The sequence below is a fragment of the Salmo trutta genome, chromosome 12 (assembly GCF_901001165.1).
Source record: "Salmo trutta chromosome 12, fSalTru1.1, whole genome shotgun sequence".
Classification (NCBI taxonomy): Eukaryota; Metazoa; Chordata; class Actinopteri; order Salmoniformes; family Salmonidae; genus Salmo; species Salmo trutta.
Window position 1 is genome coordinate 70,344,642 of NC_042968.1, and position 144,179 is coordinate 70,488,820.

The following is a 144,179-nucleotide window of genomic DNA, read 5'->3' on the forward strand; positions in this document are numbered from 1 at the left end:
ATTGTAGTGGCAATATCCAGAACAGCACCCCCCCCCCCCCCCCCATTGCTCTTATTTCCAACCCTGACCCAGCGTTGACCTAAGCTGCCATTCATGTAAGAGGGTTATTGCAGGCCAGGGTTGCTAATTTCAGTTTACCAGAAGACTTAGAATAAATGGTGGGCACAATGACACGCAGCATCACTGGTCATGGGTTAAAATGGGATGCTATCATCCCTGTATAATCTCCAGGCCATAGAAACAATTGGCTGATTTGAATGTGAGTGACGCTGCACTAGAAGCGTGCAGGTTATAGTAAAATTGAGAGCAATTGTCATACCTTAATGCACACTGCAGCTGTTTTCTCCAGTTGGTACATAGTGTACCGGTGAGAGGAGAGTTGAGTACAGGAATTAAGATCACTCAGAGTTTTGAATCTCCTGACCCAGACATAAGAGGAAGTAGTATGCACACATCACTACTCTAACTGTTGGTGTGCTCGGTATAATTGCAGTGCAATGTAAGTGCCAATCTTGTGGGACTTGACCGAGAGATAGACTGGGTGTTGCAGGCCAAGACCCAGACCAACACAGAACAAGACTGTATTTATGAGGTCAGTAGAGGTCACTAGACAGCCAGACCTTAGAAGAATGAGTGTATCTACTGTATGGGGGTTGGAAAAGTAGAACATTATCCCTTTTCTTTGGCTGAGGTTTCAACTTAACACTTTGTGGTCCACTTGAAACCTTCTCCTAGGGTTGTGCTCTCTCTTACCGTTACCATATGTTATTTCCCATTCCTAAGGCACAAATGGAAATATGTGGCCATCTTGCCACAACAAAGTCACAACACAATATGGCTTGGGCTAGGCAAATATGTAACGTTTGTTCCCTCTTACTTTATGGTAGGTGGAAATGTCCAGTTCTCCAAGCATACATTTATACAAAAGAACCCACAGGGGGACAAAAGGGGAAACAGGAATATTCCTGACTGTCTCAGGGAAAAGCCATGAAAGGGTGCTGTAAAGCATTACATTTCTGTCAAAATTTGTGATGAGAATTTCTATTTCCAACTAGGGACGCATTACAATGCAGTTTTGCTGGTGGGAGTGCTGAACATCAACAGCTTTGTTTTAGTGATGCACAATATTTTACCACAGACATAGGTTACTGTAGGCTACAAGTGGGATATTCAAATGGCATACTGGGTGTTAGATTTTTTTTATGCCTTTGCTGTGTATTGCCAAATCTGACTTCAGCCCCCTGGCCTAACCTACTCTATATTTTCCAATCCTGGTTAGTTACACAATTGTATTGATTACTGCTGACCATTTAATAGCTAATAAGACATGACAATCAACATTGGGTTCATGTATTTTAAATAGGAAATCGTATCGGAATGTGATCCAACCGCAACAAGGGAACTGCTGGATGGCCTGTCACTTTCCAGTCTACGTCTGTTTTGTCTCAGAATCAGGTAAAATTGTAGACAATTGTAGCCGCTAGAGGGATACACATACGCTTTCCAAACTCCGTAAACAGCGTCCCATCACTGTGTCCCACGGAGAAATGGAATTGCCGCCACTGAGTACCGGTCTGACTTCCCATTTCGGCAAAAAAAAAAGCCCGGAACGTTCGAAACATGATTTCCACGCTCTTAAAAAGACTTGAGAAATTGCTTTAAAGCGGACGCCCAGTGCTGTTTCTCTCTCCAAGTGTCTCTCTGCTTCAGGCAAATGAATGAGGATCGCGATGCTTCTTACTTTTGCAGTTCTCTCTCGCCTTACAAGATAATTTTGTGCATTTCAACTTTTGAATATCAAAAAACAAGTCAAGGAATGTTTATTTTTTCATTAATAAAATAATGACAGGTCGGTTTATTATGACTTTTATTTAGAATGTAATATGTGGCATTTTGCATACTGTTTTACTTTACTGGTGGGATAAGGAAACAAAAAGGTGTAACAAGCGTTTGGCGGACAACTGTGGGTTTCTGCGACTAGGCTAACTCATACAATCCAAGGAGTGATGGGGGGCATAATCAACCGGATCCCCTCTGATTGATTACTTATTAGTCATCCCTTTGGCTTAATGAGACCCATTGAAAAGGCACAGTAGAACACCTGCATGAATCAAATATTCCTGTGTCCCTTGAATCTCTCCAGAAGAGTCTTACTTTTGCTTAAACGCGGGCAAGGAAAGGGGGTCGTGGCTTAACATTAGCCAATAAGGGGGATATTACAGTATCGCTTCATGGGTTTATTTAGTCTGATTCTACGGTTTGACAAGCAGCTGTAAAGAAAAAAAAACAGAAAGAGAAACTCGGGAAGATTTTTATAGAGGAGCATTGTGGACCTACGAATTTTATACTTGTCGAATTTATATCTATTCATTGCTCTTTATATATTTTTATCACCCCTTCTCCTGAAAATGAAACTTTTGACTTTTCCCTTGCTGCCTTGCCTGGTGATACTCATCTTATGTTTTGGATCAGAGTGCGGGACTGTCCGGAGAAAGGGGAGATCCAAAAGGGACTTGGTGCGTATCAGGGAGGCGAGAGCCACCTTCCCAGGGGCTTGTGCCACACGTCTGCCGCGGGGCAAACGCTCCTTGCCCGGCATGGAACGACGGGTGCCTCGCCAGCGTCGGCGCTCCTCTCAGGCGGAGGAGAACTCTCCAAGTCGGGTGAAAGCTGTTTATTTTACCGGCAGGGGAGACCAACTTCGGCTTAAACCGGGCGTGGAGATACCGAGAGGGAATTTTACTCTGGAGATGTGGATCAAACCAGAGGGAGGTCAACGATCTCCTACGGTGATTGCAGGTAGCCTAAACAACTGTCTCAGTTCACAAATTAATGAATGATCAGAATGATTTTACTAGTCTATGCGCCCTAAAATTCAACAGCATATTTCAAAGTTAAGTGTGAAATATATATATGTTATTACCTCGTACACATTAAGCAGTAAAGTAGGCTAATATATGTTAATAAACCAATTGAATGGCATGACCCATATTTAGCTGTGTAGGCTATTATTTTATCATGCATGTTGTTTTAGCTCAAATCATGCACGGTTGTCACAGTAAAACATCATGCAGTCGTAACTGAGTTGAGAGTGAGTTCATCTCACAACTGACCCACGCCAATGTAATGTGATGTAATACCTTGAAAAGTGCAATAGCCTTTGAGAGATTTTGTGTAGACGCACGCATTAGCCTACTTGGGTATGATCATTCAGCTAATATTTTCGGTCTTAATGAATGCATTTTATATAAATATAAATAACCTGGTATGTTTTTCGAAATGTTCCTCATTTAAACTCTCATGAGCAAAATTACTCAAATATTGGGTGGTCTATCACCATTTTAGCTTATTTCAAGGTTGTTTGATATTTCCATTTATTCCGCATCACTTGATTGACAGGTGATGTCATCGTGCGTAGAAATTGTATTTTTTATGAGACGTCTGGCTATTTTAAACTATGATGTAATGCTCAAAACTTTGAATCTGTGGGCACGTCACAGCAGGCAAAAGGAGAGAGCTAGAGAGATCCATTTTTATTCTGATGTGTCTAGGGCACCGTCCGTGCCGCAATCCAAAGTGCCTCCCAAATCGACACTTCTGGATTGGCTGCTGAGGTTACGAGACAGGAATAGAGTTCCAGGGTTTTCCCCATTGCGCGGAGGGACGCGCTATTAAGCTGCGTCTGGGATTCCTCAAACCTCGACATTTGCGCATAACATTAGTTGACTCTTACATTAATAAAAAATGAAACCGACTGTTGGATTGGGTGGTTTTAGCAGAACAGTCTAAAGACTGGTTTTAGCTTTGTAAAGGGATGGGAGGGAGACAGTGACCTGCTTCATCCACGCACAATTTAGCCTGTGAATGTTGTGAGCTATTACCGAACAGACTATAGCAGACACCGTACTGGTTACAGTCATGTCATTCTGAAATCCACAATGCCAAGTCTTAGACGACATTTTCTTCCAATGTATATAATGTTTATAGATTTCAGTGTCTGTGCCACTGCTTCTGATGTATATTTGTATGAGATTCGATCCCATTGGCTGCCAACAGGGAGCGTTGCAAACACAACTGATTGCATGTGTGCAGATGCATACTACTGTCTGCGACCCCTTGTGAGGCACTTACCATTGAGAAGGGATCTCCAAAAGGTTTTACACACACACAGAGAAATTACAGTTGGCCCAGAACAGAGCAGCACTTAAATGTAGGTCTACAAGGACAGTTAATATCAACAACATGCAAATCAATCTTATCTGGCTCAAAGTAGAGGAGAGATTGACTGCATCACTACTGCTCTTTGTGAGAGGTATTGACGTATTTAAAGTATCAAACTGTCTTTTTATTCGGTTAACACACAGCTCAAGCACTCATACATACCAAACAAGATACCAGAGGTCTCTTCACAGCCCCCAAGTCCAGAACAGAGGCTAGGAAACGCATGGTACTTTATAGAGCCATGACTACGTGAAACTCTCTTCCACCTCAGGTAACTCAAGCTAGCAGAAAAATCTGATTTAAAAAAATAGATAAAAGAACACCTCACACACTCTAAAATACACACTCACACACTATTCTTAGCAATGTGATATAGTATTGTAATGTAATAATGGAGCAATGTAAATGTGTATAATGCACAATGTTTTGTTTGATGTAATGTTTTATCTCTGTTTGAGCCCCAGGAAGAGTAGCTGCTGCCTTGGTAACACCTAATGGGGGTCCTAATAAAATACTAATATTCCTGGTCCATGTGTGTGTGTGTGTGTGTGTGTGTGTGTGTGTGTGTGTGTGTGTGTGTGTGTGTGTGTGGGCGTACATGCATATGTGCACGTTTATTGTGTGTGTGTGTGTGTGTGTGTGTGTGTGTGTGTGTGTGTGTGTGTGTGTGTGTGTGGGCGTACATGCATATGTGCACGTTTATTGTGTGTGTGTGTGTGTGTGTGTGTGTGTATACAGTATGTGTGTGCTAGGTTTGGCCTGGTGGTGGGGGCTGCTTAAGCCAGACCCTTATTAAATTCACTTTAGGCATTTCAACTCTTCAGGGAATCTATTGAGAGCTCTGTGACTCAGATAAATGTCTTAGCCCAACCAGGACATGCAGTCTGCTCAGGGGATGTCACATGTATTACCCATCTTAGCCTATCTTATACATTCAGTTTTATTGTTTGCTCTCGTGGCATTAAGATCAGTGTGGTTGGAAAAATGTGCTTTTGAAGGAAAATAAGAAATGCCCTATCGAGCAAATGTTGTGATGCCTAATCTTTTAAATCCAATTGAGACCTCCCAACAATCCCAGGCCTAAAGCAGTCCCATCCTGTTGTTTTGACCCAGGCCTGGCTTGTTTTCTACAGCTGTTTCAGCCTTGTTGTTGTTTTTGCCCCGCTTTTTATCACGACACTGCTGTTGTTTTTTTATTGAGCTTGTCATCTCGCCGTTTCATAAGTGAGGGGAGATGAGTAGTACAGTACAGTACAGTACTGGGGTATTTACTTATTGTTTACAGTAAAACACACACAGTGAGACCTCTGAGTGCCAACAAAGTGACGGCTTGAGGACCAGAGATAACTCCTGTTTGATAAACATACATCTGTGGTTCCTTTCTGGTCTTACTTACTTAAAAAAAACTCTACATTGTTTGTTAAGGGCTTGTAAGTATGCATTTCATGGTAAGGTCTACACCTGTTGTATTTGGCACATGTGACAAATACAATTTCATTTCATTTGATTTGATTTATTGACTCTATGGCCTAAAACAAGGGCTAGTGGAATACTCAGGTCCTAGTCCAAACCACTTACACAGCAAGCAAGAGTTCCAAGACTCAGGGCCCACCATGTACGTATGTTGCATTGCTGGCATGTGTATGGCCCACCATTGCTGACGTGTTTACAGAATGCAATGCATTTAGTAATGCCTGTTTGTTTGTGGTAGCTAGTATGTAACATTGGCTCTGAGACACAGAGAGGCATTTATGGGATGGGCACTTGCCAGAAGAACTCACTGCCTACTGACATGAGGAGATGTACCCACTGCAGTCTGCTTACTGGTATCAAACAGGAATGCTGGGGATGTAAAACTGACCTGTATCTCACACACACACACACACACACACACACACACACACACACACACACACACACACACACACACAGTCATTTGTAATGCAGATTTGGTCGATGGAACTGCAGGAGAATGACTCCAGCAGAGCAACACGATTCAGGACCTTGAACAGCGTTGACAAAATGAGCATGCGCACACAGGAAGTAGAAAGGACCATCAAAAAAGGGAAAAAAAGGAAGCATTCTTTTTACTCAGGGTAGCAATAATGTAATAGCTCAGTGTTACAACTCCACTGGCTGGCCGATTTGATTTGGGCACTCGTTCAAATACACGCAAACGCCACCAACACCTGTCACTGAGCAGCCTTTCATTTTACAAAGGAGGATGAGTGCTGTTGCTTTAGTGTAGCCTCTTTGGGCTAACCCTCCAGTCAAAGAATCTGTAACGTTGTCTTCTCCCTATTGTGACATGTTGACATGTTGTAACAATTCGTCCCACTTTTGAAAGTTACTCAAAGATGGCCTTTAATGAGGAAGGGGACCCTTAAATTACAGTTCAACTTGACTGAATGCTACCATGCACTTTACATCCTCATGGCAGTTCACGTCTCACATTAGCATGTCATGTTCCGTGTCCTAATGTGAGATGAACTTTACTTCTGACCTTTCTGCCCTTTTATCCAGGTCATGGAGGCCTGTCTCACATCAGAGGAAGGGAAATAAACAGCAAGACATTGGATCAGAGTTTCTCTTCCATGACCAGCTGTAAACAATAAATACCCATGTTGGCAGATGCATCATTTGATAACAAAGCAGAGAGGCACTTAAGTGCTATGCAGCTTTTAGATGTTAGATCATATATAACTAATGACATATACCATCTAAGATTACATAAAAACACTTTGGTTAATGAGATAGTTGAGTATTAAACTTTAATACTCACTCTAGATTTATAGTTTTATAATACGTTAGAGGAAAGCCACAGGACATACAGCAAAGGGCTACATGTAGTCGCTCATCTCTTGATTTCAGACTGTAGTAGGAAACTTAAGGATGAGGTTTAGGGTTTCTGTTGAGGTAATCTAAGGCTGGAAAATGCTGTGAAATTACCATGGTATTTTCCCCAAGCTGTCTGTTACTGTATAGTTTTGGCACATAAGAGATCATTTGCATTCTCTTTTTAATCATTAAACGTAATGAAAAGGTTTCAAGTTAATTACATTGTTGAAAGATGTCTCAAGTTAGTTATAGAGCAAATTGTAATTGACTTGTAATTGACTGTAATTTTTCTGGTGGTTTAAGGGTTTTCACCTGTGGGATGTCTATTGTGTTTAGAGTCTAAAGTATCAGTGGAAATTTCCAACATGTCAAATACCCAGTGTGACGCTCACTTCACTGTGTCCGTACACAATGTCCCTTTCCCCGACTTTCAGAGCCCAAACATTTCAAAAGCACACGCAAAGGCCATTGTTCCCTTTCTCCCTGCTTTTCATCAGATTTCTCTGACGTTTTCTCTCTCTTTTTTCTGTATCTGAGTGTGTTTGCTTTGGGGGAAGACAAATCGCAAGTTCAAGCAAGGTTGACTTTGAACCTGACACGAATGGCTTTTAGCCGTAGCGTCAGTGTGTGTGTGTGTGTGTGGTTGTGTGCCCTATCCAACCACAGAGCAGGTTGGGTCTGGAAAAGTGTACTATATTAGATGAATTGAGGTTGGCAGAATTATGACAGCTGTTTACACTAGGAGCCTTACACACATTTCAGAACACCTTTTAGCCTTGAGTGCGCTAGCTGACAGATGGAGGTTTTTTTTCCTTCCACTGTAGTGGAAATAGTAAGGACGTCACACTCAATACGGCTGACCTTGACGTTGAACCCCACCATGCTATTTGAATGGCTTTGCGATTAGAATATCCCCCTGACTCTTACTGTATGTATGTACAGCTGATGAAAAACGTGAAAAATCCTTAAGAGTCTATTGAAGCACTGGTGCGTCAATCTAAGTAAGATCATAAAAAAATCCCTATCAAAATCTGCCAGTTTAAGCTAGAGATATCAGATACACTTTTTGCATGGGCTGCGTCTCAATCCACCGCATCCGCCTATGTTGGCCTTCTGGTGGAAGGTGGCCGAGCCACAGCAGTGTTTGTCAGACCATAAGACATCCCCAAAATTGTTCTTCTCGCGAAAATGTCTGTAACTTCCAAACGGTTTGGCATGCATGACCAGTCTATGGAAAGGGAAGACTCTCACGAACACGATGGTGTTCTCCGTTTTGCTCTATGACTCCCACTAGTGCCACGGGACTCGTCTGAAGGTAACCCATATAACCCATTGCCGGTTGAATACTGTGGATTGCATTGGGTTGCATTGGATTGTATTGGTTTGCATTAGACACTCCTACTTGGTTCACATTGGTTTAAAAAGACCTGAAATCGGCTCAGATCGCTTTACTTCATTATGTGGATGGCAGTGGAGGCTCCTCAGAGGAGGAAGGGGAGGACCATCCTCCTCAGTGAATTTCATAAAAATGTAAATTGTAAAACATTAAAAAAGTTATCATTTTTAGTTAAACTACACTAAATATAATCACACAATCAAATAATTGATTAAAACACTATTTTGCAAATAAGGTCTACAGTAGCCTTAACAGCACACTGTAGGGTAGCACCCTGGGGTGGCCGGAGGACAGCTAGCTTCCGTCCTCCTCTGGGTACAATGACTTCAATACAAAACCTAGGAGGCTCATGGTTCTCACCCCCTTCCATAGACTTACACAGTAATTATGACAACTTCTGGAGGACGTCCTCCAGCCTATCAGAGCTCTTGCAGCATGAACTGACATGTTGTCCACCCAATCAAAGGATCAGAGAATTCATCTAGTACTGAAAGCATAAGCTACAGCTAGCTAGCACTGCAGTATATAAAATGTGGTGAGTAGTTGACTTAATTTCTTCCAAAAGGAAGGAGAAGCAATAGAGAAATATATAGAGAACTGGGCAAATGGAATATGAATGAGAGTCATCCAAGATGCTGTCATAAAAATAAGGCATACTCATGAAAAAAAATGTGTCGGCACTGACTTCCACAGGGCCCCTCGCAGGATTCGGAGTACTGCTTCCACCCGTGTTTGTACATGTGAGAAACATATGCCCCTGCCAGGGGTGGATCCCGCTTCTCCACCAAAATTATTTGTGAGCACATGTACTGTACTTCCTCATGCTTGAGGAGCTCAGCTAGGTGTTAGGCATATCAGAGTTCTCTGGTGAATGTGCATAGGCACACACACATTGTGTTCACACACGTACTGTACGCACACGTACACACACCCATGTGAAAAAAATAATGTGTTTTCGGACACGTGTGAACAAATTACGTGAACAATTCTGATGGGGCCTCCTGAGTGGCGCAGCGGTCTAGGGCACTGCATCGCAGTGCTTGAGGCGTCACTACAGATCCGGGTTTGTGTCGCAGCTGGCCACGAACTGGAGACCCATGAGGCAACGCACAATTGGCCCAGCGTCATCCTGGTTAGGGAGGGTTTGGCCGGCTGGGATGTCCTTGTCTCATCGCACTCTAGCGACTCCTGTGGCAGGCTGACCCTGTCGCCAGTTGTATTGTGTTTCCTCCGACACATTGGTGCGGCTGTCTTCCGGGTTATGCAAGCAGTGTGTTAAGAAGCAGTGCGGCTTGGCAGGGTTGTGTTTCGGAAGGACGCATGGCTCTCGACCTTCGCCTCTCCCGAGTCCGTTCGGGAGTTGCAGCGATGGGACAAGACTGTAACGACTAAATGAATATCACGAAAAGGGGTACATTTAAAAAAATAAATAATAATATATTTTTTTTAATCTGATGGGATTTTTAATGTTCACATGAGTCAGATGGGGTTTTCGGACACATTAAATTTCACATTCATAGATTTTTTTCACCACTTCCAGGTACATCTGGTCTCCCATGCAGGGATAGACCAGGACCAACCCTGCTTAGCTTCAGAGACAAACCAGCAGTGGGACGTAGGGTGGTAATGTTGCTGGAATTAACATACCAAATTTTGCAACTGGAAAAAAGGCAACAAAAAGGGGTAACATAGGGTTAGATAACGAAAGACAGGGAAAATCGCATTATTATAAAAACATTTTCAGATTATATATTTTTCTTAACCATTTATAATTCATTTGTTCTCACATTTGGAAGTTATTTCCTTGCTATATTTTGTTTGGCTATTTTTTACTTTTGGGTTTATGTTTTGCTTTCAATATCATTCTTTTTGTTTACAATACTAAGAACTTTGTTCTCGACTTCAGAAGTTTGCTTGATATTAAGGGCACAAAAATAACTCACTCACTAGAGGATTGTACCATATAATAACACTATTACTCTATTAAAGGTGCTTAAAGTGGCAATCCTTCATTTAAACATGAACAAATTTTACTCCCCGCCACAGTTTAAGTAAAAAGCTGAGGGATGGGTCTGGAGAAATTCAATCATTCTCAAATCCATAGACTACGCTATAGATGCAAGGACCGACATCCATGACATCAAAATTCTAGGTTTACATTTTTTTAGGCTATACAGTAGTTGCTTACATTTACAATTTGTTTACAAACATTGGAGTAAAACAAGTTTGAATTTGGGGTTCTGATGGGGTACAACAGTTAAACTAAGCTCATGACGCATTTATACAATATATTCTTCAAGAATCAGTAGGTACATATCATTAATTTATAAGTCCAAAAATGAATGTAGCAACTAAGGATTGTCCCTTTAACAGGCAGTGACCTTCATACAGCAGAACTATGTCGCCATTTGAATGTGATCCATTAACCTGCCCCCCAAAAATGTATTCTGTCCACTGTTCCATCTTATCACATGTGAGGAGAATACATTATTTCAACCCCACATTTGAATCTGCAATTCCACATGTGAAAGTGATATTTTCACAGTTGGAGTTTTCTTACATGTGAAACTGCAAAGTTGTTTTGGTGCGTCTAGCATAACAAGGCTTTTGCAGAAAACAACCTTTTCTGGCTCCCCCGAAATGTTGAAATGGCCTCAATGCTCATAAAATCTTTCTTGTAAGAGTTTCTATGGGTCTCCCCAAGCTAAATACTGCATGCACCTTAACCCAATTTCCAGGACATTATTTCAACGCTATCTTCAAATGTATCGTGTCAGTACATCTACTACATAATCTGTACCATATTGTTAATGTCTGGCCTACATCTGAAGAATGAGAGAATGTGATTACATGACACACAGATGCATTTGACATTTTGTTGGATGAATTATAAGACAGTCCAGCGTATTCATTTTACAGTTCAAAATTCACATTAAGAATTGGCTATGGGTGACTCGAAGCAGACCTCCTAGGTTGATGTTGTTCAGGAGACAGCCTGAAAAACTAGCTCTGGGGCCGTGAGGCCCCTGAGACAACTTGAAATGTTAATAACTAAGAATACAAATGATAGTGGTGTAAAGTAACTAACGAAAAACACTTTGAAGTAATACTTAAGTCATTTTTTGGGGTATGTGTTGTCATGGGTGTCGTAAGGATAGGACCAAGGCGCAGTGGGTAAAGTGCTCATCTTCTTTATTAGAAGTAACTTGAACACTTAAACAAAATAAACAAATGACGAAAAGAGTTCCGTAAGGCAACACAGGCTATACAGGAAAATAACCACCCACAAAACACAAGAGAAACAAACCCCAACTAAATATGGCCTCCAATTAGAAGTAACGACAACCAGCTGCCTCTAATTGGAGGTCCTACCAAAACCCCAACATAGAAATAGAAAACTCGATTTAAACATAGAAATAGAAAACATAGAACCTAAACCAAAAACCACCGAAACCCCCCCCCCCTCCCAATCCTCCCACTACGCAGGTGGCTCTGGGCGTAGCTCCCGTTCAGAAGACTCTAGGCTGAGGAGCGTGGCTGGAGACTCCGAGCTGAGGAGGGTCGCTGGAGGCTCCGGGCTGGGGAGCGTCGCTAGAGGCTCCGGGCTGGGGAGCGTCGCTAGAGGCTCCGAGCTGGGGGGGGAGCGTCGCTGGAGGCTCCGGGCTGGGGAGTGTCGCTGGAGGCTCAGGGCTGGGGAGCGTCGCTGGAGGCTCAGGGCTGGGGAGCGTCGCTGGAGGCTCAGGGCTGGGGAGCGTCGCTGGAGGCTCAGGGCTGGGGAGCGTCGCTGGAGGCTCAGGGCTGGGGAGCGTCGCTGGAGGCTCAGGGTTGGGGAGCGTTGCTGGAGGCCGAGTACTCACAGCAGGTACTGGCTGTACCGGGTTATGGAGGCGCACTGGAGGGTGAGTGCGGGGAGCAGGAACAGGACGTACTAATGGCCGAGTGCTCACAGCAGGCACTGGCTGTACCGGGTTATGGAGGCGCACGGAGGGCGAGTGCGGGGAGCAGGAACAGGACGTACTGGACTGGGCAGGCGCACTGGAGGCCTGGTGCGTGGGGCTGGCTTTGGAGGCACCAGACTAGTAACACGCACCTCAGGGCGAGTGCGGGGAGCAGGAACAGGACATACTGGACTGGGCAGGCGCACTGGAGGCCTGGTGCGTGGGGCTGGCTTTGGAGGCACCAGACTAGAAACATGCACCTCAGGGATAATGTGGGGAGCAGGAACAGGGTAAACTGGACCGAGGAGATGCACTGGTGCATCCAGATGCATCCAGATGCGCTGCGCCGGCACACTTCTCCCTGGCTGCCGGCCATCTCTCACCCGGCAACTCTGCGGAGCCCTTATTGACCGCACCGGACTGTGCATGCATATGGGCGACACAGTGCGTATCTCCGCATAACAAGGTGCTTGCTTGATCCATCGCTCCCCATAATAAGCACGGGGAGTTGGCTCAGGTCTCCATCCTGACTCTGCCGAACTCCCCGTGTGACCCCCCATTTTTTTGGGGGGGGGATGCCTCTCGGCCTCATGTAGCTCCCTTAATTTCCTCTCCCAGAAACGTCGTTCTGCCTCCCACGTCCATCCTTCTCCTCGGTGCTCCAATCCCCGCTGCTTGGACTTTGTTTGGTGGGTGGTTCTGTCATGGGCGTCGTAAGGATAGGACCAAGGCGCAGCAGGTAAAGTGCTCGTCTTCTTTATTAGAAGTAACGTGAACACTTAAACGAAATAAACAAACGACGAAAACAGTTCCGTAAGGCAACACAGGCTATACAGGAAAATAACCACCCACAAAACACAAGAGAAACAAACCCCAACTAAATATGGCCTCCAATTAGAGGCAATGACAACCAGCTGTTTCTAATTGGAGGTCCTACCAAAACCCCAACATAGAAATAGAAAACTAGATTTAAACATAGAAATAGAAAACATAGAACCTAAACCAAAAAACACCGAAACACACAAAACAAACACCCCCTGCCACGCCCTGACCAAACTACAATGACAAATAACCCCTTTACTGGTCAGGACGTGACATCTATACTTTACTATTTCAATATTTTACAACTTTTATTTTTACTCCACTGCATTCCTTATAAAAATATGTACTTTTTACTCTACATTTTCCCTCCTCTCATTACATTTCAAATGTTCAGGCAGGACAGCAATATGGTCCAATTCACACAACTATCAATATAACAAGTTGTCATCCCTACTGACTCTAACCTGCGGACTCACTAAACACAAATACTGAGTTTGTAAATTATGTCTGAGCGTACGAGTTTGCCCCTGTCTGTCTGTAAATAAAATAAAAACAAGAAAATCGTGCCTTCTGGTTTGCTTAATATAAGAAATTTGACGTATGGCATTTACTTTTACGTTGTGCTTTTACTCAAGTATGACAACTGAGTACTTTTTCCACCACTACACTGAAGTACATTTAAAAACAGATACTTTTAGCTTTTTACTCTAGTAGTATTTTTCTGGGTGACTTTCACTTTTGCTTGAGTCATTTTCTATTAAGGTATCTTTACTTTTACTCACCACTCCACCACTGACTGCTGTAGTGTTGAGCTCTGCTCTCTCTCTGCTGTACTAGAGGTGATCAGTGAGTTATCTAACACCCTCACTCTTTCTCGCTCTCTTTCTATCTTGATTGAGTGTTGTTCTCTTTAAATTAATTTAAGGTGATGTAGTAAGGACCTTTCTGAAAGTCAAAGCTTCTTTGTCTCTTTTTCTCTCTGTCTCTCTATTTGTCTTACCATATCTCTCTGTCTCTCTATCTGATGTTAACTGACTGTCCCGCTCTCTCTGCTCTCTCCCAGGTCTGTACGATAAATGTTTCTACGCCTCCAGCGACCGGGGTTGGCTGCTGGGCATCCGGGCGGTCAGCGAGCAGGGCAACCGTGACCCACGCTTCTTCTTCTCCCTAAAGACGGACCGTGCCCACAAGGTCACCTCCGTCCACTCCAACGCCCGCTACCTGCCCAACACCTGGGCCCACCTGGCAGTCACCTACGATGGCCTCTACATGAAGCTCTACGTCAACGGCGCCCAGGTGGGCGTCAGCCGTGAACAGTCGGGCAACGTCTTCAGCCATCTGACCAAGAAGTGCAAGGTGCTGATGGTGGGCGGGAACGCTCTGAACCATAACTACCGGGGGACTGTGGAGAGGGTAAGTCTGTGGAGGGAGGCCCGGGGACAGAGGCAGATAATCAGGGACATGCAGGGTCACGAAAATCCTCAAGATGCACCTCAGCTGGTGATCAGGGAGACCTTTGAACACCCTGCCCGGAAGTGGCTGACGGTAAAGGATGGGAGCTTCCCCCAGCCAGAGGAGGGTAGCAGCAGGGTGGGTCAGGCTGGAGTAGGGGTAGGAGAAGGTGGAACTGGAGGGTCCCTGGACACCACACTGGAACCCCCGCCCTGTGGTCAAACTGTCTGCGACAACGTGGAAGTGGTGACCAACTACAACCGCACCTGGACCTTCCGGAAGTCCAAGACGGTGCGTTACCGCGTGGTCAACGTGTGGGACGATGCTCGGCGCCAGCCCACTGTCACGCCTCGTCAGATCCACCTGCAGCACCAGCAACTCAACAACGCCTTTGCCGTCTACAACATCACCTGGGAGCTGAGCGTCCACAACGTCACCAACTCCTCGCTGCGCCACCGTCTGGTCCTGGCCAACTGTGACATCAGCAAAGTGGGAGACGAGGCGTGCGACCCAGAGTGCAACCACACGCTGACGGGTTTAGACGCGGGCGACTGTATCAGGCATCGCAGCCACTGCCCTCAGTCCAAGCAGGGCAACGGGGTGTGCGACCCCGAGTGTAATTGGGACAACTTCTTCTACGACAACGGAGACTGCTGTAACCCCAATGTGACGGATGTGACCAAGACCTGCTTCAACCGCTCCTCTCCACACAGGTCAGCTCTCTGTCTTTGTCTTTCTCTTTGTCGCTGCTTGATGAGTCCTAAACAAAGATATAGCCTGGCTCCAAAGTTGGAGTCAAGGTTTCTCACAAACCATGAAATGATGTCAAAAGGAGATTTGTATGTACTGTACATTTTTCAGGGTCTAGTCAACAATTTTGTGTCTGAAAATTGTTCAATCGTAAGTACTATCAAGTACTATATATATATGTACCTGACATGGCATTCTGTGCATGCTACCCTCACCAACACTGTTAGTTTTCACTGCTATGATCCATTGTCCTTGATGTTGTCATACATACACACTGTCTGGAGTGACTCGCATAACTGCACACATCTTCTCATTACACAGTCAGTCAGGACACTGATGTGAGGTTTTGATACACAGTCTGTCAGTTCCACTGTCTCCTGGCTGGCCCTCTGTGAGCAGAGTGTAACTCTACCCCCGGCGGTATGTGTGGCCCAGCAGGGTGTCCTCTGGGGCCGCTAGTCCAATCTGGCTTTAAGACAGACTCAATCTGCATCCTACACTTGGGGGGCCAAACCAACGAAACACACTGTAGTGACCCTGGGAGTGCCCAGATGGATTTTTTTCTCTCTTCATTTTTCAACTTCTTTTCTCTCCCTCGCTCCTCTCCGTCTATCCTCTGCTGCCCTAATTAAGCTAGATTGATTGGAAACAAGTGAGATTGGAAACAATTACACTCTAGAAAGACCAGAAGGGGTAATTAGAGGTCAGAGGAGAGTGACCAGCATCACTTTGCTAGCAGCACTAGGGACTCATTTCAACGTAGTACTACTCTATCCAGGAAACACCCAAGAGACATTTTTGCAGGGGAAGTACATCTCCCTTGGAAGGGGGGAAACACTTCTCTGCACCGTTACTGCTCTTCTCTTTAAGCCTCTGCAAGAATGTTACAGAAAAATCATAGGATTTTTTTTTTTACCTCAGAAAATCATTTTGAAGTTTGATTACTGCAGGCTTGTGGTGATGAACAGTTTGATAGGGTTACTGGGAGGAGATGCGGAGGCCTCCACTGATCTAGTACCTGCCAGTATCTGCAGGATTCCTACTCTGTACCACAGAGGATGATTGAGCAGCATTGAGAAAAACAGTCTCTGGTTCTCTCTGGAACTGCTTTTTGTCATGGACCTTGAGGGGCTCCAGTAGTAAAGGATTGGATTTTTCTTGGCAGGCGTGACACTCAAGCACAGAGGCCAGAGACATTTTGTGGCAGTTGTAGGGGGTCCTTGTGGTCTTGAAGTTCTCTCGCTGCCTGGAAAAAAAATCGACCAATGTCAGATGCTCGTAAATGTTTTTGGACACCGTCATGCTAAAGAGAGGGGGTTGAAAAAAGCTCCAAATAGGGTTATTGTGGGGATTATTTGTGTCTTTCTGATGTAGCCAGAATCAAGGCACTAGGCTGTTTTCTATCATTCTCATTGCTCAGGCCTGGAAGCACTGTCTCGCTGGCACTCTCTCTGTATTTAAAACGGCTGCTAAACAACTTTGTGTGAGGCGACATCAGAAAGCAAAAGCAGGTGGGTTTGCCATCTCTTCTCTCCCCTCCGTTTCAGTCATCATTACAAAGTCATTCATCAACAATCAGCCAATACGGCTTCTCTTAGAAATCAGCTATTGGCACACGCTTACAGTCCCTACCATTCAAATATCCCAGCAGACGTATGAAAGATGGGCTGTTGAAAGGGGGGATAAGAGAGATTGAGAGAAATTAAGTAAGAGAGAGAGAGAATTCTTAAGTTGATAAAGAGAAGCTCCCCAAGTGCTTGCTTATTTTGGTTTGATTGTGGTATGTGGAGGGCCACACTACAAACATTATTCAACATTCCTCTTTAATTGTGGAATTCTGGATGAACAGCGCGCCACATACGCAAGGGAACAATGGCTGTGAGGTCCTGCGTTTATTTTTGTAGCCCTCATGCCTGTTACCACTTAGTGTGTTTAGGAATCTGGCTAGCAGGGGACTGTGGTAGGCCGCTTGTGCTAGCTACTCTTCTCTGCAGTCCACAGACAGAGGTTCCTCTGGAAATACCAGCGATAATACTTAACACTCCCCTCTCGCCGAAGGAAATATTTTTCATTGTTTTCACAGGCCTTTGTTGTTATGCTGTTTTACGGTTATGCCAATATTTTTCATGGGATGACATTCTTACTTATGTCTGGTACTGTGCTTAACGGTATGTGAATTTCTGAGGTAAAACAACAGTAAGTATCCTTTGCGGAGAGTAAGAGGAAAACATGGTCTGGACACTGACAGCTCTCTTCGAGAAATAAGCGGATGTTTGTGTTTGAAACACTAAAAAGAGACATTCGATCTCAACTCAGTTTAATTCCACATGTACAACACACAATCTCAATATGCTACATCCTATAGACATTTCTTTCCTTCCACGTAAATGGTTCTATCTAGATTTACTGACATACCTGTTGCACAGGATCTACACAGGTGAGAAAGGAAGCCGTCATGCCTCTGGCCCAGCTTCGTCAGGGATGAAGAACAATTTGTTCCCGCTTGGCCTCTCTGCATGTCACTGTCTCTCTCCCTGGCACAGTGGCAGGTTAATGGTCACACACACACACACACACACACACACACACACACACACACACACACACACACACACTCTCACCCCAGCCCAGCCCACTCCCCTCCTGTCTTTCTCAATGAGTGTATTCTCCCAGGACCATTGAGTTGGGTGCTTTACAATCTGTCTTCTAAGCCCTGCAGCTCATAAACCAGGCCCATGTTAATGGTTTCACCATTCACCCCAGGGCATAAAACTAGCTGTTAGCACTCTCCCTTGAAAGCCGTAACACCTTTGTAAATGCACCTGTTGGTTGGTTGACCCCGGCCCGGACTGAGTTCACCTGTGTTCGTCCCCACATGTCATCAGCCGGTACTGGGTGGGATGCTGAGGTGGGGTGGGGTAGGGAGGGTGGGCCACAGAGGGGGGTGATGGATGTCAATAGGGTCATTGGGGTCAGGGTGTGGAGTGGAGAGGTGTTGAGTAAAAGTTTAAGATTGGCCTTTTCCATCTACCTCAACTGAAGAGTTAGGAAAGACAGTTGAAGTACTGTTATTGCTATCACCACCATAGTTGGTGGTGATAGCCCATCTTTCATACGTCTGCTGGGATAAATTATAATCAGGAGTTGATTATAATTTACATGGTTGAGATGGTACAGAAATGTCGTACAGTGGCAGTCACATGGAAAACTGTCATGTTGAAATTTACCCGAGAATGACAACACATTTTGAAGGCTGTCCCACCACCTCTGAAACCCAAGTTTATGGTCATGATTGGTTGGTATGGACACACCACCAACACTATTAAGAGTGTTGGTTATAAACAGAAGAACTACAAGCACTGGAAATGATATAATGTGTTTCTAGGCTCGGCCCTATATACTCAGTACTGTACTGTAACTCTGTAACTGTGGAAATCCCAGTTGTCTAGCTCGGGTGTCCAACCTTTGAAATCCGAGTGTCAACACTTGGTCTTATGTATGTTGTGTCTTCCTTGGAAGGTGAAAAAAAACCACAAAATATTGATGGCGAAAAAGAGCATGAGTGTGGTAATAAAGGCAGGGATGAATGATGGCTTTAGGATCTGTGCATTGACCGAGCCGATGACAGGAGAGCTGAGGATTTCTTGGCTGTAACGCTGCCAACTCACCACAGCGTTTCACACTCAGCAGCCCCAGACATATGTATACGAGGCACATTTATGGGCTTATATGAATTATATATGGGTGTAAATGGATGAAGTCATAATCCTCCATTTAATATGTATCAGATATACAAGCATTAACACAGCAGTTTGAGCACTCATCACACCCCGGACTGCCTCGGAACAGATGCCTGCTGACGTCTGAATTTAGTGAAGTTACATTTTCCTTCTTTTTCTCCTCTCGCCTCTTCTCTCTGAGGGTCTTCTCGCACATCTCTTTCTAAAATCTAGATTCTCTTCCCAGGGCATGCATGAAAAGTGGAGTGTTCAAATGAATGGAAAATTCTGTCTCTCTTGTGTGGCTCGTCCCTTATGAAAGTGCAAGACGAGGGGCTAGAGGCGAGGGATAGAGGATGAAGGGTAAGGGTTAAGGGTAAGCGATGAGGGGAGAGTAGCGCTGAGGGGGGTGAGACTGACCCTCAGGTCCTAATTTGGGTTATACCAGAGACAAGACATCCTTAGAGAAGGGACTTGAGTCCAGGGAATGGAGACAGGGAAGGCGGATGGAAAGAGGAAGAACCGGAAGGAGGGAGAACGCAGAAGAGAGAGGGGGAGAGACAGGGAAAGTGAGAGAGCGTGTTAGAGAGGGAGAGAGACAAAGTCGATCGCATGACTGGTCCAAGACTGGCATACTCACTCCCAGGGACGACACTGGCTAAAGTGATGTCAGACAGCCACTGCTCTCTCCCCTTTCTCAACAGCCTCCCACTACATCAAGCAGTCAATTACTTTCCTACAAAGCTAATCACATATTTATACACACAGAAGAGTGCAAATCCATGCAACCTGACAGACACACATGCAGCCTGGCCTGTTTTTATGCAGTCATGCTAAACCCTGCTGTTTGTGCGCCAGCCAAGGCCACAGCCTGCATCCGTCCATCCAGTCCACATCTGATGTGTGTTGTGTTGTTGTAACGAAGCCAGTGCATTAAACCTAATTGAACTCAGATCAGATGGGTTCTGATCTACAGTAGTACTGCTTTTATCTGTCGCTGACTTACTCATCTCCCCATTAAACCCCCCTGATCCTTTTCCCCCCTCATGCACGGCAGCCAAAAAGCTGGACAAATATTTTCAGAGGAAATAATGAAATTCCTGAAATTATTAGGGAGAGGGACATTATATCATGTGCTCTCTGTAGGTCTGGGCCCTGTGCGCGCCTCTGCTCTCCCATAGGCCATGGAGGACTTTTCCACTATGCCACTCCTTTATTCCAAACATACCTGGCCCGGCCCCTGTGACAGGAACTAAACTAACACAGCATCCTTATCCTTCCTCACCTGCTGGTCCTGGAAGAGCCAGATCATCAGCAGCAGGGGGTTGTGAAACAGTTTAAGTGCTTACAGTACTTCAATTAACAATACTGACATACTGGACCAGCCCCTGAAGAACTCGTTTTTTTTATATTGCTGGTAGACAGTACAGTTATTGATATGTGAAACCCTCAATCAGATGTAGCTACAGATCTTTTGTAAAAGATGTCCATTGACGTCAAAGGGAGCAGAAGGGTACAGCTTGTCCTCCTGTACCACACTCTAACAGCTGTGGTGTGCCATAACGACATGTACTTCCCCTATCTGCACCTCTTGGTTTGGCCCAACCTCCTATAAAGCCTTCATTATTCTGTCCCGACGCTTGACAAACCATATCCTAACATGTCATCTGCCACGATCAGTCACTCCAATTATACTTTATAACACTCCAGTGTCCTCCACTCCTCCAGTGCTATGGATGGTAGTTCAGGCTATATTTTTATCCACTAAGGAGGATGACATACTGTACTGTACCTTGGCCGGCCTGGCACCAATGGTTTTTACTGCAACTTTTTACGGGCACTTTTTTTTCTTCTTCTTCCTTTTACGATGTCCTCATTTGTCATGTTTGTTGTTGACGTTTATGGCTGCCTGCTTCACCCTCGTGCTCCGTTGCCCTGCTTCCCCACTCATGGATTCTCTCCCTGATTCTGAGACCTCCCCTCCTCTTCTTCGCTTTGCGAATTTGTCACATGCTTCGTAAACAACAGGTGAAGATTAACAGTGAAATATTTACTTATGGACCCTTCCCAACAATGCAGAGATTTGGATAAATAATAACACAAGGAATAAATACACAATGAGTAATGATAACTTGCCTATATACATGGGATACCAGTACAGAGTTGATGTGCAGGGGTACAAGGTAATTGAGGTAGATATGTACATATAGGTAGAGATAAAGTGACTAGGCAACAGGATAGATAATAAACAGTAACAGCAGTGCATGTGATGAGTCAAAAGAGTTAGTACAAAAAGGGTCAATACAGATAGTCCGGGTAGCTATTGGTTAACTGTTTAACTAACTATTTAGCAGTCTTGTGGCTTGGGGGTAGAAGCTGTTCAGGGTCCTGTTGGTTCCAGACTTGCTTTACTAGCCATGTGAAGCAGCTAGGGCTCTCTCAAATTAATCGTTCATGTAATTACATAAAATATAGCAGGTCAATTTTCTGCCATCGTCTCCCCCTGTAGATATAAATGTTTTTCTCTTTGGCTGGTCACCTATAACGCCATGGTTTAGAACCAGACATTATAGAAGGTGTATATTTTGTGATTCTTACAAACAAGAAACTCAAACATGGGTGAAATAAGGGTCAAAACGTGAAATGCAACTTGTTCTACTGCATGTTTGTCAATCTGATTCGTGATGATATATCAGAGAGCGATGTTTTTTACTTCACCTCCAGTTGCCCTTGTCTTCACAAAAACAGAGGACAACTATGGACTGAAAAAACTCACATTTGCAACATATTACTCTCTCCTTTAAGACTTCACTGATCTTCTCAATAGGATTTGCCAAGACCAAGATCTTGGTAATTGAATAAGAGCTTTTGACATGGGCAGAGAGAAGGGGACTGACAGTTTCATGGGGTGGATTATCTGTTCTCATATGATATTCCATGTCCACCTCTTGCATAGTATTAGCCAAGCACGGTAAACACATCTTAATCAGATCTGCTCAAGGTGGGCTCTAGACTACCTACCTAAATTCTGTTTCAATCTGATCTGAAGCCTGTCTCAGCTCCAGGAATGATCTAGCTACCTCTTTTCTTAAGGGTCTATTGTTGTCAGAAATGTTAAAATTCTTCTTCAGAAATAGGAAATAACTTTGCTCCAGGGCCCATTGTAAATCTGAAGTCTTTGCTCTCAGGCACTATTGTGATGTGAAATGAACTGGCTCTCTTTCCTAGGAACTACAGTACATTGTTTAAGTATCTCTCTCTTTCTGTCTATCTCTCTGGTCTCCAGAGCCTATCTGGATGTAAAGGAGCTGAAAGAGATCCTGAATCTGGATGGCTCCACTCACCTGAACGTCTTCTTTGCCAACTCGTCTGATGAAGACCTGGCTGGAGTCGCCACTTGGCCGTGGGACAAAGAAGCCTTAACACATTTGGGTAAAGACACACACACACACACACACACACACACACACAAACACACACACACACACACACACACACACACACACACACACACACACACACACACACACACACACACACACACACACACACACACACACACTCCTCCTGCTCAACAGCCTCACATTGTTGATTGGGAGTAATTGCAGTCTCTCTACCTCCGCTCTGACAGGGAGGAAGGTGATAATGAAGCTGTGTGGGTCGATGAATAATGCATTGTCTCAATCCCACTCCAGCTTCCAGTACTTTCTAGTGTGAATAGGTGTTTGTCTGTGTCTGCTCTCCATTTGTAGGTGGCATTGTTCTGAACCCCTCCTTCTACGGCACATTTGGTCACAACCACACCATGATCCATGAGATCGGCCACAGTCTTGGGCTGTACCACGTGTTCCGGGGGATCTCAGAGATTGAGTCGTGTAACGATGCATGTCTGGAGACTGAGCCCTCGTTGGAGACAGGAGATCTGTGTGAAGACACTAACCCCACGCCCAAGTACAAGCACTGCAGAGACCCTGAGCCTGGCAACGACACCTGCGGGCGTCGACACTTCACAAATACACCGTACAACAACTACATGAGCTATGCAGGTGAGATTGCACAGCTCACATACAAGCACAGAAACACGCACATGCACATGCACATGCACGCACACACACACGCACACATACTCATGCACTCACATTCATAAACACACATACAAACAAGTGCACACTTTATGACACAGATGAACAGGCACACACACACGATGTACGCATGCACAAACACACACACACACACACACGCCATACAAACATGTCCAGATCGTCCAAAAACCCATCACACGCTGCACTCCCTAACTCAGGGTTGTCACTAGTTACCACGGCCACAAAGTCATAATTATCGCTAAACCTCGCCTATTTCTACAATTTCTCTTCTTAAAATCTGATTTTGAACCTAACACTAACCTGAACCAAACTGTTAACCTTATGCCTAACCCCTAACCTTAAATGAAGACCAAAAACATACTTTTTGTTTTTATGATTGTTTACGATATAGAGACTTTGTGGCTGTGGTAACTAGGGATAACCCTCAATCAGAAATAAACACAGAGCACAAACAGATGTAGGATCTTAATTTGATCGCCCTGTTGCAGGAGAACTTCCCTGCAATGCAGCAAATGTACAACTTGTAGTTTATTTGAGGTTTTAAAAGTATTCTGAAGTTTGTTATTTCCACTTTGAAATTTCAGAAATGTATCAACCCCTATTATCCACATAATAATTCACATTTCCTGTTGCTGCAGGATTATTTTCCTGCTGTAGCAAACTGTCTCAAATTGAAATTCTACATCTGTAGGAATGTCCAACCATACAGTATGCCGAACCCGAGTGTCACATATGTGTGCCTTGGCAGGTATGGAATGTAGCAAGGACATTGCATTGGAAAAACACACTCGATATATTCTAATGTATGTTAAGGTCATGGACCTGTAGAGACTTTAAGAATATCTCTTCTCTTAATAACATTGCTACAGACTGTGTATATACCAGGCCCTGTTTTTCTATCTACTGTATGTATAAATGTACATTACTTCTTAGTGCTTCCCTAACCTTCCCCTATTGGTTAATTCAACCTTTTACCTTTAACCTGCTCTAAAAGAAAATACATTCTAAATCCCACTTAGTTTACGTTAATACATAATCTACAAGCCATCATATTAAACTGTTTCTGATCTGATCTCTTCCACGTAGATGACGACTGTACGAACTCTTTCACCTCCAACCAAGTTGCCCGGATGCACTGCTACCTGGACCTGATCTACCAGACGTGGCAGCCCGAGTCCAAGCCACCCCCTGTGCCCATGGCACCCCAAGTGGTGGAGCAAGAGCATGCCGCCATTACCCTGGAGTGGTTCCCGCCTATTTCCAGCCACTTCTACGACAGGTGAAATTAGCTTGACGAATGGGGCAGGCAGCACAATGGGGATATTTTTGCATTGACCTCCACTCTGCAAAGGACCTGGAGATATTTTGGATAAATGGGTTGACTGTCTGTTTGGATCACATCTAAATTAACACCTCTCTATTTGACTGTATATAAGTGAGTAGTACCTGCATGTCTATATGGCCTGTATTTAAATGAGGGCCAGTCCAATTGGACTGTATCTGAGTGTGTTTCCATATAAACTGTATCTAAGTGAGTGTGTTTCCATATAAACTGTATCTAAGTTGGTTGGTGTGCCTGTCTGTTGGTTTCCTAGAGAAGTGGGATCAGTGTGTGATAAATGCACAGAGGGCCGGGTACTGATGCAGTATGCATCCAACTCCTCATCCCCACGACCCTGCGCCCCCTCTGGACACTGGAGCCCCCGCGAGGCCGAAGGTAAGCAGCCAGGTCACCCGTGATACAAGTCAGTATTCAACGTCCATCCATGTCTGAGGACTTCAGAAGATGACGTGGAAACCGGCAAATAGGGGCAACAGTGAGCGCTGTTACCTTCAAGTAGGTTTTGGTTTGATAGGGCATTGTGGACAGGGATGATGGATGGGTGTAAGCATATGCCTCTGATTCCAAAGGTTGCAAGTTCAAATCCAGCGATATAAATTTTTTTGTGTATTTTTGTTTTAAGCCTGTCCCAAACCTTAACCATTCGGAGTTAATGCCTAACCATAAGAATTTGGATTTAATGCCTGAACTTAATCCTAACCTTAAAAATTCAGAGTTAATGCCTTAACTTAACTTTAAACACTTCAAAATTTGATGTTTGAGAAACGTGGATGAATGTCTAATTCTGACATGAGATTGTGAGAGCTGGTAGAAGGTAAGACCACTATATCCTGGGTTATTTATTACCACACATGTCTGTCTGTCTGTCTGTTTCTCTGACTGACTGGACAAACTCAGGGCCTACTGTAGCCCACAGGCACTCATCTCTGTCTCACACAGGCCAAAACAACTTACCCACCTCATTCACATCCTCCATTCATCACTAGAACCTCTGTAAACGTCACATCTCAGTGTACTTCTCCTTACTCACTTTCCCCATTCATTTACATTTACTCGCCTGGATTCTAACCATCCTAGCCCAGAACATACAGTAGCTACTGTGTACCACCCACCCTGCCTTATAAGGCATGCCCACCAACCCACCCACCTCCCACACTCCACACACATTGTCAATGTAACCCCACCCTGTCAATAACACACCTGAACTTCTTCCTCCTATGAATCCTCCTTCTGTCAAATCACCCCCCCCTCCTTTTTCTCTTGCTGATAGTATCTTCCCCACATCATCAAATCTCACTATTCACTCTAAGCCAGTATCTTGCTTTATTTGGCTTCTGAGTCAACTCTCAAACATGCTAATCATATGGTCGCTGAGTCGAGCCCCAAAGATGCAAATTATTCATTTGAGTCACAGCCCTTGACACGAGCTGAGGGATGCAGAGGGAGTGAAAGTTGAGCCTGCGTTCATAAGGGAATGGAGATTCCGTATCCCAGAAATCCCAAACGTGGGCTCACAGCGACAGGCATGGTGGGAACTGGGGAGAGCTCTTCTCGGACCATGTCTGTAATGTAATTTTCCCCATTTGTTATCAGGGAAATTGAGGACAGCTAATGCTTCAATCAGCAGCATTCCCGAAATAGGATGTATTTTTCTCCCCCTCTCTCCCCAGCTCTTGCAGTGGATTTTAGGGAGGTGGAATTTGGCCTTTATAAATAGTCTGCACAGCTGTGTACCTCTGACCGCTAGCTGGTTCTGGCAGCTGCAGTAGTAAGCATTGTTCAGTGTGTGTATCTGTGTGTCTATCTGTGTGTGTGTATCTGTGTGTCAGTAAATCTGCCATTATTATCATATACCAAGTCTAGTGGAAGCTAAATTCACAGCTAATAATACCTGTACATTAGGACTAGAGCAGTACTAGATCAGCAGGACTAGATCAGTCTATTCAATCTAGTCTAGATATAGAGATACGGAGGTCTTAAAACTCTCTCCTAGGATCCTCTGATAAGAAACAAACTGATAAGGAATAAATGATCCCTACTGTGTCGGTATGTTGATAGAGATGCCACGATGGCACAGTTCCCCAAGCTTCAAAGTTATTCCATTGTTATTCTGTGGTTGTGAACTCATTATAAAATGCTGCAGTCTTTCAGGGTCAGAGCTAGAGTCTGTAGAATCCAGTGAGATCTGATCAGCTTGGCAGGTGTCCGACAGCACATGGCTAATAATGAGCCCAGTGACTCATTGGGCTCGGGATCAGACGGGCGCTAGAACGGTGTGTGTGTGTGCGTGTTTGTGCGCGCTTGCGCACGTGTCTGTGTGTTTCTGTTTGCAAAGTCCTTGCTCCACACAGGTTACAGTGTGTGTGAGAGGCATGTCTGGGCTTGTCTGCTGTGCTGTGTGTAAACCTCTCTCTGATTTCCCGATTGGAAGCGCTCCATGTTAGCAAGCAGCAGATTTCCACTCCCCTGTTTACACGCCGATGCTAGTCCATCACAGGCTCCTAACAGCTGGCTTCATGTGTGTGTGTTTGTTGTGTGTGTGTGTGTGTGTGTGTGTGTGTGTGTGTGTGTGTGTGTGTGTGTGTGTGTGTGTGTGTGTGTGTGTGTGTGTGTGTGTGTGTGTGTGTGTGTGAGCGCATTGTCTCTGCAGAAGTGACAGCTTATGGCAGTCAAGTAACCTCCACCCACAGACATCCCGTCGATGCAAACAAGCATAATGCCAATACCATTAGTGTGTGTACATGTATGTGTGGTTGAATATGTATTGGTGTGTGTCAGTGTAGGCTGGTGAGAGGAGCTAGAGTAGGATGGGCTAATAGTAATGGCTGGAATGGAATAAATGGAACGGAGTCAAACATGTGCCTTCCATATGTTTGATGTGTTTTATACTGTTCCATTTATTCCATTCCAGCCATTACAATGAGCCCGTCCTCCCATAGCTCCTCCAACCAGCCTCCACTGGTGTGTGTGTGTGTGCACGTGTGTGCAAGGGATGGTGGGCATGTCCAGGCATGTGTGTGTGAATGGGCATGTACAGGCGTACATGTGCGCGTGTGTGTGTGTAACACGCCTGACACCTGTCAGTCCCGTGGCTTGTGTCCTCACACCACAGGAAACCCTGGCATGGTCAGAGAGAGAGCTGGAGCACCCCTAGTAAATCTTTACTGCTCTAGACCCACAAGAAATATGGCTGGGGGAAGAGGATGAAAAAATTGAGGGAAGAAACCATGTGGAAACCACCCAAGATAGTTAAGTGAATTGCATGTGGTTCAGGAGGATTTTGCAGCTGGTTGGAACCAGCAGAGTGTGTGGATGTATGTGAAAGACCTGGGATGTGTGTGTGCAAAGTAATGTGTGCACACATGTACAGTATACAGTGCCTTCAAAAAGTATTCACACCACTTTACTTTTTCCACGACTTTGAAATTGATTAAATTGAGATTTTGTGTCACTGGCCTACGCACAATACCCCATAGTGGAATTATGTTTTTAGAAATATTTAGAAATTCATCAGATTTTTAAAAGCAGATTTTAAAAGCTTGAGTCCATAAATATTCAACCTCTTTGTTATGGCAAGCCTAAATACTTTCAGCAGTAAAAATGTGCTTAACAAGTCACATAATAAATTGCATGGACTCACTCTGTGTGCAATAATAGTGTTTAACATGATTTTTGAATGACTGCCTCATCTTTGTACCCCACACATTATCTGTAATATTCCTCAGTCGAGCAGTACATTTCAAACACAGATTCAACCACAAAGACCAGGGAGGTTTTCCTCACCTCGCAAATAAGGGCATCTATTGGGGGATGGCAAAAACATTTAAAAAAAAATCATCATTAAATATCCCTTTGAGCATGGTGAAGTTATTATTTACACTTTGGATGGTGGATCAATACACCCAGTCAGCACAAAGATACAAGCGTCCTTCCTAACTCAGTTGCCGGAGAGGAAGGAAACCGCTCATGGATTTCACCATGAGGCAATGGTGACTTTAAAACAGTTACAGAGATTAATGGCTGTAATAGGACAAAACTGAGGATGGATCAACAGCATTGTAGTTAATCCACAATACTAACCTAAATGGCAGAGTGAAAAGAAGGAAGCCTGTACAGAAACAGTTCCCAAAATGTGGTTGTGAGGGAATTTCCAAAATCTCCCCCACTCCCCAAAATATACATATACAAAAATATATACATATTATAATATCGTCTTTGTATCTCCAAATCATTGTAATGTTGTTAACCTTCAACACGAAATTAAATTATTCAAATATAAAATTATACTAGAGAGCGCACTTAGATCATGGGCTGCACTTGACTGTTGGACTTCAAATCAAATTGTATTGGTCACATACACATGTTTAGCAGATGCTATTGCGGGTGTAGCAAAATGCTTGTGCTTCTAGTTCCAACAGTGCAGTAATATCTAACAAGTAATATCTAACAATTTCACAACAAATACCCGATACTCACAAATCTAAGTAAAGTAATGGAATTAAAAATATATAAATACACTGCTCCAAAAAATAAAGGGAACACTTAAACAACACAATGTAACTCCAAGTCAATCACACTTCTGTGAAATCAAACTGTCCACTTAGGAAGCAACACTGATTGACAATACATTTCACATGCTGTTGTGCAAATGGAATAGACAACAGGTGGAAATTATAGGCAATTAGCAAGACACCCCCAATAAAGGAGTGGTTCTGCAGGTGGTAACCACAGACCACTTCTCAGTTCCTATGCTTCCTGGCTGATGTTTTGGTCACTTTTGAATGCTGGTGGGGCTTTCACTCTAGTGGTAGCATGAGACGGAGTCTACAACCCACACAAGTGGCTCAGGTAGTGCAGCTCATCCAGGATGGCACATCAATGCGAGCTGTGGCAAGAAGGTTTGCTGTGTCTGTCAGCGTAGTGTCCAGAGCATGGAGGCGCTACCAGGAGACAGGCCAGTACATCAGGAGACGTGGAGGAGGCCGTAGGAGGGCAACAACCCAGCAGCAGGACCGCTACCTCCGCCTTTGTGCAAGGAGGAGCAGGAGAAGCACTGCCAGAGCCCTGCAAAATGACCTCCAGCAGGCCACAAATGTGCATGTGTCTGCTCAAACGGTCAGAAACAGACTCCATGAGGGTGGTATGAGGGCCCGACGTCCACAGGTGGGGGTTGTGCTTACAGCCCAACACCGTGCAGGACGTTTGGCATTTGCCAGAGAACACCAAGATTGGCAAATTCGCCACTGGCGCCCTGTGCTCTTCACAGATGAATGCAGGTTCACACTGAGCACATGTGACAGACGTGACAGTCTGGAGACGCCGTGGAGAACGTTCTGCTGCCTGCAACATCCTCCAGCATGACCGGTTTGGCGGTGGGTCAGTCATGTGTGCTCGCCAGAGGTAGCCTGACTGCCATTAGGTACCGAGATGAGATCCTCAGACCCCTTGTGAGACCATATGCTGGTGCGGTTGGCCCTGGGTTCCGCCTAATGCAAGACAATGCTAGACCTCATGTGGCTGGAGTGTGTCAGCAGTTCCTGCAAGAGGAAGGCATTGATGCTATGGACTGGCCCGCCCGTTCCCCAGACCTGAATCCAATTGAGCACATCTGGGACATCATGTCTCGCTCCGTCCACCAACGCCACGTTGCACCACAGACTGTCCAGGAGTTGGCGGATGCTTTAGTCCAGGTCTGGGAGGAGATCCCTCAGGAGACCATCCGCCACCTCATCAGGAGCATGCCCAGGCGTTGTAGGGAGGTCATACAGGCACGTGGAGGCCACACACACTACTGAGCCTCATTTTGACTTGTTTTAAGGACATTACATCAAAGATGGATCAGCCTGTAGTGTGGTTTTCCACTTTAATTTTGAGTGTGACTCCAAATCCAGACCTCCATGGGTTGATAAATTGGATTTCCATTGATTATTTTTGTGTGATTTTGTTGTCAGCACATTCAACTATGTAAAGAAAAAAGTATTTAATAAGATTATTTCATTCATTCAGATCTAGGATGTGTTATTTTAGTGTTCCCCTTATTTTTTTGAGCAGTGTATATGGATGGGCAATGTCATTGCGGAATAGGCTAAGATACAATAGATAGTATAGAATACAGTATATACATATGAGATGAGTAATGCAAGACAGTGACTAGTATATCATTTATTATAGTGGGCAATGATTTCAAGTCTGAATATATAGGCAGCAGCCTCTCTGTGCTAGTGATGGCTATTTAACAGTCTGATGGCCTTGAGATAAAAGCTGTTTTCAGTCTCTCGGTCCCAGCTTTGATGCACCTATACTGACCTCACCTTCTGGATGATAGTGGGGTGAACAGGAAACAGCTCAGGTGGTTGTTGTCCTTGGTTATCTTTTTGGCCTTCCTGTGACATCGGGTGCTGTAGGTGTCCTGGAGGGCAGGTAGTTTGCCCCCGGTGATGTGTTGTGCAAACCGCACTACCCTCTGGAGAGCCCTGCTATTGTGGGCGGTGCAGTTGCCGTACCAGGCGGTGATACAGCCCGACAGGATGCTCTCAATTGTGCATCTGTAAAAGAGGGTTTTAGGTGCCAAGCCAAATTTTATCCGCCTCTTAAAGTTGAAGAGGCGCTGTTGCGCCTTCTTCACCACACTGTCTGTTTGGGTGGACCATTTCAGTTTGTCAATCATATGTACGCCGAGGAACTTAAAACTTTCCACCTTCTCCACTGTTGCCCTGTCGATGTGGATAGGGGGGTGCTCCCTCTGCTGTTTCCTGAGGTCCACGATCATCTCCTTTGTTTTGTTGACATTGAGTGAGAGGTTATTTTCATGACTCCACACTTACAGAGCAATCACCCTCCCCCGTAGGTGAATGGTGAATGGCTACTACGCTATGAAACCACACGCTATTGCAGAGACTTTGATATTACTGGCTGCAGTTGATATGGTGAAAACAATGTGTGGTGAGGCAGAGGCTCACATATTGATGTGACCCTTGTCAGATAATACTGTTAAAGGAAGAATTTATGCTATTGCTAACAATCAAGACTGAACGACTCAAAATTTCCCCAGTTTAAGCTCTCCAAATGGACGTTTGCTGTGAGGGCCGAGATGCACATGCATTGACTTTTGTTCGCTATACATGAGGGAATGCTATTCATGAGGACACATTGTTCTGTCTCACATTTCCGGAGCATGAAACGGCACAAGGGATGTTCAGTGTGCTGCGTGGCTATATTGATGAAAAACAGATTCCATGGGATTGAATGGTGGGCTTTTGCACAGTTGGGGCTCCATCTATAGGGGACGGTGGGCAGGCCTCTACACTCTAGTTATGAATGTGTCTCCCTCTGCCATATGGACGCATTGTATGATACACGGAGAGCAAGTGGCGGCAAAAGAGCTGAGAACAGAACTCTGAGATATACTGCAGCAGGTAACTTCGATTGTAAACTACATTAAACTACATCCACTGCGCACACGCCTTTTCGCAAAACTAGTTGGAGATATGGGATCAGAGCATTGAGAGAGGAACTGTTGTCATTATCAATGGATGTAAAGAAAAACAGACTTAGTTGACTTTCTTTGTAATGTAAAGAAAATGTCTCCTTGCGTTGTGATCCTGGCCCAGTTGACATTCCAGTAAGTGAAATCGAACTACTGATTGAGCTGTCATGTGACCGAATGCTGCAGACAACACGTTCACGGGTCACTATGGAGGAGTTTTGGTTCCTGACACAAAGGGAATACCATAACTGGGAATTCGGAAACATCCGACTTCATTGCGTTCAAGACAGCTGGGAACTTGGGGAAAAAAAGAGATCAGACTTGGATAAATTGTATTGAACAGTCATCCAACTCGGGAACTCTGGCCTCTTTCTAGAGCTCTGACTTTCCGACCTGAAGATCACTGACGTCATGATTTGAACTCATATTTTTCGAGTTCCCAGTTGTCTTGAAAGCACCATAAAACTCATGGTATCCTTCACATCTGTGTGAAGCTGGATTCAGTGCTCTGTCTTGTCTGCATTAAAACCAAATATCAAGCCAGGTTGGATGTGACAGCAGAGATGAGGTGCACACTATCAACCACGCCCACAGACTTTGAGAACCTCCGACACGACATGCTTCAAGCACACCCATCTCATTAGTGGTAGTGAGATAATATACATTATGTCAAACTAATTTGCTATTGACTGTCATAGCCCCACAGTAAAAGTATGTGATGGTGAGTTGAGAAAACAATCAGAAGTACTGTTAGAATGTTTTTTTAAATTGACTGCCATAGCCCCAAATAATCATTGGCTGTTAATTAGGCCTACATAATTTTTTTTCACATGGTTGGGGTTGCAAAAATGTTAAGATATCAAAATGACATCGTGGGCCAAAAAAGTTTAGGAACCCCAGCTGTGCAGAAAAAAAACACAAGGCCAAATATATACTGGAGTTGCTTAGCAAGAGGACATTGAATGTTCCTGAGTGGCCTAGTTACAGTTTTAACTTAAATTGGCTTGAAAGTCTATGACAAGACTTGAAAATGGCTGTGTAGCAATGATCAACAAACAACTTGAAAGAGCTTGAAGAATAAAAAAAATTATAATGTGCAAATATTATACAATCCATGTGTGCAAAGCTATTAGAAACGTACCTAGAAAGACTCACAGCTGCAATTGCTGCCAAAGGGGATTCTAACACGTATTGACCCAGGAGTATGAATACCTATGTAAATGAGATATCTCTGTCATTTTATGAATTTGCAAAAATGTCTTGAAACATGTTTTACTTCGTCATTATGGGGTATTGTGTGTAGATGGGTGAACCATTTTTTTTGGTATACATTTTATTCAGGTTGTAACACAACAAAATGTGGAATAAGTCAGGGGGTATGAACGGCACTGTAGGTGTCTGTTTGTGTCTGTGTGTGTATTTGTGTGTGTATTTGTACGTGTATGTGCTGCTGCACTGAGCCGTGCATCGCTAAAGTGTTCCTGTCTGACTCTGGCCCAGATGTCGGGCCATGCTTTCATTAGCATCGCCCTCCTTTGAAGGCGGGGCAGTGTCAAGCCTCGCTGCATTACGTGATACCATGTGTTTGTGTGTGAGTATTTGGTGTGTGTGTGCTCTCGCTGTCTGTCTGGGAGAACAGGGGTTACATTCATTGGTCTCTGCTCCATTGCTGCCAGGGCTGCACACTGCAGGGACTCAGGGTCACAGAGTTCAGACACAAAGTACCTAAAGAGAAAGAACAGCTTCCCCTGCTTCATCTCAACTAGCACTTTATGACGGTCATGAGATAATGATTTGTGGATGGAGGGCTATTGGATATGCGCAGCCATGCACGTACTGTACACTCACTTATTCTGGAGAATGTCAATCCTGGAGCGCGCTACCTGATCTTAAGCGATACTGCCTTAAAGTGATACTTTGTGATTTTGGCAATGAGGACATGTATCTACTTCCCCAGAGTCAGATGAACCATTTTTATGTATCTGTGTGTAGTATGAAGGAAGTTATAGGTACAGTAGTTTTGCAAGCCAATACTAACTAGTGTTAGTGCAACGACTGGAAGTCTATGGGTATCTGCTAGCATGCCAAATACCAAATTATCTCTTTAAGGTGTTCCAGAGTTGCACTATATAAAAGCATCCGCACACCAGGACAAGTTTATTTCTTTTTTTACATTGGGATGTTGAGTGGAGGCCAACGAGGTTTGATCTGGAATAGAAGGAGAGGAGCAGTGGATGTGTGCTGAAGGAAATATGAGGAAAGTCCCCAGGCGAGGGAGAAGAGAGGAGCTGGATTGTCAGTGTCACCTCCTCTCCTTTAGACCTTCTGCTTTCCCCATCACTCTCTCTTCTCACCACGTTCTCCATTCCTCACCCCTGTCACCCACGCCAACTGTTTACACTGCAGATATCATATGCAGAGAGATGGAATAAACTACTGACTAACATTTATTGGCCTTCAAGACAATTTCTATGTCTTTTTTTGTGTTGTATAACCTAAGAACAAATTCTTATTTATAATGATGGCCTACACCGGCCAAACCCTAACCAGGACAACGCTGGGCCAATTGTGCGCCGCCCTATGGGACACCCGATCCCGGCCGTTGTGATACAGCCCGGAATCGAACCAGGGTCTGTAGTGATGCCTTTAGCACTGCGATGCAGTGCCTTAGACCGCTGCGCCACTCGGGAACCTGACACTGTACTAGAGGAAGTTCTTGAAGATTGACTGCTATGAGGGATCGCTTGATTGATTAATTGATCAATTGACACCGTATGGCTGTCAAGGGACAAAATACAAGTGAGCAAGACATATTTCCATTGTGGTTACTCTCATGCCCTCTAGTTAGGGGTCATGGCATGAATTGATGTTTGCAAAAATGGGTGGCTGTGGCCATTAAAGTGGAGGACAACGGTTACTTCAGTGCAAGTCAGTCAGTCTGTTGTATATGCTATCGAGAGTGTGACACACGAAGGAGAGGCAGGCCCCTTTCTTAGAAAGCAGAGTGCGTGCCCGGACATATCCCTCTATGTTTATCCATCCGTATCCCAGTCAATTCCAGTCCCCTTTTCCCAGCGCTCCACGACTCTACACCGTCTGATTCCCACATAATGCCGAAGGGCCCTGGCACACAGACACAGTGCTCCACATTCAACCCTACTGCAATTAAGCTGGAATTCCGCCCAATGTCTCTTTCCCCCTTTCCTTGAACGAGAGCTCTCTTAGACAGGCTAATACCCCGGTGGGATTAGCTAATCAAGTGAGAAAGCAAGGCCTCTTATTCAAAGGCCAGGTTTGGATTGTCTGATCACCCTTGGGGCCGTTCAGCAGCCTGGGAGGCAAGGCTAGGTCAAACGTTTCAGAGCTGTTTATATACCAGCGAGTAGATTTAACCTTAATGAAAAATTCAGACGAGAAGTCATTGCAGGTGCTGTTTTAGTTGGATTTGAAAGATAAAATCTGTAATACTTAAAATTACTGTACTGATAAGTCTACAGTGTTGAAAAATAGACTTGGGTCTTGCCAAGGATTCATATAATCTTTATACATGTCCATCCTGTCTCATCGTAAATCTCTAACCTCTGGCATCCGTAGTAGGAGTTCCAAAGCAGGAGGACAGCCCACCATAACAGCTGCCGTTACAACACATTGTCAGTGGCTAAAACTCCTTTCCTCAGAGAGAGAGAGAGAGAGAGAGAGAGAGAGAGAGAGAGGTACAAACTGTAAGTGCATCTCTGTTCCGCAGTTTCTTTTCTGTCCTTTTTTCAAAGTGACCTCTATTCTGGCCACACACACACTTATAATACATGTGTTAAGATAATGTGGCCTGAAAACCGAATTCGCTGCTCACTTGATTAAACACTGGAATTCTGTGCAGTGCCCAGAAATGAGGTTAGCAAATGGGTTTTGTTGGTTGCCAGTTTGGAAGTGCACAAAAGGAAAACAGGGAGAACACAGTGTCTGCGGCGCTGGCTTCTCAAAGCACTTGATGAATGTTGGTGTACGTCACTCTGGATAATACAAGGTATCTGTGGACTCCAAATATGGCTGGAGGAGCGCTGTTTGGGGTTGTAATGACCAACGCTAAAGTGAGAACCCTGTGCAGGGCCCCTCTCAGTAGGAACACACCTCAGTCTGCAGCTAGTCTGCTGCCTCCCCTGCTTTACTGGCAATGAACTCAGTCCGCTGTCTGCCGCGTATAGTCCATTGCTGAGAAAAGTCAACAGCTCATTCAGCCCTGATACTTCACTGACCTCATCCATGTGTAGTCAGTCAGACCACTGTTCCAAATGCGTTGTTCTACAGAAGTGGTATAAATTGTGTCCTATTTCTCCCCAACTTTCAGCACACATCTTCCAACAAACAATAATCAATCAATCAATCAATCAAATGTATTTAGTTTGCCCTTTTTACATTACATTTATCCCTGTCACAAAGTGCTGTTCAGAAACCCAGCCTAAAACCCCAAACAGCAAGCAATGCAGATATAGAAGCACGGTGGCTAGGAAAAACTCCCTAGAAAGGCCAGAACCTAGGAAGAAACCTAGTGAGGAACCAGGCTCTGAGGAGTGGCCAGTCCTCTTCTGGCAGTGCCGGGTGGAGATTATAGCAGTACATGGCCAAGATGTTCAAACGTTCATAAATGACCAGCAGGGTCAAATAATAATAATCACAGTGGTTGTAGAGGGTGCAACAGGTCAGCACCTCAGGAGTAAATGTCAGTTGGCTTTTCATAGCCGATCATTCAGAGTTAGAGTCCAAAACAGCAGCGGGACAAGGTAGTACGTCCAGTGAACAGGTCAGGGTTCCATAGCCGCAGTTAGAACAGTTGAAATTGGAGCAGCAGAATGACCCGGTGGACTGGGGACAGCAAGGAGTCATCAGGCCAGGTAGTCCTGAGGCATGGTCCTAGGGCTCAGGTCCTCCGAGAGAAGAGAGAGAGAGAAAGAGAGAGAATTAGAGGGAGCATACTTAAATTCACACAGGACACTGGATGAGACAGGAGAAATACTCCAGATATATAACAGACTGACCCTAGCCCCCCGACACATAAACTATTGCAGCATAAATACACAGATGTAGGATCCTTTTATTTTTTTTGGGGGGGGGGCATCCACCACCACCACCACCACCACCACCACCACCACCCGACCTCTTCGGGGGAGTGATCATTCTGATTAACATTCTATTACACATACATTTTATAAATGTTATTTGCATACCAAATTCCCAAAATAGTCAAAACATGATTTTTAACCTGATTTTCAAAATCTTTCAATTGAATTTAGAGAAATATAATCTCTATTGTTCTTGTAAAAATGTTCAGTGTTGATTGTATGAATCTAAAACTTGTTGATTGATTGAATTTCTCATATTGTACGAATGACTTTGTGCTATATGAATTTAAGATTGTTTGTCATTGCCTTGGATTGAATTAGAACATTTGATGATAAGAATAAATGTCCTAGATTTGGAGACTTACTTGTGGGCGGGACAGCAATTCACACCCCTTCTGTAGAATCCCCCATATACACATTATAGCATTTCACCCAACTAGGGGTTCAACTACAGCACACTCTATACTCAGATCTATACTCTAGCTCTTCCCTGCCTGCAAACAAATTCAAACAATCACACATGATGCTCATGTTTGCAAATGCAATGACTTAACCTTTGATTTCTGGTGTATTTATTTTTGTCTGATAAGTGTTTGTTGTGTATGTTGCGTGTGTATTGCTTCTATAGTTGCCTGGCTGTACCACCTATGCTCCATCCTCTCAGGATACTACCTTTCTGTACTGCCTATCATCACCATCGCCCAATAACTGCCAGATCCCTACATTTGTTTTGCTGAATTGTTTATTTTGTTTTTAAAGAAAATGAAAAGTGCTATATCAAATAAATACATGTATTATTATAAGTTATGTCTGATCTGCTGGGTCCCTGTCCTTTTGACCCCCAGGACCTCCAGACGTGGAGCAGGCATGTGAGCCCAGCGTGCGTACCTGGAGCCCCAACGCCGGCATCGAGCAGTGGGTCGTGGGGCTGTCTGAGTGCCCCCTGCAGGGTTGCATGCTCCAGCTGGAGTTCCCCCACCCACTTGTGCCCGACTCCCTCACCGTGTGGGTCACCTTCTTCAGCCCCGAGGAGATGGCCCTTCCCGCCATCCACAACATCTTGCTCCTGACCGTCAGTGGAAACAACCTCTCGTTGGGTCCTAGTAACGTGTTCTGTGATGCGCCGCTGACGCTGAAGCTGGACGTGGAGGAAGAGGTGTACGGCGTGCAGTTCTTCACCATGGAGCAGCATCTGGAGATTGATGCCACCCTACTGGCGTCCAAGCCCGACTGCCCGCTGTGCCGCCACTGCAAGCCACTCATCCACCGACTGCTGCGTCAGCCACCATTCTCCCATACCTCCCATGGCGTGCTGTTGAACGACCCTGCCAGGCGATACACTGACAGGTGAGAGACTAGACTAGGGTGGTTGGCTGTTTACTGTCAGTTACACGTGACTTTGAATGCGTTGAATGTGTGGGTTGTACTGTATAGGCCTGGTGTAGGTTAATGATACCTCAGGATTGCTGCGTTCTCTGCATAATACGTGAGAAATTGCAGAGTAAGGTATATCTCGTCACACTGCCAATTAATCTGATCCCAAGCCCAATCTCCTCATTGACCCTGTGTCGGGGGGAAACACTCTTATTTTTGCACTAAGTTGTTCTTGGTCAGGGGGTGAACGGAGCCAAAGTTAATATGCTGAGGCGAGCACTGCAGCTGCAGGAAAATTTAGCCTGGGCCTGCAAGCCTGCCTGCCTGCCTGTCTGTCTGCTTGCCTGCCCGCCTGTCTGTGTCCAGAAGGGCAGCTGATGTGGTCTTCCTGGCCCAGGCTCTGTCTACCCCAGCCAGGCACCAGGGATCTGGGCTGTGGGCTCTGTATATCTCCCCTCTAGAATGGGCCTAAGCCTACCTCCCCGCTCTCTGGCCAGCCCAGCCCTGGGCGGAGTGATATTTTGCACCGGTATAACTAAATGTTTTTGACCATTTTGACAAATTGAGAAATGTTTGGTAGTTAATTGTGTTTTGGGGTCAGAAGAAATTACTTTTAAAATCCCAAATTAGAAACCTCCATGAAAATGTGTCATGATGTTTCAATGTGTTCTTTTGAAAGACCCTCAGGCATATTAGTGGGCCATCACCGGTTTGGTGGTTTCAAATCCACTGCCCAGCATCCATTTCTCAAGTCAAAGGTCATTCATTGATAGCCACATTAGTTTTTTTCCAAGTTCCATGGAGTTGCTGGGGAAAACAAATGTCTTGTTGATGGCATTATCTGTGCACAGTAGAGTTTTGTGCTTTGCTTTCATGGAATGTGGTGACTAGATAAAGGTAGAACTCTCTGTGGCATTGCCATGTGTTGTGCCATTTTACTTTCATGCTGTCAGCGTGGTTCACATGAGAAGGAAAATGGGTGAAAAGACACGATAGGGTGAGTATACCTGTTATGCAAGATAAAGAGGGTGTTAATGCACTAGCCTACATAGTCAGTGTTTTCTATAAGTACATGGAGTAGCCAGCCAAATATAAAAAGATAACCTTTTTAACATTAAATCTGTCTTCTCTTGAGATTAAAGCTATATTAAAGTTTTACTGCAAGATTTTAATTGCCACAATCATGTTTGTTTGTCAAATTATGTATTTTATTAGCTCTGCTGCTGTGGACAATTAGGGTAAGGAAACCAATGTGTCATTTTGTAATTTGGGTGAACTATCCCTTTAAAAGTTTGGCCTGTTAATCAATCACTGTTGGTTGAATTGTCAGGGGAGGGGGCAGGATGTTTGTGGGTCACAGAGTTATTAGGGTTTCAGACCTGTCAATCAATCACAGTGGGTGGGACTTTGAGGTAAGGAGGTAGATTAGTGATCTAGTTAGAAACACTAGTCAAGTCTACTTATTGTGGCAAAAACAAAATCTAGTGGACTCTTTCATTGTTGTTTATTGGGCCAAAAACCTAAGAAAAAAGGTTGTGTTCTGTCAAGTAAACATGGATTCCCTGTTGAGAAACGATATCGAATTGCACGAAAATGTTTTCTTTAAATGTTCAGGGGGAGGACCCCCAGATCTCTTGCTAGATTGTGCAACACCATTTATATACATGAATAGATCCACAGGTATGATTGAATAATGAAGCAAGTGTTAAACATGGGCTTTGCTACACAGAAAGCAGCAGTTGACTACTCCATTGTCGGCTCTTTAATCAAATCAGTAGGCCTATATCAATATCGTTAATAATACCATGTAACTATTATGACATTAGCTTTTATAACCTTCAATCTGTTTTCTTTTATCATACTTTGGACCAGAATGTCTCCACTACCTATTGTTCCTGCAGTGAGGATTCAACATCTTTAAAGAATTTTTTTTATCATTTATCTGCAAATAATCACCAAAAACAGTAGTAACCTACCAGTATGCAAATGAACGACTCTCACACCGATGCCATTTGGTTCCGTTCACCTAAAAGATCCATTAAAAAATAGCCGTTCGTTCGCGAACAACCCATCGCAAGTCTAACCTAATGAGTCACTTTAGCTGTCACTGGCAAGTCTCGACATGGGCTTCGAATCTTAGGAAAATACAAACACGATCTTTGGTTTACTTGTCCCGATGCGATACCATAGACATATAACTACGTTGTATGATTTATGAATAGCAAAGGGATATACAGTTGAAGTCGAATGTTTACATACACCTTAGCCAAATACACTGCTCAAAAAAATAAAGGGAACACTTAAACAACACAATGTAACTCCAAGTCAATCACACTTCTGTGAAATCAAACTGTCCACTTAGGAAGCAACACTGATTGACAATACATTTCACATGCTGTTGTGCAAATGGAATAGACAACAGGTGGAAATTATAGGCAATTAGCAAGACACCCCCAATAAAGGAGTGGTTCTGCAGGTGGGGACCACAGACCACTTCTCAGTTCCTATGCTTCCTGGCTGATGTTTTGGTCACTTTTGAATGCTGGTGGTGCTTTCACTCTAGTTGTAGCATGAGACGGAGTCTACAACCCACACAAGTGGCTCAGGTAGTGCAGCTCATCCAGGATGGCACATCAATGCGAGCTGTGGCAAGAAGGTTTGCTGTGTCTGTCAGCGTAGTCTCCAGAGCATGGAGGCGCTACCAGGAGACAGGCCAGTACATCAGGAGATGTGGAGGAGGCCGTAGGAGGGCAACAACCCAGCAGCAGGACCGCTACCCCCGCCTTTGTGCAAGGAGGAGCAGGAGAAGCACTGCCAGAGCCCTGCAAAATGACCTCCAGCAGGCCACAAATGTGCATGTGTCTGCTCAAACGGTCAGAAACAGACTCCATGAGGGTGGTATGAGGGCCCGACGTCCACAGGTGGGGGTTGTGCTTACAGCCCAACACCGTGCAGGACGTTTGGCATTTGCCAGAGAACACCAAGATTGGCAAATTCGCCACTGGCGCCCTGTGCTCTTCACAGATGAAAGCAGGTTCACACTGAGCACATGTGACAGACGTGACAGAGTCTGGAGACGCCGTGGAGAACGTTCTGCTGCCTGCAACATCCTCCAGCATGACCGGTTTGGCGGTGGGTCAGTCATGGTGTGGGGTGGCATTTCTTTGGGGGGCCGCACAGCCCTCCATGTGCTCGCCAGAGGTAGCCTGACTGACCTAAGACAGGGAAATTTTACCAGGATTAAATGTCAGGAATTTAAATGTATACTGCTCCAAAAAATAAAGGGAACACTTAAACAACACATCCTAGATCTGAATGAAATAAATAATCTTATTAAAAACTTTTTTCTTTACATAGTTGAATGTGCTGACAACAAAATCACACAAAAATAATCAATGGAAATCTAATTTATCAACCCATGGAGGTCTGGAATTGGAGTCACACTCAAAATTAAAGTGGAAAACCACACTACAGGGTGATCCAACTTTGATGTAATGTCCTTAAAACAAGTCAAAATGAGGCTCAGTAGTGTGTGTGGCCTCCACGTGCCTGTATGACCTCCCTACAACGCCTGGGCATGCTCCTGATGAGGTGGCGGATGGTCTCCTGAGGGATCTCCTCCCAGACCTGGACTAAAGCATCCGCCAACTCCTGGACAGTCTGTGGTGCAACGTGGCGTTGGTGGATGGAGCGAGACATGATGTCCCAGATGTGCTCAATTGGATTCAGGTCTGGGGAACGGGCGGGCCAGTCCATAGCATCAATGCCTTCCTCTTGCAGGAACTGCTGACACACTCCAGCCACGAGGTCTAGCATTGTCTTGCATTAGGAGGAACCCAGGGCCAACCGCACCAGCATATGGTCTCACAAGGGGTCTGAGGATCTCATCTCGGTACCTAATGGCAGTTAGGATCCCCACTTTATTTTAAGAATTATTATCTCAGAATAATAGTACAGAGAATAATTTATTTCAGATTTTATTTCATTCATCACATTCCCAGTGGGTCAGAACTTTGCATTCACTCAATTAGTAATTGGTAGCATTGACTTTAAATGATTTAACTTGGGTCAAACGTTTCGGTAAGCCTTCCAAAAGCTTCCCACAATAAGTTGGGTGAATTTGGCCCATTTCTCCTGAATGGGCCAAAATGGTGGTGCTGGTGTAACTGAGTCAGGTTTGTAGGCCTCGTTGCTCACACAAGCTTTTTCAGTTCTGCCCACAAATTTCCTATAGGATTGAGGTCAGGGCTTTGTGATGGCCACTCCAATACCTTGACTTTGTTGTCCTTAAGCCATTTTGCCACAATTCTGGAAGTATGCTTGGGGTCATTGTCCATTTGGAAGACCCATTTGCGACCAAACTTTAACTTCCTGACTGATGTCTTGAGATGTTGCTTCAATATACCCACACACTTTTCCTACCTCATGATGGCATCTATTTTGTGAAGTGCACCAGTCCCTCCTGCAGCAAAGCAGCCCCACAACATGATGCTGCCACCCCCGTGCTTCACGGTTGGGATGGTGTTCTTCAACTTGCAAGCCTCCCCCTTTTTCCTCCAAACATAACGATGGTCATTATGGCCAAACAGTTCTGTTTTTGTTTCATCAGACCAGATGACATTTCTCCAAAAAGTATGATCTTTGTCCCCATGTGCAGTTGCAAACTTTAGTGTAGCTTTTTTATGGGTCCTTTCACTGTTAGTCTACACCTGTTGTTTACAAAGCATGTAACAAATGAAATGTGATTTGACGTGGAAGGTTGGACTGATCAGGGGTAGTTAGGGACTGGATGTTAACAAAAAGTTAGCATCATTCTATATATATGCTATATTTTATCATTACACAACTTTTAAGGAGTAGGGTATTTGATGCAAGGGTATTTGGTGAAACATATGAGAATACTTTTAATAAAATTAGTCTACATTATCACGTTCTCTTGCTCGCTCGAGAAAAGTAATTTGTCCTGGCTTGCAAATGAAATCCCCTGCATCCTTATTTAAATGATTTTCATTAGTCTACCGATTTGAAAATGTAAATGTAGGCTAATTATGAATGTAATAATAGCATATTTGATCTTCCCCATTGAAAAATTGGACAGTGAGCATAAATTGCATTTCGATAGATGTATGCATCAGTACCTAAGCTATCAATTATATCTGCAACGATAATGACTTTACAAGGATAGGTTCATTGTCAGCTGGTTACTGTAGGAAAGTTATACGTCATCCATATGTGTCATCCTGTGGTTGTTATGTTGCACACTATATTTACATTTTAGCCACTTAGCATACGCTCTTATGCAGAGCAACTTACTGGAGCAATTAGGGTTAACGCAATAGTCTTTCCCGCTCATTTTAGTATATATATTTTACCATAATGATCTGATCACGCCATGCAACAACAGATGTAGGATACAGACAGAGACGGAAGATGATTTGACGGAATGCGTTATTGCACAAAGTTCGATCTAGCGCTGCAGTGAGTGGGGGGCTGCATAACCTGGTGACGTAGCGCTCGCTCTCCCTGACTGAGAGAAGTGCAGACTTTGACAGACAGTCCAACAATGAGTCAGAGGGGTTTAGGAATTTAGACAATTTTTCGGGAATATGCCGTTATTCCCCTTTAATTCTCTGCTACTCCCAAAATGTTTCAGGGATATGAAGTTATCATGTTGCGTGCATTTCATCAAATGCTCGTAGTCAAACAACTAATAGGTCTAATATTGCGCAGCTCTTGTTATTTTCTCGTGTTTGATCCAGACTGAGTTCTTACCTGCAGCAAACTGCACAATGGTACAAATTGATGATGGGTGACACCAAGCACACATCAAGATATAATAAGCAACTAATTCTAAAACACTGAGAAATATTGAAATTAATTGATTGTAAATTAGCAAATACAAAAACTTCCATGGACTGAAAAAAAAGCATGACCCTCCCCCAATTCCTCTATGTACCCCGTTCTGTAAATTTCAAAAGGTCCCTTAGGGGTTGTCTGAGAAAAGGGAGGAGGGTTAGGGGGGATGACCCTAGTCTTCTGAGACCCCCCCCCCTGGCCCATGGGCTAATCCTCTCCCTGACCTGGTTCCTCTGGCCTGTCAGGGCTTCAAAGCCCACCTCAGCTCTGACGTGACGGGACCCGCCAGCCCGGAAGGAAGAGGACAGCTGCCCCCTACGGCCCCTTTTCACTGGGAACCCTGCCCCCATTCTGCCCTTCTCCTTCCCTCCTATATTCCCCTATGTTCTCCTATGCTCTTACCCCTGTGGCCCCATGGCCCTGCTCCTCTCCTGTCAAGTCCACTGTTGCTCTAGCCCTGAGAAGACATGCCCCTTCACATCTATTCAGAGAGCTCTGTTGTTTTCCCAGCTCTGACTGCTTGACTAGGAGGTTTTTGTTTTGTTTTTGCCAGCAACACAGATTAGGGATGTATAATACACTTCTTAGGTATTTGTGAGAAATAGCTTTGTGCTCCAACATTACTTGTTTTAGATCGCCTCCGTGTGCAGATTGTTTTGGGGGAGGTTTTTTGTTTTGTTTGTGAGTTCGAGTTCACAGATACGTGCAAACTTTTTGTTTTTTTAAGAGTATAATACTATGAAGGGGTTTGAAGCCTCGTGTTTTGCAATACTAATGTGTACTGCAAAGAAAACATACAACACCCTCTTCTCTCCCCCCTCTCTCCCCCTTCCTCTTCACCTCTCTTCCTCCTCCTCTCCCCATAACACACTCTCCATCTCCATTGCCCCCTCCACTCCAACAAAGCCCCACTGTGCCCTGCGCTCCCTCTGACATCCCTTGCCTGCTCTCTCTCCATAAGAGCCACATTAGCACTGAGCCTTGTATAAGCTCTCTAATATGAACCATATTGGTGAGTGGCAGACAGAGGTAGTGGAGGAGGCAGCAGCGGGTCCCTGGATGTCTGGACGTCTCACCTCTTGTTCTGCCTCTCTCTCTCTCCTCAGAACCCTTTTTCAGAATTCCGACCTGATTTCCCTGGGATAAAATTGGGCAAGATCCAAAAAGTGGATTTTGGGGGATTGTTAAGGTGGAATGTTCAGGAGGGGGTTGTGTTTCTCTATGGGAGGCTGTGGAGGTGATTCTGGGTTTATTATAATTTTCCTCCCTCTGCCTCAATGGGCGCTGACCAATTTTACTGTGAAGCACTAAGTTGAAGTTCAAAGGTCCATACTAGGGGTGCAGATTCCTCATAGGATTCCACAGGTTGATATGATAAAGAGGTTCTCTGTAGAGTTCCCACCGTGGAGTTCCACCGGTATCTGCGGTCTTGAACCAGACGACGTAACTGTCCAGTGAAAATCTCACCTTTAAAAGTGAATCTTCTGTTAACTTATACCCAAATAATGTTGTTGACTTGTATTGTACTCATATTTGAAACCAAAGCTGAAATCATAATTTGGAGGGGAAAAAACACTTTAAAAACCCCATCTCAAACAAAAAACGCTTGAAATTTGCTTGGATAATGACATAATCTTTGGCCCGAGACAGGCCTGTATGTGATTGGTCCAGCAGCCTTTTCCTTTTTGCCAAATTCTCCAGTGGGATAAGGATCCTTCTCGAGACTAGGGGATACACGAGTTTACTGCACACAAGCAAGCTAGCTCGCAAGGCAAGCAAACCACAGCTGGCGTTTAAAAAAAGGACAAACCCTATGTAACAACTATCTCACCAGTCACTTCTACACTTACTGGCCAGTTGTTGTTTATTTTAAAACATTTTGAATCCCTTTTTCTCCCCAATTTCGTAATATCCAATTGGTGGTTACAGCCTTGTCCCATCGCTGCAACTCCCGTACGGGCTCAGGAGAGGCGAAGGTCGAGAGCCATGCGTCCTCCGAAACACAACCCTGCCAAGCCGCACTGCTTCTTGACACACTGCTCGCTTAACCCGGAAGCCAGCCACAACAATGTGTCAGAGGAAACACCGTCCAACTGGCGACCGTGTCAGCGTACATGTGCCCAGACCACCAAAGGAGTCGCTAGAGCGAAATGGGACAAGGACATCGCGGCCGGCCAAACCCTCCCCTAACCCAGACGATGCTGTGCCAATTGTACGCCGACTCATGTGTCTCCCAGTTGTGGCCGGCTAAGGCGGCTGCGACACAAGATCGAACCCGGATCTGTAGTGACACCTCTAGTACTGCGACACAGTGCCTTAGACTGCTGCGCCACTCGGGAGGCCCTTACCGGGCAGTTTAATAGGTACACCCATCTAGTACAGAGTGAGACCCTCTTTGCCTCCAGAACAGCCTGAATTCTTCCGGAAATTGATTCTACAAGGTGTCTGAAACGTGTGTTGCGCAATCTGTATCAAGGGACCTAACGTGTGCCATGAAAACTTTCCACACGCCAGTACACCACCACCAGCCTGTACCAGGCAGGATGGGTGCATGGACTCCTGACTCTATCATAAGCATTACGCAACATGACCTGGGATTCGTCGGACCAGGTGATGTTTTCCCACTCCTCAATTGTCCAGTGTTGGTGATCATGTGCCCACTGGAGCAGTTTCTTCTTGCGTTCCGTGATGTCGTTCTGCACACCACTGTTGTACTGCGCCGTTATTTATCTGTTTGTGGCCAGCCAGTTGTGGCCAGCTTGCATGATTCTTGCCATTCTCCTTCGACCTCTGTCATCAACGAGCTGTTTTCACCCACAGGACTGCCGCTGACTGGATGTTTTTTGTTGTTGCAGCATTCTCGGTAAACCCTAGACACTGTCATACGTGAAAAGCACAGGAGGGCAACCACGTCTGAGATACTGGATCCGGCGCGCCTGGCACGACGATCATACCACGCTCAAAGTTCCTTAGGTCACTCATTTAGCCCATTCTAACGTTCAATCGAACAGTAACTGAATGCCTTGATGCCTGTCTGCCTGCTTTATGTAGCAACCTATTTTCGGGGTGTTATACCTAATAAACTGGTATTTCAAATGATGTGGTTTGTATGAGTTGGCCTGCTGGCTGTTTAGAAGCAGTTAGCTAACGCTAGTATGCTAAGGTTAGTTAGAATGCTAATGTTAGCTAGCATGCTAACGTTAGCAAACATTAGCTAGCTGGCTAGCCAATAAAAAAGCAAGTCAAAGCAGATCCTCCACTCAACAACCATCTCACCATTCCCTTTTATTTTAAATCCTGTGGTTTGTAACAAAAAGTTTTATGTCAAGAGGAAACCTAGCTAGCTGTTGTTAACTGATATTTGTAGCAGTAGTAACTAGCTATCTAGGTTCATGACTAGCTTGTTAGATAGCTACTGTAACAACAGAAATATCAGGAATATAGTGACAAAGCAAAGGACAAATAATCCGCCTGCATTTATTGCTGTTATAGTAAAGTGACGTAGTTCCATCGTTCATTTCCAAATCCTGAATCCAATCCATCCATACAATTTGACTTGGTGCAGCCTGGCTCCGTCAGTCTGCCTCAGTGCCCCCACATGGGATCTAATTTGAATATCCAAGTGTTTGCACGTCTCATTGGCATTGCACGTCTCAAATTATTAGTATTTTTTTTACCAGTATATGCCCAAACCACTCTGTTGTTTCCTAACAGGCCAAGCAGGGGCACAGAGAAAAGCTGCTTTTTAACATCTATTTAATTCATATTGTTATTCATTTGAGGTAATATTTTATAAAAATGACCTAGGTCTGCCTCTAAGAACATGTATAGGGGAGTTAAAAATAAAATTACTTATCACTTTTTCTTTGACAACAATGGTTTCCATTGTTATTATTACCATTACTTATACTGTCTTTGCTGATATTCCTACTTTGGCACTGTCCGTATGTTAGGTTTACTCTTCACTGTCTGATTTGGCAGTATGTGAGCCCCACTCAACAGTGAGTCATTAACGCTAAGCTAGGCCAGTGGAGCTCCTCGCTAAATGACGTGTCATCTGAACCATGGGAGTGATGGAACTTCTCAGACGTGTCATCAATGTGAGACAAACTGTTGGTTGACTGTGTGTCTACTGTGCAGCTTGTTATTGTGCTGAATTAAGGTAATGGAGTTATGTCTTATTCCTTATAATATCGCAGAAAATATTTTGGACCTTCTAATTCAAGAGAAGAGATAGAAGTAGCACTGCCACCAAATCCTTGTGACTCTGAGGCTGTCCTATAGTAATTTTATATTGTAGAGTAAATTGCAGGACATTGAGTTGAGGCTCAGGGTTTCACCAAACTCGGTCCTGGTTTTTTCCCTAGCACTTCACAGCTGATTCAAATAACCAACTCATCATCAGCTGTGTAGTGCCAGGGCAAAAAACTAAAAATGTGCATCCAGGCGGGTGGGCAGGACTCTGTTCCATTCATAAGAACTAGTGCAATAATATTTAATAGGCAGGAAACCTCAAATGTATGGCAGCTGTCCCCTTAACAAAAGGTATGCTGCTTTATTTATTGTTCTTCAAAGGTTTAAGTTAAGCATTTCTTCAACATCTTAGATTTATCTGGCCTCTCATCTGGTATCTTTACGCCAAGAAAAACAAGCAGCTTCAGATCGGAAACACACACACGCACACACGCACACACACACACACACACACACACACACACACACACACACACACACACACACACACACACACACACACACACACACACACACACACACACACACACACACACACTCAATCAGGCGGTGTTATCAAAAACACATTTGAAAGGCATATTACTGTGCATTGTGCCAGACTCTACGTCTTTGGTGAGATAAGGTCTCTATTCTCACAAGAGCCTTAGAGAAGAACGTATGGACGGACTTCAATGGAAGCCTTCGCAATGAAATATTGTCACGCGACACCCTGTTGGCTTTAGAGCTAAAGCCTTTGGAGAGGCATAGAGAATAGGAGCTAGGCCTATATTGTCCCAAGAATGCACATAGAACACAAAGTCTATGTACACTGGAGCTCAGTGGATGATTACAGGCTGAAATAATCAGTTGTGTTGTGTCACAACAGCATTTTGTGTTCAGCTCTATTGAAATTATTTTATGAATGCCATCACAATACTTTTTTTTTAAAACAAATGTATACATTGCTCTGGTTACCTTTGAACAAAATATAAGCCCCCAATCTGTTGACATATTGGTCCCTCAATGTCATAATTCGGTTTAGAGAGCTCACAAAATGTTTTTTGAAGGCCATAAACCCCACATCTATGACCTGAATGTGAGTGTGTGTGTGTACTTTTCCTTCCGAGCATGCCTGGGTCACACACGCATGCACACGCACACAGATATACAGTACCAGTCAAAAGTTTAGATACACCTACTCATTCAAGGGTTTTTATTTATTTTTACTATTTTCTACATTGTAGAATACTAGTGAAGACATCAAATCTATGAAATAACACATGGATTCATGTAGTTGGCAAAAAAGTGTTAAACAAATCAAAATATATGTTATATTTGAGATTCTTCAAAGTAGCCACCCTTTGCCTTGATGACAGCTTTGCACACTCTTGGCATTCTCTCAACCAGTTTCATGAGGTAGTCACCTGGAATGTATTTCAATTACATTTACATTTTTTTAGTCATTTAGCAGACGCTCTTATCCAGAGCGACTTACAGTAGTGAATGCATACATTTCATTTTCATTTCATACATTTTTTTTTTTTTTTTTCTTCGTACTTGGCCCCCCGTGGGAATCGAACCCACAACCCTGGTGTTGCAAACACCATGCTCTACCAACTGAGCTACGGGGAAGGCACAATTAACAGGTGTGCCTTGTTAAAAGTTAATGTTTGGAATACATTTTCTTCTTAATGCGTTTGAGCCAATCAGTTGTGTTGTGACAAGGTAGGGGTGGTATACAGAAGATAGCCCTATTTGGTAAAAAAAAACAAGTTCATATTATGGCAAGAACAGCTCAAATAAGCAAAGAGAAACGACAGTCCATCTTTACTTTATGACATGAAGGTCAGTCAATATGGAACAGTTCAAGAACTTTGAAAGATTCTTCAAGTGCAGTCGCAAAAACCATCAAGCGCTATGATGAAACTGGTTCTCATGAGGGCCGCCACAGGAAAGGAAGAGCCAGAGTTACCTCTGCTGCAGAGGATAAGTTCATTCGAGTTACCAGCCTCAGAAATTGCAAATAAATGCTTCACAGAGTTCAAGTAATAGACACATCTCAACATCAGCTGTTCAGAGGAGACAATGTGAATCAGGCCTTCATGGTTGAATTGCTGCAAAGAACCCACTACTAAAGGACACCAATAAGAAGAAGAGACTTGTTTGGGCCAAGAAACACGAGCAATGGACATTAGACTGTTGTAAATCTGTCCTTTGATCTGATGATTCCAAATTGTAGATTTTTGGTTCCAACCACCGTGTCTTTGTGAGATGCAGACTAGGTGAACGGATGATCTCCGCATGTGTGGTTCCCACCGTGAACCATGGAGGAGGAGGAGGAGGTGTGATGGTGCTTTGCTGGTGACACTGTCTGTGATTTATTTAGAATTCAAGGCACACTTAACCAGCATGGCTACCACAGCATTCTGCAGCAATACACAGATTGAAGGAAAAGCATCTCAGCATATGTGGGAACTACTTCAAGACTGTTGGAAAAGCATTCCAGGTGAAGTTGGTTGAGAGAATGCCAAGAGTGTGCAAAGGTGTCATCAAGGCAAATAAAGGTAAATAAAAAGGCAAAGGGTGGCTTCTTTGAAGAATCTCAAATATAAAATATATTTTGATTTGTTTAACACTTTTTTGGCAACTACATGATCCCACATGTGTTATTTCAAAGTTGTGATGTCTTCACTATTATTCTACATTGTAGAAAATAGTAAAAATAAAGAAAACCTGACTAGTGCTGTATATATATATATATGCACACACACACACACATGCCTAAGTCGCTCCCCGTCAAGATATCAGTGACAGATTGCCTTAGTGAAGTCAGAGTTTCCCATTGAACCTCTCTCCCCTCTGTGTCTTGACAAAGGTGCTTTTCTTATGTAGGCCCACGCCGGAGCATATTTCACATGCCAGTTATTGTCCCTGGTGGCCCCCGGTGGCCCCCGTATCTGTTCAGCCTCTCTTGACACTATTTGAAAAATCTGTTTTCTTTTCCTTTTCCCTCCTTTTTTTCTATTCTCTACTGCATCCCGTTTTTTCTCGCCCTCCTCCTCCTCTTTCTTTTCCCTCCAAGACTGGGGAGTGTTTGGAGATGGGAGGCCGAGAGTGGTTGTTGATCTTGGCAGACGACGTGAAGGAAGCCTCATGTGAACTTTTGCTCTGGTATAAGCCGCATAGTTAAATATCATCAGAAGTTTGTGACGTAGCTCTCCTTGCAGCAAGAAGAAGTCGTCTGCCTTTCTCCCTCTCTCTTGCTCTGTCGTTCTCTCTCTCCCTCTCTCTTGCTCTGTCATTCTCTCTCCCACTCTCTTGCTCTGTCGTTCTCTCTCTCCCTCTCTCTGCTCTGTCGTTCGCTCTCTCTCTCTTGCTCTGTCATTCTCTCTCTCCCTCGCTCTTGCTCTGTCATCCTCTCTCTCTCTCTGCCTCCCAGCCATCCTTCACGCCGTTCCAGCCGCTTGCCGCCTCTCGCACGGGTCATGTCCCTCCGTCAGGCCTGGCGAGAAATCTCAGTGTGTGTGTGTGTCTCCCCCTTGTCCCGTACTGGGCCTGGCTCGGTCTACCGCCCTTGGTGTTCTTCTCGTGACAGAATCGGACGAGGAGGAGGGGGAGAGAGCGAGTCGAGGTCCTTGTTGGCGGCATCACTCTGGGCGTCACTCCCTCTGCTCGCTCGTGTTTCCTCCAGGCTCATGTCTCCTACAGCTTTTCTTTTCCAGAGGCTTGACTAATTCAATTAAGACTAAGGGATATTTGAGAAAGTCGCCTCGGAGCGTGCCAAAACTGGGGAACGCTGTAAAACAGAGCAGTGGGTCAGGTCAAACATCCCATTTGATTGTTGTTAATAATATAATCAAAACCCCGCCCAGATCCTCAATATCCTCCTGACTCTTCTGTACTGGAGAACATGGAAACTGCCTGGGTTGTACCTTCCTTTATGTGTGTGTGTGTGTGTGTGTGTGTGTGTGTGTGTGTTTGCGTGCGTGCGTGTGTGTGTGTGTGTGTTTTCATTGTATCTGGGGCAGGACAGCCAACTAGAACCCCATGTTCTCTCTTGCCTGCTGTGAGGGAGCAGGAGTGACTGGGGTCTTTGGGATGAGAAGGCATGGAGCACATTTCATACTCAAAACCACCAAGGTAAAAAAGGCTTTCCTGCAGTAAATCTTTTGACACATTTCGAAGGCACGGACCGTGTGCTGGTTTGGTGTGCTCGGGGCTGAACTGTGTGTGGGTGTGTGTGCGTGCCTGCATGCACGTGTATGTCTGAGTGTGTCTTTGTCTTCATTGTACTTTCTTTCGATGTGTGTGTGTGTGTGTGTGTGTGTGCGTGTGCGTGTGCGTGTGCGTGTGCGTGCGTGCGTGCGTGCGTGTGTGTGTGTGCATGCACGTGTGTGTCTGTGTCTGCACCGGTGCCTGCAATGAACCTCAATCTGTGTGTGTGTGTGCTTCACTCCAAGCGTGTGATTTATTGGATGTGAGAAGCCCCGTTCCCAGCTGTGTGCCTGGTCAGAACAGAACTAAATCGATGTAGAAAAAGGCAGCCCAGGCCATTCACGTTAAGGGTTCATTTGAGTGATTTGTTTTGCCACTTATTAAATGTTACTGCTTCCCTGGCCATTAGGGCGTGCACCTCCTAAATCTGCTGATGGCGGCTGGAAGAGAAGGGGAAAGAGAGAGGAAGGGGAAGGCCCTGGCCTCATGTGAACCAATGTGTAAGTGCGATGGTTGACACTGCCGCTGCAGCGGCTCTGTAACACAGGGCTAAATTCTCTTTCTCTCTCTCTCTCTCTCTCTCTCTCTCTCTCTCTCTCTGTGTGTGTCAAATCAAATTGTATTGGTCACATGCACATGTTTAGCAGATGTTATTGCGTGTGTGTGTAGCAAAATGCTTGTGTTTCTAGCTCCGACAGTAATATCTAACAAGTAATATTTAACAATTTCCCAACATATACCCAATTCACACAAATCTTAGTAAGAAAACGAATTGAGAATATATACATATCAAGACGAGCAATGTCAGAGCGGCATAGACTAAGATACAGTAGAATAGTACAGAATACAGTAAATGCATATGAGATGAGTAATGCAAGACATGTAAACATTATTAAATTGACTAGTGTTCCATTTATTAAAGTGGCCAGTGATTTCAAGTCTATGTATATGCTTGTGCTTTTGATGGCTATTTAACAGTCTGATGGTCTTGAGATAGAAGCTGTTTTTCAGTCTCTCGTCCCAGCTTTGATTCATCTGTACTGACCTCGCCTTCTGGATGATTATGGGGTGAACAGGCAGGGGCTTGGGTGGCTGTTGTCCTTGATGATCTTTTTGGCCTTCCTGTGACATCGGGTGCTGTAGGTGACCTGGAGATAGTTTGCCCCCGGTGATGCGTTGGGCAGGCCGCACCACCCTCTGGAGAGCCCTGCGGTTGAGGGCGGTGCAGTTGCAGATACCAGTTGTCGATACCAAGCAAAGATACAGGATGCTCTCAATTGTCCATCTTCAAAAGGTTGTGAGGGTTTTAGGTGCCAAGCCACATTTCCTCTGCCTCCTGAGGTTGAAGAGGCGCTGCAAATTGAAGTGAGACTGGGGTGATAGGTAAGATAAAGGTGATATGATCCTTGACTAGTCTCTCAAAGCACTTCATGATGACAGAAGTGAGTGCTACGGGGTGATAGTCATTTAGTTCAGTTACCTTTGCTTTCTTGGGTACAGGAACAATGGTGGCCATCTTGAAGCATGTGGGGACAGCAGACTGGGATAGGGATTGATTGAATATGTCCATAAACACACCAGCCAGCTGGTCTGCGCATGCTCTGAAGACGCAGCTAGGGATGTCGTCTGGGCCGGCAGACTTGCGAGGGTTAACACGCTTAAATGTCTTGTGCTTGTGCATGTGCGCATGTGTTATTTTAAGTATTTGGCAGGGGTATAGGATAGGTTGTGAGTGAGTGAGTTAGTGAGTGATTGCAAATAGGCACTGTATGGAAAGGGAGGGTATATTACAGTAAACTACCCGAATGTTGGTATCTTTCAAGGATGTATGTCATCTATCACAAGAAATCTAGTGGCCCTTTTAGGTACTTCATATTTTTACAGGTGTCCATAATTATCTCTGGTCCTCTGTGTGGCCTTATCATGTGTAAAATATATGAAATACAGTAATTAAATTAAATTGATCTAATCTAATGACAAAGCTGTAAAACAAATACTAAATATAAACCATCAATTTAGTGAGTACCATTGGTGTTTAATATGAGGGTTGCTGTATGAAATATCCTTTATATTTTTACACACTTTTGTTTATATTACTATGTACTTCAAGTATGTACTGTATTTGTTGTCAGTGTTTTGGCGTCAAACTGGTGGTAGTGTTAAAAAAGTCAATAGTTGGAGGAGTTGCAGAGGTCATTGAAAATAATGCTCTTGTTGATTAATTAGGCTATTTTCTCTTGAACCACTTGGTCTATCTACTAGAAACTCATAGACAATATAGACACAAATATAATAACTATACTATATATGAATATATACTTTTAAAGTTATTCAAGTATCAATGACCAAAGTTACTATAGATTGCCATAGATTTTCGGTTAATTACCAAACTTTCTGAAGATTCCAGTAACATTGGTAAAATACCGGTAGCTTTGCAACCCTAATTGCATGCATGTGTGTTTTTGTGAGTATGTCTGCTTGTGTATGCAAATGTTTTTGTGAGGCTCTCTGTGTGTGTACGTGAGCTCAGAGGTGGGAATAATATGATTTGATCGTCTGTGTGTGATGGTGATGCCTATTGGTTCTATTCACTGTCATTTTATAATATCTTCCCTGTTCTTCTATATCCTGGAAAATCCAAACATGAACTGGCAACTCTCGTGATTATAACTGACCATTAAATCAAGCAGAAAACAAAACCATGGCCAACATATAGATGCAGTATATCTTCTGATTCCCTTGGCTCATTCATTGAATTGTACAATGTTGAGCTATCCCGCTGGTCGGCACGCAGAGAGCACACTGATGCGGAGCTATGGAGCTGTTTGTTTTTCTAACTCCCATCTTGTTTTTGGCCTGCGACGGCCATATTGTGTTACACCGTTTGAAAGCAGTACTGGAGCCCCTCGCCAGATGTTTGTTTGTGTCTCAGTGTCCTCGGAGTGGGACGGAAGGAGAGGTGTACTGAGCACACTGCCGGCCCCGTGGCTGTCCCCTCACCTCACCTCTACAAACACACAAACACACACCCACACATAAACAGACACCAACACATATGCTGCGGTCACAGCAACCAGCACACCTTAAACTTTTGTTTGAACGTCAACTCACTCTGTCAGTCTGTTTGGAGCGGCTCCATAGATATCACTTACAGTACAACAGAGCATGAGGGAGAGAGGCAGGAACAAGGCAGGAACCTCATACAGGCTGCAGGGACAGACAATTCAGGTGGGGAGAGAGAGTGTGTGAATACTGGGCCATTTGCCTGAATGGACTGCAATTGAAACCTACCGTAACAGTCATGCCCACCGCATTGCTCTGACTTGTGATCCTACAGGGCTTTTATGGACCTCTCTTTGTAGGTTACTGGAATTTGTTCTTATCTAGGGCTGAACATTTTGTCAATGGGACGTGTATATAAAATCGAGTTACGAGCACAGATCTTAAGTTACAATTCGTCCTCAAATGTTCTTGGTATTTCTTTGCCCATAGAGTCTTGGCCACTACCTCTACTTTAGGTCAGCGGGCTACAGGTCTGTTCTCCGTTTGTCTTTGTACAGATGTGGTACCAGCTAAAGATTACTCCCCTGTGTGTGTGTGTAGGGACGTGGTACCAGGCAGTGTGTACACCTACCAGGTCCAAACCATCTCTGCCCGCAGTGAAAGTGAACCGTCTCCACCCCTCACCCATCAGCTTGGGGCACCATACTGTGGAGACGGACGCATCCAGAGGTAACTTGTGTGTGTGCTGTATGTGTGTGTCTATGCGTTTACGTGTGTGTGTTTGCGTGCGTGCGTGCGTGCATGCGTGTGTGTTCTACCAGTAACAGTCTCCTGTCTGTCTATCTGTCTGTCTGTCTGTCCGTCTGTCTGTCTCTCAGGTCCCAGGGAGAGGAGTGTGATGATATGAACTCCATGAATGGAGACGGCTGCTCCAGTCAGTGTAAGAAGGAGCCCTTCTTCAACTGTGTCGGTACGTCCTTCTCAGACCATCAATATGTCAAAACAGAGACAGTTTTACCATTGTATTTCAATGCAGTAAATGGTTCTATGAAAAAAAAAATGAATGTCCACAACTGATTCAGTATGCATGCTCCAGAAGGTGATTTATTGGTGAGACACAAACAGTACCATTTCTATCCCCATTGAGATCTTTGTGAGGGCGGAACCACACAGCCACATAGAACTGCATTGGGCCGTGCTGTTCTTCCGCGGCATTAGCAAACACATGGTGGCACTCGATAGTTGCTGTATCGTCCAATCACAGAACAGATACAAGTCACACGATGGCACATCATGTGTTCGTTAACAAATCACGTGACTTGTATGAGCTCTGTAATTGGACGATACAGTCTATGAGGCTCATGGTTAGTGTGGATTTTGGTGCTCTTTGAAACAGAAACTGACAGTAAAAACATCAACATACGATTTGTTTGGCAATCTCGGTGTACGTTGCACAGTTAAATCGCTATCACTAATATTTGATATCGTCGCAGGTTTTGAGTATCGAGAATCCACTTCCAGAACTCTTCGTTGCAGCCCTATTTACCTGTCCATTTCAATTTGATGATTTCATCGGTCCCTTGAACTCAGCATGGCTCTTTTAATTGGATAGCTGTTGTGGCAGATGTGTCTCTTATCAGTAGGAGGACTCTCCAGTGTGTGTGATTGAGAGGCTTATGAGTTGTGGGGAGATGTGAGTAACATGCTAGACACACGCTGGCTCTGTGAGTGACAGTGGAGAGGCGTTCACTAGTTTCACATCTGTGTCTGGGACTTCTGTCCAAGGGCTTGATGTGTTTCTCATAAGAGCAGATGCCATTGTGTATCATGATCACGTTGACGTCTCGCCGAGAGTCTGGAAACGGTTGTCGTTTGAAGAGAGAATAAATAAACAAATTCATATAGTGGATTGGATTCTCTGGCGTCCTCTCAGTCGCTGTTTGGTTAATAGATGGATGATTTCCTCTCCTCCGCCGAGTGAGTCTATCACTCACTTACTCTTTTTCTCTTCCTCCCTTGTTTTTGCACACAATAAAAAGTGCCATTGTGTCATAGCTGATCTGGCCTTGTCGAGTGATGTGTGTGTTTGTACTGTATGTGTGTGCATGCACATTTACGTGTGTATGTGTGTGTTTGTACTGTATGTGTGTGCATGCACATTTACGTGTGTATGTGTGTGTGTGTGTGTGTGTGTGTGTGTGTGTGTGTGTGTGTGCGTGCGTGCGTGCGTGCGTACGTGTGTGTGTGCGCGCACGCGTGTGTTTATGTGTCTCAAATCCTCTGTCAGATCACTGGCGGGCCCGGCAGCGTTGTTTTCCATTGACCGCAGCGATCTGGGATATGTGTGTAACTGCCTGACATATTCCTAGTCTGTCTGTCTGTCTGTCTGTCTGTCTGTCTGTCTGTGTTGGACGAGGGACTGACACAGAGAATGTTGCAGCCTGACGTGTTCTCAGGATAGGGAGAAGATACTGTACACTCTTGATGCCTTATGGGAATAAAGGAAATGTATATAGGCTGAGCAGGGAAGTTGACTGGGTTCCCTTGTTGGATAGAATCATGGTAGAACAGGGGCTGTAACCACCAAAAACTTTTGCTCACCTGCGCTGTCTAGACGACTACCTCATTAATTATTCATTACTGTTGAGGTCAAGTTCTCTTGCATAATTCAACAAGAGTGTCAAGAGAAGGATACCCACAAAAGATTACGCCTATCTATACATACTTTCCATTGTTTGCGAGATCAGTCATAATATCACTATAATCCAAGTGTTCATTTTCGGAAGGTGCTTTCATGTCAGCGCATCTAATTTGTAAACATTTCAACTGTATTAAAGTATTACTTTTTCAATTCCACCAAAAATGAACACCCATCAAAATAAAGCTATATTTCTTCTCTTTCCTATGATGTAAGTGTCGAGACAGTGCGTTAAATCCTCAACATAGCATTCTTATAGATGCAACAGAAAACCAATGTATTCCATTGAGCAATTACCGGAGTGTGTTTGACAGGTCATTACAAAAGTTTCCACGGTCGTTACGTTAACGGGGAAAGACTAATGGTACAAGCAATAGTGGGAATGAGTCGCCAAAGTAAAATGAAAGCAATTAATCCAGCAAGATTTAAGTGACAAGTGGATTGCACTCCTCAAACACAGGAAATAGATGGCTGAAAAGGAGAGGAGAGATACTCAGGTGGACGAGGTATGCACATTGCTACTTTTGGTTCATAATTTATTGTCGTTTCCCTCCTGAACTCAATCACATCTTCTCTTTCTCACTCTCTCTCTCTTTCTCTCTCTCTCTCTGTCTTTCTCTCTTTCTCTGTTTTTCTCTGTTTTTTTCACTCAGTTTTTATCTCTCTTTCTCTCACACTTTTTCTCTCTCCCTCTCCCTCTCTACCTCTCATTCCTTCTCACCCTCTCCTTCTTGCTCTCCATCCATTTGGAGTGGTGGGAGTGGATTCTGTATGCCCCCTCTGCAGCCCCTCGTTTCAACATCATCAAAACAGAGTATACAGCTCTAAGCAGAGCTGAGCTGGGGTGCTGGAATTTCAAGGAAGACCAGCCAACTTGGCACGAAATGCCGCCTTCCCCCTAACTGGAACCTCTGACACAACCCAGCCTTCTCTAGCCCCGTTCCAAGACCTAGGTCCAACCCCAACTCCGGGTGGGATGTCTGGAAAAGCCATACTGGTGTATCCTCCTGCCTGGTCTCTCTCCCATCTCTCTCTCTCTCTCTCTAAATAAAGTAGAAGCAATCCTAATCTGTCAAGTTCATCAGATATTGTTTCGCTCCTGGAGGCCGCACTCTGTTCCAACCCTCCCCTGCAGGAGAGTGTGTCCCTCAAGTGTTACTTTATTTATGCATTCATCTCATTTTTGTTATTCGCAATGAAATCAACGATGAGAGAAAAGTGAGGGAAGGCTAGAACTGCTGAGAGTTCAGAGAGATACAGTACACTACACTACATGACTCTGTCAAAGGGGAAGGGGAGGAGGGGAGGGGAGAGAGATACACTACATGACTCTGTCAGAGGGGAAGGGGAGGAAGGGAGAGAGAGAGATACACTACATGACTCTGTCAGAGGGGAAGGGAGAGAGATACACTACATGATTCTGTCAGAGGGGAAGGGGAGGAAGGGAGAGAGATACTTTTGGTAATGTAGTGTATGTGGACACCTGCTCCTCGAACATTTCATTCCAAAATCATGGCCATTAATACGGAGTTGGTCCCCCTTTGCTGTAATAACAGCCTCTACTCTTCTGGGAAGGCTTTCCACTAAATGTTGGAACATTGCTGCTGGGACTTCCATTCAGCTTCAAGAGCATTAGTGAGGTCGGGCACTGATGTTGGGCGATTGGGCCTGGCTCGCAATCGGTGTTCCAATTCTTCCCAAAGGTGTTCGATGGGATTGAGGTCAGGGCTTTGTGCACGGGGGCATTGTCATGCTGAAACAAGTAGGGCCTTCCCCAAACTGTCGCCACAAGGTTGGAAGCACAGAATTGTCTAGAATGTCATTGTATGCTGTAGCGTTAAGATTTCCCTTCATTGGAACTAAGGGGCCTAGCCCGAACCATCAAAAACGGCCCCAGACCATTATTCCTCCTCCACCAAACGTTACAGTTGGCACTATGCATTCGGGCAGGTAGCGTTCTCCTGGCATCCGCCAAACCCAGATTCGTCCGTCGGACTACCAGATGGTGAAGGGTGATTCATCACTCCAGAGAACACATTTCCACTGCTCGAGTCCAGGGGCGGTGAACTTTACACCACTCCAGCCGACACTTGGCGTTGCGCATGGTGATCTTAGGCTTGTGTGCTGCTGCTCGGCCATGGAAACCCATTTCATGAAGCTCGTGACGAACAGTTCTTGTGTTGACGTTGCTTCCAGATGATTTTTACGCGCGTCAGCACTTTGTGGTCCCGTTCTGTGAGCTTGTGTGGCCTACCACTTCACGGCTGAGCTATTGTTGTTCCTAGACGTTTCCACTTCACAGTAACAGCACTTACAGTTGACCAGTGCACACAAATTCATCACGCGAAGCAGCCACAACTGTCAGCAAGAGTGTCCATGATTGAGGCTTTGAATCATGGACACACTTACTGACAGTTGTGGCTGCTTTGCGTGATGTATTGTCTACCTTCTTGCCCTTTGTGCTGTGCCCAACAATGTTTGTTCCATGTTTTGTGCTGCTACTATGTTGTGCACCTGCCATGTTGTGTTGCTACCATGTTGTTTTAATGTTGTGTTACTACCATGCTGTGATGTCATGTGTTGACAACAAAGCATGGTAGCAACATAGCATGGTAGCAACACAGCATGGTAGCAACACAGCATGGTAGCAACACAGCATGGTAGCAACATAGTGTACTCATCCTGTTGATACATTATACTCCTATAGAGAGTTATATTTATTGTTATGTTTTATTTAACCTTTATTTAACTAGGCAAATATGTTAAGGTGTGGAGTCATGGAGTTGTTTCACTGTTGGTCATGTATCTGAGAGATCTGTCTCTGTCTTACCCAAGATGCTTTGTGTGCTTGAGGAAAAATACCTCTTCGATAATGGACTCCACCACTTACCAGTCCTTAAAGCACATTCTCTAACACACACGGTCAGCCAATGAAAGTGTGATACATGTATGTATACTGTATTTCAACCTTGTAAAGTGTGGTTCTTCAGCTGCTACCCCAGCTGCTCTCTCCTCCCTCTCTCTCCCTCCCTTCTTTCATATATTTTCCACCGAGGTTAAAAACCACAAAGTAGACAGAATGTTCTGTATATATTTATTTGAAAAGAAATGGTATTAAAAGAGTATAAAATACAAACATCTCTAAAAGGTCCATTTAAACTAATCAAATATATTTTCTCCTAAACAGATAGCATGCCCAGCTTCCTCTAACCACATATTGAGTGTTCTGTACCAAACTGTTTACTGACTCCATTAAAAGTAGCAATAATCATTAACATCAGGTGTGGGACATTAGTGGGTGTAGCCTAAACATCCATATCAAGACAAGACAATGAACCGAGACAAAATAAACCATTGCAAATGCAGTTGATAACTAAAAGGCAATGGATAAACTCCAGTACGATAGATATATTGCGTTATCTGGGCCCAGTCTAACAAATTCATTCACATCAACACAAACCATTTTCAAACAGCTTTCAAGTTCATTCACATAAACACAAGTTAATTTACCTCAACACAATCCGAACAGTTTAAGAGTCAAATGTTAAGTGTGAATCTCTTCACACTTCTCTCTTCTCTCCCTCCAGAGGAGCCCAGTATGTGTTACTTCTACGACGGTGACGGAGTGTGTGAGGACTTTGAGCGGGAGACCAGCGTGAGGGACTGTGGCCTGTACACCCCCAGTGGGTTCCTGGACCAGTGGGCCACAACCGTACAGGTGTCCCACCAGGAGAGTCTCTACTGCCCAGCCGAGGTGGCCGCCGGCTACCCTGCCGTCACTAAAGTACATCCCTGATCTACCTTCCTAATCTACACTACACAACTCAACACGATAGATTGCGTTCATCAGGGGACACACGTCGTTTTTTTTAACGCTTTTCAACAGAAAACTAAAATAAGTGTTTCTTATTGGAAACATGAGTGTATCTTATTGTTTTACTCAGTTTTTCCCCCCTCATTTTGCTGCCTAATGAACAGGACTATAGTGTTCCTTCTGTTTTAACACTGACATGGTGTTCAATAAGTGGTAAAGACAGATGATAATAGTCAATTGAAAGTGTATGCCACCTCACATTACCTTGTTGAATCTTTTTGGTATAATTTTTTACCTACGTATACATGTCTATCTCTTACTGTGAGCTGAGCCTGTGTTCAGGGGCTTGTAAGGTCACAAAGGCAATGGATGTTTACACTGCACCTTGAAAGGCAACCATGATGTCAGAATTTCGTTTGGGACATTTATTGCACTTTCTAATCTCCGGCGTTTCTCTTTTTTGGGTTGGAAACTGAGCTGAAAATGCTCTTGAAAAGATTATTTGATTCCTTTTTCGTCTGGGGTGTTGTGAAGAGAGAGCTCTGTTGTCTAAGGCAAAGTTTATAGCTTTCATTATTGTAATGTTTACAGAGAACAGGGGAATATGTCATTGGTTCCACTTAGAGAACTATTTATTGGACAGAGACTGTCGTTTAGCCTACACAGTGTTCTCAATTGATCTCCTTTTGGGATGTACATTTTCACACTATCTTGACGAGTTCACTGCTCGATGCGTGTTATAGAGGTGACCAAGTGTGTTGCCACCAATGTAGTTGCATCAAGTATTTTCCCAGAAGAGCCACCGAGCAGCACACATGTGATCCATACATACATTACTTCTACTGTGAAGAACACACAGTTCCCTGTGTCAGCTTGAGAGATGTTATCACTGCCAAACTGCAAGGCTGCCTACTGTATAGGCTACACTTGCACGCGCACACACACACACACACACTGGAAAGCTCTTGAAAAGGTTACGTGATTCATTTTTGGCCCGGGGTGTTGTGAAGAGAAAGCTCTCTGTTGTCTAAGGCGAAGTTTATAGCTTTCATTAATGTAATGCTTACGGAGGACAGGGGAAGATGTCACTGAGTCCACTCAGAGACTCTGGGGCCATTGATCTGTTGCTGTCGCGGGACACAGGGAATCACTGAGTGCCAAAAACACACTACACAGAGAACAACTGCATCAAGTTCTTCCCTACTCAACCTCTCTCTGTTCTACAGGACATTACCACAGTGTTATTTGATTGAATGATTAATACAGTGTTATTTGATTGGAGGAAGGGAATATTAATGTGTTATATGATTGGACATAATACAGGACATATGGGCTGATATGTACCTGACGTTTTGTATTATTAGTATTAGGGAAAGGGAATGGGGGGTATCTAATCAGTTATACAACTGAATGTATTCAACTGAAATGTGTCTTCCGCATTTAACCCAACCCCTCTGAATGAGAGGTGAGGGGGGCTGCCTTAATAGACATCCACTTCTTTGGCGCCCGGGGAACAGTTATATTATAAGTATGTAGATGGCATTCGGGAAAGTATTCAGACCCCTTGACTTTTTCCACATTTTGTTACGTTACAGCCTTATTCTTAAATGTATTAAATTCATTGTTTTCCTTATCAATCTACACAAAATACCCCATAATGACAAAGCAAGGTTTTGCAAATTCATTAACTAAAGTATCACATTTACATGAGTATTCAGACCCTTTGCTCAGTACTTTGTTGAAGAACCCATGGCAGCGATTACAGCCTTGAGTCTTATTGGGTATGATGCTACAAGCTTGGCACACCTGTATTTGGGGAGTGTCTCCCATTCTTCTCTGTAGATGCTCTCAAGCTCTGTCAGGTTGGATGGCGAGCGTCGCTGCACAGCTATTTTCAGGTCTCTCCAGAGATGTTTGATCAGGTTCAAATCCTGGCTCTGGCTGGGCCACTCAAGGACATTCAGAGACTTGTCCCGAAGCCACTCCTACGTTGTCTCGGCTGTGTGCTTAGGGTCGTTGTCCTGTTAGAAGGTGAACCTTCGCCCCAGTGTGAGGTCCTGTGCGCTTTGGAGCAGGTTTTCATCAAAGATCTCTTTGTACTTTGCTCCATTCATCTTTCCCTCGATCCTGACAAGTCTCCCAGTCCCTGCCGCTGAAAAACATCATGATGCTGCCACCACCATGCTTCACCGTAGGGATGGTGCCAAATTTTCTCCAGCTGTGACGCTTGGCATTCAGAAGAACTCTAGAGCTCTGTCAGAGTGACCATCAGGTTCTTGGTCACCTCCCATTTGTTGGTTCCCTTCCCCTGTTCATCCTGAGGTAAGGACCTGTGCCTGCCCCTGCGGTTTCAGTGTTTTAAAAACCTCGGATGAAAAATGCTGGGTTCAGCTCATCTGCCATGCATTTAATATTGATTTTAACGGTAATGCCTACTTTTCAGCACAGGCCTCCCCAACCTGTCCGACTTCCCTCCAACTTCCCAGACTTGGCACGCACACATTCTCTTTGATCCCGGCCTGTGCTCTCAGAGATAATATCTCCCACAGTCAAGATGACAATAAAGCCGTCTCCCAAAATGACAGTACCCAGCTTCCTCTTTGTATGGAACACACGCCCAACACACAATATCCCCCTGCCTTCCCCTCTTTCTCTCCCCCAAACAAGGGCAAAGGAGATGACATGTTCTAAATTCCTGTCTACCATAACCAGAGCAGCTAAGGTTTATTGGTACCAGAAGCGACTTCCACCGAATCGAGTTTGCTCGTTAACATTTCCCTCCACTTCAAGTCTGATTAGGCATATTGTGTAGTTCTGCTCCCCGCGGTGGGTTGCTACTGTACTATAGCAATGTTGTTTGCCCTTAACTATACCGTTACACATATAGGTGGGAAAAGTTAGGTGTAACACAGGTGTAACAGCTTTTATTGCAGCGATGCTGCCTTGCTTATACATAGACTTTATTGTTTTCTTTCATGAGATACATTTTTACTGCAAAGTGTAGACATAACAGGTTTAGCAGAAACCTACAATGGTAAAGTATGTATTGTCGTGTCTTTGGCCATCATTAACTTGAAGACATGTTTATCAAATAACTCTCTGTAATTATTATTACGCAATTAAACTGATTAATCATGTAACTGTAATTAACTAGAAGGTTGGGGCACCAAGGAAAATATTCAGATTACAAAGTTATAATTTTCCTAATATAACTTTCCAGATATCATATCTGACCTATGAGTCTTCTGATTTAATGCTTATTTTTACCTTGCATCAGTCTCATTCCAAACATTGTAAATTGTTGTTATCTGCACGAACCCAGTCTTCACTAAGTCATCCATACATCAATTGTCTTAAAATCATTTATCTACTAAACTAAGTAATTCACAGAAAGCATACAAAACAGTAGGTATCGTTACAAAGCAATGGTAGAGGAATGGTCCCTAGTGGGCTAAACCGGCATGGTGGCTTGTTAAACAAAGGGTGATAAGGGTCAGCTGAGAAGGCACTACAGAGTTGATAAATATTAACAATTGATATGCTAATCCTTTGCACATGAACGCTCACTCATTCGGAAACAATTGCAATCAATATATATATTTACGCTCAGTGTGTCGTCGTGATCTTTGTTGGAGAATTTCGTCCTCTCTCTCTCTCTCTCTCTCTCTCTCTCTCTCTCTCTTGGTTAGAATGGATCTTTCAAAGCGACATTCATTAATGTCGTTATAGAATGGATGTTTCGTCGGTCTTCGCGTTCAATGACACCGAATTTCTAGCTGCAGACTAGTAATTAATATCAAAGACTTGTTATTATTCTGTCGGTATTGATAGTCTAAAAGTTTAACCATGGGGTATGGTTAAAGTTCAGTAGAGGAATGCATGGTCAAACCTTGGCTCTCTCTTCTCTAGGTAAGCTGGTCTAAAGAAAGAAACCCTGGGTGGGGGTTCATATACTGAACGTAGAAAAGGCTGTCACATGACGCCTTGTCCTGTCTGTGTCCCTGGGGGCGTGCCGGTGACTTAGTTAAGCTTTGAACAGAAATACAATTCTCTCACATTAACATCAGTACATAGCATCTCAACATATTGCAAATAGGTTTATCCTTATTCATTGATTGTATACAACCATTTAGATGTAAGTCTCATAGCTGAGGCTATTATATAAACATTAGCTATTATATAAACATATGGCAATATTGTCTCTCCTGAGTTTCATAAAATTGTACCAAGCGGACCAGTTCGTAGCTGGATTCTTCACCGATCTTTTATACCTTCTCCGAACATAAATGTCGTTCGGTTCCCCCGTCCGGTGAGGTGGAAGAATTCCTTTGTCTCTCTATGAAACCATTCTGTCTCAAAACTGTGGCCTGTGAGGCAGGACATTCCCTTTGGAATTTACGACCGCCTTCTGACCACAGCAGCCTGGGTAGGGGGAGGTGGGTAGGGGGAGGTAGGTAGGGGGATGGTGCATAGAAAAGGCCTGGTGCAGAGGGAGGGGGTTCAACTGTGCTCGCTGTGCCCAGAGAGAGGGCAACGTCATGACAGTATGTACTATCTACTCTGTGAGGCTGAATTTGACTTGTCACGGCTTGGAGCTGTGTGGTCATGGGAACAAGTTTGGAGAAGAGTGCATGGAACCATGGATCCTTCTGATCTGGGTCATCAGTGGTAAACAAGGGAAAGGGCCGCTCACATGCTAGCAGGCGAAGTGCATCATGGGCAACGATACTGTAGTTACTGGGTATCTAACTCCAGTTCTATGAGTGAAGCAGTTTACCATGCTGCTTAAAAAGCCAATAGCCAGATAAAAAAAATCTGCACGCGCTCCAGCCCCTATATATTGGAGCACATCTCCTTACTCAGCCTCTTGAAAAGGCTTTTAGCGAGACCCCGGGAGCCGGAAGGGCCCGAAGCCCTATAGGGCTCTGCTTCCCTCATAGAACTTGAGTTACATACCCAGTAACTATTGTTCTATATCGTGAAGCTCTGCCCCATAGGGAAGCTTCGCTCCTATTGGTTTAGGGCAGAGCCAGATCAGTGTACTCCCTGCCGGTCCCAACACTTCCCACATAATGAAAAAGTCAGGCCCAGCTCTGGCTGGGATCAAGTACAACAGTGCGTAGCACAATAGTGCTAACAACTGCTGTGTCCTCAGACAAGGAGACTGGTGGGCAGAAAGGGTCATGGACTGGACTGAACTCAGCAGACAGTAATCATGACGTATATGCCCCATAAGGGGCCTGCCCAGGAAATCCTGGCAGCCCACCAACACGCTCCCTTAGCCTAAGTCATCTCAGTAGCGACACTGAGTACAGACTGAGCAAGAGACCCCGAGGACCTATCCAAAAGATAGAAATGGACAAAGGGGCAAGGCATCGACCATGACGCTGCCGCACAAATATTCTCGACCCCCACACCCCTAAAAAGGTCAAAGGAGGCGGCGACTCCACGTGTGGAGTGGGTCCTGATGCCAGAAGGTAAGGGACGCTCCAGTCTCATAGGTTATCTTAATGCCGTCACAAAGCCAATGAACACAACTGCTGCTTGGAAAGTGTCTGACCAAGCGCAGCAGCGCGATAGCACACAAACAGCATTCCACTTACCGCACCAAAGCTCGGAAAGGGTACAAGCGATGGAGCCACACCTCTCATTCCCTAGCATGTGCGGGAGTGGAGAATCCCACAGCTCAAATATCTGCCATCTATAAGAGCTCTTGATAATCTTAGGTGTGAACACCTTAGGACGCAACACCACCCTGTTCAGATTGCCATTAATGGCAAGGCAGTCGGGTCGTGTCGACAGAGCTCACAAATCACTGACACGCTTGGCAGCTCTCAGGGCAAGCAACAATGGTGTCTTCAAGGACAGCATCTTCAAAAGGATCTGGGCAAATGGCTCAAAAGGCAGCCCACAGAGCCTCAAGCACCAAAGCCAAATCCCACTGTGGAGCCGCCGCGCCTCCAACAGAAAATGTTTCACGAGTGGGTGGCTAAAAACAGCCACACCGCCAAAGCCTTCATGACAGGCAGAAATTGCTGAGGCATACACCTTAATGGTGGACCACGAACGTTGCTTGTCAAAGAGAGAGGAAAGAGAGAACACTCTCCACAGAGCAACACAAAGGTTAGACGGTCTCCTTGTCGCACCAGTGCATGAACACACCTCACTTACCAGCGTAAGTCTTGGACAGTCCCAATGACCCTGTATCATGCTGATAACAGTAGCCAATAAATCACGGAGAGGGGGGTGGACAACAGAAAGAGGCTGAACGAGAGAACAACGGGTCATCAAATCCTCGTTACGCTCCCTCCGCATCCAGTTAGATGCAGCATTGCTTCTGGAAACCTCAGGGCTCGTTCTGGGCTGCTGGGCAGACGGGGCAGCCACTGGCCTTGGTGTAGACATGGAGGCTGTCACAGATGCACTGGGGGACGCTGTTTGAAGTCTCAACGATGTGCCGCAGATCCAGGCCCGGGCGTTCATTGAGATAGAAGCAGAGAGAGCCGACTGTTGGTGGGGCACCGCCACTTTGGCCAGAGGCAGGTGTCTGGACAGCTGCTGCTTCTCCTCCTCCAACTTACTAAAATGCTCAGTAGCTTTGGGGCTTTGAGCATAAGGGTTTTGTCAGCCTCGTTAATGGCTGCGGCCACTGCCTGTGCACCGAGCGTGTAACTCAGGGGTAGGCAACCTTGGCTTTGGAGTGCCACAGGCACTTCATGTTTTTGATTTATCCAACCTGGAAGACCAGGGTTGCCTACCCCTGGTGTAGCTCGTCTCTGCCATCTGCGCTGTGAAAGATTCTTCCGCATGGGCAGAGAGGGCTTCATGATGTCCCAATAACTTGTACTCAGGATGAGGTAAGTGGCCATGGCTGAAGGATGCTGTGGGCGATATCCCCCTGCCCTCCGTCCACCCTAGTGAATGTCGCGTAAGACTTGGAGAGCACTTTTGCGGTCTGTTTCCATGGCTGATGAGGGAGGGGGTTCCCGAGTCGCTTGGTGGTCCCATTAATGAGCCCCAAAATGTTGTGGTGCAGAGAGGCTGAGAGAGTGGACAATTGGGCTGATGAAATGTCAGACGCTGCTGTCGCACATTCATAGGCCAGCAACAACGAAGCTGGCGCATACGAGGGGGGGAGGGGGGAGGGGGTCCTGAATGCCACTCTGGGTTGCCAAAAAGTATGAAGCAGCTACACAGAGCTCTTAACCTCCCTGGGCAAGGTGGGACGCTTACTGCATCCAGAATTAACAAGACTCTCGTTATTCTAACCACATTGTCCAACTTCAAAAAGGCTTTACAGCGAAAGCAAAACATTAGCTTATGTCAGGAGAGTACCCTGCCAAAAATAATCACACATCCATTTTCAAAGCAAGCATATATGTCACAAAAACCAAAACCACAGCTAAATGCAGCACTAACCTTTGATGATCTTCATCAGATGACACTCCTAGGACATGTTATACAATACATGCATGTTTTGTTCAATCAAGTTCATATTTATATTAAAAAACAGCTTTTTACATTAGCATGTGATGTTCAGAACTAGCATACCCACCGCAAACTTCCGGTGAATTTACTAAATTACTCACGATTAACGTTCACAGAATACATAACAATTATTTTAAGAATTATAGATACAGAACTCCTTTATGCAATCGCGGTGTCAGATTTTAAAATAGCTTTTCGGCGAAAGCACATTTTGCAATATTCTGAGTAGATAGCCCGGCCATCACCAAACTCAGATTTACTATAAGAAAAATTGGATTACCTTTGCTGTTCTTCGTCAGAATGCACTCCCAGGACTTCTACTTCAACACCCAATGTTGTTTTGGTTCCAAATAATCCATAGTTATATTGAAATAGCTCCGTTTTGTTTGTGCGTTCAGGTCACAATCCGAAGGGTGACGCGCGAGCGCATTTCGTGACAAAACGTTTCAAAATATTCCATTACCGTACTTCGAAGCATGTCAAACACTGTTTAAAATCAATTTTTATGCGATTTTTCTCGTAAAATAGCGATAATATTCCAACCGTGCGACGTTGTATTCATTCAAAGAGAGAAAAAAAACATGGATAATTCACATGAACGCGCATCTCCAGTGTCATTGTTCCCTGCCTGACCACTCACAAAATCTCCTGCTGTTTTTCGCCCAGAGACTGGAGAGACGTCATTCCACTTTCTGGCGCCTTCTGAGAGCCAATTGAAGCCTTAGAAAATGTCACGTTACAGCAGACATGCTGTACTTTCGATAGAGATGCCACAGAAGGAGAACAAATTGTCAGACAGGGCACTTCCTGTATGGAATCTTCTCAGGTTTTTGCCTGCCATATGAGTTCTGTTATACTCACAGACACCATTCAAACAGTTTTAGAAACTTTAGAGTGTTTTTTATCCAAATCTACTAATTATATGCATATTCCCGTTTCTGGGCAAGACTAGTAACCAGTTTAAATCGGGTACGTTTTTTATCCGGCCGTGCAAATACTGCCCCCTAGCCCCAACAGGTTAAAATAGTTTTTTGTTGTAGTTTGCTCATAGGGCCGACACCAAAGGTCTAGAGACTTCTTGAATCTTCTTCAGTCTCGCAAGTGCATCATTTATTTTCAGGCTATTGGCTGCCTAGGCAGCGGGATAAACCAATAGGAGTGCATTCCCCCTATGAGGTGGAGCTTCACGATATAGAAAAATGTTTGATGTCTGTTAGTGTGGGTAACTGTGGACGGCTCCTGGCTCCAAACCCTCTTGTTGTTGTTTTCTACCACGCTTGTTGTATCCTCCACCATGTTCGGGTGGTGTCGGGCCACGTAACATTCTGTATGTCTGCACCTGAACAGATACAGTAGAATAGATTAACTTCTTAGAGGAAGTTCAAGACAAACTTTGCCAAGCAAGTCAATGGTGGATCCTTCTCATCCACACATCTGCCACACTGAGATAAACTCTGTCAGCTTCCTCCCTCCCTTTGGGTGAGCAACACCCTCCCAGCACCAGGCCATACAGTACAGTACATGAGGAACAAATCATTCCCCCTGAAGATGCATACACTGTCTATCAGTCTGGCCGTCTGGGCCAAAACGGGCAGAGAAATGATATAACGCAGCATGTAAAGCCTTGTGCTTAGGAACAAAAATATACACCGCCACTGTGCGTAACAGCTGAGAGCTGAGTAGCCTGCAGTCTTTCTCCCCACGGAAAGAAATCAGCCATTCCCTTGCCAAGAGTGACACGCATCTATCAGAGGGCCACTGAGCGTGGCTACCGGTCCGCCTGTAGACTTTTATAGCTCCCGCGGGCTGTTGGAGGGCAGGGCCCACGTTCTGTTTGATTTTCTTTCCTCGTTTTTTTTTTCTTCTCTCCATCAGTTTTATCATGTCGGTTGCACAGTGTGCCGATTGTGCAGGAGGGGAACTTACTGCACCCAGAATGAATGTGAAAGTGACACTCCACTGAGATGTCTTGCGCTCTGAGAATGTGCAAAGGGCACACGAGATGGAGGGACAGAGAGAGAGGGGGAGAGTCAGACAAACGGAGAGAGACAAAAAGAGAGAAAGACAGATTGAGTGTGTGAGAATGAAAGATGAAGGAATAACAAAGAGAACGAGGTACAGAAAGAGGATGTGAGACAAAGACAGACAGAGAGAGAGGAACAGACAGACAGAGAGGAGAGGAAGAAGGCAGACAGTGTTTGTGGTACTGTGTGCTTTCCTTTCGTCACCAGCCCTGTTTCCTTCCCTAAAGACCTCAGACAGTTTGGTAATGGATTATGTCTGCTATCAATTTGATCCTAGCGAATGATGTCTGAACCCAGTAATACTGGGAGGTGCAGCACTTTAGACGCGCACATACACTACATGGCCAAAGTATGTGAACACCCCTTCAAATCAGTGGATTCGGCTATTTCAGCCACACCAATTGCCGAGCACACAGCCACACAAGCTCACAGAACAGGACCGCCAGGTGCTGAAGCGCATAGCGCGTACAAAATCATCTGTCCTCGGTTGCAACACTCACTACCGAGTTCCAAACTGCCTCTGGAAGCAACGTCAGCACAACTGTTCGTTGGGAGCTTCATGAAATGGGTTTCCATGGCCGAGCAGCTACACACAAGCCTAAGATCACCATGCTCAATGCCAGGTGTCGGCTAAAGTGGTGTAAAGCTCACCACCATTGGACTCTGGAGCAGTGGAAACGCTTTCTCTGGAGTGATGAATCCCGCTTCACCATCTGGCCAGGAGAACGCTACCTGACCCAATGCATAGTGCAAACTGTAAAGTTTGGTGGAGGATGAATAATGGTCTGGGGCTGTTTTTCATGGTTCGCGCTAGACCCCTTAGTTCCAATGAAGGGAAATCTTAACACTACAGCATACAATGAAATTCGATACCAGGTATTCCTAAACAGGGGTACGCGCAATGCCGTCGAGGGTACGCCAAATAAAAATGTGATTCACCTGTATTTATTTTTTTCACATTTTCAAGCAGTTCCTTTTTATTTTTCAACGGGGCTATACATTTGGGTGAGGTTCTTTTCTCACCTGAGTAGCCTCGTTTCACTGCCAAAAATGTAAATTAAACCATCTAGTGTTCAGCAAAATAACAAAACAATGTCAAATACAGGTAGCCTAGTCAAATAATTAACATCCAATAACATTAACCGTTACTCTCTCGCGGGAATTCCACTAACGGTCCGTATGTAGCCAAACGTAGCTGCTGCTCATTCAGTTTGCTCGAAAATTGATAAATGGTTAAGAAAAAGTAAGGCCCACATCCATAGAGACACATACCAGCTCTACTGGTAGTACTGCTACTACCAGCAGTACTACATCTGTCGATGACACAAGTTGTTCTGCTTCCATGAGTACATCCAGCGCTACCATCAGTAATTCTACATTTGTTGTTAGCCCAGCTAGCATGCACACTGACAGTTGTGAATCTGATGCAGCCGAAGAGCTACTGCCCCCTTACCCAGGAAAGCACTGAACAACAGACAGGGACGTTGGACCATCGAAGAGGCGCAAATATGAGGAGAACTACATTGATTTGGGCTTCACTTATATTGGGTGTAGTGACTTTCCTCAGCCACAGTGTGTTAAATGTGCAAAAGTACTATCTCACAACTCGATGAAACCTTCACTCTTGCGGACTTAATTCTTCCTGCTGAAGCGGATATGGCTGGGACAATGCTTGGGGAAAAGGCCCAAAAAACTATACAGACAATGTCTTCATCAAACAACACAGTTTCACGATGCATCAGTGACATGGCAGGAGATGTTTTGAAACAATTACTGCTTTGCATACAAGCCAGTGAATTCTATGCATTACAGCTGGATGAGTCAACAGAAGTGGCGGGCCTGGCACAGCTCCTGGTATATGTCCGTTACATTTATGGAGGGGTCAATTAAGGATGACATCCTCTTCTGCAAACCACTGGAAACCAGGACAACAGGAGATTATATTTTTAAAGTACTGGACAGCTTTGTGACATCAAATGGACTTTGGTTGTCAAGATGTGTTGGTATCTGTACTGATGGCGCAAAAGCCGTGACAGGGAGACATAGTGGAGTGGTAACACGCATACAAGCAGTTGCTCCCGACGCCACTTGGGTACACTGCAACATCCACCGAGAGGCTCTTGCTGCCAAGGCAATGCCTGACAGCTTAAAATACGTTTTGGACACTACAGTGAAAATGGTTAACTTTGTTAAAGCAAGGCCCCTGAACTCTTGTGCTTTTCTGCACTATGCATTGATATGGGCAGCGACCATGTAACGCTTTTACAACATACAGAAGTGCGCTGGTTTTCAAGGGGCAAAGTATTGACACGTTTTTTTGAAATTGAGAGACGAGCTTAAAGTTTTCTTTACTGACCATAATTTTCACTTGTCTGACCGCTTGCATGATGACGAGTTTCTTATACGACTGGCCTATCTGGGTGATGTTTTTTCTCACCTGAATGATCTGAATCTAGGATTACAGCGACTCTCCGCAACTATATTCAATGTGTGGGACAAAATTGAGGCTATGATTAAAAAGTTGGAGCTCTTCTCTGTCTGCAGTAACAAGGACAACATACAGGTATTTCCATCATTGTAGGATTTTTTGTGTGCAAATGAACTCAAGCTTACGGACAATGTCAAATGTGATATAGCGAAGCACCTGAGTGAGTTGGGTGCGCAATTACGCCGGTTCTTTCCTGAAACGGATGACACAAACAACTGGATTTGATATCCCTTTCATGCCCTGCCTCCAGTCCACTTACCGATATCTGAACAAGTGAGCCTCATCGAAATTGCAACAAGCGGTTCTGTGAAAATTGAATTTAATCAGAAGCCACTGCCAGATTTCTGGATTGGGCTGCTCTCAGAGTTTCCTGCCTTGGCAAATCGTGCTGTTAAGACACTGATGCCCTTTGCAACCACGTACCTATGTGAGAGTGGATTCTCGGCCCTCACTAGCATGAAAACTAAATACAGGCACAGACCACGTGTGGAAAATGATTTAAGACTGAGACTCTCTCCAATACAACCCAACATTGCACAGTTATGTGCATCCTTTCAAGCACACCCTTCTCATTAACCTGTGGTGAGTTATTCACAATTTTCAATTAAAAATAAGGTTTTATATGTAAAATGGTTAAATAAAGAGCAAAACTATTGATTATTATTATATTATTATTTGTGCTCTGGCCCTATAAGAGCTCTTTGTCACTTCCCACAAGCCGGGTTGTGACAAAAACTCACACCCATTCTTATGTTTAATAAATGTATCGTATAGTGTGTGTGTGGCAGGCTTACAATGATGGCAAAAAACAACATTTGAGAGTGCGCTGACCCTGGTGCTAGAGGGGGTACGCAGCTGGAGGTTGAATGTTTGAAGGGGTACGGGACTATAAAAAGTTTGGGAACCACTGTTCTAGATGATTCTGTGCTTCCAACTTTGTGGCAACAGCTTGGGGAAGGCTCTACTTGTTTCAGCATGACAATGCCCCTGTGCACAAAGCGAGGTCAATACAGAAATGGTTTGTCGAGATCAGAGTGGAAAAACTTGACTGGCCTGCGCAGAGCCCTGACTTCAACCCCATTGAACCCCTTTGGGATGAATTGGAACACCAACTGCGAGCCAGGCTTATAATCCAACATCAGTGCTCTTGTGGCTGAATGGAAGTCCCTGCAGCAATGTTCCAACATCTAGTGGAAAGCCTTCTCAGAAGACTGGAAGCTGTTATACGGTAGCAGCAAAGGGGTGACCAACTCTATATTAATGCCCATGATTTTGGAATGAGATGTTTGACAAGCAGGATTTCACATACATTTGGCCATGCAGTATACGTATCTTCTGGCAAATACCACGGCATAGAATGAACATTTCAGAACACATCATGGCCAAACTCCAATTTCACACCCCAAGAGCAGGCCTTATTTCATTCTTATCATCAGATCCAAAGTCATCACAAATGTGCTGTTTTATTTCATTAAAATACCAAAAAGACAAGAGATAGAATAAACTGACGCATTAATGCATTTTGGGGGTTGATAAGTGTTAATGATGATACAAATCAGTGGAGGCTGCTGAGGGGAGGACGGCTCATATTAATGTCTGGAACGGAGTGAATGGAATGGCATCAAACAGATGGAAACCATGTGTTTGATGTATTTGATACCATTCCACTCATTCCACTCCAGACATTACCACAAGCCCGTCCTCCCCAATTAAGGTGCCACCAGCCTCCTGTGACCCAAACCTGCCTCCTTGAACATTTTAAATGTCTTTCTTGGCCAATTCATCTGTACTGCTAGCTTCATCTTTTGTTGTACAATGTTGATGTCATAACTCGATGCATATACAAGACCAGTGTTTGAGGGGCTGCTTTTGTAAGCTCCTTAACGTATGTTCTTGCTTTCCCATGGAACACACAAATCTATGTACACACACACACACACACGCATACACCACAGGAAGTTGGTGGCACCTAATTGGGGAGAAAGGGCTCGTGTTAAGGACTGGAGCTGAATAAGTGGAATGGTATCAAATACTGTATATCGAACACATGGTTTCCATGTGTTTGATTCTATTTGTGCCGGTCTAAACATTATTATGAGAGTATTCTCCCCTCGGCAGCCTCCTGTGACATACACATACACACACAGACCGGACCCCCCCCCCCCCCCACACACACACACACACACACCGCTCACACAGTCAGTCCATCCAGCAGCTACAGTCAACCATGCTTCATGCAGGATTATAGTGGTGGTCCCCCGAGGATTCCATGTACTACTCCTGACTTTGTGCAGAGGAACATAATGTTCACACACAGTAACTCCATGGTATAATTATTTTAGCTGGGTTAAATCCGGGGGGTATTTCATTGGGGAATTGGGCTCAGAGCTAGCAACCAGCAGCGCATATTACAGTAAACCATTTAATGTTGAGCCAGGTGATTTCTCAGGGGATGGATGCTGCCCAGCAATCTCTGACGCAACCCCCCGGTCCAGAGCCCTAGAGAACCCCAGTCTTTCAATAATGGATCCCAGGCAGACTACAGGATAACATTAGGAGCAATCCGATCACGCCACATATAATCACCTGGATAGGACGCTGAAACCCAGGCATTTAACACATCACACAAATATATGTGCACTGGCAGGGAGTTATGTAAGCTATAGATAGATTCCTGCGAGACGGAAGCTCTAAGACAGCGCAGCCCTTCAGGTAACTCACCATAACTAGAAGAGCAGGAAGAAAACGAGAGAAGAAGAGGAGTAGAAAAGAGTGTATGGCTAGTAAAAACCAGGAAACAATCACCAGAGTAGTTTTGTTCCGAGTCCCAGAAGTGCAGCGTATGCAGGCAGCTACACACACCAGCTGTAGCTGACAGCTCTGTGCTGTTCTCTCACTGAGGAGCTACAAGGAAGACCACGTTTCCCTCGCACTATAAACCCATTCCAAACCACACTCCTCATCAGGCTCGCAGACAGTGACATAAGCATGTGGTAACATAAAATAAAAACCAATGACGTTCCGACATTCTCCCATTTCAATTATCATTAAGGGGACCATCTGGAAACCCCATCAGGTCGGGTTCTGGAGGTATCAGCAGCCCCCATTTACATTTTGAGCTGTTAACACGTGGTGTTGGACCCGTTGAGTGAAGGACATTGATGTGATGGTGGCATTTTGACAGAAAAGGCCATGCCAGAGGAATCCAACGCCATCTGAATCAATCTGCGATCAGCTGGTTGGTCTGCCACTGGTGCACCCAACAACCCTGCTTCTGTGGTCTCAGCACCAGCCACCGCTTAGGTCTTGACAGATGAGATCAAGGAAGTAGGTGGACCACACTATTGCTTTGCCCTCAGCTTACTCGCTGGGCTGCGGAGGCTGGAGCATGGCCGTATAAGCCCGGTATTAGCTCAGTGGCCAATGGGACTGTGCGCCTGGCTGTAAGGGTGGGGCCGTGGAGCCGTTTCTCCTCGGTGACAGGACATTACCTCACACGTCAGGCACTCACCAGCATCCAGTAAACGATGGTGGTTTGAACCTCGCACAGGACTCGACCCGCAAATGTCTCACAGATGCTCACTCCTTCCGGCCCGATGGAGCTTTAATTTATGCTAATTTTCACAAAACAAAGCGGGGATGAAGAAAAAAGAAAAGAAAAAGAAGCCAAGCAGCTGTTTACTGAATGTGTTTCGATTAAATAAATAAACACATTTGGGAGCCGTGGCCAAATAAGAAACATCCGCTCCCCAAATGTGCTGTAATGTGTGTTGAATCCAGTGTACATAGGGAGGGGCAGGCGGGCGGAGAGGAAACCAGAGGTAGTCAGCTAGGGCGCTGTGTTCCTAAGCTTTACTTTTCATGACCAATCCTGAGAGGCCAAATGGGGTCACCCCTCGCCCTGAATAGGCCTTTCATGAGCTGCATTTACAATACACAGAAGTAGAATATGGACCGTTCTGTTGAGAAGCAACATAGATGTTTTTGGCTTGTTTAGATGCCATTTATACATATCAATGTAAAGATTTACAGGTATGGGCTATTTTCAACTGATGAACTGAAGCAGCCATGTGTAGTCCGAGAGATGCTGCAGGTACTCTCCTCTGCAGGATGACCATGAGGTTAGAGAGAAAGAGGAAGTGTGACATCACTCTGCAGCGAGAGTGGGCTGCTCTTGGGTGGCTGATGTTACTTTTGGGTTTGGGGTTAGGCTTGGGGTCTCTCCGTCTCTCTGTTCCAGCTAGCCTGACTGTGTGTTTATAGCTATAAACCTGGGATTGGGGTTGGTAGGATATGGTTGGGGCCCTGTCTCTTCCATCTTGACTGTGTGTTTCAGTCTAAGGCTGAGGTTGGTTGTTATGGTTGGGACCTCTCTCTACTCCCAGCCTGGCTGTGTGTGTTTGGTGTAAAGGTGAGGTTGGTGCTATGGTTGGTGCCCCTCTGTACTCCCAGCTTGGCTGTGGCTAATGCTTTCCTCTGCAGAGGTTACCTAATGTCACCCACTGGCAGCCGATCTCCAGCGCAGCAGGAAACACCATGGTAGAGGCAGATTAAGCAATTAAGACCATCATTATTTCTTTGGCTCTGTGTTTTTTTTCTCTCCCTCCTTCTCTCTACGTCTTTCGTTTGGTGGGGGGATCATTTTGAGAACAGGCGCTAATAGGCAGACTGTCCCATTTGCTGCTCCATGCTCTCTCCTGCCCCATCTCTCTCTCTCTCTCTCTCTCTCTCTCTCTCTCTCTCTCTCTCTCCTCTCTCTCTCCTCTGCTCTCTCTCCTGATCTCTCTCTCTCTCTCTCTCGCTCTCTCTCCTGCTCTCTCCTTATCTCTCTCCTGCCCCATCCCCTCTCTGTCTCTCTGTCTCTCTGTCTCTCTGTTTCTCTCTCTCTCTCTCTCTGTGTGTGTTATCAGACATGCCAGTCCAAGGTATTTGACCTTTCTGACGGAGTGTCCCAGTACGCCTGGTTCCCCTGCAGAGAGGCCCTGCAGTCCTCCAGATACCCTCAGTACTGGCTCATGGTAGGTCACAGGCCAAAGGTTAAAGATCATGGGATATGGGTGGGCGAAAGGCTGAGACTGACCCATGTGGACCTAAATCAATGTTTGGAACATTTACGCAAATGCTTAAGTTACCTAAGCATTTCTCCAGATAGTAATCTGCCCTATATGAATGTGTATAGTGTTGATACTTTAGAGCACTGAAAGTAAGTGTTCCCTCCTCGTTCAGGGCAACTTCTCCCACCCCATGGTGGCTGCTGCTGTGATAATCCACCTAGCTGCAGATGGTACGGGCTACATCGACCAGACGCAGTGCAACATCACTGTTAAACTGGTGGACACCAAGGAGGTCATCCACAGCTTAGGTCAGTATCTACAACCTACGGAACTGTAGAAGCATGGAAAGATCTCTTAAACACACTGCAGTCGTTGTTCAGAATCTCATATTGAACTATATCTCTGACTTCCTGCATCCCTCTTCATCCCTCCTTCCTCTGTCTATCTATCTCCCTCCCTCCCTCTCCCTGTTGCCACCTTCCAGGCGATTGGCGTCTGAGCTGCAGGACCAACCCCCTGGTAATCCCAGTGAGCCATGACCTGAGCGTGGCCTTCTACCACACTAAGTCCATCCTGGTCGAGTTCCGCTCCCACCTGGTAGCCATCTCTGGCGTGGGCCTGCGCTCCTTCCAGTTCTTTGACCCAATCACCATCAGCGGGTGCCAGAGCAACGAGATCTACAACCCCATGGGTCAGAGGTGAGGAGGGGGCAGGGAGCTCACAGGGGGAGAAACGGGAGACACTGGAAGCTTTGCAAAGGATCACTGTTTTGCATGCATCTAGAAGGAAATGTGTAGGGAAATCTGTCAAGGAAATGTGCACATGAGCATGTGCACACACACACACACACACACACACACACACACACACACACACACACACACACACACACACGCAGGCAGGCCTCAAAGAGTTTTGTCAGGGGGCTGTCATAAAAAATAGGGCCATTTGTGGCTTTTGTTGTTTGCCAGTGAAGCAAACGAGACAAGCTAATTGGATGGTGGGACTTATCTGCTCTCGACAGGAAATTGTTTGATGCCACAAAGACAAGTTGCCCTCCTCAGAGTTGGCTCTGTGACCCATTCTACTGAGTTGTCAAATTCAACAACTCACTTGGTGTCATTTAGCTTACTACTGATAAGTCTGGTGGCATTTCTTCGGTTTGCTATAGAATATTTCAATATTTCAGTACTGAGTTCTGATACAGTAGATTTACTTAGCAAACATTATGGATGCTCTGTAGACTACTAGCCCCAATTCCAACTAGCATACCATACCTGTAGCTCATTTCATTGTCTTAGTGAAGAAATCCTCCCTGGTCCATATAAGATTGAATCGGTAGTTTATTAACACAATTGTAATAGATCACATGCAAGAAGCAAAAGCAATATTTAATCTTAATGAGACTAAACATGTGATGAATGAAGGTTCAAACCATTCAAACAAATGTACTAGTGCACATTTCATGCCCTCCTGTTGGACCGTTTGCGCTACAACTGGTTTTTATCCCAAATGGCACCCTATTCCGTACACAGTGCACTATGGGTCCTGGTCAAAAGTGGTGCACTATATAGGAAATAGGGTGCCATTTGGGACGTATCCTGTTTTCGACTGTTCCAGCAGCAGAGCTCTGGTGGGAGGCGGGTGGTGTGAGTTTCCATGCCGACCCAGAGGATCAGTTCATTCATTAGTAATTAGTAATTGCCTAGTATTATGGCTCCTTGTATTGGCATATTTGGGGTTTGTTGTGCTCAGCGGGAGCCATATCCAAGGTGGTTTTGACTGTGTGAATATGATCTATTTGGCGGCTCCCTGCTTCTACTTCTCCCCCCAAGGCCCCTGAGTCTCTAGAAGGGATTTAGTCCAGGGAGTCTTAAGCTAGAGCGCTCCTCCTCTTTCTCCTCATACTCTCTGACCTTCATTTCTCCTCCACCCTCTCTTTCTCCTCATACTCTCTGACCTTCATTTCTCCTCCACCCTCTCTTCTCCTCATACTCTCTGACCTTCATTTCTCCTCCACCCTCTCTTTCTCCTCATACTCTCTGACCTTCATTTCTCCTCCACCCTCTCTTTCTCCTCATACTCTCTGACTATCATTTCTCCTCCACCCTCTCTTTCTCCTCATACTCTCTGACCTTCATTTCTCCTCCACCCTCTCTTTCTCCTCATACTCTCTGACCTTCATTTCTCCTCCACCCTCTCTTCTCCTCATACTCTCTGACCTTCATTTCTCCTCCACCCTCTCTTTCTCCTCATACTCTCTGACCTTCATTTCTCCTCCACCCTCTCTTCTCCTCATACTCTCTGACCTTCATTTCTCCTCCACCCTCTCTTCTCCTCATACTCTCTGACCTTCATTTCTCCTCCACCCTCTCTTCTCCTCATACTCTCTGACCTTCATTTCTCCTCCACCCTCTCTTTCTCCTCATTCTCCCTCCTTTTCCCTTCCTCCCTCTTCTTCCATCTCCATTCGCTCCCTGCCCTGTCCCTCTCCTCCGCTTTCAGCTCTTCTCCTCCATGTTCTCTTCTCCCCTCTTCTCCTACTACCTATACTTCTTCCCTTCTCTTTGCTCTCCTTCTCCTTTTCCTCCTCCCTCTCTCCAACCAAACAGCCGATTTCCCGTAATAATTCTACCGCTACAAAACACCAAGTCCCTTATTCCCTAAGTTGTTAACAACAGGAGCTATTAACGTGACTCAGTCTTATGTTCCACGCTCTTTCCTTCTTCATCCCTTCTTTTAAACGAGAGGATTTGAGGGGTACTGGCAGATTGTTTGAGTGTGAGTGTGGAGTCTTTTTCCCCATTTGTCCAGTGAAGATTCAGATTTTGAGTGATGAGATGCTGGAAGGGAGATAGTGACTTTGTGGTAGCCTTCAGACTATTGTTGATTTTTCAATCGTTTTTCCATTTTAATGTATATGCCATTGTAATTTATCCCCCCCAAAAATCAGAGAGACATAGCTGAAACCATACTTAGAACTGGAAATACATTTTGATTCGTGGTTCATGTAATGTAAAGTGGATTGAAGACAACTCAGTGTTAAGCCTGTTTCTTTCCACCTTCTCAGCTAAGGATCCTGAAATGTAAACACTGTAGCTCAAGCGGGGAGTTTGGATTTGTAGTGAGTGTCGGTTTACGTTTTCTCTCTATACGCTTAGAGGTTCCGAGTTTGTTGTTGAGGTGGGATGAGAGGGAGGGAGGGAGAGAGGGGGGGAGGAGAAGTGGAGAAGAGAGAGGGAGAATGGAAGAAGAAACAAAAAGGGATACGGTTTGTGAGAGGGAGATAGAGAACAATAGAGGTACCAATTAGAGGATATATGATGGAGAGCTCAAGAAAAGGTAACAGAAAGAAAGGAAGACAAAAAAGAGAGGGAGAATAAAAGAGATGTTCCGGTCACGCATCACAGCAGAGTTGAACAAACTTCCTCAGCAACGCTTTTTTTCGAATGCCCTCTTTCGCCTGCGTCCCAAATGGCAACATTTTCCCTGTATAGCGCACTGCTGGTCAAAAGTAGAGCACTACATAGGGAATAGGGGGCCACTTGGTACTCAGCTTCCCTCTTCGAGCTTCATAGGGGAAGCCTACAGTAGGCCGACTGTTGTAAAAGACAGCCTCGGGCGTCCCCGCATTCCTTGAGCATGAAAAAACGTCAGCTGACTGCTACCAACGTAGTGCTTGGCCAGACTCTGCCATTGTAGTCTGCTTCTAATATCCTGTTTCTCTTAATTCATCAACCACACTCCCACACACGTGTGTGTGCAGACACGGAGACAAACACACAAATCTGGACACACAGACTCAAAAGCATGCACATGCAAGCACACAGACATTCACTCTGACCATGTGTGAACACTCTTGATTAATTCATTCCAATTTGTTTTATTTTATCCCGTCTATTTTCAATGTGTGTTTGTGTCTTGTGGGCTTTTAAACACTGCTCCAGTGAGATTGCTGATACACAGCTACAAGGTATTTATCTATCTAGCCTTTATACAGCATGGTGGGTTCACACTAAGCATTACCTTGTTGCTAACTTGTAGCTACTGCACCTAACCTCAGCCCAGCCTGAACTGAGTAGCTAGCCCCAGAGAATCTTACCTCCAAAGCAGCAGCCCTATACTGCTGATTCAAGACATTTACCCCCATTGAGTTGCTGGTTCTGGTAGCTTCCATCTTTTTTAACACAGCGTATCTTCATGGAAAGAGGGGATACATTCTATATCTAGCTCTGTGTTCTCCCTGCTATAATGAAGACAGATGTGGAGGTTGATGCTCATATGGGGACTGTACCGGACTAGTACCGATGTGGAGCCGACAGCCACCGAAGCATCATCCAGGTTGGTGCTACACCTTCGGGAGTTGATGATCCAGCCTACCTATGGAGGAGGTGGACACGATGAAGAACTCGTGCCTGTCTATTCGACTGACGCTTCTCCGTCCCTGTACCATCAGCATTCCCTCCACTAGCGTATGGTTTCTGAACTGCCTCAACCCCCTGGTCTGTCAGCTGTGGGTGCCCATCGCCTAAGTCAAGGCCTGCTACGACTAAAACCCTAAATGTGTCATTGTTTTGTTTTAAGAGTCTCTTTGTTTTATTATTCTTACTAGTCTGTATGTCTGGACGGCTGTACTGGATGAGGTCTGGGAGGATGTTCTGTGGGGCATTGCCTCATGGCAGCGTATCAAATGGTGCCCTGTTCTCTCTTTATAGAGCACTACCTTGGACTAGAGTCCTATGGGTACCCTATATGGGCCTGGTCAAAAGTAGTGCACCATACTGTGTAGGGAATAGGGTGCCATTCGGGACACTGTCATGGTCCCACTTCTAGGGCAGCCAGGTGAATGCAGTGTGGCACGGTGTGTGTGTGTGTGCGTGTGTACTTTGTGTTGTACTGTATGGATCATCCATCCACTGTGCATGTGAATTTAAGTGGGCTGTGTCTGGCTGTGTTTGCAGCCACACTGTGATGCTGATTCTGATACAAGTTTTTCTTATTTGTATTTTCTTCCCTCCTCCAGTTGTGTCCTATGTACCCCCTTACATGCAGTATATATGTAGCTACTATGTGCATTATTATACGGGTAGCAATTCTCCCCTGTTGTGCGTGTGTGTGTCCCTCTAGCTGTGTCCATTACTCGTGTGAGGCCATCGACTGCCAGGATCCGCTAATCCGCAATGCAGAGCTCAAGTGCAGCAGTCTGGGCTTCTTCAACGGAGCTCGCTGCACCATCACCTGCAACTCTGGCTACGTCCTGCAGGTCCACAGAGACGATGACATCATCAAGACCCAGGTATGCACACAGGCAGACACATGGGCCCACATGGTCAGTAACACGCACACAAAATGAGACACGGATGCAAATGCACCTCAGAGCAAACATTTTCTAACACACACACACACACACACACACACACACATACATATATATATATACACATACGCTCACACACATGCACACTGACACACACAGATAGACAAACACACGTGCACGTTAACGTGTAAGTAAACACGCACACACACACACACACACACAATAGCTATGTTTAGTCTTTCTGCGCTGCACCATCACCTGCAACAATAGCTATGTTTAGTCTTTCTGCGCTGCACCATCACCTGCAACAATAGCTATGTATTTCAGCTTCACTGGGACGATGACATCACCACGTACTCTCTGCTCACTGCGCCCCCCTCCCTTCTTTCCTCCCCCCCTTCTTGCCCTCCCTCCCACATCTCCTCCCTCCCTCCCCACTCACACAGTGAAGTCATCCTCTCAGAGTGTTGTATGTGTCTGTATGTTAATGGGTATGTTTGTGGTGTTTGCTGAGATGAAATACAATGCAACAAATCTGAATGTGTACTAAAATCCGTACTTTGCATTACGACACTGTGCAGAGGACCAAACGAAATCCCTGTAAGACACGTATGTGTGAGCATCTGTCACGCTACTGGAGCAAGAGCTTTCAGGTTACCAAGATGTCTCAGCATCAACCCCCACACACCAGACACTCAACAGATGGGGAGCACAGACATTGACACACAAACACCGAAAACAGAAGCAGGCAAGCACAAACCACCCTAAACAAACAAAGATGTTAGTTCACAGCCATGCAGTAAACCCGTCCACTCCCACAGAGGGCTCGTAAAGACAACAGCACCAGAGCTTTATCCCCCTCCCAGGCTCTGTTAACAGACCTGCAAGCTAATCAATTAATGCTCCCTAAAACACACACACACAGAGAGAGAGAAAGAGAGGGAGGGGGGAGACAGAGAGCGAGCCGAGGAGAGATAGAGGAAGAGACAAGGGGCGCAGAAAGAGAGAGAAAGGCAGAGAGGGAGAGAAAGAGAGCGGGATTGTTTATATGTGAGAGAGAGAAAGAGGTAGAGAGAACACAAGAAAGAGTGAGAGAAAACAAGACAGGGAAAGAGAAAGAGAGAGAGAGAGAAATTAAATTAGTGAGGTGGAGTGACCCATATAGAAGGAGTGAATGAATGATGTTTTGTTTTGGGTCTGGATTCCAGCGTCAGTACCGGGGCCCTCCCTCCTGTTTGCTCTGGCTATTAACATAATGGAGCACCACCTCAACTGGTTTTATGTTGGTGAGGATGAACATGTGGAAGTGGTTATGTGGGGGATCTGACTGGAGCAGGGGGCAGAGGGAGCATACTGTACACACACACACACACACACACACACACACACACACACACACACACACACACACACACACACATACACACACACACACACACACACACACACACACATATATAAGCACATACACACGCGCACGCGCACACACACACACACACACACACACACACACACACACATATATATAAGCACATTCACACGCGCACGCACACACACACACACACACACACACACACACACACACACACACACTTGTTCTTTGTGTATGCATAGTCAGACTTATACTCTACATACACAACTCAGGAGCATCATGTCCATATGGCTAGGTGTTTGTGTGTTTCATGTATGCCGGTTCTCTATTCACGAGCATGTCAGCACTACGCCCATATACGTATGCACCAACACACGAATGGTACGGGTCACTTCAGTTGAAAAGCATTTTGGTGTATGTAAACAAACAATTAGTGTGGCCCATTTGGGATGCAAGCTGTTCAGGTCTATTACACGATGAAATATGTTCCTACCAGCTGTGAGAAATTCGCTTCATTACCATCTGACCATCAGACTTAACGGCATTACGTTTAATTGACAGGGCATGATGTTGATTAATGTGTCAATGGTAACTCGCTTAGGGATGAAGGATTGAAGGATCTACTTGAGAAAGAAAGAGGGAGGAGAGAGGGGGGTGGGAGAGGGTGTGTAAACTACATGAGAAATCTCTATTTGAAGGCTCTTGCAGCAGGAGCAATTATTCAGGACTGTGGAGGGAGGGAGGGAGGGAGGGAGGGAGGGAGGGAGGGAGGGAGGGAGGGAGGGAAAAAAGAGAGGGGAAAAAGAAAAAAAGAGCAAAAGACAACTTCAACTCACCTCAGATGCCCCTTCCCTTGTCGTAACTTGGGGACAATACAACGACATCCTCTCATTTTTCTTCCTTCTTTTCATCCCCCCTGTCTTCTCCTCCTCTCTCTGGTCCCTGTGCTCTAGAGGTTAAAAAGTGCAGTGTGAAGCACAATCCTATCTCCTTTCATTAGCCGAGTACATTCTTGCTTCACCGGTGTCAAAGTGGTTACGGGAACTCCGCCTCTCAGATGATGCTATCTCCAAAACAATATGTTCCCCCCACGCCTATTTGTGTTTTTATAATGCAATCCGTTTGTGTCCCAGATGTCTCCGCAGATAACCTGTGTGTGGAGAGGGGGTTGGGTAGGTTACTTTCTAAATGTAATCCGTTACAATTATTTGTATTCATCTTTATTTATTTGTATTCATTTATTTGTATTTATTTATTTGCACACAAGAAAATACAAAACAATATGATGAATGTTTAAAACGTAAACAAAAATAACAGGAGAGTTAAGGCCCTGTGTGGCTCAGTTGGTAGAGCATGGTGCTTTAAATGCCAGGGTTGTCGGTTCAATTCCCACGGGGGACCAGTACAAAAAGAAAAGTATGAAATTGTATTCACGCGCTACTGTATGTTGCTCTGGATAAGAGCATCTGCTCCATGAATAAATATACATGTAAACCCAGGTAGGCACCTCCCACTTTCAATGTTGATAAAACAAAACCATACAAAAAAACACAAGATTTTTAAGAGATAAACAAATGATTGGGGATTTGCACAAAGATGAAGGAAAACATGGTGAATTAGAGGGTAAAGAAGAAAACTCTAGTAAAGTGCATAATCGAAATAAAAGGCTGATCGGCAGAGAAGTTATTGGGGTGAGGAGTTAAGTGGAAAGTCCCTTAAAGGCCCAGTGCTTTATATCATATTGTACAACAGCTGATGAAATGAACACGATAAAAGTGTGTGTGTGTGTGTGTGTGTGTGTGTGTGTGTGTGTGTTAGAATTATGGCCAGGAGTGTTTCCTAGCCAGGTCACATGGTCAAGGAAAAAACTCCTGGCCTGACGGCAAGAGGAACAAGAAAAACAACCACACTCTCAACTCTGTACTTGAAAGAGACCATTTCTTCCAGGTGGTATACAATAGTATCTCTGATACTACTGGGATGTTTTGGAGGGAAACTCCAGTTACTGCTTGGAGTGGATACAATAGTCCTGTCAGAGATGCCAGCAGTACGGCTAGTTCTGTATGAGCCTAACTGCATTCTTGGTAGATAGTGTTATACTATATGTAGGGTCAGCCTGGGTAAGGTGAGGTAGGGTGAGAAGAAAGGGGATGGGACTGTGTGTCTGTCTGTCTGGCTTGAATTAGGCCTAGTAGCCAGGGGTTGTTAAACCAACTCTGGAGGAGAGAGAGGCAGCTGTAAAGATTTTAAAGAAGGAAACTCCAAACACACAAACTGTATACACACTTGAGCATACACTGTCGTAAACACACACACACACACACTTGAGAGCACACACACAGACACACACAGAAACACACTTGGATGTGCCAACACCAGCCATTAGTCATAGTATTATTGTGTAGAGGCTTTTGTCAGAATGTTCCAATATTCATTGATTGATTATTCGAATTCCAACTTGTTCTGCACTCTGTCATATGTGATGCATATGTTATTTTTACAAATGTGAAAATAACTGATTTATATCAACGAAACATGATACTTTCTTGGTGTATCATATAATAGAATCAAGATGTAAGATGGAAACATATGCGAGGGGAAAAATATGAAACAACAGATCCATAACTTTAACACAGTCCAGCTTGTGAGCTTTAAACCTTGGTCACACTAAAAATAACCATGTATACAGTGCCTGCGGAAAATATTCAGACCCCTTGACTTTTTCTACATTTGTTACATTACAGCCTTATTCTAAAATGGATTAAATAAAACAATTTCCTCAGCAATCTACACACAATACCCCATAACGACAAAGCAAAAACTGTTAATTTTTTTTTTTTTTTGGCAATGTATTAAAAACAAAAAACAGAAATATCTTTACAGAAGTATTCAGACCCTTTGCTATGAGACTCGAAATTGAGCTCAGGTGCATCCTGTTTTCATTGATCATTCTTGAGATGTTTCTACAACTTGATTGGAGTCCACCTGTGGTAAATTCAATTTATTGGACATGATTTGGAAAGGCACACACCTGTCTATATAAGGTCACACAGTTGACAGTGCATGTCAGAACAAAAACCAAGCCATGAGGTTGAAGGAATTGTCCATAGAGCTCTGAGACAGGATTGTGTTGAGACACAGATCTGGGGAAGGGTACCAAAACATTTTCTACAGCATTGAAGGTCCCCAGAACACAGTGGCCTCCATCATTCTTAAATGGAAGAAGTTTGGAAGCACCAAGACACTTCCTAGAGCTGGCCGACGGGAAAACTGAACAGACAGGGAAGAAGGGCCTTGGTCAGGGAGGTGTCCAAGAACCCCATGGTCACTCTGACTGAGTTCTGGAGTTCCTCTGTGGAGATGGGAGAACCTTCCAGAAGGACAACCATCTCTGCAGCACTCCACCAATTAGGCCTTTATGGTAGAGTGGCCAGACGGAAGCAACTTCTCAGTTAAAGGCACATGACAGCCTGTTATGAGTTTGCCAAAAAGGTACCTAAAGACTCTCAGACCATAAGAAACAAGATTCTCTGGTCTGATGAAACCAAGATTGAACTCTTTGGCCTGAATGCCAAGCGTCACATCTGGAGGAAACCTTGCACCATCCCTACTGTGAAGCATGGTGGTGGCAGCATCATGCTGAGGAGATGTTTTTCAGCGGCAGGGACTGGGAGACTTGTCAGGATCGAGGCAAAGATGAACGGAGCAAAGTACAGAGAGATCCTAGATGAAAACCTGCTCCAGAGCGTTTAGGACCTCAGACTGGGGCGAAGGTTCACCTTCCAACAGGACAACGACCCTAAGCACACAGCCAAGACAACACAGGAGTGGCTTTGGGACAAGTCTCTGAATGTCCTTGAGTTACCCAGCCAGAGCCCAGACTTGAACCCGATCGAACATCTCTGAAAATAGCTGTGCAGCAATGCACCCCATCGATGCTGACAGAGCTTGAGGGGATCTACAGAGAAGAATGGGAGAAACTCCCCAAATACAGGTGTGCCAAGCTTGTAGCATCATACCCACGAAGACTCAAGGCTGTAATCGCTGGTGCTTCAACAAAGTACTGAGTAAAGGGTCTGAAAAGTGTGGTATTTCAGTCAGTGGAGGCTGGTGACTTGAACAATTTAGGAGAATGGGAGACCCACGGTATAGGCGCGGAACACACAGACGAAAAAGTGTATTTCAAAAAATCGTCAAAGACTAATTATTTTAACCTAAAGCATTTAGGGAAGGAATCACAGGAAGGCATCACAAGTCATTGATGTGTAATAATGTGAATGTTTTTGTGTATGTGATTGACTCTACATACAGTAATGAGAGAAAATTGCTAGGGTTACAGTGCTTGGAGGGGAAATATTCAATGTGCCAGTTGATGAGACGTGGCTTCACGCAAACAAGCTATACTTTTGATTCAAGTTAGTATTGAACGCCCTCACCTTTTCATCCGTCTTCATGAAACTGATCTCAGGCAGAGGTCGACCCTCGCTTTTAATTCGCACCTTTTCTGTGTACCCGAGAATGAAAGGGGTTCTTCAACAAAAAGTCCACAACATTTTTGGCAGCGTTGGCCATTCTACCATTCTGGCGGAGAAAACTGCATACTTGTGCTGGTAGCTAGCTAGCTACTGAAGTTAGCAAAGCAAATTTAAATAAATTGCACGAAATGAACATACAAATAAAGTTCTAAAACCAAGAAAACTATTTATAATATACCTCCTCCATCTCCTGTAATTTGAAAAAACTAATTTGAATTGAATAATATAAAAAAAATGCTCAACTCTCCCTCTAAACTTATAATCTCTATCCAACAATGTCATCAAGCCTCTCAACACATAAAACCCCCATAATGCTCTGTGGCACAATCCCAAAACAACTCACTAGGTTTGTTCTCTGATCCTAATTCTATGATTGGTTAGACAACATGTCAGTTCATACTGCAAAAGCTTTGATTGGTTGGAGGGCGTCCTCAGGAAGTGGTCATAATTACCATATATGTCTATGGAAAGGGGTGAGGACAACGAGCTTCCTAGGTTTTGTATTGAAGTCAATGTAGCCAGAGGAGGACGGAAGCTAGCTGTCCTCCGGCTACACCATGGTTTGATTTGATTTGATATGGATCTCTTTTAGTCCCCATTTGGACTAATCTTCCAAGAGTCCTTAAACATTAAAATACAATTCATAATGCGAACACATTTTCACATATAACACACTATTACAAACATACATAATATACTAACATAATGACCCAATAAATACTATATAAAAAATATTGATTCTTCATCTACTATAGTCCAACAACATTTCTATGTATTATATTTAAATGGTTTTAAAATAATGTTTAAATGTATATATTGAAAGGTTTCTGGTTTGCTCAGTTAATTTATTCAATTTCTTTATTGCTCTAAATCGAAATGTTCTTTTGCCTATTTCTCTTTTCTGTCTGGATAACGCATAGATGGTGGACAATCTATTCCTAGTATTTACGGAATGTGTCTGTCTCTTACCAACTGAATACCGTTGTGAATAGAACATGGCCGTTTTAAATGATGTATATTATGAAATAAAATAAGCATGTTTTTTTCAATTATCTTGTCGATTGATGACCAACCAATAACATTGCGCATGACTGCAACAGAAGAACCATATCTCCACCTTAAAACAATCCTTGCTGCTTTGTTCTGTATAATCTGCAGCCTCCTAACTTCACTTGATGATGCTACCCCAGAGAGTGCTGTTGAGGCTACTGTAGACCATTGCAAAACAGTGTATTTTAATCAAATATTTGGTGACATATGAATATATTTAGTATAGTTTTATCTATAAAGGATAACCTTTTTAATATTTCACTATTTTTATTTTTATGAAATTTCACTGAGGAGGATGGTCCTCCCCTTCCTCCTCTGAGGAGCCTCCACTGATTTCAGTTGTTGTTTTTTTATAAATTAACAAACATTTATAAAAAACAGTTTTTGCTTTGTCATTATGGGGTATTGTGTGTAGATTTATGAGGGAAAAAACGATTTAATCCATTTTAGAATATAGCTGTAACGTAACAAAATGTGGAAAAAGTCAAGGGGTCTGAATACTTTCCGAAGGCACTGTATATGTAATCTGGACCAGTCTGAAATCTGGACACGGTTTTATTTACCTAAATACCAGGTTGGAAAAACCATTTCTTCTTTCTGTTTAACATTTTTACTGGAAAAGACAGCATCACAAACACATTTGACACACAGACGACCCTGATATTCCCTTTTCACTTTCGTCTCTTGAGATACAACATGACCTTTTGGTCATCAAAGATGGAATGGCTTTGAGAGGAACGGTATGGTACCTACTGTGTCTGCGTGTGTCTGCGTGTGTCTGCGCGCTTGCGCTGGTGCGCCTCCACGTGTGTACCTATATATGTCCAGATGCAGTCTGTCCAGCGGCTCTTTTGAATATCACTGTTCGCTGAAGCGAAAGGTGCCAACATTCCTCCCAGCTGGTTTTCTGACCACACAATGCTGTGATGGGATCAAAACAAACCGTGAAAACATCCTCCCTATGTGGAGTTGGAAGGAAATGTGTCCGGGATAATCCCCAGTGTATTAGTTCTGGTGAAAAGTGTCACCCTCCCTCATTCTAAATGTGTTTTGCATTAGGATGATACGATCGTTGATGGATATCATGACCTGAAATGGTTTTTCATCAGCAGTTACCTGAGCCGCTGACAAAGCCCAGTCAGTTAAGTGCGTGACATTTAAGAACTGCTTGGCTCTGTCCTGTTACAACGGCTTGTTGAGCAAGCGCTAAATTGACGGACATATTTGTGTGTCGTCGCTCTCTCTGTGTGAGTGTGCGGTATGTACCATACTGGGTGGGGGTGTGTATGTGTCTGTGTCTGTGTGTGTTTGCATGTGTTTCTGCGTGTGTGTGTGCTGCTTGCATCCATGTGTGTTGTCCCAATTTTCATTTTTTTTCTAACGTGTCTCCCCTCTCTCCAGTCGGACTCAACAGTGACCATCACCTGTGCAGATGGAAAGTGGAATAAGCAGGTGTCGTGTGAGCCAGTAGACTGTGGCCTACCAGACAAGTACCACGTCCACCCAGCCCACTTTAACTTCCCTGAGGGAACTACTTACGGCAAGAGGAGTACCTTCCAGTGCAGGGAGCCTGCCCAGCTCGTAGGTGAGATACACTGTCTCACACACACACACACACACACACTGTGTCAACACACACACACACTGTCTCAACACACACACACACTGTCTCAATACACACACACTGTCTCAACACACACACACTTTCTCAACACACACACTGTCTCAGCACACACACACTGTCTCAACACACACACTTTCTCAACACACACACTTTCTCAACACACACACACTTTCTCAACACACACACTGTCTCAACACACACACACTTTCTCAACACACACACTGTCTCATGGCTAACCAGCTCTTTTTTTTTACATCTCTTATACTGTATATTGTTTCCTGTGTTCAACTATTTGTCTTCCCCCCAGGTTCTAACAACACTCTGACGTGTCTGGAGGATGGTCTGTGGTCGTTCCCCGAGGCGCTGTGTGAGCTGCGCTGTCCGGCTTCGCCCCATGTGCCCAACGCCATGCTGCAGACCAAGCGCTGCAACGACACAGGCCTCAAAGTGGGCTCCCTCTGCAAGTACAAGTGCAAGCCGGGCTACCACGTCACCAACAAGCCCAAAAGGTATCTGAGCAACCACATGGCTTACATTTGGGGTCAATACCATTTAAGTTCAGTTCAAATGACTGGGTTTGAAATGGAATTGATCCAAATGATCCTGTCCAACTCTTGATCTTCACCTTTCCCACCCTTTCGACATAGAGCATGTCTCTAGTCTTTGTCCTCTCAATTCAGTTCCACTCAACTCAAACCAACATGTTTTGTCTTGGTCTCGGTCTGTGTTCGTCAGGCGAGCATTTAAGCGTCAGTGCACGGAGGACGGCAGCTGGCTGGAGGGGGCGTGCGAACCGGTGACCTGTGACCCTCCGCCCGCCATCTTCCACGGCATGTACCAGTGCACCGACGGCTTCCGCTTCGACAGCACCTGCTGGATCAACTGCCCCAGAGCCAACCACACGGTGAGACCGCTGCACACCGCTCCATGCAAGCAGGTCTGTCTCTCTCTACTCCGCCGCTCAACTGTCTGTCTGTGTTTGTTGGGCTTTCTATCAATGGGTCTGGCCTTTTGTCTGTCCGTCTATCTGTCTATCTGTCTGTCTTTGGGTCTGTTTGACTTTCTGTGTTTTGGGCTCACTGTCTGGCTATGGGTCTGTCTGTTTGTCTGTTTGTCTGTCTGTCTGTCTGTCTGTCTGTCTGTCTGTCTGTCTGTCTGTCTGTCTGTCTGTCTCTGTCTGTCTGTCTGTGGGGCTGTCTATCTGTCTGTGGGGCCGTGTGCTTTGTATGTCTGCGGAACTGTCTATCTGTCTGTCTGTCTGTCTGTGGAACTGTCTATCTGTGTGTGTTTATGTTTACGTGTGTCTCTGTCTGTCTATCTGTTATCTAGTTGGTTGGCTAGCTTGCTGCCTGTCAGTCTGTCTGTCTGTCCATTTGTCTGTCTGTCAGCCGTTCGCCTGTATCTGTTGTCTTTGTGAAGTGTGAGAGAATAATGTGTTAGACAAGGGGAGATATAATGCTCAAGATAATGCACAAATGTGGAAGCAGGTACAGTAAATATGCACATTTTTACACATGCACTTTCTCACAAACTCTGTCGCATACATGCTTTCCCACATATTCACAGTGCACATGACACTCACACAAAACACACAGACTTCCTTGCAATGCATTGCCCTTGACCCGAGGATCTCTCTGTGTGGTAGCCTTTGATGCAGTGGTGTGTAGATTAGCATGTCCCGGTGTGTGTGGCTGTATTGTAATGAGAGGATCAGAGGGTGTTAGGGTCTCCAGTGTTAGCATGTACAGTATGATTCATAGACAGAGGAGATTATCCCTCTCGCCTACTGTCTCCCCTCTTCTCTCTCTCTCTCTCTCTCTCACTCTCTCTCTCTCCCCTCCATCAGTCCCACTGAAGTAGCACAGCCAGTTATTAGAATGACATTGATTTTCAAAATAGTTGTGCCACAGACAGATAGAGCAATGTTATAGCCTCTCTAATCCTCCTTGACTACAGACTCCAATTATTATCATGTTTCATGGTAGTATGGGAGGTGGTTCTCAATATCCTCGGTGTGTGTGTGTGTGTGTGTGTGCGTGCATGTCTGTGCGTGCGTGTGCGTGCGTGCGTGTGTGTGTCCGAAGCAGGGGCCCAGCACCAATGTGATCCGTTGTAGGAAGGACGGCAACTGGACTGGTTCCTTCAAGCTCTGTCCTCAGAGCAAGGGACAGTGCTCTCTACCTCAAAACCTCAACCCCAGCATACGAGTCAGCTGCAAGAAGGGACATGGAATAGGTCTGTATATGCACTATGTGTGTGACATAGTAGAAACCATATATTATACACTATGTTTGTCAGAATATAGAGCATCACTAGGGACCAGAGTAATTCCTGGTCTTAAGGTTAAGTTACATTTCGGGACCTTGACATAGAAAATATGAAAATATGGGACGACAGTTAGCCTAGCGGTTAGAGCGTTGGGCCAGTAACCGAAAACTGAAAAAACTGTCAATGTGTCCTTGAGCAAGGCTCTTAACCCTAATTGCTCCAGGGTCACCTTTGATGATGGCTGACCCTGGCCATGACCCCACTTTTCAAGGGTGTCTCTGGTGGAGTAGGGATATGCAAAAAACACATTTCCATTTCACACATGCGTATAATACACACTTGTACGTGTGTGAAACAGGACAAATAAACTCAGCAAAAAAAGAAATGTCCTCTCACTGTCAACTGTGTTTATTTTCAGCAAACTTAACATGTGTAAATATTTGTATGAACATAAAAAGGTTCAACAACTGAGACATAAACTGAACAAGTTCCACTGACATGTGACTAACAGAAATTGAATAATGTGTCCCTGCACAAACGGGGGGGTCAAAATCAAAAGTAACAGTCAGTATCTGGTGTGGCCAACAGCTGCATTAGGTACTGCAGTGCATCTCCTCCTCATGGACTGCACCAGATTTGCCCGTTCTTGCTGTGAGATGTTACCCCACTCTTCCACCAAGGCACCTGCAAGTTCTCGAACATTTCTGGGGGGATTGGCCCTAGCCCTCACCCTCCGATCCAACAGGTCCCAGAAGTGCTCAATGGGATTGAGATTCGTGCTCTGCGCTGGCCATGGCAGAACACTGACAATCCTGTCTTGCAGGAAATCACACACAGAACAAGCAGTATGGCTGGTAGCATTGTCATGCTGGAGGGTCATGTCAGGATGAGCCTGCAGGAAGGGTACCACATGAGGGAGGAGGATGTCTTCCCTGTAATGCATAGCGTTGAGATTGCCTGCAATGACAACAAGCTCAGTTCGATGATGCTGTGACACACCGCACCAGACCATGACGGACCCTCCACCTCCAAATCGATCCCGCTCCAGAGTACAAGCCTCGGTGTAATGCTCATTCCTTCGACGATAAACGCGAATCCAACCATCACCCCTGGTGAGACAAAACCATGACTCGTCAGTGAAGAGCACTTTTTTCCAGTCCAGTCTGGTCCAGCGGCGGTGGGTTTGTGCCCATAGGCGACGTTGTTGCCGGTGATGTCTGGTGAGGACCTGCCTTACAACAGGCCAACAAGCCTTCAGTTCAGCCTGTCTCAGCCTGAGCACTGATGGAGGGATTGTGCGTTCCTGGTGTAACTCGGGCAGTTGTTGTTGCCATCCTGTACCTGTCCCGCAGGTGTGATGTTCGGATGTACCGATCTTGTGCAGGTGTTGTTACACATGGTCTGCCACAGCGAGGACGATCAGCTGTCCGTCCTGTCTCCCTGTAGCGCTGTCTTTGGCGTCTCACAGTACGGACATTGCAATTTATTGCCCTTGCCACATCTGCAGTCCTCATGCCTCCTTGCAGCATGCCTAAGGCACATTCACGCAGATGAGCAGGGACCCTGGGCATCTTTCTTTTGGTGTTTTTCAGAGTCAGTAGAAAGGCCTCTTTAGTGTCGTACGTTTTTAAAACTGTGACCTTAATTGCCTACCGTCTGTAATCTGTTAGTCTCTTAACGACCGTTCCACAGGTGCATGATCATTCATTGTTTATGGTTCACTGAACAAGCATGGGAAACAGTGTTTAAACCCTTTACAATGAAGATCTGTGAAGTTATTTGTTTTTTTACGAATTATCTTTGAAAGACAGGGTCCTGAAAAAGGGCCGTTTCTTTTTTTGCTGAATTTATAATAACCACCCACCAACTTGTTATTATTATTATTATTATTATCAAATAGATCATCCGGTGGATATTAATTGAACTGTTGTTTTCTAAATAGAATAAAACCTGATTTGATGTGTGAACAGTTTGTGCAAACACTGATGATATCGTTGGGTTTGTTTTGTAACACACACACAGGTGAGGAGTGTGAGCTGACGTGCAGAGACAACAACAGCGACGTGGTGATCCTGCTTAGCAACATGACCGCAGACAGCGTGCGCAAGGAGCACTGGAGAAACCCACCCAAAGTCAAGGTGTGTGTGTCTGTCACAAGTCTCACAGACATACTTCACAAAGCACTGCTGCTCATGATCCTTCCTATTAGGAATTTGACACTGTGTGTCTATATCCTGGTAATATTATGAACTACAGGAGGACCGAGCCATTCCCACCTACTGTCTCTCTGTGGCCAAATCATCTTGGGTGGCTAGACAACGGAAAACACATCATATTGATAGGAACAGACAAAGACAGACAAAGACAGTATGGGACAACAATATAAGAGGAACCCTCTGCGAGAGTTCATTCAAAGAAAACAAGTTGCAGTGGACTCTGGGACATGAAGTGTTGTACTGCCGAGCTCGATGTAGTCCAATACCACCACCACCACCCGCTACAGTATACCCAACTTACATTCAGTTACCCTTCTATTACCAGGCATATCCCAACACAATTAACCAATGCGGCTTGGAACAACACAGTCAGATCCCAGCCAGTCATCTCTGAACTCATGTGTACCCGCAGCCAGCGACAGGGCCAAGTCGTAAAAGTTCAAAAGCGCCGTGTCGTCAGTAATCACTATAATTTTTCAAACGACCCCATTACAAGCCTTAATAGCCTGGTTTGATTTAGATATACCTGACAGGGCTATTGTATTGAGTCTGCACTGATTGCCTAAATTGGCAGCTGCGATTGCAAGAGAAGGGCGGGGGGTCAGTTTACAGAAGCGTACTGTAAGCGTTGTCCCCCCCGTGCGCGTAATTCACATGAAGAGTAATGAAATACACTACGATAAGAACCATAATGACGTTGTTGTCTCGAAATGTATTTGTCCGTGAATTCCACCGCTTCCTCGCTTCATTTTACTTGATTTAAGTCAATGGGACTTAATTATTCAATTTCAGTTAAAAGCTATTTTGAAGGTTTTTAGCTACAGTTGGATGGAGGCGGACCATAAATAGGGCCAGGGGCTACGCTAGCCAATGAGGGCCTTGGGAGTTGGGATTGAGAGCGTTATGTTTTTCTAGTGGTGTTTTGTTTTCATTACAAGTCTCACTGAGTCAGCCATTTGTGGCGGTGCGGGGGAAATAAAATGATCTGTTTGTAATTGATTTGTGTAATTGATATGATTTATACGCTGGTGTAATGTGAGTCTGGAGACGAGGCAAAAGGGGGAAAGGGAAACAGAATTGATGGAGCATAGAGAGGCTACACGAGGGTTGGATGAGGTGAAATCAATAGGCTGTTCCAGTGTGCTCAGCAGCGTATACTGCTGCTGCATGTCAATCAATGCATGTGAATTCCAATTCAACCTGTTCCACCTCTTTGGCTACCTGACAACAACAGGACACCCCCCTCGCCTCTAGAATAAAAATATCTCAACTTTGTCAGTCTGGTTGTGTGCAGCGGACGACTACTCAGTCAGGTTTGCCTTCAGAACTGATGGCTCACACCACGGGACATCCAGTTTCTAAATTAAAGTGTCAACTCAACCTGAACACACTTCTGAAAGCCCTATCTGGAAATCCACCCTGGTATCTGCAATTGATTGAATCCTGGCCTATAAGGGTTTTCAAATGAGTGATGCGTAATATACCTCCTATCTCTAATCACATGTGATCCGTACCACCTACAATATCACAAAAACTCAATAGAAGACTGATTATGGGAAATATAGTTGCATAAGTAGAGAACCATCAAATATGACTGATGATTCACTAATAACCCATGATTAGATTACGTGGTAGTATTCTCATGTAATTTTACCTTCAAATCTTTATCGTGGAGCTACTCTTGATTCACTATTAAAAATGCAGCCATTTTCTTTAGAATACAGGCTGAAATCCACTTTGCATTTCCATATGTGCTGAGCCAGGGGGTTTAGTCTCTTCATGACTTATAGTGATGTATCACCCTTTCGACCCATTAGTTTGGGGGTTTGACCCACTTAGGCTACCATACTCCTCCTCTCTCTCACTTTCTGTAGCTCTCTTTCCTTGCATCAGCAGAAATTACACTGCTACATTTAGAATCAGTCATTTCTGTGTGAATAATATCTATGAGAGACATGACCTCACCATGGATCTATTTTGGTGTGATATCAGTGCACGTGGGGCAGGTGCTTGGGCGAGGATCCCGTGCGCGAGGCGGGGGGGGGGGGGGGGTGAGCCCACGGTTGTGGATTATTTTGATTTACGGTCATGCCTAGCGGGTTGGTCGGTGACATCATCTTCTTGTCGAAAGTGGCAGCAAAAAGTTTTACAACGAAATCTCTCTAGCCCCCCCTCCCAGCTGCAACCCCCTTTTCAGATGTAGAGGACATGTACCAAAGTCTAGCCAATCTTACTATGGTCATCCTGCCTGGGGGGAGTCTATTTGACCACCTCCCACCCCACTTAAGTGAGCTCACCCACTTCACAGAAGCGTGCTGGGAAAGGAACGTGGTGCTACCCAGTATCCAACTGTCCTCAAATGCTCTGTTGTTCTTTCTCTCTGTCCGCCGATCCCTCGCTTTCTGCCCTCTCTCCCTTCCTCTTTTTTTCTGCCATTGATTTGCTGACGGCACTGAAATGAAAAATACCTTAGTTTGCAGCAGTGAAAAAGCGTGTCAATTCGTGTGTTATTGGGACATGGCAGGGCTGGGAAACAGCGCTGCGGCGGAGGTCAGCCAGTCCTTTGCTGTGGATGGCACTTTTGGTCCCAGTCTGCACCGGGTAGGTTTTACTGCATGTACTGGACTGCCTTCGTCTTGGGACATCACGTTCCCCTGAAAACCCTCTCTGCTCTCTCATTTCACACAGACAGACCCTGCGGAAGACATTCTTTTATACACTCTCTCAGCCCGCATAACATACACACATACACGGAGACACACAGATACGCACGCACACAGACACACACACACACACACACACACACACACACACACACACACACACACACACACACACACACACACACACACACACACACACACACACACACACACACACACACACACACATTACATTCAAATCACCTCAGAAGCCCCCTAGAACAAATGTGTGTATTTTATGTATCCCAAGTGAGAGCAGACAATGAAAGCAAGAGAGCAGATTCCACACATACTGTGGAGATATTTGAGAACACGTTTCGTACTCAATCTCTCGGGGCCCTGGTATGAAAGAGCACCTTTATACAGTATAAGGATCAAGTTATATCATGTCAAGTAGATATATTCAGCGATCTGTGGAGGGGTAATCCATCAAAAGCAGCCTTCACCACCGTTGAGAACATTCATTCATTTATTCATATGGAAAATGCCATGAACTTAGCTCTTCCTGAATGTGGAGTGAGTTAAGGTAACAACATAACAAGAAACATGGTCGTTCCACTGGAGTGTTGGCACCCTGCCCTCCTCACAGACCAGGATTTGTCACAATATGTGTTATCCAAATAGGCACATGTATTGTGACGAGAGAGCGGAAAAAAAGATTTATGACAAAAGTTGTTTGATTTTGGTAAGCTGGTAACGTTGGAATGAGGTGGAGGCATGACGTGGTTGAGCAGGATAGGTCTAAGTCAGCTTCAGTCCCTTTGGTAAAAGCATCTCGTTGTAAGGTATTTCAAGTTATTTGACCTGTAGAAGCACTTGCTGCAACCTACCTTTGTGCAAGTGAATCAACTAGGAGTGAAATGTGCTTGTGGTTGTGATCAGACGTCACTGCGAGCCGGATCTGTTGAAACAAGACACTGAGGTGGCAGACTTCAAAGAGCCCACCAACCATCATCAGACGTTACTATATCCTCCTCTCTAGCTTCAGAACAAGTTTATATTTGTTAGACCCCTGTCAGCCATTGACAATATCAATGTTGCCTTATATTGTATAAAGAGAGATTTACAGTATCAGTTCCGGGGTTAGGCAGTTTCTTTTTTGGAGTTCTGTGCCAGCGTTCCTTTCGATGTTGACTGGTGGAAACTGTGTGCGCAGCCTACCCACTGGGCAAAAACTGTGTGCGCAGCCTACCCACTGGGCAAAAACTGTGTGCGCAGCCTACCCACTGGGCAAAAACTGTGTGCGCAGCCTACCCACTGGGCAAAAACTGTGTGCGCAGCCTACCCACTGGGCAAAAACTGTGTGCGCAGTCTACCCACTGGGCAAAAACTGTGTGCGCAGTCTACCCACTGGGCAAAAACTGTGTGCGCAGCCTACCCACTGGGCAAAAACTGTGTGCGCAGCCTACCCACTGGGCAAAAACTGTGTGCGCAGCCTACCCACTGGGCAAAAACTGTGTGCGCAGTCTACCCACTGGGCAAAAACTGTGTGCGCAGCCTACCCACTGGGCAAAAACTGTGTGCGCAGCCTACCCACTGGGCAAAAACTGTGTGCGCAGTCTACCCACTGGGCAAAAACTGTGTGCGCAGTCTACCCACTGGGCAAAAACTGTGTGCGCAGTCTACCCACTGGGCAAAAACTGTGTGCGCAGCCTACCCACTGGGCAAAAACTGTGTGCGCAGTCTACCCACTGGGCAAAAACTGTGTGCGCAGTCTACCCACTGGGCAAAAACTGTGTGCGCAGCCTACCCACTGGACAAAAACTGGTTGAATCAACGTTTGTTCGCACATCATTTCAACCCCCCCACGCAAATCAACGTGATGATATTAGATTTGCATAAAGTCATCAACATAAATGCATTTCGTATTTTTATTCACCCAACTTTTAACCTAAATCCAATGCAATGGTGACATTTTTTTGTTGATTTCACTTTGAATTTACAGTAGTTGACAACTCAACCAAATGTAAATCAAAACTAGACGTCTGTGCCCAGTGGGTAGTCTTGCCGTATGATTCCTTGTTTATGTTTGTGTGGGTTCTGGGGACAACACAATGATGCATTAACAGCATGTGGTAACAACATGCCATTCCACATGAAATACTTTCACTCCAAAGTCTGATATCGAAAGCAGGACATTTTCTTACCCCAAAATCATGACTGGTACTACTACTTGTTCTAATGACCAATATGGCTATAATATCCATCCTTACATCTGCATCTCCCCCTATCATTTCTGTTTTTTTATCAATATGTTTTATTCCACAGCTCACAGATTGACATTTCATCCATATACGGTAGAGATATTTTGAGTGTCTGAACTCCTACTGACTTTTTTTCCTTTTGTCTCCTTACAGAATATAGTGTGTACAATGGGACTGAAGTGGTATCCACATCCAGAGGTGCTCCACTGCATCAAAAGATGTGATGTAAGAACTTCTATGAATTTTCTGAGAATAGTAGTTTATCTATGAGATAAAGGTTTTGCCTGAGATGAAGTATATGGGCTAAGGGCCTAATCTGTGTGAGAGGATGTGAGGGAAGGACTTCACCTGAGTTACAGGAAGTGGGGTAATAGGTTTGCATGAGAGGTAGAGAGGTAAGGGCTTCAACCAGAGAGGACGAGGTGAAACAAGAGGGTCCACTCCCGTCCAAATCTGTCCATGTGGGAATACAGCGATAAGCAGACTAATAAGCAGACCATATGCCTTCACGACTCCCATTGTTAGGGCAGAGACCATCTTGTCATTAAATACAGTATCTCTGATTCAATTGCGTGAGAGGAAGTGAGGTAAGAGGACGTGCCATGCGTCATGGAGGCCAGTGGTGATGATGAGAGGTGTGTGAGGAGTATAAACACTGTCACAGAACAGGATTATAACCAGTGCTTCTTTATGTATCCTGCTATTTTCTAAATGTTATCAGATCAGACATCACTTTAAGTTTCCAGATATGTAGCTTTTTCAATTTGTTCTACTCCCCATGGAGTTTGTGCAGACACTAGCCTGGCAGGAGCCGTCAAGATTTAAAGATACACAGATACAAATACAGACATAGATACACACACACATACGCAAGCACACACACACACACACACACACACACACACACACACACACACACACACACACACACACACACACACACACACACACACACACACACACACACACACACACACACACACACACTGCCCTGAATACACTGCCAGCCAGCCAGTGAAGTAGCTAGCTACCTATCAGAGAGACAAGCCTTTTAACAGCAGGTGAGCTCATTCGGGAGAAGGTTGAAATATAACATTGTTTCAGAGCATGGGTAGCTAATTGTTCTCTCTGGGGAGATGCTCTGCTCCAGTGACGTTAGTTACCGTGGATACCGGCACAAGCGGAGAAGCCAATTAGTCAGGTTTGATTCATGTTGTCTCCAAAATGAAACCCTTTACCCACATGGGGACCTGGATCTGTTTCAGACAATCCCACCACTAGAGAAGTGAAGCAGGACAGAACTGATACTGGGCTATAGTAGCCTAACCATTTGTCTACACACCCTATGTAGCTGATATTGTAGTATGCCAATATTTTCAGATCCAATAATATGGTTAACAAAACTTGTTCTTTCCTCTTTTCCAAAATATATATTTATCGCAAAACTTCAATTAATATCCCAGGCATTTATTTGCATCAATCACTGAACACAACCAGCACTTATTAGAGACAGGCTTCTATTTGAGCCAGGTGTCTATTTCCTTAATACACACAGCTTACCTTTTTCCTCCCCCTACCTTGCAGTCTCGCCCTCTTCTGATCCATCTCAGACAAACGGTGAAGTTTGACTTTTGGTTTATTTTTTATGGTTTATTTTTTCATCATTCTCTCACTTGTAGTGGATCAATTCCAAAATGCCTGGCTGTTGCCTCGCACAATTTTTGCTCTGTGAATTTGATCACGGCTAGTTTGAATTTGATGTTGTGTTTTCTTTTTGGTGGTGTCATGGCAACGGCGATAGAATAAATAAAAATATGCAAATCACTGTGGGAATATCAGAGCGGTGTCCATGGTAACCTCATAAACAATTAATTTAGACCGGTGTTTATTTGAAACAAGCATTTATTTTCTGAAATGTGTGCCGATGCGAGACTATTAAAAGGGACAAGCGGCGTTTAATTTAAGTTGGTCGATTTTACTGTAAAGAAAGTATTCACCCTCTAATCGGTGTTGGTAGTAGGATGATGTCATCATCCACACAGCTTAAGCCAATTGGATAAACCAGGAAGGGTAGGGCGGGGCTAGCCTCATAAAGCACATGATTGGAGTGTTTTTTAGCCTCATATAGTTTATGGTGTACTCACGTTTACATGTCTGGACCTCCCGCTGCTTAAAAAGTCACATTGGAAGAGGTGAACATTTTGTACCAGATTAATCAGCAAATCCAGAACAAAACCTAAAAAATGGCACTGGGTGAGATGGGGATAAGACAAAACAAACAATACAATATGAATAAAATCAAACTTGAATATAGAGCACTTAAATGGGGTAATCAAACACATCAGAGAGAATCAGTTTGGTTTTCATCTATGTTGTCCATATGTGTATGTACAGTACACTGTGTAGGTTGTTGATGATGTCCTGCCTCTTATTGTCTCTGTAACAGCCGTTCATTGGAGACAATTACTGTGACTCGGTCAACAACAGAGCCTTCTGTAACTACGACGGAGGGGACTGCTGCCACTCCACCGTCAAGACCAAGAAGGTGAGTAGTACAGAACATCTGGACCTGGATTCACTAAACCTTCTCAAGACAAAATGGCCTCTTCTTATCTGCCTTTTGAAATTGTTTAAGATAAGTTAACATAGCAGTTAAGTTGCTACTCCTTAACAAAGTTCATGGGAATTATCTTAAATGTATTCTTATGTTGTCACTGTGGCTACTGAGTCATTTGAGTAATTTGTTTGTGAACTTATGCTCGCTGACATATCTTTCTGATCTTGACATTTTGAAGATAAGCAACATTAAGCTTCCCTTTTCTATTGCACATTTCCAGTGCCTTATCATTTGGTGTTCATGATTGTCCCTTGCTAGATGGTTGAGGTTGATATTTTGCCTTTCTCTATGATCCAGATAAGGTCCCCTTCCTTGTTTCTCTAGCATGGTCTGTTACCCAAGCTGTGTCTGGCTCTCTGGGTTAGAAGTCTGTACTGTAATCTGTTTCTCTGGCTCCTTATGCTCCTCTGTGTATCTGGCTGGGTTTTTACTGTAGTATGTGTATCTGTTTGTCTCTCTGTCTGGCTCGTTTTGCACTGTAGCATGTGTCTGTCTGTCTGGATCCGGAGTCTCTTCATTTCCTGCTGGGAGTCGGCCCATGTGTCCGCTCTCCACAGAGTCCAATCAGAATGTGTGTGATTGCTTCCGTTCCACCTTCACTGTTCCTCCCTCACTATTCTAACATCAGTGTTCCACAGTATCAGGATTAATCAACGTTTTATCCTCAGAGTTCTATACTCCCCACCATTCCACCCTTCCTGTTCCTCTCAGACTCCTCCACTTTTACCTATTCCACTCTCTCTGTTCTTGTTGTTAAAAACAAAAGGTTTTTAGCTTCTGTTGTGAAACCAACCTGGTAAAATTAGAAGTTACTTGTAAGTCAAAAACAAAGAGGCAAAACCAGGATGAAGACAGTGGTTTTAACCCGGTTGCATCATCTTTAGTATTTGTTTTGGCTTGTTTTGCTTTATTTGTTGAGTAGCTGTTTTGGCCCATTGACTGACCAGGGCTTCCAGTAAGAAGCTGTTCCGCAGCACCAAGAACAAGTTGTCTTACACCACCTCTCTGTGTCTATGTTCTGTCTCTGGACATGGAAAAACAGCTGTAGGTGGACTGACCAAAAATGTTCATATTTGGTTTTTATTGTCTGGTATCTGTCAACAGAACTAGTATGCCATTAAACAGCCAGTCACCAGTCTCATTCTGTAGCCTACTTGGGAATGTTCCATCAGTCTTAGAAGAATGTTTCCTTTCATTTCCTTTCAATCAATCAGTCAGTCATGTACTATTTACTGTATGTAGAGACATGTTGCCCCATAAAAACGGACCTAGTGCTTTGTTTTTGTCCTTCACTTATCTGTTGCATATTAGTACAGGAGCTGAGTGTTTTAGTGTTTTTAGAGTCTTAAATCCATACTCTAGGGTTCGAAAGACACAGTGATGTAGTCACTAGGCAGCCCAATGGTAAGTGACTTCACCCCAGAGTGGCTGGTTGGACTATGTTGATTCACTCTATCTCTACTCTCTATCTGTTGGCCAGACTCAGGGCCAGGGGGCTTATAACAGAACATTGCGTAATGGGGGGGGGGTGTACACCGAATCCATTGAGTAACCGAAGGAGACTACGGGGAGCGCGGGGGGGAGGCAGGTCCTAGAACAGGCTCTAGGTCTATGGGAGCTCTCATGTCACATACTTAGTCAACATGGACTGTAATAGTATTACTGGTTCATTCAATGTCCCATGGCTGGTTTAAATGATAAAAAACACTTTTAGACTCCGATGGCAATGTACAGTTTTCTATGAACTTCACATGTACTTCAGGTGACTTTCGGCCTCTGTTGGCCTTCAAACGCGTAGGAAGGCTGTGTGAAATAATGCACGTACAGTGTATTCAGAACCCTTTTTGCACATTTTGTTACGTTACACCCTTATTCTAAAATGGATTAAATCATCAATCTCCACACAATACCCCATAATGACAAAGCAAAAGCAGGTTTTTAGACATTTTAGCAAGTGTATTAAAAAAAAAGAAGGAAATATTACATTTACATAAGTATTCAGACCCTTTACTCAGTACTTTGTTGAAGCACCTTTGGCAGCGATTACAGACTCGAGTCTTCTTAGGTATGACGCAACAAGCTTAGCAAACCTGTATTTGGGGATTTTTTCACACTCTTCTCTGCAGATCCTCTGAAGCTCTGTCAGATTGGATGGGGAGTGTCACTGCCCAGCTATTTTCAGGTCTCTCCAGAGATGTTTGATCGGGTTCAAGTCCGGGCTCTGGCTGGGCCACTCAAGGACATTCAGAGACTTGTGCCAAAGCCACTCCTGCATTGTCTTGGCGGTGTGCTTTGGGTCGTTGTCCTGTTGGAAAGTTGTCCTTTGCCCCCAGTCTGAGGTCCTGAGCGCTCTGGAGCAGGTTTTCATCAAGGATCTCTCTGTACTTTGCTCCGTTCATCTTTCCCTCGACCCTCGTCCCAGTTCCTGCAGCTGAAAACATCCCCACAGCATGATGCTGCCACCACCATGCTTCACCGTAGGGATGATGCCAGGTTTACTCCAGAAGTGACGCTTGGCATTCAGGCCAAAGAGTTCAATCTTGGTTTCATCAGACCAGATGTTTCTCATGGTCTGATAGTATTTAGGTGCCTTTTGGCAAACTTCAAGCAGGCTGTCATGTGCCTTTTACTGAGGAGTGGCTTCCGTCTGGCCACTCTACCATAAAGTCCTGATTGGTGGAGTGCTGCAGAGATGGTTGTCCTGCTAGAAGGTTCTCTCAACTCCACAGAGGAACTCTAAAGCTCTGTCAGAGTGACCATCATTTTCTTTGTCACCTACCGATTGCTCGATTGCTCAGTTTGGCTGGGCAGCCAGCTGTAGTTGGTGGTCTTGGTGGTTCCAAACGTCTTCCTTTTAGAATGAGGGAGGCCACTGTGTTCTTAGGGACCTTCAATACAGCAGAAATGTTTTGGTACCCTTCCCCAGATCTGTGCCTCGACACAATCCTGTCTCGGAGCTCTACGGACAATTCCTTCGACCTCATGGCTTGGTTTTTGCTCTGACATGCAGTCAACTGTGAGACCTTATATAGAGAGGTGTGTGCCTTTCCAAATAATGTCCATTCAATTGAATTTACCACAGGTGGACTCCAATCAGGTTGTAGAAACATCTCAAGGATGTTTACATTTACATTTAAGTCATTTAGCAGACGCTCTTATCCAGAGCGACTTACAAATTGGTGCATTCACCTTATGATATCCAGTGGAACAACCACTTTACAATAGTGCATCTAAATCTTTTAAGGGGGGGGGGGGGTTAGAAGGATTACTATTATGTTCAATGGAAACAGGTTGCACCTGAGCTCAATTTCGAGTTTAATAGCAAAGGGTCTGAATACTTATGTCAATAAGGTATTTCTTAAATTTTTTATAAATGTGCAAACATTTATAAAAAACATTTTTTTTCATCAATTTTAGAATAAGGCTGTAATGTAACAAAATGTAGAAAAGGTCAAGGGGTCTGAATACTTTCCCAAAGCACTGTACCTGTGATTAAAAAAAAGTCCTACAAACAATTGTAAGCTGCATAATATTTGCAGTTTTGTGGTTAGTGTCCTTGGATACTGAATGGCAGGCAGACAGGCAGACAGGCAGACAGGCAGACAGACAGACAGACAGACAGACAGACAGACAGACAGACAGACAGACAGACAGACAGACAGACAGACAGACAGACAGACAGACAGACAGACAGACAGAGGATTGGGTCCATCTCTAGGAGCGTGTCTCTGAATGGTGGCCATTTCCGCTGAGCCGCAATGATAAGAGGATCACCTGGGCTCAAGCCCCGAAGCCAGGCGCCACTCCCAGGCATTCAGCCTGCCAGCCTTTGAAGCAAACACTTCATCTGGTATTTCAAAAGTGACTTCCCTGGAAATGGTTAGGATTTGGGAAAGATAGAGAAAATTGCTCTGAAATAACTGATCCTAATTTGATTTATCGGCTGCCATGAGCGAATGGCTAAAGAGGTTACCGGAGTTAAAGAAATGAGAAGGAAATATATGGAGGAGAAATGGGTCTGACGTGAATGTGAGATGTGAGAGGCATGAAACATGGGAAATGTTCTAATTTCTTATCAAGAATGTCATGAAATAGAACATGTGGCATCCAAATTCAGTACGAAGACTGCTGAAAGACACATTTTAATCCCTCATCTGACTTTGTGAAAACAGTCCGGACCTAAATGGTGTTGCCTTTGAAAAGTACTATACATATTTATTTCATGCAGATGGACTGTTGTCCATGTTGTTGTTGTTTGAAGCTTGTAGACATGTAGCTGGCTTTAGTTGTTTCAGCCTTCTAGATGTGGTTGGTGTTCCTTCGAGGCAGAGCTCATCCTCACCCTCCTCCATCTGGTCACCCCAATCAAAACAGCAACAGAACACTTAACTTCACTTTCACCTGATTCTCATTTGCCTGAAGGAACACATGGCCACCAGCCCAAAGGTTTGCGTAAGCCCTCAAAAACAAAACAACATGACACAGACAATGACAAATAACTCTCAGACCTCTTTTTGCGACAGTCTCCATCTATTCTGCCCGCTGGTGACACACAGGCACAGTCAGTCACACACTGTTTTTCTCCTTGTGGGAAGTTAGTGTTGTTGTTTCAGCCACAGGCAGAGATTCCATCCCTTCAGGTCTGTTAGATGTAGCTTTGTTTTGTCTGGGCCAGTGATAGTCAAATAGTGGCCCAGGACCCATTCAGGCCTGCTAGATTGTAGGCTACCGGTGTGAATATAGGTGCTGGGAATATAGACTGTCTTTGTAAGAACAGAGATTTCAACCCCATGTATCTAGGTCCTGTCACTCAAGCACTCAGGTTAGTGGAGAGACCCCATTGGATCAACTGAATGATAACCCCCCCCCCATACATTCACAAAAGGGTGTTTGTAGTACTTAGTGAGCTGGCTGGGATTGTTGTGCTGGTCGGACTATTCTGTGTTTGTCAGAGGTCAAGGGAAACCACCCCCACTGCCAATCTCTCCACAGAACCTCTACTTTCTCTGTTATTCCTTTGGGCATGCCACCTTAACGCCATGGTTTATTTCAGTGATTGCACTGCTCTAAAGGGAACACCACACACAGAGAGTGATAAAGTGAGCAGTATGGTATTGAAGAGTCTGGCAAACCACACTGTGGTAATAGGGAGAGTCCCCGGAAAGGCTCTCTGGAAACCACGCACACACACAGACAGAGTGACACACAGACAGAGTGACACACAGACAGAGTGACACACAGACAGAGTGACACACAGACAGAGTGACGCACAGTATCATCCCACCAGTATTTACCACCACAACTTGTTGTGCCTGTGGGGGCAGTGACTCAGCTGGAATCCTACTCAGGGTTGTTGTTCCTAGCGCTGTGACACAGCACATGATAACAAAGCCCTGCCAGCTTACTGAAGATAACATCAGAACACCCCCTCCTCCACTTCTCCTCCTCCAGGCAAAACCTTCCAGCTTAATTTCCCTCCGTTCTTTTCTGTTCTTTCGTGTGAGCGCAATAACTGAAAGAGAGAAGGGGGAGGGGCTAAAGTACTTCCCCGCCACCCCGTGTTTGTTTTTGTTCCTTATCTCCACTTTTTCTCTTTCCCTCCTTCTTTCTTTCTCCTGGAGATTTGCATATTAAGGAGTTCTGGATGACTTGCTGTGTATTATTCTGATCAGGGACTTTGAAGGTGCGAGGCAGGCTGCACAAAAGGTCACCACAGGATCCCCCTAATGACTTCAAGCTGTTGGCAGGCAAAGGGGGAGAAGGGGAGGGAAGAGGGATGAAGGGAGGGTATGGCTGAGACTGCCTGCCTGCCTCTCTGCCTGCCTGGCTGGGCCCTTTACCTTTCTCCCAGAACCCCATAGAAGGAATTCCTTCTTGGGAAATGGGAGACACCAGGCAAAGCAACCCTCCCTCCTCCACAATCATACTGTGGCTGTTTGTTTTTGTATTGTGGACTGTGCCACTTTGGTGACTTAAGTGAACTTTTGGGAGCTCCCCCACCCCACGCCTACACCTTCCCATTCCCTCCATGACCCATATTCTTCCATAATATGGCCTTGTTTTCCCTGTGTCATTATTGCTCTGTTTGTCTCCTTCCAGTTTCATAGAACTCTTCCTTTCCATTGGTTTATTCACTGAGACGGGGCGTTTTGCTCCTCTCCCAAACATGCACTTTGCAGCCCGTGTTTTTCTCTAGACATTGCTACTAGTGACTGTTGCTGTGTTTACATTTACTCTAACTTCTACAAGTTCCACCAGGGAGAAACTTCAAAGAGACATACCTTTTGAAGTTTAACGAAAATGTTGATACACCAAATTAAAGAGAGGAAAAAAATGCAGCTAAATAAATATGTCGGGCCAGATGAGGTTTGTTCTGTGAAAATGAATGAACTTTTTTGTCGCTCTGCTAAATTTCTACTCAAACAAACACCAATTTAGACTGACACATCACACCTTTACCAAAAGGTCATGACTGAGTCAAATTTAGCAATAACAACCGACATACATTTTTCTCTTAGTTCTTTGGGGTTTTCATACACTTTCTATTGTTTCCCCTGGAAATGACCCTCTCAGATCTTAAAGGCAAGAGTTCAACCAATTACCCCATAATGCAGTGTTATTGCTCTGGGATTCTGCATCACTTCTATAATCCTATCAAGGTTGTTCAGTTTATATCAAGAAGTAGTGATTGAATCGATGACCTTGGAAGTGTGTAGAGGGCAGAAAATGTTTCCTGTTTGTTGACTTGGGGGATTTTCCTTTCACACCCGATGATGCACCTGAAAAGGTAGAAATGTGTTTATCCGTTATTTATTGGCATAGCTATTACTCATCTGAGAATCAGATCATGGACATTCATTACTGTGTCAAAGAGAGCTGTACATGTACATCACAGGCAGCTGACAGGCTCGTAGTAATGGCTGAAACAGAATCAATGGAATGTTATCAAACTCATCAAACACATGGTTACCGCCATTCACGCCATTATTTTTGAGCCGTCCTCCCCTCAGCAGCCTCCTGTGATTTACATTCACTAAGCAGGATAGTGGACAAAATATGCAATTCAGGCAATAAAAAGGCCAGCCCATCCATACTGGTCCTTCCTCTGTGTCTCACCTTGTTTGGGGCTAGGCTGCAACCACACAAGGTTCCACTGGTGCCCCTTACTCTGGATGCCTTGAAACCTGGAAACGGATCATTCTGGGATATGACATGATTGCATAGGACACAACTACCTGGGCAGTTCTATTGTGAACCATTGCTCAGAAGAGATAGACTGCTGTCAGTTTCTTTCTCAATGGAAGCTCTGAGCATCACTGAAGTGTCTTTGATTAAACCATCTTGTGCTCTCAAGTCCTTGGGCATCCAGCCCTATCATGCCCCATTCAGTTTCACTGCGGTCACAGCGTATATTGGCTAACTGCATGTAGAGAGGGCGCTGCATCAACAGCTCTTATTTTTAAATGTCTGAGGGCAACCGAGTTTGACTTCGGCTCCCTGTGCCAAGACCCTGCCAAGGCAATTAAGGGAAGAGAAGCAATGGCGGGGGCCCAGGGCCAGGGCCCAGCAGGTACGGAACCAACACTTAATGCTTGCCGACCAATTCTGGTCGGCAAGCATTAAGTGTTGGTTCCGTACCTGCCTTCTTTTTATAAGACTTAATTATCAACGTATGCCTTTGCTGCCACGCAATGTTTACAGCAATAAAACCCCATCCCTAAACGAGCAGCTCAGGCCTTCCAAATAGTTTCCTTTAATACTGGTCTTAAAGGGGGAAGAGAGGAGGCATGGTACGGACCAGGAGTGGGGGAGAGTAGGAGGGAGGTATGGAGAGGATTGTTGAACAAAACAAGCTTCTGGGAGGTGGGAGGATGGGGGAGGATGGGGTTTCTCCACAGCTGAGCAAAGATAGGAACTCTCCAGGGGAAACACGCTCCCAGCAGGTTTAGGAGCCTTGGCTGTTTGCTCACGTCGAGTGCCGGGCGCTAGCGAAGTCAAAACCTGCCCTTCTCTCTCTCATTGGATATGTCTTTCTTTCTTTCTCTTTCATTCATTCATTCATTCTTTCTCTTTATTTCTCTCGCTCTATCCTCTCTTGCTAATTTCCTCTCTTGTATGCACTCTCTTTCTCTCTTTATCGCTCCCTTTCGGTCTTTCATGCTCTCTCCACTCTCTCCCTCTTCCATGTATACTTTCTCCCTTCCCCTTTCTCCCACTCTCTATCCATCTCTCCTGTGTTTGTTGTTATAACAACATGTATCTCTGTGTAGTGAAGAGTGATCACCAGTGGTTCTCATTGGAATAACACAATTAGTGCTGGTTTGTTTTATCAGCTTGCCTGTGTTCATAGAAGTTGAGGTTATGTGGATAATAATGATACAGAGAGGGGACCATTACACTCAATGTGTTTAAATACCAAAACAAAGCTTGATTTCATATGTGAGATTCCCTTTTTCACGATCTCTAAACCAGCCACTTAGAACTGACAGGAAAAATGTAGCTTATATAATGATACATATTTAAGCAATAAGGCAAGAGGAGGTGTGGTATATGGCCAATATACCACAGCTAAGGGCTGTTCTTAAGCACAACGCAACGCAGCGTGCCTAGACACAGCCCTTAGCGGTGGTATATTAACCATATACCACAAACCTCCAAGGTGCCTTATTGCTATTATAAACTGATTACCAATGTAATTACAGCAGTAAAAATAAATGTTTTGTCATACCTGTGGTATATGGTCTGATATATCACGGCCAATCAGCATTTAGGGCTCGAACCACCAAGTTGATATGTTATATATATATTTTGTTATCAATTGAATGTGTTACCTAATGAACAGGGCTGGGTGTTTTGTTGTTGTTAATTGTGTGTGTGTGTGTGTGTGTGTGTGTGTGTGTGTGTGTGTGTGTGTGTGTAAAATTAGATTTGTGTGTGTTTGTGCACACAAGTTTGAGAGTAGTCCTTCCCTTCCACAGCCTCCCTACCCCTCAAACACTTTCCACCCCTGAGCATAGACTGGCATGATTCTAGTCTGTTTCTGGAGGTGGGGGTCATGGGCTCTGATGTGCCTGCTCTTTCACAGGGGCTTTCATGTTTCTGTGGGTGTCTTCCTGGGACTTCCACGGGGCCCCTGGCCCCCACTCAGCCCCCGTTCCCAGCCACCCTCTGAGATCACTGATCAGGGCCAGATGTGGCAGCTGGTCCAGCCACCCTGGAGGTCAAGGTCACAGGAACCCATATCAAATTTGACACCCACCATCTCTTTTGACCAGATAGAGAGATCCTCACACAGAGGGAGGGAGTAAAAAGGGTGTGGTGATAGGATTGTGGGAGAGAGGGATTGGGTGGGGCGTGGGGGGGGGGGGAGTAGGGAGAGAATGGGGGCTAAACTGACAGAGAGGGAGAGACAGGAGGGAGAGAGAGAAAGTGTGAAGCAGACAGCAGAAGAGGGTATGGAGGAACGCGAGAGAGAAAAGGGAGGAGGAGGAGGAATTGGGGCAGTGTGTTTTTTGCCTCATGCCTAGATCTAAAGAGGCACAGAGTAAACCCTGTTCATGCGATTGACAGCTGTTTCTGAAGTGTGTCCGGCCTGTGCTTGTAAAGTCATCACATGGAGGGCCTGTTTTCTCAGAAGAGCCTGGTGTTGGCCGCCCAACCCTCGCCCATTAGGAAATCCCTCTCACAAACAACTTGGTTTAATACTCCATTTCAAAGACGGACCTGCGTCATCGTTCCTCAGCCACTGGTGCACTCTCCCTCTTTCAGCCCCAGTGCCCCAATGTTTACTCTACAAACCCCATGCCCCTGAAGGCCTTGAGTCCCAGACAGGCTATTGGTGGGCTTCCCTGGATGTAAGTTCTCTACTGTACTGTATATACCACCCAGGGTTACCACAACATTGGAGGCCATAGGGGAAAGTCTTGATTCTCGAGGGATCCCTCTGTCCAATGATGTTCTGAAGAATCTTGCACTTTTGCTGTTCTTTGCTCTACTGTTCTGTACTGTATGTCCTTCTTACCAGCCAATAAACAAGCTACTTGTGTTGGCCCATGACTTAGTGAATTTGATGTTATTACCGTAGTCAAGGTTAAGTTGTCCAGTATGTTGCCGTAACAACAAACAATTCCATTTTCAGATAATAGGAGGATGAGACACTGATTACTGAAGTCTGAAGTCATCCCATGCCAGCCAACAGCCTTCCTGATTGTGCTGGCTAATAGGCCTAGTCTTTCCTAATGACTCAGTTTATTTGTTACCCCATTGCTGCTTTATTTGTTGCGGTAGCCAATGTTTCTCTACCGTCACTGCTCTGGCCCTTCTGTCAAAGCCACCACTTAGAACCCTAATAGGAAAACGAGACACAAGCAGCACACCCACATCCTTCTGATAAGCCGGGGGGGGGGGGGGGGGGGGGGGTGCAGAATGCAGACGTACTCTGGTCTAAATCCGCCAGGCGCTGGCTGGAGACACATGTGTTTCTAGTTTCGAGCGACTGGGGATGCATTGTGTGTACCCAAACAGCTGAAGCAGGCCCTTGGAGAGGCAACACAGCAGCAGCTGGTGCTGCTGACGCACCGGCGATGTGCGCCTGTGACGTCAAACTCTACACACTGGCAGAGGCCTATGGTAGGCCGAGTCTATTTTGAATGTGTTTCTGGGCACTCGTCACTTCATGGAGGATTGACACTTCACAACACTCGTAGTACTCCACCACATACCGCGACGGGATTGGCTGGCAGCAGTTGGCTGGTGTTTGTCAAGCGGCGTTTCCCGCTAGTGGAGTTGACGCTGAGGCATCTAACACTATTACCACTGTTGTTAATGGCTCTATAGGAATGTATCAGCACTCCTACAGTGCCACAGTCCTCCTAAAAGGGTTGGAACCCTGGATAAATGTAATACAGACTATTACGGACTATTATACTAGTATAATAATACTATAAACATCATTAACACTGCGTATGTACAAATCCTATAACACCCAAGCATTATTTATAGAGATTTAATTGTCTTTGTTTTTGATTATAGATTTAACATTGTATGTGTCTCTCTGTGTGTCCCTGCCAGGTAATCCCGTTCCCCATGTCCTGTGACATACGGGAAGACTGTGCCTGCCGAGACCCCAAAGCTGCAGAGAACAGGAAAGATGAGCACGTTCACTCTCTGGGGTGACACCACCTCCTTGCCCCCCACCCGACCCCCGAACCCTCTCCCCAAAACCACCCACACCTGGACTGGGACCGAAGGCGACCCGCCGTCCCCTTCCTCGCCCTAACCTCCTCCACATGCTGCTTTACAGGAGTAGCTCTCCACCCATACTGCACCCCCCTAACAGACACCTGCCTCCGACTTCTCCACATTGGGAAAGATGAACAGACCAGACCAGATAGGCTATAAGTGAAAACCCATTTCTTAAAGAAAGGAAAGAATCTGCAAAGTCACCAACCACCAAAACATCTACAGCAAGAGAAAAAAAGAAAACACAAATACAAACATTTTTTGGAATGAACGATATATATAAAAAAATGACCCCAAAACAAACCCAGACTGGATAGCATGCCTTTGTTTAGTTTGGTGCCAGCTTCCGTGTCCATTTAATACCGTACAATCTCATATGATTCTCTTTCAGTTCCCCCCCCTACCCACCAAAAGAAAGTGAGATATGTTATCCATATGGAATCTTTTTTTGGGGGGGGGGTGTATGCTGAAGTCATCAATGGTGGCACTGAATGACAGACAGAAGGACTATTGCCAAAATAACAGAGAGTATGAACGCACTTGACGTGTCCTCGTGTTGTTTTGCTCCAGAGCTGGTGAGAGTGCCATTCCTGGAGATATCACAGCACAGGGATCAGGCTGTCAGTTCGTGCCCTCTGCCTTCTCTTGATGGAAATGCCTTTTCTTTTTCTTCATATATCACAGGCTTAGAAGCTCTGCTCTTACACAGATGTGAAATAGGATATAGGCGGCCATATTGATAAAGAGATTCAAACCAGAGAAGTCTAACATATTACAGGAAGTGACATCACATGCAATGAAGACATATTGCAATGCAAAAAAAAACGGTTAGTATGGCTGCTCCTGCTGCTACTACTTTTGCTGCTACTTTGCCATATGACCAACTGCATACTATTTTTACCCAGTGAGGTTGGACGGAGCCAGCCCCGTCTGCCTTAACGCTTACCTCCTAACACCATGCATTAGTGGACACTTGTATCTGCATGTACAGTACACTCAACTCGAACCTAGAATAAACACTCCTGCAACATTGCAAATGGTTAGTAGATAAAAAATACAGTTGCAATTGCCCCGTAACGTTGATGTCTAACCTCAGAAAACATAACACCTCACATTTCCATACCCTTTTGGTTTATGCAGTCCAATAGGCCTAAGACTTCATAGGTTATTTGTCTATCAGAGAATATACCAGAAATGTCTCACCAAAAGCAATGTTGACTCAATACAAAAATGCAATACTTATTACTGAGTTTAAAACGACTTCAAGAATGTGATTGACACTGAAAACACAGTTAGAACCTGGTGAATGTAGTCAATGTTCATTCACAACTACATCCTCAAACGGTTTCCAGCAGCATAGCATAGCCTTCACCTCAATAGGCTTAGTTAAACAGTACATACACATACAAACAACATGGAGGCTTTCCTCATTTTAGTATAGACATCTGGATGTATTCGTTGTTAACAAGTAGCATTTAGAACAGCAGTAGTAGTAGTACAGTTTATGCCGAAGACACTGTTGTCTTCTTCTGTTGAGCCCAATGGCTTGACAGACTGCATGTGTTTAGTAGCCCAGCTTGGCCTTTTCTTACCTGCATTAGTGCTGGAGGTGCCATCCCTGGCACTAGTAGTGTGACTTTTGTACCTATCCCCCCATTAACCACACAACAACCTTTACTTCAATAGACTCACCTTTCATAGCCCATAAACGAAATGTGCAAATACAGACACACACACACACACCTGTATAACTGAGTCCTCCTCATCAGCATATTGTCATGAAGGCTGCTTGGCATAAGGTCCACAGGCTGCTGCTCCATGTTTCAGCCATCGCTGGGCTATCTGGTCATAAATGTATACAACCCTGTGTATTCCTCTTAGGCTGTGTTCACACAGGCAGCCCAATTCTGATCTTTTTTTCATTAATTGACCGATCACATCAGGTCTTTTCACATCAGCTCTGAAAAAGACCAATCAGTGAAGAAAATATCAGAATTGGGCTGCCTGTCTAAACGCAGCCTTAGGGCTTTTTTCAGTCCATATCTCGGAAGTTCAGCGTCACAGCTTGATTGAAATTTAAAGGCATTTGTTCCCGTGTTAGCGGAGTGCATTCACTGTAAACGCTGCATATATCGACTCAATCGGGAAATAACCTTTACATTTTTCTAGCGCACAATCTGTAACGCTTAGAGCCCTTGAATAGAGCCCTAAACTCTCTCATCTGGTATGGACCAATGGGATGGTCCCTTTGACTCCTCAACATAGGCTGCTATAAGGCATTCCAGAATATTCCCATACACCTTTCAGTTCTGACCAATCACTGGTCATCGTACAGACTGAGTAGAGAGATAGTAGGACAATACCACATCACACAGTAAAGTAGGGAGACATTTCAACGTCAAATGTACAATGTAAATATGACATTTTCAGTGTAATACTGCTTTTTACGCCCGTAGAGGTGGAAAAAAAACAAAAACTTTACAATTGTTCTCCTGTTAAATTTTCTCATTTATGTTTCATTTTTACAAAATGTCGTAATATTTCATCAGTATTTGTATTATTTACCTCAGTTACTGCACTTTTAGGTTGCCTTTTAAGAAGAAAAATATAAGTCAAAACGTTTAGAAGCTGCTATTGTCAGAAAGGTGATTTGAAAAAGTGTATGATGTTTTTGTCATTTGACACTCCTATGCTATTACTATTAGCTTTCCTGTGATTAGCATCGTTGTATTCCCACTCGTATCCATTATCATATGATTACGATATTATTGTATCAAGGCTATATAACCTGGGACTTGCGCCATTTTTTTAAATGTAGGTTCAAATATAAAAAAGTCAGATGTACACGTTTTGAAATATTATACATGATATGAAAGCATTAATGTATTTTGTGTTCCTCCTGGTTAGGAGACAAACTTTACATTTTTTCTCCATGGTTTGTGTAATGCAACATCATATGTATTTGATGCAAATTGTGGCGTGGAAACCATGGAACCATGGAGAACGGATAACTAAATGAAGAAACTACCCAAAAAAAGTGACTCTAGAAAGTTGCAGAATTTAAAGACTTTAAAAACCTGAGTGAAGGAACTGTGGAGACTACATTCATTGTTATATAGCCTACATCAGCTTTGACAATTGTGCATTTAACACTTTATACAATATATATCCCTGGTAAAATGAACTGTGTTATGTTGATATAATCAAATGGTATGAAATAATACTCCAAATACTGCTGCTTTCATTAGAGATAATACTAGTAGGGAGAGATTTAAACAGCACTACACAAAGCCAACAACCGTACTGTGGATTATCATCCTCTGCCAACACTCCCACAGGATTTCTAAAAAGCCATTCATAGACTAACCCAAGGGTTATCTTGCCATTGGACCCTCCCTTCCCTCAAACTGGACAAACATTATAGACCTGTCATCTCTTTCACCCCCCCTTCTTTCACTTATCTACAGCTCCTGTCTTTGACACTGTCTTGTGTCGTCATCCTCATCAATGTCATTACAAAGTCCGGAGACCAGAAACAGTGACTCTCTGAGAAAGGGATATGACAGTCTTTACAGAATGTGACTGCTTCTGTGTCAACATGTACACAGCCCATGATATATGGTCTGGCTTTAGTCTTCTGATGTGTTCTCTGTACTGGACAAGGTACTGTTCCAAAGCCATAAAGCCAGGATGTTATGAAAGGAAGTTTCAGATGTGATGTTTTGTATACGAGAACATCACCTCTCTACTGTAAGCCACCACAGGATACCTTTGCTGTACCTCATGCCTGTAATGTTTGCTGCTTCTATATGTTGGTATTTAGTGATTTTTTGCGTCTCTTAGCAATGGTGTAAATAGTAGAACTATTTATTGAGAGTGTTATACTTTTTTAAGTTATATTTAATGTTCATGTAAATTATTTTTTACATTGCTCTTATAAACAGACATATTGGTTGTGAGTTAAAAACGTTTTTTCTCTTCCTTTATTGTCATTTTATTTCTGTCACAATGTGGTCACAAAGCGCTGGTCAAGGTCGTTGTCTCATTGGTCACTGGGGTAGATAGACACTACTCTCGTCCAATGAGGATTCACCACATGTTTATGCAGTGCACAAGTATAATTTTTTTTATTTCTATATTGCAAATCCAGAATGTTCTGTCATTTTCCACATTTTATTTTATTCGATAACTCTTCAATCGTAAGATGAACTTGCTCAAAGGGGAGAACCTATATCATGTTGAAGTAGGTAGATCCATACTCCATGAACTCTGAGGAGTGGTCAGGCAGCCGGGGGTGCTCCAGGTGGGTTGATGATAGAGGGGAAGGGGTAGGATGGGTGGAGGTGGGCTGCTTTTCCTGGCGGGCCTGGGTATTTGTCCAGGTGTAAAAACTGTGTACACACAGAGCTGCCCCTGGGCCAGGACCGATGAGTCTAACTTTCTCTTGGAGGTGGCGGCTGATCACTGCAGCACTCTCCTCCTGACACTCCGGGCCATCCGTCACTGTCAGGAAGAAGAAACGGCAGGCTGGCATAGCGGTCAGGTCGGATAGGGAATGCCTTGGAGGTGAGGTGGGCCACATGGAAGAGCAGGGAGGAGGGATAATTGGAATACTACCTAACATATGAGCCCTAGTGCAGCAGGCTGAAGAACTACCCTGTCCTTCACTCTCAGACCAGAGGAGTAAAATAAATCAACATTTGAAATGCATGGCAGAGAGTCCGTTTCAATGTCTTTAAATTAGTGGTGGAAAAAGTACCCAATTGTCATACTTGAGTAAAAGTAAAGATACCTTAATAGAAAATGACTCAAGTAAAAGTGAAAGTCACCCAGTAAAATACTACTTGAGTAAAAGTCGAAAAGTATTTGGTTTTAAATATACTTAAGTATCAAAAGTAAAAGTATAAATAATTTACAATTCCTTATATTAAGCAAACCTGACAAACCATTTTCTTGTTTTTTATTTATTTATAGATAGCCAGGGGCACACTTTAACACTCAGACATATTTACCAATGAATCATTTGTGTTTTTAGAGTCAGATCAGAGGCCGTGTGGATGACCAGGGACGTTCTCTTGATAAGTGCGTTAATTTGACAATTGTCCTGTCCTGCTAAGCATTCAAAATGTTACGAGTACTTTAGGGTGTCAGGGAAAATGTATGTAGTAAAAATAACATTATTTTCTTTAGGAATGTAGTGAAGTAAAAGTTGTCAAAAATATTAATAGTAAAGTACGGAAACCCAAAAAATGACTTAAGTAGTACTTTAAAGTATTTTTACTTAAGTACTTTACACCAGCGCTTTACATACAGTAGACATAACTTATTTTAGTCCATTATTGTGAATGGGCGGGGATTCCACAACACAAACTAGCTACATACCAGGCATGAGTAAACAGTTGAAATTCTGTGGTGTTAGCTAGCTTTGCTAAAAGCAGTAAACTTTAAGTACCTCAAGTACCTCTCACAGGCTCCTGATTAAAGAATGGTCCACTTGTGTTTATTTCTTATTCCCACGCACAGAAATGAAAAATGAATGGTCCTTTTCTAAGTGGAAAGTATAAAATCTAGTATATACATATTATGTGGATATTTAGTGGTATTATTGCAATGTTTCGTACCCGATTGTTCAGCATATATATTTTAAGATGTAAATAATTATATTCTATGATGATTGTATTTGCAAAACCATGTATTATCTGTTTGGGGTAGCTCTTGGATTTTTACCAGAGGCAATATAAGAAAAATACATTGTGCATTGTCTACCATCGAAGTACCACCTGAAAGTACAAAATAATACAATACCATAATGCACAACACAGGCTTTATACAAACACTGTTGTCAATTGTCTTAAAACAGTCATATACAAAATCAAACGTAATTTATTTGTTGTCAAGATGAATAAAGCGTCATGTGGTCAGTTTCTGGGTCTCGGAGCAGTCAGTTGAAAATAAATGACCAAACTGTTCCTTCTTTTTTTGGGAGAGAAAACAAACAAAACTAGAGGAAAGCATTCATTTAGGGAGAATATATTGTTACAACACATTCTTCTTATCAGACTTGGAGGATTTTAATTAAGTAATAATGCCAGAGAAGCCAGTGTTTGGAGGATATATTGGCATGGTGTTGTACCAATATGTCCTCCAAACACCGGCATTATCACTTTTATAAAGCAGGTTACCAACATATTCAAATAATGATTGACATATTTTCATAAAAAACACTTTATTTTGATGAATTTATTCATACTATTTCATCATTCCACGAGATATAGTCCCGACACAAATCTCAGGTTGCTACCCAAGCCGGCTGGTCGTTAGATTGGTTCGGTTGCCAGAGGCACAATCCAGTCATTAAGTCTTTTTGTTCTGTATCCGTGGATGTGACCCAGTTGTTCGTTCAAAAGTTTCCATTGCCATACTGAATTTACATTTTAGTCATTTAGCAGACACTCTTATCCAGAGCGACTTACAGTAGTGAATGGATACATTTCATACAATTCTTTTTTTTTGTACTGGCCCCCCCCATGGGAATCGAACCCACAACCCTGGCGTTGCACACACCATGCTCTACCAACTGAGCCACAGAGAAGGAAACATTCATATCCCTTGCTTGCTAGCTAGCCAACTACGGCTAAGTTACAGTCACATCAAACAGTGCAGCCAGAAAAACAGAAAAGTAGCTGCATTTGCGTGTATTTAAGCTGTTTTCTAGTGACATTTATTTGGATACATCCATAACAATGCACCATTTCGCCTGGCATCGAAAATGTGCTCTTTCGTCAGCACACTGTTGTTTGAGGAGCTAGCCAACAACACAGCTAACACAATCACTTCAAACTGAAGCTGGAAAGACTGCAAACTAGCTGCATATCGTTTCGTTTACCTGTTTTCTATTGACATTCCTTTATATTTATATATAAAAATGATACAAGCTGATTCATGATTTCCACTGCCTGAGAAAAGCTGTCTGTCTGCCTGTCTGTCTCATCCCGACTCCCGACACGTTAATTACTATGGGACAGCTGGAGATCCAATTTCAATATTGAAACAATGTTGCAAATGTCGGAGAGACAGACAGCAAGGTTTATACAAATCTCCGCTGTTAAAAACCAAATGCTAGTCTAAAAGAAATGGGAGATAATATCAAGATGCTTTTTGTAGTGGAGATCAAGTTTATAAATTGCCTGGCTGGGCTGATGAGACAGTGGATTGTGCAGTGAGATGGAACAGAGTAAATAAGCATTTCAACGTCATAGCTTTAGCCGGTAGTAACTTGTGGAATAGACAACGGCTGGAATGCGGTTTTAACCAATCAGCATCCATTATTAGACCCACCCGTTGTATAACAGTGAACACCATTCCCCTTTTACTCACTCTCATGGACTGAATGTCACCAACCAAACAACACCTCACCTATCCTTCCTCAATACCACAGGTATTTGCTTACTCTTTCCCACTTTTCAATGGATTTAGAACTGACCCTCCCCCACACTGTAAAGGTATCCATCCTTTTGTGTTTCAGACGATATTTCCTCATATTCTTTGTTTTTTCGGTTGCTATTATACTTCCGGTGCTCTGGTACATGGCAAGCAGGTGTCTGATGAGCCGTACTATATTTTCATAAGAATGGATCTTCATTCACGATGACTATCATGTTAATTTCCCTGTCATGTATTGTGTAGAAATAAAACACTGGATAAGTGTTGTCCCTTTGTCCTTTATGAGTTTCCAATACATTTGAAAAGAAATATCCATTTCTACATATAACCTGACATTTTCCGATACTAGGCTCATGATAACCTTGTCTAATATTATAGATGACTATACATAGCCAATTTCCTAGAGATAATACTACAAACCTTGTATTGTATGACCCCTTGATGTTTACCTAAATGTGCATTGAAGTGTTACGCACCTGGACATCCTCAATTTGATTTTATGGATATGAAAATGTCAAGAGCTACTATCAAAACAGTAGTAATGAATGAAGTATGAATCCAAATTTAGGGCCTTCATTCCTTGACATGGAAACCTGAGTGCTGTTCTTGGCACCCCAGTGACATTAATGGCCTAATTTGCGAGAATGAACATCAGGCTACTGATTCTTAAAGCACAGTTAATGTTGCATGAGTGGAAAGAGACTGGACTTGAGTGTAAAGGAATAGTTTGTGGCGTGGAGATGGAAAAATAGAACGTTTCCCAGCACAAACACACACAGAGGGCGAGAGAAAGAGAGAGATTTTACCCCTTGGAAATGAATGTAAATATTTAGTACGAAGTCCACTAGTATAATGGGTCACTATTGCCGGTAGAAAACCTCCAGTGCATGTTGTTACTTACCTACCGTAAGCAGAGGGAAGGGCTAGCTGTTGTAGGAAAGTATTCACAGCTAATCCTGAGGGACGTTACATACAAGTTCACATTTGCAGCTGTTGTATTTGAATAATTCCATGAGAGAATGCATGTGTTTTGGGTTCATTATAATCTTTCACTTTCTCTCCAGCCCAGGGACTGTAGTGTAGCCTATATCGCAGATGTGAATCAATTGGTTAAAAAGAGCTCATTTCTCCTTGTGGAAAATAATGCTGATGCTTGTGGTATAGTATTTAATATTTCGCATTCTTTCGAAAAAAGACAATCAAAGCCACATAATAATACATATGTTATGTACAACTTTATATTTACAATATAATAATTTACTATCACAATTGATATAACATGAAATGCAAATCAATTAAAAAACAATGAGTTGGATTTTTATGTCCATGGCTCTTGAGCGATGGAAAGTCAAGTAAAAGTTTCCTTGAAGGAAGGGATCCTAAAAGATCCATACAATCAAACAATCCATACATTTAGCATAAACTCTTGAAATTCTTTAAAAGATTTTCCTATAAAAATGTTTGCTTTTCTCTTTTCTTCACTTTTCTTTACCAGATGACCACAATAAAGGACTATTTATAAATATGTATTTTCCCTGCGGTTTTGGAGCTCTCCACGTCTGTCAACTTGTGAGGAGATAAACAACAACAAACAAACAAAAAATGAAACATGGCTAGTTAAGGACTTTTCTAACTGCCAAGCGTTATTCACACACCATACAATACAGCTGATAACATCACAATCCAGCTCGAAGTGTTTATAATGAAGACTACAGAGAAATCCTATGTTGTCTGCTGTAAAAAGACTATAAAGCGTAGTTTAAGTGGTGATATGCTCAAGTATTACAAATGATCAAAATAAAATCGAAATGATAATACCACTCTTAACGGTCCCCTTCCCATCGCGCCAGCCAAGAGGAGAGACTTACAGGGAGTTGTTTTTCGTTTGTTTGTTTGTTTCCCTGGTAAGCTTCCAGAGCCGAAGCACCATGACAAACTGCAATATTACATTCAGTATTTTTTTCCAACCAATTTGCTTTGGGTTGAATGATAATTTACATGCTCACACCGCTCCTCCTCATTGATAGTAGTGGTCAGTAGTCACTGGCATGTACATCCAAAACGTCTTTCCTCTTCAAGCTGTTCTTAGCACTTTTTTCTAATTTCAAAAATGATTTTTGAGGGCGTTTGACAGTAATTATTCTAACAATGTCCAGTGGGGTTGAGGTTTCAGGGCTCTCCTGGTTTGGAAAAACACCAGTCAGTGGAGAGACCAGAAGCAAGGAGGAGCAGGCTACCGTGGTGTCGTCTCGCGGCCTGTCTCATCGGAGCTTGGCGTTGCCGTATGTGTTGCGCTGTACTGAGATCAGTTTCTCCATGCAGGCAGTGCGGGTCTCTTGCAGGGAGCCATGCCACACGCTGCTAGGGGGCTGAACCTCCTCGCTGCGACAGAACATGTAGGCCATGGTGTCGGTGCGGCTCTGGATGTAGGCGCTGTGGAGCAGGGCACGGCAGTACCGGCTGATCCTCTCCACCCTGCGCAGGATCAGGTGGGCTTTTCTAGGGGGGGGGGGGGGGGGGGGCATAACAGTCATCATTAGTATTAATGTCAGAATCAGCAGCACTGGCATTGTTTGTCATCATTTTTTTTCTTCATGGTGATATCAATACCGGTAGCAATTCACACTTTACAGCTCGGTAATAACAGGGTAACCAGAGGATTGCCGTTTCGAATCCCCGAGCTGGTTGGGGGGAAATTTGCAGGGAGTGAGCCGGCAACTGGAGGCTTCAACATCCTGTATACTATTGACTGCCGTTTTGCCCTTAAACAAGGCCATATTTGCTCCAGTGGCACTGCTATGGCAGCCTGTGATGTGTGTGTGTTTTTTGTCAGGTAGTGTATATAATTATGCCACACCCCGTGCCCCCATCATCACCACCACTACCAACATCATCATCATCATCCTCCTCATTATCATCACCGCCACCACTGCAGTAACTTGGCAAACTACTATACCTGCACATTTACTTGTAACTATTATTTTCTCAAACAAGTCTTCAACAACAGTCTAGAAAACAAACAGGTTCATTCATGTGTATCTGCAGTGTGGGGTAGTTGCAGAGCAGGTTTGATTGAATTCCAGACTAGAGTAGAGAGGAGGTCTGTCTCTAGTCTGTGTTGGCAGCCTGCTCATGTTCCTGGCGAGAGGTGGGTATGTTAGAGGCCAGCTCAAGGTAGACAGGACAGGCAGACAAACTGCTGTAAGCATGCCTGCACGCACACACACACAGGCAGCGCAAACAGTGTGCACGTACACACATGAACACACACACTTGGATTCATTCCCTTACAGTACTTGACATTCTCACATACTTCATTCTCAGCAGTGAAGATTAAGCTCTTCTGTGTGACGTGTTGTTAGGTAGATATGAACAGATACAAATATCAAAAATAGATAGCTTTGAAGAGGAAGCATATTCCATTTGTTTGGAGAAGTGGGTGTCTGTTAAGCATCAGCATCAGTCTTTGGTTAAGCTAGGAGCACAGACAACCTTTTCACTTGCTTGTTAGAAAAAGGGCAAACGTTTTTCCTTCTTTCTCTCTTCAAATTCCACTGCCTACAACAACATAACATCAAACATATGAGCAAGTGGGCCTCGTGCAAGAGGGTGAATTGAGGACTGGTGGTTAAGAATGCCTACATATTCATCAAGAGAGGTTCATATTCGAGATCATAACTCACAAAGTCCTAAAGCTACAGTAACAGAGAGGCAGCCCTTTCTGTTTTCTTCCAGCTGTATTAATTTATCTTATCAGGATGGTGAAAGATGATCATACAATTGTGAATAAAAGCCCATTTGTTCATCCAATAAGTAAAATAGAGTAACGTAAGCCAGTAGCACCTTTCCAAGAGAATAAAAGACTCAAGACTTGTGCGAAACTGTTGCTACAGCAGAAATGACTGAATATGAATACATACAGATGTAGGGTCTTAATTTGATCACCCTGTTGGAGGAGAACTATCCTGCAATGCAGGAAATGTAAAACTTGTAGTGTATTTGAGGTTTAAAAAGGCTTCTGAAGTTTGTAATTTCTACTTTGAAATTGTCAGACTCCATTAATTATAATACACATAATAATTTACATTTCCCCTTGCTGCAGGATTATTTTCCTGCTGTAGCAAACTGGCTCAAATTAAGATCATACATCTGTATGGAAACCAAAGAAGAAAAACAACCTGCATAAAGACACAATAACATTGAGCACAATTTAAAATAATGCATCGATATAAACACACTGTACAGTACATGCACAGTATGGCGAGAGCAAGAAATATGTTCGGTTGTGCTGTGACAATGCTAGCGGTCGGTGGCTGGGTCTCAGTGTAGCTCCGTCGGTCTCCCAGATTTCCTGACATAGTGAGTAAATGCTGAGTGGTCACATTTCACTTGGCCACACTGTTACCTTTTAAAAGGCACCACCGATAGAGCAAACTCGTATATTAACCCAACAAGGCCCTGCCCTGCCAATTTCAGGCAGTAAATAACCCTACACTGTCAGTTATCCAAACGCCTTCTTCAGGAGTCCAACATACCCCCTACTCTCCCCCTCGGTCCCCGCAAAAGCCACCTTCAATTTCCAAATCACAGAAGAAAGAAAAAACATAATCTTCCTTTAAGACAAACTTTTTCCAAATGTATGATATTATTTATGGCTGCCGGAGAGCACTTCCAGGCAATGGGTGTGGACAAAACAAAACACAGGGCCTGAAACTTTAAACCTAATGTTGCCATCATCGCAAAACTATTGAACTGCTGGAGTTCTAACCTGGTGTCTGTCCAAATGTTTTCTTTTTTTCGGCCGGTAGTCTAAGTTTCTCCATCTCCATGTCATGCTAATGTCCCCTGTGTCTATTCACATAAAACTGCTTTGTCGGGGGTGGTCTGTTTCGGGGGGCAGACCGAGGCAGGGTTCAGCAGGAAATCTTTATGAGAATGAGGAGGAAATGGACTTGAAAGTTTAGTTAGTGTTCGTTGACTGTCAAATGTAGTGTTTGGCTTGGCGTAAGAGCGGTGTTTGGCATAGAGGCTGTAATTCGAAACAAGTATGTAACCTCATAGTCAAAGCTGACCTTACCAATTCACTTCCCCAAATAAACACTTAAAAAAGGCTGATTGCACAAATCGGCTTCTGCTTACAGAAGGCATGCATAGATGGGAAAACCCAAATACCCTAATCTTCAAAAGTCATTGGGGACATCTATGCCTTCGTTATGTAAGAGTTAAATAACTGTTACTGACACTAGTTATCAAACAAATCAACACATACACAGACCACATACTGTACATACAAGTGTTTATGGATTTGTACATTCAAAAGTTATTTTAGCATTTTATGTTATATTGAAAAAATGCTGTACCAGGACATTCAATTTGGTAGAGAGAAAAGGATATATCATCTCTACGTGTCTGTAGAACCCTTCTGTTCAAAGTGCCAACCACTGGAGATGATTACGACACATGCATTGTCTACATCTGTCTCTATTTATTTTGTATTTTATTTAACCTTTATTTAACTAGGCAAGTCAGTTAAGAACAAATTCTTATTTACAATGACGGCCTACCAAAAGGCAAAAGGCCTCCTTCGGGGACTGAGGCCTGGGATTAAAATAAATACAATATAAATATAGGACAAAACACACATCACGACAAGAGAGACAACACAACACTACATAAAGAGAGACCTAAGACAACAAAATAGCAAGGTTAGAAACACATGACAACACAGCATGGTAGCAACACAACATAACAAAAACATGGTAGCAACAAAACATGGTAGCAGCACAAAACATGGTACAAACATTATTGGGCACAGTCAGCAGCACAAAGGTCAAGAAGGTAGAGATAACAATACATCACACAAAGCAGCCACAAGTGTCAGTAAGAGTGTCCATGATTGAGTATTTGAATGAAGAGATGGAGATAAAACTGTCCAGTTTGATAACCTTCATCTCTATTCTAGCCCTGCCAGTGAACAGTGATGAGGTAAGGCTGGAAGACCACCATAATGGATAACTGCAGCGAGTGGAGGTCTGGTTATGTGTGTGCTTACGTGCAAACGCATGCCTGGTATGACATGAATGCCCTTAGTTCGGTGATACCCTGGATCCCCAGGCAGTCCCAGTAGATAACGCCTGTCTTGAGTGCTATCATCTAAAATAGAGAGCGAGCCAGACACTACCAGCCCAATGTGCATTGAACCCCATTTAACCCCCATAACAACAGATAGCAAATACATTACACTGTCCATTCTGAGGACACACATCAAGTCGTAAACGCATCTCATAAATCTTATGCAAATCTCACATCAATCACTGTATTATCTTAAAAGGATTCATGTGAAATGTTACCCTGATTGATGTGAATGTCAGAAGTGAATGTCATGTGTACATAACCCAACAAGCCCTGCCAATTTCAGGGAGTAAATAACATTCCATTGTCAGTCATCTAAATGACTTGGATTCAGCCCTCATACTATATATTTTCCCTGGTCTTTTCAGGTCAACTAAGCATTTGTATGCTCATTAATCACATGATTCAAAAGTTTAAGCTTTTATTGAAGTTAGGGAGCCTGAGGGTTGACTCCAAACTAAACAGTAAGCAATCCGTTGACTGGCTAATCACGAGAAATACAGGCTTCTCAATTGGTTGATTGGGTAATCATTCACAGGAACAAACCGCTTCTCATTGGCTCCAGGAGACCACTGCAAACTCTTTGAAAACACTTGTAGAAAACAAACCCGCAAATACCACGGTGCAGGTTGGATTGAAAGGAGCCCTTGTGTTCAGTCCAATCGTCCAGCTCTGTGTGGGTAAAGAGTCTAGTCCTAGCCCGGGGAAACGGAGCAATGCTTTCCTGACATGGTTATGAAATCATTCCTGAGTTTACTGGGGGCTTCATGCCTTTACAAGTAACCAGAGAAGTTGGTTTTATGAATGAGTATTCCACACTATACACAAACAGTGCAGTCCCTACTAACCGCAACACTCGCGAAATGCCAACACCGGACCAGTCCCATTCCATGTACCCAAGACCATTTGCTACGCCCTAGGCTCCCTTGTAATAGCAAGGCTGTAATTTGTAGATTTAGCACTTTAGTGCAGTCACCAATTGGGTCCACAATCTGATAAAAAGGTAAATGATAGGAAATAAAAACATCTGATGAACTTGAGTAAATGAAAATGAAAATATATGGCTGTGCCGTTTGGATTCTTTGGTACTCCAATGGAACAAACCTGTTCATGATTGGTTTTATGGGCCAGGATTTGCAGTGAAAGCCTAAACCAATATTTTGCTGTCCAAAATTACTGCTGACCAAGGTGTTTGTGTGTTTGTGTGTGCATGTGGTTTGCACGTGTGTGTGTGTGTGTGTGTGTGTGTGTGTGTGTGTGTGTGTGTGTGTGTGTGTGTGTGTGTGTGTGTGTGTGTGCGCGTGCATGGTGCGATCCACCTTTTTGAAGATGGATGAAGAAACAATGGAGCTCCAGCAACAGACATTCAACTTATTGACTGGACATATGAGACTTCTGTAAAAACAACCTCGTGTTACAGGGTTGGAAGGCGGCCATTCTGAAATCCACTGGAATGGAAAGATTCAACATTTCAGAAAACTGAAGATGACGGGGAAAAAGATAATGATGTTTTTGGCAAAGGCTGCCAAGAACCCTAAGGCATTCTTGAGAATGTTGTGATTATTGCCTTTTTAATTCATGATCATAAACAATGAAGTTCTGCTAGCTCAAATAGTTCAACTAAGACCAGTAACAGATTAAGTATCTGGACCAATTAGGTAGACTGTTGCTTATACTTGAAATCTGTGGGCCAATGGGAGAATCTGTTACTAATTAAATATTTTACCTGATCCACAATAAGGAACCTTTGGACACAGAAAACAACATGTCACCGTTTTCTCAGATACTTCCCACACAGACAGTGGAAGATAACATTTGAAGTGACCCTGATGCCAAGCAAACAGTGACAGTGATGTGTCCAAGCCTCCAAGCCTTTCCGAGCCTTACCTGGGTCCCAGCTCATCTTCGCTCCGCCAGACGAAGTCTCCAAACTTCTCGTAGTGGGAGTTGTAGTGGTGCTGCACCCTGTAAAGCAGCGGAGGGGGAATCTCCATCAGAGTGTTGTAGGCCGTCTGCTGCTCCTTGCCGCTGGTGTAGCCGTTGTACAGGTTATACACCTTGTCTGCTATCTCTGACACAGGAGGTGGAAGAGGGGAGAAGTCATTTAGAAAACACTCATTTAAAAGACACAAGTGAACTTGTGATAAGGATATCATATTAAGGTGGGCAAGTCAACCCAAGATCACCAACACAAGTAAATCCTAGGTGCTGGTGAAAACTTTGGTGCAAAAAAATAAAATGTATGCCAACAACGGGGGCTCCCATAGGACGGCGCTCAGCCCAGCGTCGTCCGGGTTTGGCCAGGGTAGGTCGTCATTGTAAAGAAATTATTTGTTCTCAACTGACTTGCCTAGTTAAATAAAGTTTACATTTAAATAAATGTAAAAAGATTTTAAAAAGTGATATTGTCTATTGGAGAGAGATAGGGATGGATGGTGATGAATGGGGGGGTTAGAGAGAACGGGAAAGGACAATGTGTAAAGGATGAATGGAAAGGTTTTGGGATGGAAGAGAAAATTAAGTGTGAAAGGGGAGTGTGAGAAGGAGTACCTTCTGCTCTGCTATCGTCTACCATGGGACAAGAGGTCCGCACTGAGACGAAGCTAGACTCTGAACGACTCCCTCGACTGTCCATAGCATATAGAGTGAACCTGAAAGAGAGAATTAACAAAGAATATAAATAATATTAGAGCTGACATCTTAAATCTGTCTACAACAATTAACAACCTTTTTTAAACCACATTCATATGTACTCTTACCGTATCAGGGAAAGAAACAGGCCTCTTTTGACACCGAAAAAAAAAACTATGTTGCTTCAGCCATCCCATCCCAACCTTCTTTCAAAGCTAGATGTACAGAGTTTACAAAGTGTACCCGGCTCCTACACTTTGCACAGCGTTTCTATAAGCCAATGTTGACAGCCACTGAACTCTCTTTTGAAAAAAGCACAGGACTCAGGAGCGGGTGAGGATTCAAGAGGAACGATTACGTCAGTAGGTGGCCCTGCATGGTACATGAAGCTACAACAGAGGACAGACCAGCCGGTTGGCAGCAACGGCCATTACACCTAATAACTCCCTTAAATGAAACTCCCACTTCCTCTGAAGACGAAGTTCCTGCTCACATATTAAGGCCTCAGAGTACCTAGAGTTCCCCAGGACCTCCCAGTGGGGTGCTGCTAGATCATTGGAGAGATGGTCTCCTGCGAAGCGCTGTACTGTAGGTAGTCTAGTCTGTCTCATATAAGTAGATTTTAGCGACATGATGGCTATTTATGAGACATGAACTACCAATGTGCATACATGGATATGTGCATGTAAGGATGCTGGGATGTCCAGCCAGAGCTGATTGGACAATCCCAAATTAACCATACCTTGATGGTCCTTTCGCATGGATAAAGTCAAGTGGTACTTGTCATTCTTTGCATTCTATTTCTAGGGTCTATATTTTAAGTTGAAATGGTGGATCATCGCTAAAAGTGTATTGGGGAAGATTAATGAAAACAAAGTCATGTTCTAAAAAATTCCTGGTCTCAGCATTATTCTGTGAACTGACTGTTTTTATTTTCTTTTCTGTGAACCATTTCTGTGAACCATCAAAAATGACCATTATCTAAACTGCAAAACAGCTGGGAATAGGATGTTCAGAAGAAAGCTTCCCCGGTCAACTGTAAATGCTGTTATTGTGAAGCGGAAACGTCTAGGAGCAACAACGGCTCAGCTTCGAAGTGGTAGGCCACACACACGCACAGAACGGGACCACCGAGTGCTGTAGCGTGTAGTGAGTAAAAATCATCTGTCCTCAGTTGCAACACCCACTAACATTCACAACTCTAACTGCCTCTGGAAGCAATGTCAGCCCAAGAACTGTTCATCGGGAGCTTCATGAAATGGGTTTCCATGACCGAGCAGCCGCACACAAGCCCAAGATCACCATGCGTAATGCCAAGTGTCGGCTGGAATTGTGGAAACGCATTCTCTGGAGTGATGAATCACGCTTCACCATCTGGCAGTTCGACGGACGAATCTGGGTTTGGCGGATGACAGGAGAACACTACTTACCCGAATGCATTGTGCAAACTGTAAAGTTTGGTGGAGGAGGAATAATGGTCTGGGGTTGTTCTTCATGGTTCAGGCTAGGCCCCTTAGTTCCAGTGAAGGGAAATCTTAATGGTACAGCTGATGATTCTGTGCTTCCAACTTTGTGGCAACACTTTGTGTAAGGCCCTTCCCTGTTTCAGCATGACAGGTGCACAAAGCGAGGTCCATACAGAAATGGTTTGTCGAGATTGATGTGGAAGAACTTGACTGGCCTGCACAGAGTGCTGACCTCAATCCCATCGAACACCTTTGGGAAGAATTGGAATGCCGATTGCGAGCCAGGCCTAATTGCCCAACATCAGTGCCCGACCGCACTAATGTTCATGTGGCTGAATGGAAGCAAGTCCTCGCAGCAATGTTCCAACATCTAGTGGAAAGCCTTCCCAGAAGAGTGGAGGCTGTTATAGCAGCAAAGGGGGGACCAACTTCATATTAATGCCCATGATTTTGGAATGAGATGTTCGCCAAGCAGGTGTCCACATACTTTTGGTCATGTAGCCTATCATGCATTTTTCTTCCACTGTTTCACAATGCTATTTCACTGGCAGAGCCCCATTTTAATTTCTTGCTTTCTGTAAGTCTGCCTTTTGTTTGAAGAGCCTGTGTTTTAATACCACCAACTGATTGTTTTGTTTGTAATACAGCCTGTTAAGACATTGTTTGCATAGTTTGTCCAAACTTGTTATTCATCTAGAGAGATGTCTGGTATATTGGTATTCCCAAGAACCTCACAGAAGTCGAGGAGCCAGAGTCCGTCCGAAGTTCGCTGTAGAACCTCTGCCCAACAAAACAACACCGCATATAACAATCACATTGTTTAAATTATGTGGCCACGTCACTGGCCAGTGAATTGGGGGGGGGGGCGGGGTGTATTTATCATGCAATTTGTAAAGTTTAGTTTAGGACCCCGGACACAGCTTGCCAGCGCGTTGCTGTTTTTGGTTGTGGTTGGCATCGAAGACAGGTACTTTGCTCCGCAGGCTAATCACAGTGCTATTATGTAAAAAAAATTAAGCCTCTCAAAGACCAACAGTGGGACAAAAGCTCTCATTATTATAGTGAAAGGAAACTACAACAGAAACTTTCTCTAGCCTTTGTGTTTTTCCCCAAAGATGACCACAAAAGGTATTTTGGCTGCTTTGCCACGAGCATGTCAAAATAGAGGGTAACATACTGGCAACATACACCCAACCCTCCACACAACCCCTCTCTCTCTCTGTTACTCTCTCCGTCCATCCATCTCCCACACCATCTATTTTGGATTTATTATGGATCCCCATTAGCTGCTGCCTTGACAACACGCTGTGTGCCCTCAGGCCCCTACTTCTCTACAATACAAAATCCATGTGTACGTGTGTCTGTGCCTATATTTGTGTTGCTTCACAGTCCCCGCTGTTCCATAAAGTGTATTTTTTATCTGTTTTTTAATGGAAGCCTCTCCAACATAATCCAGGTAGAATCAGGAATTCCCCAGGGCAGCTGTTTAGGCCCCTTACTTTTTTCAATCTTTACTAATGACATGCCACTGGCTTTGAGTAAAGCCAGTGTGTCTATGTATGTGAATGACTCAACACTAAACACATCAGCTACTACAGCAACTGAAATGACTGCAACACTTAACAAAGAACTGCAGTTAGTGGCAAGGAATTATTTACTCCTAAAGATTTCTAAAACTAAAGCACTGTATTTGGGACAAGTCATTAAATAAACCCCAAACCTTAATAAATCTTGTAATAAATAATGTAGAAATTGAGCAAGTTGAGGTGACTAAACTGCTTGGAGTAAGCCTGGATTGTAAGCTGTCATGGTCAAACCATATTGATACGGTAGCTAAAATGGGGAGAAGTCTGTCCATAATAAAGCGCTGCTCTACCTTCTTAAATCAAATTTACTGCTTGCATCAATTACTTGATGTGGAATAGAGTTCCATGTAGTCATGGCTCTATGTAGTACAGTGCGCCTCCCATAGTCTGTTCTGGACTTGGGGACTGTGAAATGACCTCTGTAGAGGTCGACCGATTAATCGGAATGGCCGATTAATTAGGGCCGATTTCAAGTTTTCATAACAATCGGAAATCGGTATTTTTGGACGCCAATTTTTTTCTTCTTCTTTTTTTTAGACCTTTATTTAACTAGGCAAGTCAGTTAAGAACACATTCTTATTTTCAATGACGGCCTAGGAACGGTGGGTTAACTGCCTTGTTCAGGGGCAGAACGACAGATTTTTACCTTGTCAGCTCGGGGATTCAATCTTGCAACCTTACGGTTAACTAGTCCAATGCTGTAACCACCTGCTTTACATTGCACTCCACGAGGAGCCTGCCTGTTTTGCGAATGCAGTAAGAAGCAAAGGTAAGTTGCTAGCTCGCATTAAACTTATCTTATAAAAAAACAATCAATCAATCATAATCACTAGTTAACTACACATGGTTGATGATATTACTAGTTTATCTAGCCTGTCCTGCGTTGCATATAATCGCTTAGGTACACATTGCTCCAACCATAAACATCAATGCCTTTCTTAAAATCAATACACAAGTATATATTTTTAAACCTGCATATTTAGTTAATATTGCCTCCTAACTTGAATTTCTTTTAACTAGGGAAAATGTGTCACTTCTCTTGCAACAGAGTCAGGGTATATGCAGCAGTTTGGGCCGCCTGGCTCGTTGCGAACTGTGAAGACTATTTCTTCCTAACAAAGACAGCCGACTTCGCCAAACGGGGGATGATTTAACAAAAGTACATTTGCGAAAAAAGCACAATCGTTGCACGACTGTACCTAACCATAAACATCAATGCCTTTCTTAAAATCAATACACAGAAGTATATATTTTTAAACCTGCATATTTAGCTAAAAGAAATTCAGGTTAGCAGGCAATATTAACCAGGTGAAATTGTGTAATTTCTCTTGCGTTCATTGCACGCAGAGTCAGGGTATCAGGGTATATGCAACAGTTTGGGCCGCCTGGCTCATTGCAAACTAATTTGCCAGAATTTTACGTAATTATGACATAACATTGACTGTTGTGCAATGTAACAGGAATATTTAGACTTAGGGATGCCACCTGTTAGATAAAATACGGAACGGTTCCGTATTTCACTGAAAGGAAAAACGTTTTGTTTTCGAGATGATAGTTTCCGGATTCGACCATATTAATGACCAAAGGCTCATATTTCTGTGTGTTATTATGTTATAATTAAGTCTATGATTTGATAGAGCAGTCTGACTGAGCGGTGGTAGGCAGCAGCAGGCTCGTAAGCATTCATTCAAACAGCACTTTCGTGCGTTTTGCCAGCAGCTCTTCGCTGTGCTTCAAGCATTGCGCTGTTTATGACTTCAAGCCTATCAACTCCCAAGATTAGGCTGGTGTAACCGATGTGAAATGGCTAGCTAGTTAGCGGGTGCGCGCTAATAGCGTTTCAAACGTCACTCACTCTGAGACTTGGGAGTGGTTGTTCCCCTTGCCATGCATGGGTAATGCTGCTTCGAGGGTGGCTGTTGTCGATGTGTTCCTGGTTCGAGCCCAGGTAGGAGCGAGGAGAGGGACGGAAGCTATACTGTTACACTGGCAATACTAAAGTGCCTATAAGAACACCCAATAGTCAAAGGTATATGAAATACAAATCGTATAGAGAAATAGTCCTATAATTCCTATAATAACTACAACCTAAAACTTCTTACCTGGGAATATTGAAGACTCATGATAAAAGGAACCACCAGCTTTCATATGTTCTCATGTTCTGAGCAAGGAACTTAAACGTTAGCTTTCTTACATGGCACATATTGCACTTTTACTTTCTTCTCCAACACTTTGTTTTTGCATTATTTAAACCAAATTGAACATGTTCCATTATTTATTTGAGGCTAAATTGATTTTATTGATGTATTATATTAAGTTAAAATAAGTGTTAATTCAGTATTGTTGTAATTGTCATTATTACAAATAAAAAAGAAAAGAAAATGGGCGATTAATCGGCAGCGGGTTTTTGCCCCCCCCAATAATTGGCACTGGTATCGGCGTTGAAAAAGCATAATCGGTCAACCTCTACTCTGGTGACATGTCTTGTGGGGTATGCATGGATGCACTCAGCATGTAAATACCTATCATAAATACAAGTAGTGATGAAGTGAATCTCTCCTCCACTTTGAGCCACGAGAGATTGACATGCATATTATTAATGTTAGTTCTCTGTGTACATCCAAGGGCCAGCCGTGCTGCCCTGTTCTGAGCCAATTGCAATTTTCCTAAGTCCCTTTTGTGGCACCCGACCACACGACTGAACTGTAGTCCAGGTACGACAAAACTAGGGCCTGTAGAACCTGCCTTGTTGATAGTGCTGCTTCTTCAGGATCGGTGGGTCCCCTGCGGAACGGTTGAGCTAACGTAGGCTAATGCGATTAGCATGAGGTTGTAAGTAACAAGAACACTTCCCAGGACATAAACATATCTGATATTGGCAGAAAGCTTAAATTCTTGTTAATCTATATGCATTGTCCAATTTACAGTATTACAGTGAAAGAATACCATGCTATTGTTTGAGGAGTTATTAATAAACAAATTAGGCACATTTGGGCAGTCTTGACACAACATTTTGAACAGAAATGCAATGGTTCATTGGATCAGTCAAACACTTTTCACATAGACTGCTGCCATCTAGTGGCCAAAATCTAAATTCCAGCTGCGCTGGAATAATGCATTATGGCCTTTCTCTTGCATTTCAAAGATGAAGGTACAAAAACATTACAAACAAACGTAAGGAATTCAAAATTACAATGCTTGTCTTTCATAATTTGGTCAGATATACTTAGATGTGTAGTGTCAGCGCTTGTTGCTGGCATGTCATGCCTAAGTTTGCTAATCATGCCAATGAAAAAATAATTCAAGTAATTGGCAATATCAGTCGGTTTCGTGATGAATGAGCCATCTGATTCAATGAACGATGGAGCTGAGTTAGTCTTTTTTCCCAAAATGTCATTTAAGGCGCTCCAAAGCTTTTTACGCTCATTCTTTATGTCATTTATCTTTGTTTCATAGTGTAGTTTCCTCATCTTTTTATTCAGTTTAGTTACATGATTTCTCAATTTGCAATATGTTTGCCAATCGGTTGTGAAGCCAGACTTATTTGCCATTCCTTTTGCCTCATCCCTCTCAACCATACACTTTTTCAATTTCTCATCAATCCACATTTAACAGTTTTTACAGTCATTTTCCAAAGGGGTGCATGTTTATTACTAACTGGAATAAGCTATTTCATAAATGTGTCAAGTGCAGCGTCTGTTTGCTCCTCATTACACACCACGGACCAACAAATATTCTTTACATCAACAACATAGGAATCACTACAAAACATATTGTACAACCTAATATACACTATATTAGGCCCATCCTTTGGAACGTTGGTTTTCCTAGATATGGCTACTACACTATGATCACTACATCACTACTATTTTCTACATTGTGGAACAATAATAAAGACTACAAAAACTATGAAATAACACCCAGGGAATCACTTAGTAACCAAAAAAGCGTTAAACAAATCAAAATATATTTTAGATTTTAGATTCTTCAAAGTAGCCACCCTACGCCTTGATGACAGCTTTGCACACTCTTGGCATTCTCTCAACCAGCTTCACCTGAAATGCTTTTCCAACAGTCTTGATGGAGTTTACACTGTATGTTAACGTGGGCTACAGTTGAAGTCGGAAGTTTACATACACTTAGGTTGGAGTCATTAAACATTAGTCATTAAACATTAGTCATTAAACATTTGACCCAAGTTAAACAATTTAAAGGCAATGCTACCAAATACTAACTGAGTGTATGCAAACTTCTAACCCACGGGGAATGTGATGAAAGAAACAAAAGCTGAAATAAATCATTCTCTGTACTGTTATTCTGACATTTCACATTCTTAAAATAAAGTGGTGATCCTAACTGACTTAAGACAGGGAATTTTTACTAGGATTAAATGTCGTAAATTGTGAAAAAACCCCGTGCTTCACAGTTGGGATGGTGTTCTTCGGCTTGCAAGCACCCCCCTTTTTCCTCCAAACATAACGATGGTCATTATGGCCAACAGTTCTATTTTTGTTTCATCAGACGAGAGGACATTTCTCCAAAAAGTATAATCTTTGTCCACAGTCTGGCTTTTTTATGGCAGTTTTGGACTAGTGGCTTCTTCCTTGCTGAGCGGCCTTTCAGGTTATGTCAATATAGGACTTGTTTTACTGTGAATATAGATACTTTTGTACCTGTTTCCTCCAGCATCTTCACAAGGTCCTTTGCTGTTGTTCTGGGATTGATTTGCATTTTTCGAAACCAAAGTACATTCATCCCAAGGAGACAGAATGTGACTCCTTCCTAAGCCCTATTTACATTTTATATTTTAGTCATTTAGCAGACACTCTTATCCAGAGCGATTTACAGTAGTGAAAGCATACATTTCATTTCATGCATTTTTTATACTGGCCCCCCGTGGGAATCAAACCCACAACCCTTGCGTTGCACACACCATGCTGGCATTGCAAACACTATGCTCTACCAACTGAGCCACAGGGAAGCTGCATGGTGCCATGGTGTTTATACTTGCATACAATTGTTTGTACAGATGAACGTGGTACCTTCAGGCGTTTGGAAATTGCTCCCAAGGATGAACCAGACTTGTGGAGGTCTACAATTTTTTTTCTGAGGTCTTGGCTGATTTATTTTGATTTTCTCATGACGTCAAGCAAAGAGGCACTGAGTTTGAAGGTAGGCCTTGAAATGCATCCACAGGTACACCTCCAATTGGCTCAAATTATGTCCATTAGCCTATCAAAAGCTTCTAAAGCCATAACATTATTTTCTGGAATTTTCCAAGCTGTTTCAAGGCACAGTCAACTTAGTGTATGTAAACTTCTGACCCTTTGGAATTGTACAGTAAATTATAAGTGAAATAATCTGTCTGTAAACAATTGGTGTAAAAATTACTTGTGTCATTCACAAAGTAGATGTCCTAACTGACTTGCCAAAACTATAGTTTGTTAACAAGAAATTTGTGGAGTGGTTGAAAAACAAGTTTTAATGACGCCAACCTAAGTGTATGTAAACTTCCGACTTCAACTCTCTTTGGCTAAGGTGTATGTAAACTTCCGACTGTATTTTGAGCACTTTTCTTCTGGGATGCTTACTTGTTTTCATTGCTTTACTGGAAATATTGTGTCTACTAACGCCCCTGGTATAATGTACATTTGCTGAAGCATTATGACAAATCAGCGTCACAATGGTAGGGATTAACTGAGCTGAGTTTGGGTCATTGATAAGTCATTGTCTCAACGCAGCCTTAAAATGCTATGAAAGGATCCAGGAACCCAAATGATTTAGGTGGATACCATCCTACTTATAAAACGTGTTTTGTTTCCAAAAGGTATCGAATTTGTCAACAAAAGTTACACCCATTGAACTGCAATAACCACGTAGCCAGTTGTGAAGAGAAAGAATCCTGCTAAAGCGTTCAATGACACGATTCATAGAGGGCACAGAGCCAGATATGATTGGTATTTTAGCAGCGAGTCAATCAGCTCTTTAAAATCCAGTTTCAACTGTTCAGAGCTGCCCTTCATAATATCATTAAAACCCACATGGACTATGATAGAATCAATTTCCATGTTCTGTTGTAGTATATTCAGGAGCAGCTTAGTAATATAATTTATACAAGCTCCGGGATAAGACATTGTTTTTGCACCAGGAACGGTCACATTTCTTACCATGGAACTTCCCAAAATCACGGCTGGCGAGAAGTACGAGGAAATCTGCCCACTCCCACGCTTCACAGGATTCGGAGAACCCTTTATGGACGAGCGAGAGGCAGGATAACTTGCCTCTCTGATTCCCTTTGTCTTTTCCTCTCATTCTCTCCCTCGCTCCCCTCAAAGGCTGTCTGGCTGCTACTTGGTTGTTTGTAATCCCATGGTTTTGTCCCTGTGCTATCATTTTGAAAGCTCAACAAACAATGAGGCGAACAAACGGTGGATGGATATTTGTGTGAATTAGCAATGCCGCCATAAAGTAACGGTTGCCTTATAATTTAATGAGACAGGAGTGAGAGAGGGAGAGAGAGTCATAGAGAGAGGAAGAAGGAAAGTTGAGAGGAGACAGAAAGAGAAAAAGGGAAGCGGTGAGAGAGGTAGAGAGAGAGAGATAGAGAGAGGGGGTAGGGAAGAGAAAGAAAGAGAGCAATTATAGTAGTATTTCTGGCATGTTAGGGAGAGGGGAAGCCAGGCAGCCTAGGGATTCATGGTCGATGACATCAGACGTTGGGTCGAGATCAGTTGAGCCGGTTCACAAATCAATCAAATGCACCAGGAAAAAATAATTCCTGAGTGACCCAAGAATTTATGGCCACAAAACTAATTTACGACTTTGATTTAAAATCTTGGGTCAGGTCTGTAAGAAAGGACTCACCGCGCTAACAACGTAATATACTTTCTCTACTCCCTTTTCTATCAATTACAGGTTAACTTTATATACTGACTGTTGGCAACTGCACATATCACTGGAGGCTTGAGCAGAAATATGATTATACTGCCGTAGCAGTGCCATATGGATTTTCTACCTATATCTTAAATAAAGCTCCGTCTACACATGTTGTGATTAGGTGATTTTAAGTGACAAACATGAAATCACCCAATAAAAGACATGCCTTTTGAACAAAAAAGGGAAAAGTTAAAATATGTAATTTGCACCAATAAATAAGCCTTTTTTGTGTTTTATCTCTCTAAGCCCTGCCATAAAATTGATTGCTCATTCAGGTTTTCTGTACAAGCAAATAGTTTGGACTTGACATAAGCAAGGTTGGCAGCTTACTTTCTATGCAATCTGTTTCAGTTACTAGCTACCTGTTCAGAATTGTAATCAGTAAAGTAACTTTTGGATTATCCAATCTCAGTAACGTAATCGGATTACTTTCCCCTTAACATTAGAATGGCGCTACAGAGGGTGGTGCAGACAGCCCAGTACATCACTGGGTCCAAGCTCCCTGCCATCCAGGACCTCTATATCAGGCGGTGTGGAAGGAAGGCCCGGAAAATTGTGAAAGACTCAAGCCATAAACTGTTCTCTATGATTCCACAAGGCAAGCGGTACCAGTACATCAAGTCTGACACCAACAGGCTCCTGAACAGCTTCTATCCCCAAGCCATAAGACTGCTAAATAGCTAATATAATGGCTACACGGACTATCTGAGTTGACTCTTGTATTTAATTTTTATTTTTGCACTGTCTCTATGTACACTCACAGGGCCCTACACACTCACGCACATTGACACTCAAACACCCACTCCATAACTTGCTCACACACACATAATATGCACATACACTTATACTGACTCTACACTGACTCTACACACACACACACACACACACACTCACATATAATCATCATATATGCTGCTGCTACTATGTTTATCATATATCCTGATGCCTACTCACCTTACTCCTATACACATCTACCTCTATCAATCCAGTATGCCTGCACATTGTAAATATGGTGCTGGAACTGACCCTGTATACAGTATAATGACTTACTTTATCGTGTTCTTCTGATTTCTTATTTGTATTTCTCCTGTGTTATGTTATTTCCTTATGTTATTCCTAGCATTACAATGATATTGATTCAAATCAAACTGTATTTGTCACATGCACTGAATAACAACAAGTGTAGACCTTACCGTGAAATGCTTACTTACAAGCCCTTACCAACAGTGAAGTTCAAGAAGAGTTAAGAAAATATTTACCAAATAAACTAAAGTAAAAAATTATAAAAAGTAACACAACAAAATAACAATAACGAGGCTATATACAGGGGGTACCGGAATCGAGTCAATGTGTGGGGGTACAGGTTGGTAGGGGTGAAGTGACTATGCATAGATAATAAACAGCGAGT

General features: G+C 44.0%; 2 protein-coding genes across 4 annotated transcripts in view; one reads left to right on the forward strand and one right to left on the reverse strand.

Annotated features, from left to right (window-relative positions):
- The first annotated feature begins 1,556 nt into the window (after positions 1–1,556).
- Positions 1,557–120,544, forward strand: LOC115204089 (pappalysin-1-like). Of its 3 annotated transcripts, XM_029769396.1 has the most exons (23): positions 1,557–1,849; positions 2,473–2,799; positions 14,279–15,380; positions 22,423–22,568; positions 22,889–23,182; positions 24,326–24,518; positions 24,835–24,956; positions 38,030–38,531; positions 56,466–56,594; positions 56,744–56,835; positions 62,151–62,347; positions 79,288–79,395; positions 79,604–79,739; positions 79,916–80,129; positions 84,559–84,727; positions 93,107–93,290; positions 93,637–93,838; positions 94,065–94,266; positions 95,414–95,564; positions 97,620–97,735; positions 102,873–102,944; positions 105,166–105,264; positions 116,407–120,544. In XM_029769396.1, exons 1-23 carry the CDS (start codon positions 1,843–1,845, stop codon positions 116,509–116,511), a joined length of 4,869 nt encoding a protein of 1,622 aa, XP_029625256.1. In that variant the 5' UTR covers positions 1,557–1,842; the 3' UTR covers positions 116,512–120,544. The 3 variants fall into 3 exon arrangements, with proteins under 3 accessions (XP_029625256.1, XP_029625254.1, XP_029625255.1); XM_029769394.1 differs by lacking the exon at positions 1,557–1,849 and having other exon boundaries at positions 1,859–2,799; positions 95,417–95,564; XM_029769395.1 differs by lacking the exon at positions 1,557–1,849 and having other exon boundaries at positions 1,859–2,799; positions 94,065–94,233; positions 95,417–95,564.
- Positions 120,545–125,172: 4,628 nt separating this feature from the next.
- The window catches only part of LOC115204090 (astrotactin-2), a 525,217-nt gene continuing 506,210 nt past the window's right edge, over positions 125,173–144,179 (reverse strand). The window contains exons 21-23 of the mRNA XM_029769397.1: positions 132,703–132,803; positions 132,040–132,223; positions 125,173–126,519 (exon numbers count right to left, since the gene is read on the reverse strand). Coding sequence (XP_029625257.1) covers positions 126,282–126,519; positions 132,040–132,223; positions 132,703–132,803 — 523 coding nt within the window. The 3' untranslated portion in view covers positions 125,173–126,281. The remainder of the gene's footprint in view (positions 126,520–132,039; positions 132,224–132,702; positions 132,804–144,179) is intronic.

Coding starts and splice junctions, on each gene's coding strand:
- LOC115204089 (XM_029769394.1), top strand. CDS start 2,409: ATGAAACTTTTGACTTTTCCCTTGCTGCCTTGCCTGGTGATACTCATC. Junction 22,569..22,888: donor AGAAGCCTTAACACATTTGG/GTAAAGACACAC, acceptor CTCCATTTGTAG/GTGGCATTGTTCTGAACCCC. Junction 97,736..102,872: donor GAAACCCACCCAAAGTCAAG/GTGTGTGTGTCT, acceptor GTCTCCTTACAG/AATATAGTGTGTACAATGGG.